The sequence below is a fragment of the Danio aesculapii genome, chromosome 5 (genome assembly GCF_903798145.1).
Source record: "Danio aesculapii chromosome 5, fDanAes4.1, whole genome shotgun sequence".
Classification (NCBI taxonomy): domain Eukaryota; kingdom Metazoa; phylum Chordata; class Actinopteri; order Cypriniformes; family Danionidae; genus Danio; species Danio aesculapii.
Window position 1 is genome coordinate 24,940,085 of NC_079439.1, and position 124,808 is coordinate 25,064,892.

The window sequence follows — 124,808 nt, forward strand, 5'->3', positions numbered from 1 at the left end:
CGTTTTTCCTTATCGCAAACACAACAGCAATCTGGTAGTGCTTTCGCTGCTTTGGCTTTTTTGGGGTTAATTATTGTGATATCCCGATTGCAAGGGAGAAATACTGGGAAATCTTTGTAGACTGATGGCATTTCATGCCGTTCAGCCTTATAAACTTAAAATGTGAGCAATCATCTGTTTTGTCATCACTTTAGACATTACGCTAGAGAATCATTCAAATATAGCTCTGAAGTGACGTTGGTGAATTAGCAACGGTTGCTGCTGATCTGACGTCAGCAGCAGATGTTAATGAATGGCGGAATGTTGTTAAACTGTATAACGCAATATCACACAAGTAGCAGTGCAATATTGCTGTATATAGTCACTGGTGGGCCTGGGGCCTCCCACCAGTGCCAATCGGTGTCGATATACAGCCATACTGCTACTCGTGTGATATTGCTCATGGATATATCAACTTCCTTTAATTGCAATGTCTCATATAACCCAGTAGTTTTCAGTACAAACCTTTAATGAGAAAAAAAATTGCAGTTGAGCGAGTAACTCATCATTTCATAAAAGATCAGAAAAATGTGAAGCAGTCTGTACTGGTTGGACCATTAATTTATCATATTTCTTTTTTCCCTTGCAAATAAATTTAATTATTTTTACTTATTTACTTCAAATAATTAGAGAATTGCAGTAAATGAATTTCAGTAAATGAATTTTCTCTCTCCTTTTCTTCCACAGTCAAGCCCACTCACCTTTCCACTTCATATATATATATATATATATATATATATATATATATATATATATATATATATATATATATATATATATATATATATAAATATAAATATATATATATATATATATATATATATATATATATATATATATATAAATATAAATATATATATATATATATAAATATAATATATATATATATATATATATATATATATATATATAATATAAATATAATATTATATATATATATATATATATATATATATATATAAATATATATAAATAAATATATATGTATATATATATATATATATATATATATAAATATATATATATATATATATATATATATATATATAAATATATATATATATATATATATATATATATATATATATATATATATATAAATATATATATATATATAAATATATATATATATATAAATTTATATATATATATATATATATATATAAATAAATTTATACACACACACACACACACACACACATACATATATATATATATATATATATATATATATATATATATATATATATATATATATATATATATATATATATATAATAAATAAATTTATAATATATATATATATATATATATATAAATATAAATAAATATATATAAATAAAATATATATATAAATAAATTTATAATATATATATATATATAAATATAAATAAATATATATATATAAATAAAAAATATATAATAAATGTATATATATATATATATATATATATATATATGTAAAATAATTTTATTTATTATATATATATTATTTATTTATATATATTATAAAAAAAAAGATATATATTTTTTTAAATCACTAAATCACGCACAAGCGATTTCATAAAATATTTTATTTACAGTGTTAATTATAAAGTCAGTACTATTTAATCTCAAAGAGTAAAGAAATTATTCAATCCCTTATTTAAATAATAAAATCAGGAGAACTTAAATCCAGACATTGTAAAACCTTAGGTCTAGGCAAAGAATAAAATGCATCTGCACACATACATGAGTGAGTGTAAGGCACAACATTCCTGGAACTCTAAATTTCCATCAAAACTGGAACAACATACTTCAACAATAATAACAAGAAGAAACAGCAGCCACAAAAACAAAGGGGAAAGAATAGTATGGATTAACCCACAGGCGTACAGCAGGTGGAGCACTCCATCTCTCTCTCTCTCTCTGTGTGTGCATCTCCACAGCCGCTCTCACATCTTCATAATGTTATTCTGTGCATCTCAAATGTGAATCACTATTAATTGGAATTAAAGCCGGACTCAAAAAAATTACAATACCCTGAATTAACCGCAGATAATTACGACCCTAATTGACCAAAATATAATTCAAAGAGTCACAGAGAGCGTGTATAGGCACTTAGTTGGAAATTAATCAGGAAAGGGCTCAGCAGTGCTTTGACAGAAGTCCTCAAATCAACCCCCCTCATTCATCTGTATGAGTGCATTGCAGCAGTGTGTATGTGTGTGTGCTGCTCAGGTTCTGACTTCACTCTGGTTGTGGACGTCGCTCTCGAAGGCAAGGTTATCATAGTGAGGCTCCTCCTGCACACCTGCAAACCAATCACAACACAACGCTCAAACCTACAGGCCAACAAAACACATATCGGACCAAGTGACCCATTGCCGCAAGCCTCTATAAAGGTTTAAAACAACAAACAAACCTCTGATATATACAAAACAAACTTCGTAATGGCAGATGGCGAACATGTACATCACTGAACATCAGAAACATCAATGAAGCATTAAACCAGTTAGAGTCCACAACTGGACAGGAGGTATAAATAGTTAGACATAATAGAGTGCATTAATTATTGTTATTGGAGGTCATACTTCTGGAACCTCACCGTTGTGTGACCGCTTAGACTTTTGTCTTGTTTCCATAACAAATTTTTATTCTGAGAATAGGGGAAAGCAATATTTTCTAAACAAATTGATCAGTACTTAGAAATGTCCTGTCACTGAATTGGAGTGATTTTCTTGGTGAATTGAGCTCACTTTAAAGCAAAATGATAGGAATTTCAATAACAGGTAACTAGTGTTATATGGTCATACCTATTACACATGTATTTCATGATTATTGGTTGCCTTTCACAGCACTGAAGAGAAATATAGTTAGTCTAGTAAAATACTAGACCGGATATATTATATATATGGTATTATTATCATACATAATACATTCAGCAATATCCAGTTAACTAATATACAGTTGAAGCCAGAATTATTAGCCCCCCCTTTGAATTAAAAATATATATATTTCCCAAATCATGATTAACAGAGCAAGGAAATTTTCACAGTATGTCTGATAATATTTTTTCTTCTGGAGAAAGAAATTTTAAGGTCAATATTATTAGCCCCTTTAAGCCATTTATTTTTTCGATAGTCAACAGATCAAACCATCATTATATAATAACTTGCCTAATTACCCTAACCTGCCTAGTTAACCTAATTAACCTAGTTAAGCTTTTAAATGTTACTTTAAACTGTATAGAAGTGTCTTGAAAAATATCTAGTCAAATATTATTTACTGTCATCATGGCAAAGATAAAATAAATCAGTTATTAGAGTTATTAAAACAATTATGTTTAGAAATGTGCTGAAAAAAATCTTCTCTCCGTTAAACAGAAATTGAGAAAAAAAAAATAAACAGGGAGCCCCTCTTAATTCAGGGGGGCTAATAATAATAATTTTGACTTCAACTGTACATGTGTAAATGAATGTTTCTACACATTCATAAAAAATTGATAACATTAAATACAGGTATAAAAGTAGGGCTGCCCGATACTGGAAAAATCTGTAATATTTTGTTTTTCTGCGATTATATATAACGCAATATGAATATAATTTCACCAGATTAGTTGAATAGCTCTATTTGGAAAGATTTCATTCATTTAGATCAGAGATGCGGACCAAAGTTAACCCATTGTAACCTTTGATTTGGCCGACCATCCTATCTGAGACGCGAGTGAGAATGATAGTTTGGGGCGAATGCCATTAACATAGAGATTGTCAATTCTAATTTGACGTAACTCTTCTTGTTTGTTTTATTGCTGAGCTACAAAAAAAGCTAAGTAAAATTAAATGTTTCAATTAAATGTTGTAAATGAAAGTGATTTTTTAAAAATGTAAATACTGTCACTTGATAGATAATGACTATGCAGAACACATCGGTGAGCACATCAAGGCAAAAACTAGTGTAATTCTGCTATAAATGAGATTGTTTTGTTTTTACTGTATTACGTTCATTACTGTATTAGTAGTATTTTCTAGTCTTTTTTAAACATTAATAAACAAATTAAGACATTACCCATGGCAACTATATTTACCTTCAGCCCACTAGCCACAATCAAGTTTGGTTTTTGGCCCTTCATAAGAAAAAAACTTGGGCACCCCTGATTTAGATAGATTGGGATGATCAAGTCTTTTTCTATGCATCTGCATAAACTATAATAAATATATTATACAAGCATATATAAATACAACAGAGCAAAGACATTATTATTTAAGTTAATTAAACAGTGTTTTATGGTATTGGGCAGAGTAACAGTATTCAGCTTAGGGCTGCACGATATCGGAAAAATTTGACATTGTGATATAATTATTTCTATATATTTTTTTTTTCACCAGATGACTTAAATAGCTCTGTTTGCCAAGTCATTACTTTAGATTGATTGGGATGTTTTTATAGAGTGAAATATAATTACATTTTAATGTAATTTATTATATAAATAATAGTACAGTCATAAACACAATTGGGGATGGGGGGGGCTGGGGCAAATATTACAGTGAAATAAATACATACTTTATGTTTTCATCTAACAGTATTTGGGTGCAGAAATGCAATAATCAAATGTCAAATAACATTGCATATTCTTGATCATATCAATAATTAAATTAAATGAATCTTTATTAAACTCCTTTATGGACTACTAAAATGCTTTAAACTCTCTTGAAATGCTCACATAGTCGCAGACCTTAAAACAAATATGATAAACTTTCACTCTATTATGGTTCAATACAGCAGTGTCTCTATAATTAAAAAGGGTCAACTATAATGTCAACTCAACATTGCATATCTTGCGATGTGACTATTGCGGATGCACACATTGCGATATCGACGCTCAAACAATATATTGTGGAGCCCTAATTCAGGTACAGAAATTGAACAACAAAATAACATGGTCATCATTGTATAAATAATTTTAAATAATAATTTCTTTATCTTTTAAAAATTGAACAAATAATTTAATTCTGCGATGTGACTAATGCGAATACACACATTGCAAAATCGATGCTCAAATGATATATTGTGCAGCCCTAATGTGAACTGGTCTAACTTTCACCACATCCAGAGCTAGTTGAAACATTGATACTCTGTTGTTGTCATGCAAGCAACAGAGACCCAATAGTCAAACTGAAAGTGAAGGTAAATAAACAGAATTTGTAAGCCATTGAAAAGCGCCGCACCCCAGGTGATACCGGTATTACTGGTGTAGCTGATTACCACATTCACAACCCTACTATTGCCTTAATTCAGAAACATTGCAGGATGTGAGTTGTACAGGAGTAAAAGCCAGACAGGTTTTAATCATGAAGAAAAAAATAAATAAATAAATATAAAAAGTGTAAAAAACAAACAAAAAAAACAAAACACAAAACAAAACACAATGTTCTCTTACCAGTACTGACTGTGACAACCACAACAGTGTTTGGTGTAGTTTTACAGTTATCAGAACAGGAACAAAAGGTTCAGTTCTCTGCATTGCTTTCTTGGCTAGTTTATTTCACATTATTATTATTAATTTTAAGATTATTAATACCATTCAGTAAGTCAGAAAAGTGGTCAAAAAAGACTGCACCAGGTAGGGCTGCACGATTCTGGCTAAAATGAGAATCATGGTTTTTTGTTTCAAATCAAGATCACGATTTTCTCACAATTTTGTAGATGTAAAATAAAGGTTAATATGAGTAGGCCATTATTGTTGTTATTCTCAAACATACAACAAAACAACAATAACAATATTAGGCCTATGTGTAAGTCTACTTTTGGTTAAAATGCTACTTTTTGTTTAGACTTGGAATGACTAAATATGTCCTGGTTGGTAATTCACAGTAAAGTGATGACATCAGAATATAATTTAGTGTAATTTTTGTGCTCGAGACATGCTTGTCATCGACAACATTATTAGGCCATTTTTCACTGGTAAAATGAGACTAAAATGAAAATGTCAATATCAGATTACCTCTTGCATTATATAGGCTAGAGTAGTTATACTGACCTAGTAAACATTTATTTTCATGCGCAACACTGTGTTCACTATGAAAAAAACATATCAAAGGCTTGTAGTAATCATAAATTTAAAATGCAATATGATCATTTAAATGATGTGCATGCTTTTGGTTTCACTTTCACCGATATGTATCCAAGCTGCAGACCCGCAGACCCACGCACGTTTCAGGCACACGCACAAACTTGCTATCATGTCCTTTATTATAAGGAATCCATTATGTAAATTAAACCAGTCCAATTTAGATCGTTTATACAGTATATCTCTGAAAAATGTTTCAGCAAGGCCAGCAATCGAGTATCTGCTATACTGACTCTGTCAGATAAGAAATGACTGATTCAGTCTATTATATTGAATGGCGATCGGAAACAATGTTCCCCATTCACGATCGCAATATTTGTGAAATAGCATACACTATTGTTTATGGTGTACTATATATATATATATATATATATATATATATATATATATATATATATATATATATATATATATATATATATATATATATATATATATATATAAATAATTATTAACTGTTATTCACAGCCTATGCAGGTTCTGTTCACTAAAGTCTCTCGGTAGTAAACAAACAGTGTGTGAGCTCACGTGTGATTTCGCGGACGCGAATACATCGTTACATGAAGACAGAAATGACATTTTTGGGTGAATTATACCTTATAAATACAGTAGATGACACTAATACCATTGTCCATGTTGCTGAGCAATGTATATAAAACAATGTGAACACTTGTGCACTTCCTTTACGCTTCTCTCCTGACTGTGAAAATATAATTGGCTGAATTGTAGCAAAGCTGAATTAAGATTGTGTAGGGTCGAATCAAGATCGCTATCTTTTTTCAATTAATCGTGCAGCTCTAACACCAGGTGTAAATTAGAATGTTTTCTGCATCTACTATTGTGATCACACATCTTAATAACATGAGCAGTACATAGAACACACAGATAGTAAGTTGTAGTGTTTCTAAATATTGAGATAAATGTGATTGTGCACTTTATAATACCGTTGTGTGTGCCTTCAGGAGGAGCAAGGTGTTCATTTCCATGCATAGATGCATATCCAGAGGAAGCGGTCTCACTGTGTGTATGTGAGGCCGTCTCACTGTGCAGGTCCTCAGAGGTAGAAAAAGGCCTGAAATCAGGCACTGAAATCTGTGGCTGCTCCTCCACATCCAACTACAAAAAGGAAAGTTCAGAAAAAAACAAAACAAATTTTAGCAAACGTGTGGCCAAATGTTTCCTCAGTGCATTGACTAAGAAGTAGATTTGAAGGCAACTTGCTCAGTTTAGGGACTTTGAGTGAAGGGGAAATAAAACCAGGCTGCTAAATACGGTACACACTGCCATAAGAGGGAGAACAAACTCCACTTTTGTATACTTGTGGGGCATGATGACTAAGCAGCAGTTCAGTTTCACTGAGATCAATATAACAATGACAGAGGATCCACCCACCCTCTGGTTACAGTAATCAAGGCTCATGACAGGAAAGGCAAGAGGAAATACATGGCGCAGTTATCCTTGCACTTATTTCTTATTAAAGAAATGTGTACTTTTCCTTATTATTTACTCACCCCGAGGCCATCATCTGACTTTTCTCAGCCAAAGAGAAAGTAAGATTTTAGTTGAAACCACTTCACACAACATGTTGCACATATACTGTGTACACACACACACACACACACACACGCACGCACGCACGCACGCACGCACACAGTTGAAGTCAGAATTATTAGCCCCTCTGAATAATTAACCCCTTGTTTATTTTTATTTTTTCCCTAATTTCTGTTTAACGGAGAGAAGATTTTTTTCAACACATTTCTAAACATAATAGTTTTAATAACTCATTTCTAATAACTGATTTATTTTATCTTTGTCATGATGACAGTAAATAATATTTGACAAGATATTTTTCAAGACACTTCTATACAGCTTAAAGTGACATTTAAAGGCTTAATTAGGTTAACTATGCAGGTTAGTGTAATAGAGTGGGGGAACTATGACGTCACCTTGGCTAATCGGCTGCTAATATAAACTGGAACTGCTAAAATGCTAACTCGCTTCTGGGTTTTTGCATACAAATTGACGTCATAGTTCCTCCACTCTATTAGGCAAGTTATTGTATAGCGATGGTTTGTTCTGTAGAAGACTATCGAAAAAAAATATAGCTTAAAGTGGCTAATAATTTGGACCTAAATAAATAATATATATATATATATATATATATATATATATATATATATATATATATATATATATATATATATATATAATTATTAAGCCTTTAAAATGTCACTTTAAGCTGTGTAGGAGCGTCTAATAATTCTGACTTAAACTAATATACACACACACACACACACACACACACACACACACACACACACAGTATTTGGCAGCTCTAGAGTAATGAGATGGTCAAAAATAGTATAGGTTAAACTCCAATCACTTGTAACAAATGAAGGAAATTCCTAAAAAAAAGTTTTTGGCCAAAATCTTAATTCCTCTTATTTCCTTATCACCCATTGTATCGACAAGTTTCACATTTCATTCACATTGGATATTTTTTAAAACAGCCAGAACAAAGCTGAGCTCTCGAGAAGCAAGAAATAAAGCATGAGACGCTGCGATGTTCAGAACAGTCTGATATCCCTTGGGTTTTTACCTAACCTGCCCAGTATCTTTCAAGCCAACTTCCATTCTCAGGAGACATAAGTTGGCTGACAATAGGGTTGAGAGGAAGTAGCATCGAAGCACATTAGAGATGGCAACAACTTCCGCTTGACTGACAGACAGACAACTGACGTAAAAGAGTAATTGCCTGCTTACTGCAAACACAACAGATAAAAATGGTTTCATTTTATGGTTCACACCAACGACACCATATGGCAAACACATATGTAACTAGTTTGACTTGAGCCAGGTTTTCAGGAAGTAAAAATGGGCTAAACAAATGAAAGCACCCCATCAGGTTCAGCCTAAAATGGGAGCATGATCAAAGAGACTTATAGAGGATGAACAACGGAATGTTACACTGCAGGTGTGCTGTCCAATCTGCCTGATATTCTCACCAAGGTGAGCAATGATGGACTGAGGCCAGAGGGAAGGAGAAAAAAAAAACATGATTCCAGTTCTTATTGACACTAAAAGGCCAATTCTACCAGAGACTAAGGATGTCAAAAGTAGAAATAACTTAGCAAAAATAAATCAATACTTACTATTTAATGAAGTAATAATATTTGTAATTTTCAAATGAAATCCTTAAATGAATTTTATTTTCACAGTATACATAAAGGCTCAAAAGCCTGGAAAGGTTGTTCTGTTTTTTGAAAGTTTATAACTCTATTATCAGAAAACAAATATTGTGAAATATTAAAAACAATTGTATTTGAATATTCTAAGAGTAAATGTTTTCCTGTGACAGAGTTTCAGCAGTCATTACTCCAGTCCTTGGTGCCACATGATGATTTGGTGCTCAAGAAACATTTTTATTATCAATGTTGAAAGCAGCTTAATATTTTTTGCGGGAAACGTTAAATGTTAAAGGGATAGTTCATGCAAAAATTTAAATTGTCAGTATTTACTCATCCTCCAAGTGTTCACAACCCATTGGAGTTTCTTTCTTCTGTTGAGCACAAATAAAGTTATACTGAAAAATGCTGGAAAACAGCAATCACTGCTGGTTTACAACAGAGGTTCCCAAACTTTTCAGCTCACGACCATCAAAATAACAATTCCAGTGACTCGCGACCCCCACTATCCTCGGAGTAGGTTATACAGATACAAACATTGCACACAACAGCGTACACACACACACACACCAATGGGAACTATATAAACAAGATTATTACAACACAAAGTGCAACGGAATGGCAACCATATAAATTTATATTTTTTTCATTTAATATTAACCACACACGTAATGAAAATCGTGGGCACAATGTTTACAGCACAACACTATTCTTGGTTTATTTTTGGAGTCTGCCACTTGGAGCCTCTGTGTTCACTCGTGGCCTTTATGTGGCCTTTATTTTTAATGTATGTAAAAGCCGTAAAGGTGTCAAAGTTTAACATTGTGCCGAAAAAATCAACCTGCTGCAACTAACACTATTGCTGTGTCATTAATCTAGCATAATAACCACAGGGGTCACATTCCAATGGAAAAAGAATTGAAAGGCTGATGGCTTTTTATTGGCATGTTGTTTTAAATGTAACTATTACATACTATTTTATCTTCTGCAGGTTATGGATGAAATATGCAAGTTCTAAAAATGTTTAATAACATTAATGACATTTTTGGAAATCACCAAGTGACGCCCTCTTATTGTCTCACGATGCCCACTTTGGGGAACACTAGTTTACAACAACTTTCAGTATATGTTATGTTGTTTTCAACAGATTAAGGAAATTCATAAATGTTTAGAAACACGTGAGCATGAGTAAATGATGGAGAAAAGTTTCATTCATGGGTGAACTATTCCTTTAAGGCACATTCTGTATAGTCATTGTTTATTTTTTTAAACAGTGCGGCAGTTTCCGTAATATACATTTTACAGTCTCAGTCTAACATGTGATAAACAAACTTTGAGCTGAGGTGTGTCACTGCTGATGGCGTTTTAACCATCTTCACTTGCTGCCACAATAAACGATTTCATTTATGAAGGTGACCAAAGAGCAAAGGACACAGTATCTTTTACAGAAGCTCCTAGAGTTAGTCAACACAAACTCTAATGATCTTCTGCTCACCGTCACACTCAGCGTGAGTCAGGAATCAAATGCTCTACACACGACCTGACTCACGTTGAACAGACGTTTCACCACAGCTTTCGACAGTCTGTTCCTCTTTTCCTGCTACCACATGAAGTGCAGAGAGAAAATTAGCTTGTCTCTTTATCCCTTATAATGTTAAGCAATGTTTTGTTTTATTTCGCAATTTTGTCAGCAGTTATGTGGCCATCACTTTCACACAAAAGTTGATTGAGTATCTATCCTCATCCGATACTTCTACAGTGCATAAAAAAAAAATAATAAAGAAGAGCAAAGAAACAGATCTAGGATGTTCCTTATTCTTTATTTAATTCGCCTTATTTTAACATTAAGTTAACAAACATAGCACTTTAATCAAGTAATAAATAACATAAATTCTTCAATTTTGGACTTTGGTGCAACAGTAAATGTATATATAAAAAAATCTAATACAAAAACAAATAGCACCTCAAGTTAAAGTACCCAGCAGGCCATCCCAAGTTTACATACATACATACATACGCACCATTTTAAACCTAGGCTTATGCTATGAGGATGGTTAATGGCAAAGGATAGTTCACTTTAGTTGCCACCCAAATGACTGCCCTGTCATGCAGTTTCAGACTCGGACTATATATCTCAGATTGCATATATATATATATATATATATATATATATATATATATATATATATATATATATATATATATATATATATATATATATATATTTATTTATTTTTATTTATTTTTTTTGTGGTGGGCTTTAACGTGCTGCGTTAACGTGAGCCTTTTATTGTGTGATTAAAAAATAAATTAAAAAAATCACTGTTAATCAATTCTCGAAGTCGGGTTGGGAGCTGGTTCTATTCTGCGCAACCTGTGATGACTTTCACCTTGATATTTTAGCACGGATGTATACCTGACCGGAGAGCCTTCGGCAGTCTCACTTTAACTCATGAACATTTCATTCATACTCCCATGATAAACTGGTGTATTGAGAGGGGTCTCTCTCTCTCTGGTATTAGACGCAAATAAGTAGTAAGAACTGGTGAGAGTATTATGGAATTTACTGGGAAAAAAAAACAAAACGCTAGCTTATGTAGGCTTTCGAGTTTATGTAGGCCTACAGTTTAAAATTCATATTTAACTGAATAAACAGTTAGTAAACAAGTACATCTTATTTAACATAATTTATTTCCATTACCAATTATCATAGTAGAACAGTTTCTTAAGCAGTTTGTGATGCATTTTGGAACCAGGAGATGAGCCCCTGGTCTAATGCGCCACCTGGCTTGACAAACCCGTTCTCAAAGACTTATTAATTGGTTAGCACACAAATTCTGAATGCCTTCAGCAGAATTCAAATGAGCCATTTAAATCTAGATTAATTCCAAGATTACAGTGAGATTACTATATACTAAAAAAAATTATCTATGCCCACCACTAATGTATATTCTCATTTTTTAAACACATCAATAGTTATATCTCTTTCTTGACTTCACACAGAAACAGCAATGCATGCCGCATGACATCACTTTGTTACTGAGCCACTATTGGTTAAATGCCGGAAATATAGAAGCAGCTTGAAGCGGAAAGCGCAAGTATGTCTGCAGGTCTGGAGGTATTATAAAGTTGATGATGACAACATTAACATAGCAAACTGTGAGATATGCAAACTTGGGATTGCAAGAGGTGGAAAGGAAAAGGCTACTCTTACAACAAACAAACAGAGTTGTTGAATGTTAAAATAAGGTGAATTAAATAAAGAATAATGAACATCCTGGGTCTGTTTTTTTCACTCTTCTTTATTCTTTTTTTATGCATCGTAGAAGTATCGGATCGGGTTTTGGTAGATGCTCAAAATCAAATGACTCTGATCCCTAATTCAAACCATTTCCCAGACAACCTTTAACATCACCAAACTGGTGAAAAAAACAAACAAAAAACAAAACACCAAACTACCAAACATTACCTGTCATGAGTATAACCTCATTCACCATTGGGAAGAGGCAAAACTGCCATTGATTGCACAATCCAAAATTAATAAACAAATCCAACTTTTTAGCACCTGACAGATTTTTCCCTTCGGCTAGATGAGCTGTCACCAATGAGTCCATAAAGTGTTTAACATTCCACACTTATTTTTATTGGTTAAATAAGCACATCATGCAGGTAAATTTAACGTATTCTTTTTAGATTTTCTGTCTGAATATACTACACCTTTTATACTTCAAAATGATGTGGAAAAGTGATTTACATATGAAATAGGTTTAGCAATGAGGATGCGCAATGCTATTATTTGCACAAGACAGAGATGGATTTATCTCTAACATAAAGGAACAAACTATCATTGGTAGCCTGTAAATACCCAGGATTAATATTTAACCATGAAAAAATTATGAGCAGTGTGAAATGTGAAGAAAGATAAGGATGCGCTGTAAAACATATCTGTTAATTAACAATTGCCCACAGCACGTGACTCTGATGTTTATTTGAACTTTCAAACTGCATTATGGGATTATATTCTTTGCTCTTACAACAAAGGGACTTTTTTTTGTTTAGAAACCATGTACTGTTTGGGTTGGTGAAGACAATAATGAGGGTCCAGAACTTTTGCGGTTACTGTACAGACTTATTTCTAGAAATTTATCATTTCTTATACAAAATATTTTAATACTACAAAAATCAACAAAAGCGACTTTAAATAAAGTATTACATTTTCAACATTAAACGGTCAAAGCAGAGATCAAATGCACTTTATAAGTATAAATAAATGGAAAATACATGCAAGAATCATAAGCCATGGGCAGCTGGTAAATAATGTTTTTTCCAATCTTTAACTAGCTCAAATCTCACCTCAACTCCAAGGGCTTTAAGAATGTCACACTTGCACATTGGGCAGGTTCTGTGCTCCAGCAGCCATGGCTCTATGCAGGTTTTATGGAATAAATGACTGCAAAACAAACACAAACACAACTGTATTGGAAAAAGAGAAAAGAATTATGATTTATAGTGAAACTATCAATGACTCAAATGGACAGAGATCACCAGCAAAACATACTTGCATGTGAGAATTGACAATACATCTCCTGCTTTATACGAATCAATACAAACTGCACAGGCGTCAGCATCCGGGCCGATTTCCTATAAAACACATGGATGGACACACACATAAACCATTTAAACATCATCCTCGATCTTATTTTGTACAGTGCAATTAATAAGCAAACTTACTGCTAATAAATAGGAAAGCAACGATTTTAGATTTTGGTTGTACGATTATAGTCTGAGGAATAACCAGTTTCCCTGTTATAACGATTATTATGCATTCATTCATTTCAAAACTGCTTATTTAGTAAAAATCATGAATTATTATATTTTATTTATATATTATTATATTTACTTATATTTTAATGTTTTGTTTATTGCTGCTCAGTAACCAAATAATACAGCACAAAATAATAATACAAACAACAAAACAAACAAACAAAAGCCCATTTCTCTTTGGACTTATATCAATAACTTTACACTGAATATAATTGACAGAATGATGAATGAATAAATAAGTAAAAAAAAAATTTTATTTGTCTAATGTAAATCTATGCTACATATTAGCTAAGTATTTCCCTTTTAAAGAGAACAAACGTAGTCAAAGGCTGCTGAACCTCTGTCTGAAAGGCACTTTTGATCAACTATATTATGAAATTGTTTGGTATTTTAATTTTGTATTTTTTTTCTCTTTGGAGTAAAAAGGCGTATATTCCATACAAAAATATGAAGCTGATCGGTCAGTTCTTGTCACAAACTCGCGGTGCGCTCAAGCCATTCTTTTAACTAGATGAGCCTGGAAAACATGAGGGTGTGGCACCGCTGCCAATATGTCATGATGCCGCCTCCTCCATTATATGTGAACGGCCCTTAGTAAATAGCCATAGTTAAAATCAGTATTTAATCAATTGCGTGGATATAGTGTACAAGCTTGGAACTTTAAACTAGCGCAGTTGGCATATAACTTTAGTTGCAGCAGTTTAGTTGCGCGGTGTTGAGAAGCTTTTACGATGAATTAACTGTGACGAGTGCAGTTAATAGTGAAATCGGTTAATCGTTGCATCTCTATTAATAAGACATTAAAATAATCTCTTTTTGAGAATCATGCTCATTTAACCCTTTCTCATATTGAGTATCTATAGAGTAGTACTGAGAGATATAAGAGAAAGACACAGCTTTGAGATTCTCTCTGGGCAAAGACACATGCCTGAAGAATCCAGCTCGATGAGAATACAACTTTTAAACACTATAAATAACTCAGAATGCAGAAATTGCATGTTCCCTTCCCCATTTATTAAGTTTTGTATTCTTTATGCTATGCTTTATTCTTTATTTCAGCCTTGTGCTCTTTGGGTGGCCTATAAAATACTCATAATTCAAAAATAGGCTATTTGTTTGCATTTGCATATATGCACAAGTGTTCAGACGTACCTGATCGCCTTGTCTCAGTGTGCGGACCTGTAGCTGGCCAATCGCCTTCTTTGCTTCAGCTTTCAGCTTTTTCTAGGTAGTGAGAACAGAGAAACAAACAATGTGAGATGCATGTATACTGGTATTTCTGGTCTTGTAACACTAGCTTTTCAGGAAGTGTATGCATATTTTAGCTATTTAAAAGAAAAATACCCAGCTTTAGTGTAAAATTTATGCTTAACACCTACCACAATGGACCATTAAGACTATGAAGGATTAAGTATATATAAAGTGTGAAAAAAATATCAACAAACTGCTTATTAAAAACTCATTAACTTAGCTGACTCGCACATAGTGGCCACAACACAAAAGTAGACACTTGAAACACACTTGCACAATACTAAAATGTACGTGTCAACACGTTAGATAACAGACCTCTCCAAGTTAAACCACATTCACACATGCACAATGAAGTATTCATAGTCTGAAGAGGAATCAAAACTTAACCAATGCCTATGAAACACGCTTTACACTTTCTCTTTATTGAATGAAATCTTAATAACGAATCTCACAAACAGTGTTTATTCAAAAATTAATTAAATATAAATGAATTAACTCTCCCTCATTCATATAGTTCCAAATAAATCCTTTGTATTGGCATATTAAGTTAGTGAAAATAAGCATTTCATGAAATTGAAATCGATTGGAACTGGCATACACAGAACCACCACAAAATAAAAATGGGAAAAAAAGGAAAAGGGTTTCTTCATCTGACAGAGACATGCCTGGAGGGCTGGAGAATCGCATCCAAGAACATGAAACTCTTCAGTGTCTGTGTACACGCCTGCATGTGTTCGCTGACTCAACATCAGTGACCTTTCTCAACTCTGCTGTGTTCCATAGAGAGACAACAAAGGTTATGTTGAGGCAGATACTAATACAAATCCACAATGTGGTGCAAATTTAACTCTGGTGGTGCCCATTTGCTGAAAATATCAGTCAAATTGGTTGTGAAATGAAGACCAAGCAAAAGAAGATATTTCTGAGACAGTAGCAACTTAGCAAACATTGTTTATCATCAACCAGAGTTTTGCAGTGAACAATCTCAGAACAATTTTCGTCCACTTCTTTGCATAAAAAAAGACTTGATTATTTAGAGTGCTTAATAGCTGGTTGGTTTGTTGTTTTTTTGTTGAAATGTGTGTTAACGCTAATGCATTAAATTATTCTTCACAATACTGCACAGTTCTCCATATACTGGCTATAATTACATTATTAGTTTATTAAAAGCTTTATACTGCAGCAATAGATGACAAGCTATTGTCATACATGAACCTAGGTTTCTGCTTATATCAAATTTTCTTGTTGCGATTAATTGTGGAAGCTTTTATCATGGTATACGTTATTATCATGAAATTGACCCAAACTAAAAAAAAAAAAAGATTAAGAGGTTTAAAAACCCAAAAATACATAGTGTATTGCTTTATTATATACATATTCAGAGTAAATAATTGCTTTAAACCAATTAAACTGTAAAAAAAAGCCATATAATCGTTTAGTTATATATATTTATAAAAAAAATAATAATAATAAAAAAAAAGTTTTTATTAGTTATTTACTTCATATAATAAAATGATTATGTGTTAATAGGCATTAGAAACTAGAATCACCCAAGATTTATATGACCACATAGTAGCTGAAAGCAGATTCACCCTTTTTGAGTGAACTCTTGGAATTCCTAATGGATCTGTTTGTGAGTAAATCTATTAAGTATTGAGGTGCTAGGCCATTTAGTGATTTATAAACAGGTAATAATACTTCAAAATCTATTTTGAATGTAAATGGGAGCCAGTGTAAGGACCCAAGGACAGGTGTGATGTGTTTGATTTTCTAGTTCTGTCCAGAATCCTGGCTGCAGCGTTCTGGATGAGCTGCAACTGTCTGACTGTCTTTTTGGAAAGGCCAGTGAGGAGTCCATAACAGTAATCCACCCTGCTGCTGATAAAAGCATGAACAAATTTCTTTAAGTCCTTACTGGAAAAAAAGCATATTATTCTTGCATTGTTTTTGAGATGATGGTATGCCGATTTATTTACTGCATTGACGTGACTACTGAAACTTAGATCTGACTCCAGAATCACACCAAGATTTTTGACTTGATTATTTGTTGATTGACCCGTACAGCCAAGGTAATGAGAATTTCTATATCCGTTTCCTAATGAAACAACTTCAGTTTTGTCTTTGTTTAACTGAAGTTGTCACATTTTACTGTTAATTTCATCAATGCATTGGCAGAGGGTGTCAATGGGGCTGTAGTCATTGGGTCATAAGGCCAAGTAGATCTGAGTGTCATCAGCATAACTGTGATTGGAGATTCGGTTCCATCTCATTATTTGTCTCGGTGGGGAGCACATAGGGGTTTAACAAGAGAGATGGCAGAATTGAACTTTGCGGGACTCCATATGCCATGGGTGTCCATCTTGACCTATGGTGACCTTTACTGACATAGTAACCTCTCCCTTCAAAATGAGATCTGAACCATTTGAAGACAAATCGCAGAAAGCCATGCCTAGTTTTCATGCCTATCCAGAAGTATGCTATGATCAACAGTGTGAAATGCAGCACTGAGATCAAGCAATATCAGCACTGTTTGTTTGCTTGAATCTGCATTTAGGTGAATAGTTTTGATTAACTATATACGGGCTCTCTATGTACCATGATGTGGTCAGAAACCAGATTCAGCATCCCTTAAAGCTTAAAAACTTGGTAACCTGGTTAAAAATAATATTTTCAATAATTTTGCTGACGAAAATAACATTTTAAATTGGTCTGTATTTGCTTAATATGCTGGTATCCAGGTTGTTCTTTTTCAGGAAGGTTTAACAACCACAGTTTAAGGAGTTTGGAAAAGTACCAGAAAAAAAGTAAAGCATTTCCCACTTTAAAGAGAACTACTTTTGAACAGTTTAACACTGTTTAGAAGAAGGATGTGGGGAATGTGTCAAGACTGCAGGTTGACATTTTCATAATCTGTACAATCTCTTCCAAGATTGCCTTCTTAAGATGTGATTGAGCCTGTCTGACGTCAGCACAACTTGGCTGACTGGATGAGCGGATTGCTTTTCTGACATTATTGATCTTATCAGTAAAGAAATGAGCAAAGCGTTTTGCTGAACAGTCATATGGCCAAGCTTTAAAAGCATAAAATCCAGGCATTTTGTATTGATAAAATGGGATGATTTTGATTGGATGTTAAAAAAATGCTAACTTAACAGTTTTAGTTACTGTCCCTACAGTAGTCTCAGAACTACATTTAAGTCACCAGATTTGAATGATTCGCTAGATAACAAGCCTTAGATTTTCCATTATGCTTGTACTATAAACATTTGATAAAAGTTGATGTTATTAAAGTGGGCACCCCACAAATTAAACTGAAAACTGTTATGTTCACCAGCTGAAGACGGCAGGTTGTTAGGGCCCTGGTGGTGTGACGGGCTGGAGGGCTCTCATAGGTGGGTGCAGAGGTGGCTGTCTGGCTCGCTGTTTTTGGTTGCTAACCAAGGAGCTCACAGCAATGAAGTGTGATAGTTTAGTTCCAGCAAAACGCAGATCTCCAAGTTTCTGTGAGAAATTCAGGATCCCGAAGAGCTTAAAAGCGAGCCTGTTGACAGAGGCTGCGGCTCTGGTGTTATCAGCTGTAGAAATATGCTGTCCTTGCTTTTTTTCTGGAGATCAACCTTGAGTGCTGAGTCTTGAAGCTGTTCTAATACATCACACTATCTGTGGAGAGCTCAGTGTGCAGGGCACAGATGGGCATGTGTCCATGAGCAGTGGTTGTTGGGGCTGCGTGGTGTTATTGCTGTCCTTGAGGCATGTGTCAGCCACATGCCCCCTCAGGTATGATGTTCTGTGTATGCAATTTAGGTTGAGTTCAGTGCCACATAAAGCAGACGGATGATGGAGGGAGAAATACATGTTGTAAGTTGGTTTGAATGGAGGCTGTCTGATGTAAAAAAAAATAGTCTTTGATTGAATAAGCTAATATTCTTTCAGCATTGCTAGTGCTCTTTTTAAGCTAGAAATGGCACTTTTTTTTTTTTTGCACACACAATAGTTTTATGTGTCACACATATATCATGTTGAGAAACCAATGCAATAAGGGAACGTTAACTGCACAGACTTGACTACATAATGCATAAATTGCACAAGGCATAGCATAACTAATCATTTAATGATGTCCATGCTATATTAACCATTGACAAAGTAGCATTAATTAAAAAAGGATTGGCAATTAAAGAAAGGTTGGCATCCCTAGTTTGAATAATTAAAATGTGGCCTGAGAGATGCCACTGTGTAGTGATAAGGTTAAATATCTACTGCAAAATGTGGAAAAGGAAAGAAAATAGTAACCTGAAAATAGTGATTGTGTCAAAAGATCAATAGAGCAATACAGTAGCAGTACTTTAAAGGATCCTGAGAAATGAAGGGTTTTGTTTTTCTGATGTTTCAAAGTCCTTTAGAATTTTTTCTACCTTTATTTGTGCCTTCCCATTTTGCTGCTAGCAATGGGGTACAAGTGAAACAGGTACTTTCTGAGCAGAGTAATACCTTTAAAGTGGTATTCCCCTGTTGTGTGCGAGATAGATAACATCTTAAACAGGTTTGTGGTTTTAGTTCAACTTTATCCAAAAATCACATGTTCTCTCGATACTAGGCTTAAACCTAATGCCATTTATCAAATGAAACCCATACACAAACAATTACAGCACTTAGCCTGAAAAATGTATGACCTCAGAGCCCAATGCTGTGAAACCAGACCAACCAGCTAGAAGCTTGCTTCACCAGAGTGATTACCAAAACCGTATTGAGAGCTGTACATTTGACAAGCGCAAAAAAGCACATGGCCGTCCAGTCCTATTTAGACAACCACTCACATGGCAGATCAACTACTGTGTCTGTAAATCAGAAACCAAACACAATGGCCTAATGATTCTGTTTACAGCTGTAACACCTGTAATTGATAATGATAATGACAAGGACTATGAAAGATGGTGACTTCAATAAACATAAAAGCCTTATCAACTGTCACAACATTATTTAACTGACATGTCTGACTGCAGTTCAAGTACACTGGTCAAATAAATTATTACATTAATTGTAACAGTATGAAAAATTATAAAACATACTTTGTCAGTTATGTTTAGTACTATTATTTATAGATGATTTTACGTAATCAGTTCTAACTATAAGGATGTACTGTTTATAAGTTTTAAAAGGCTAACTTCCTTACAGGCAGTGGAGTAGTTTTATTGTACTTTTTAGCATAAACAAAACTTACTATATTCTATTAATAGGACAGGGGTTTAGAGATCATCATATCAGCAGGATTGCACGCAAATCTTGATTGGTACCTGACTGCGGTTCTGCTGTCTGAGGCTGTTGAGTCTCCGCGCGGAGTAGAAGATGAAGTAGCCGACCGTCGCCGCGGTGACGATGAAGAAGGAGATGGAGACGAAAAACACGGAATAGTGACTCATCCAGGGGCCGTGCTGCTTCCCAACCTCTATCGCTATAGCAACGGGAACGCCTTGATCCAGCAGCTGGACCAGCTCCATCCCGCGGAAGTTGCCAATCATTACCGCAACGATAGTTGTGCCTAGAAACATACGAGAGGAGATGAAAACACAAGCAGTGCGCATGCACAAACTAAAACACATGATAGCTGTAGCAACCTGATGGTTGACACGGAAAGAGCCGAACCGTCAACAAACTTTTGTTTTATCCGTCAACTAACATGCTACATCAAACATGTTCAGCAACACCTAATCATATGAAATGCGTTAAATTGAAAGAAAACAGTGCTTAAAGACAAAGTCAGTTTATCTATCAAGATGTGATGCTTGAAATTAGATTTTGAAAGTGAAATTTGTATTTAAAGTTTAAATAAACTGCCAAGGCAGCACTTCTCATTTTCACTATTTGAGCCTCTGCTTGATGCATTTCTCATTGAACACAATAAGCTTTACATTTCCCAACCAAATAGACTCCATTAGTTAATCAACACATCGTGTTAATGAGATTCAACGGCTCGCGTTAGCATTGGTTTTCACACTCCGCATCCGTGATGTGCAAGCTAGTGAAATTATTTAAAGGGAAAAACTTGCTCTAAACTTTATAAACAGAGTATTTTTGCTATACAACAATTCAAATGTGTAATTTTCTTATGCTTACAAGGGCTGCAATTACTTTATCAAAATACATGCAACGTGCATGTGAGACACACTGTCAGAAACACACTGACAGCTTGTGTGAGAAAATAGTCTGAAGGCAAGCTGCCAAGACAACTTTTTCATTTGTTTACCTTTCATTAATTTACCTGATAATTCTTTATTTTGTTTTGCCTAGATGGTAATTATTATTTAAGCAATAAAATGATAGTTTAAAACAATATTTTAATAAACTGAAATAGTACAAGAATTTTAGAGCTCAAAACATCTTTATCTCATCGATACCAACTCGACAGATCGAGTTTAATTCAGGTCATCTGAAGACTCAGGAGATCTAGTCATTGCGCAGCGAATCTCTCTCTCTCTCGATAATAAAACGACTGTTAAAATGCTGAATGACTAGCTAAAATGCTGTTCTAGTCTTAGTATCCTGGGCACCCGAGAGCAGATTTTGAGCTCTTCCCCATTGAGGAGGTCCTACTGACAGGTTCTCTGAATCCGTCGTAAAGTTTACACAACTTACACAACACAACGCCCGGGTTAGAGTACAACTGGCACCCAACAGAGCCCAAAATTAAACAGGATAAACAGACAAAAAGGAGCACTCGCATGCAAATACATCAACTAAGCCTAATCCCGCTGGGTTACATCCATACCTGGGTGGGACATCTGAATGACCCGATTTTCTGAGCCAAAGTCGTTGAAGATGATAGCAGCGGCAGCCCCGTTCATAGCCGCAATGTTAATTTTTTCGGTAAAAGTGCAGCCGTTTCCGCGTTGGATTAAGGCGATCCAGCCCTTAGAGCCGTTCGGTCGGCCATAAACGGTGTCATCATCACAGCCATAGATCGGAGAAGCTAAATACACGTTCCCCTTGACATAAGCTTTGGGTGAGTCTTGTCCATACAGCCCCATCTCCTCTTGAAACCAGGTGCTTTTGTTAGTTTCAGGGTTGGTGTATGAAATGTTCAGGTATGCAGTGCACAGGTAACTGGCCTCCGCCAAACGAACACTCGACACCTGGAGAACAGAAGCCAACAACAACCACGAAAACACGTCCCGACCGGCAAGAGGCCCCATATTCGGCAAGTCTGCCACTGCCCTCTTTGGTAAAAATCAAAGCTCAGCGTAAAACAAAGTGGTTAAAAGTATTCAAAAATGGTTCCGCAAACTCGGGTAATCGATATCTAAACTCTGAACGTCTACAGGTGTTTTAGCAACGCAACTGAGTAGAAACTCTACCTCGCTGAGGTCACTGAGCTTTAAACCACGCCCATCCTCCTCTTAAAGCCACACACGCTGTTTTTCTATTTACACTTGGCCAACGGGACTGAATTATATTGTTCATGCAGAGTTGCAAAGGTATTGAGGAGTTGCAGACCTACTTTTAGTAAAATTCTGATACTTTGGAATATTTAGACTAATAAATACTTTAGTGAAATGTAACATAGTCATTATTATTTAAAAGTAAATAACTCTTTCTTGGCTTATAAACCACATTTTGAAAACAAGACCCAGTTTACCAGTTTAGTCTTTAGTTTTATGATCTTTGTAGGACAGGATGTGTACATCTAGGGTCCAGATGGCTTTGCTTTGGTTTGACTGCAATGATTTCTTTAGCTAAAATCAGACTGATTGAACCATGTTTACACTCCACCCAAGGAGCCTATAGGCCATATCCACACTCAAGGGTATTATACAGTAGTACCCAAAACTAACCTGTCATCATTTAATCACCTATGGATTGTTTTTTCTACTGCTATCACATTTACACACATCACAGCATCAGTGCTAAAACCATTTATTGGAGCCCTAATCCAGACCCAGAAATCTATTTTTGTGATTTAAAATATTTTGTTGACACATTGCACTTTATTGGGCAGTAAAGCTAAAAGTACATCTGGTTTTTCAGTAAAATAATTTGAGGGTCACATTAGAGTCATCTTTTCTACTATTATTATTTTTGGTCAGTGCTTTAATGGCTGTAAAATTCTAGGTTGTAAAATTCTCTAGAAAGAATGAAAAAAAATGTAAGCAATATATTGTTTCAGTAATGCACATCATTTAAGTTGAATCAAGCTAGGACTTATTAAAAAATTACATAAAAAGAAAACACATTCATATTTGACGGCACCTGCTTCCAGATCCATGAATCACACACTCTCAGAAAAAAAATGGTACAATGTTGTACCAAAGAAGGTTTTACCCAATTCACCTGTTTTTGGACTGTGGGGGAAACCAGAGCACCCGGAGGAAATTCACGCGAACGTGGGGAGAACATGCAAATCCACACAGAAATGCCAACTGACCCAGCTGAGGCTCGAACCAGCGACCTTCTTGCTGTGAGGCAACAGCACTACCCACTGCGCCACCGCATAAAGTTTCTTTTTGTGTAAATGCACATTTTCAATTTACAATAAGGAATAAAAAATACTTGAAAATAAATCAAAAGATCTATTTTTTGCTAAACATTTCACAACACTTCACGAAAATGTTACAGAAATACATTCTCCCAGGTACAATATAACATTTTTCACACTATACCTTTATAATCACTTAAAAGTTGAATTGACTTAATTTTAAAATAGAATTATGCAAAAGTATTGTAAAGAGATATGAACATGGTTTGATTAGTTTTACAATACTAAAATGTCTGCATGAACACTTTGCATATGCAGGACTTTTGCCAGCTCACCTGCGTAGTGGAAAGCAAATTGATAGTGGATATCAATAATAAAAATGTAATTATCACAAAATGCGTACTAAACTTTTATTAACAATGCCTTAAATGTTAAGTTTACAATACCTATAGTTTTGTTTTATTAGTTGTTTTGTATTATAGAACTTAATAATGAATGTTTATGAGTTCCTTCAAACATATGCTTTTAAATAATGATTCATGTTTTAATATGGAAATTATTCATAAAATCACTTTGCCTTTACAGTAATATTTATATTATATTATTTAATATTATTTTCCAAAGGTTTAGAAAAATATTGACATGACATTTCAACAAAGTGATAATTTCTGTGGATTTTCCTCAACCTGTCCAGTTTCACTATATGCTGTTTAATATGAAATAACATGACAAAAATAGCATGAGAAAGGAGTAGAAGTGTTTACCCACTCCTGACTCCTTTAACATGAACACTTTCAAGCCTAAGTTGAATCCCTTTGGACCAAGGAATACGACAGGCCCTGGCTATTTTCCCAGAAGAAGCCCCGATGAGGCCCAATCAAGCCCCGAATGTGACAGTGGAAGTGTAACTGGTCCTGGCATGCTCTAAGATACTGGCTTTGTGTCCCAATTGTGAAAATACAGCTACACTGTGGTTAAATGGACATTTGAATCAGGCATATGACACTGAAACAATTTTTTCTAAAACTGAATTCACATATACTCACATCATCTTCTAGAGACTGAATCAGGGTCTTGATTGGCTTGGAACAGCCACAAAAATCCTGGCAGGCCCTCATCAAGCACATGAAATGGGTTGTTTTCAGGTCTGTGGACAACAATTTCTGTAAATCTAGTAAAATGCCTGCAGGATTACAATTTCAATTTGAGCGTTTTGTTTGTAAATTACTAGCATACATTTCTCAAATAAGGCCACTTTATAAAATTCTTCACTATTAGACTAATTAGCGTTAAGTTTGACACAACAAAAATGCACTTAAACTGTCAAAGCACCTGTACATACTGTACATGCACATCAACTCATTCTTCCTTAACCATAGCAATTGCTTTCATACAACCACACTTTTTCATTCATACAAAATTGGCCTAAAAACACCAACATGTAACATTAAACAATACTAGTTTCCATTCTTATACAGGTAGTAAAATAATTGAAAAACTAACATTTATGTACATGTTCAGCTACATCTTATTAATTTTTTTATTTTTTATTTTTGGATTTTTAAAAATATATTTAATTATTATTGAATAAATAATTGTGTAATTATTAAGTAAATTGCTGTCTAAATGTGTTAAATTGCTGTCTAACGAGTGTCTAATTTTGTAATGTGTTAAAATTTAAAAGGGATGGTTCACACAAAAATTTATTTAGTGTATACAAAATATGCTCATCCTCTAATCTAAGTTTTTCTTCTGTTAAACTAAAAATGACTTATTTTGAAGGCACTAATTTTGATGTTTGTAACTAGAAATGTGAAAATTAACCAAAGTAAGATAAAAATAAGTGGCTAACGTCAACTGTATTGTAAAATATCATTTTAACAGAGGGAGGTCATTGGGAGTTGAACTATCTCTTTAAATTAACTGCAATACAGTAGTTTAAAAATTTGTTGAAATGCGCCCTCTCCTGGGCGGCCAATGCTGATGGCCCTCGTGCTGATACAGTATTTCCACTTCTTTATTATGCAGAGGCTAGTTTTTTTTTTTTGTAGTTCAAAGCATACAGTTCAGTTCGTGGCATTTTTATGGGCTAAATAGTTTTTCATTTGAAAACAGATAAATCTCTGAATTAAGAAATTATTTTTATTTCAGAGGTTAGGATTAATTCCTCAGACAATTGCATAAGTTGCAGTTTCACTTGATCACCTCTTGGAGTACCATTGCCTCAGTTTTAAAAACAATGGTCATCCATTCTCATATCTTGTTTCTGGCTTTTGAAGAAAAGCTCCAAGCCACGTCAACCCTGATTAAACTGTATATGCTAGGGAGATACAATAGCTTTAGCGCTTGATATCTATACCTATTTAAAGCTAAGAAAACAGTGATTAATATTTGAATAATATTTCACAAAAACAGAATACACAATTTGAGAAATTTTCTGAACGTTAAAAAAAGTTTCGTTTCAAGTTTTATACTAAAGGAATGGTCACATTTGGCTGATTTCTCTCAGATTAAGGGAGGGTCTAACTGAGAAAATGTAGTATGAATATCATCACTCAAGCTCATTTCTGAATGGAGGAATACGTCTCGCTACAACTGCCCCATGTTGCAACCATCCTCACTCTCCTCTATAGTAGATATCCCACATGGTAAAATACTACATTGTAAAATCTATAATGTTTTGGATTATACCATACTATAGGTGTATTATATGTATATATTACAGTATTTATAATGTGGTTAATGAATGCTATAAGATGCAGTGGTATGAACTCATAACTTTAATAAATATTGTAGTATACTTTAGATTTTACTACAGTAAACTGTGGTGTATTGTAGGATAATATCATAGCCTATAGTAGAAATCAAGTATTGGTATTACTATGGTATTTTTCATGTGGGTAACATGATGTTATAGAATATTCTCCTAAAAATAAAGGTGCCTTAAAGGACCAAAAAGACTTTCCCCAAAGAATCATTTTCATATTCAAGATATAAAACCCTGATGTTTAAGACTCTCATGGAAAATAATGGCAATAAAGAACATATATTTTCAACAGTGTATTTATGTTTCAAACTAGCAAGCCAAATGCTCTGTAACTGCCCACTAAATATTTGCAGTAGTTCCTGAGCACATTGTTTCTTTTTTCACAACTCATTCATCGGAGGAGAGCAAATGTTTGAATAACATTTGAGCAAATATAGATTTCTGTTTTTTGAAAATTCTGTAGCCTATACGCTTATCTTTTGTTAAATAAGACCTGCATAATCGGTCAACGTAACACCAGTGAGTAAATAATTGGTTGAACTCTAGGCGTGGCAGTTTTGTAATACAGTTTCACAACAGTAGACTCCAGATACTGTGTTATATTAGTGTTATTTCAGTTACTAATTAGTACTTGGTAAAATGACTAATAATATAGTAATTAGAACTTATTAATAGATACGTTTATGATTAATATCATAGTTTATGATTTAGTGATACGTTTTGTTGTTTTATAAAATGTCTATATACGTCTATTAAATTTGATGTTAGTTATTTTTAAGTACAATGTTTAAACAAAAATAGACAAATAGATGATTTGACTAGCTGGACATGTTTGAATACAATTTATTTTATTTTAAGAAAAAGGTTCAAGTTTGGTACACATGGTGCAAATATTTCAGTGCAAAATTTACAAATCCAACAGGTAATCTGAAATGGAGCATGAGACACTAGAAGTAAACCTCTAGCTTACAGTGTATTGAGTGAATGAAAATGTATTTAAATGCAAACTCAAACCAAGACATTGTATTTTTCCAATTTCAAGTATAACATTTTCCTAAATGTACCATATCTAAACTGACAAAAATACAATGACGGTTTAAGAAACCATTGCACATTCAGTCACAGTCTGACTGTCCGCATTTATCTATGAAGTGGTTTCATTTATTTATTTTTTGACAGAGGTAAATGAATTTTGATTTCATCTTAAATTACAACCCAAAATATAGTTGAAAACATTTAATAGTTCACGCTTACAAAAAGACAATTTTTATAATGTGTAGAAGATTTTGAATATTAATTGCTATTTGTTTCTTGCGTTAGAGTTGTTTAAATATGCACATTTATTTTTTTTTAGCAAAGCAAATAATAATTGTAAAATAAATATTTTATGAATGTCTGTATTTTGACAATATAATTACTTAATTTAAGATTGGCAGTGATAGCTTTAAATATCATTATATACTACTCATTCACGGCTCACATTATATACACAACATTATATTTTCACATTATATTATACACATGGCTCATCTGACTTATATTTGAAATTCGTCATGACACTGTTAATCATCATTTAGTACGGTTTTAGATGAATTCAGATATCAGACATTCAGTAATGTATGCAAGATTTAAATGTAAACAAACAATTAAAAAACACATCAATCATGATTCATTTGACCAGTTTGTGCCTCAAAATGAATAAGGTAATGCTTTTGTGAGAAACATGAACCTGCTGATGTGGATGTAAACATCCTGAAATATGCTACAAGTTTGGACGAACCTCTGCATTGTTTTTAGCCACATGAGAGAAGCGAATAATTTTTATTTGTCCTGCACTTATGTTGATGTCCCGCCACAGATACTCAGGTGACAGCAGCTTAGTGGGTTTGTTGTAAAGGAAGTACTTGTTCAAGTGAGACTCCTCATGCCATATCGCCTCAATGGAGTTTTCATGATCAGCGTTCAGCTGCTCGCGGCAGGTTTTGGTGAGACGATGGATTTCCTCTAATGTGCCACCAAATGCGGCAGCAGTGTAATAATAATCACCTTCCCCAGCTGGAATGAACGCTTTAGACTCCGGTCTTCGCTCATATGTGAACGAATCCCTTGGATAATCAAAGAACCAAGGGTGAATCACTCCTACCAGATTACCCAAAGTCTCTGATCCCCAGCGACCATAAAACTTAGTGTCCACGTCAAGACAGAATATATAGTTGGCCTCATGCATCAGTTCATTTGCTATTAGTTTTTCCAGTATCTCCATCCTGCCCATACTGATGTCCTGCCATCGGTCCAAACTTGGGACCTTTCTGACTGTCAAACGATGGTTTTCACCCATCTTTACTTCAGGAACTGCTTCAGGCTGATCCGTGAACAGGTAATAATGGACTCGAAATCCAACAAAGTAATGCTCCTCCGCTGACTCTAGAAGATCTTTGAGAAAACGCGTGTATCTGACGAAAGAATGAGAAGAATAGATATTAAAACAAACTCATTTTGTGTGTGCTTGTATGCATGTATACTACTGACCCATATACACTCTCTTATTAGGTCCACCTGTCCAAAGTGAGCATCAGAATGATCATTTAAGTGCCTTAGAATAGTCAAAAATACACTGTATGAGTCAAAATGATTTTTATTTTATTTTTATTTTAGACATTTAGTAAAAATATGCCTTGTTGTCGACGCCATTAGCCTAGTGGTAAAGAGCGCTGACATATAGCACTAAGGTGCTCACGGCGATCCGAGTTCGATTCCTGGCTTGAAGTTCTTTGCCGTTCTTTCCCCCCTCTCCCTGCTCCCCATGTATTCTTGTCTCACCTCCACTGTCCTATCAAATAAAGGTGAAAACCCCTAAAAATATGATAAAAAAAAAAGAAAAAAAAAAAGAAATATGCATTGTTAAGAATGTAATTTGGACATCTTTATAAGGCGATTTTCTCAGTATTTAAATTTTTTAAACCCTCAGATTTCAGACATTCAAATAGTTCCATCTCAGCCAGAGATGGCCAACAAACCATACATCCACAGAAAGCTTAAAGGCGCAGCATGCAAGTGACATCCAGTGGTTGAATTAGGTATTGCATTCCTGGATCAAAACAAACGCAAACATAAAACTGACAATGATCACCTCAGGCACCCGGATTGGCTAATTGGGAGGACCGGGAGAACTCCCGGTGGGCCGGTCCTTTTTTGGCCGCGAGGGCCGGTGTCCCTAGCTGCTTGACTCTCAGCAGTCACACTTTTTCATTTATTTATTTATTTTACCACAGCCTCACTCTTTTTATTCATTGTTTTACCGCAGCTCCGTTATTTTTATTTGTTTTCTTGCAGCTCCGTGCCGTAAGCAATTATAATGTTATTGGTTGGGGGTTGGGGAGTCGCGGAAGTGAAAGTGAACAGCAGATGGGGGAGGGGGGCGGTTGAGGAGAGGGATCGGTAAAGTGAGGTGCTGGATCAGATTTCAGGGGTACCGGATCCGGCGTGTTCTGACACAAATTAAGCCCTGAATGAATGGATATTACACCTGCTCAACGAAAATCAGATGATTCACTACATTAATAAATCTGACATAACTAGATCAGAAATCTAAAAAGGGGAGAACAAGAGTAATACTTTGGTTAAAAGGATTTAAGAATGTAAAACAGTGCAATATTTGTTTTATTCTTAATTCCACACATACTGTAATCACAGTGCCATTGTGGTCCAGTGGTCAGCATGTTGCGTTACGACGCCGTTGACCAGGGTTCGAATCTTACCCGAGTAGTGTTTTTTTATTTAGTTTTTAGTGTCAAGACATACTGTTTAGGTTACTATTACAAAGGACTGGATATCTATAAAGAAGTTTGCACAGAATATATTCAGATGTTGCAGAAAAAAAGGTCATTGTGATGTTTTAAAGAATAGTGTTGGAGATTTAGCTACCCTTTAATGTTCTCATATTTATGAAAAACATTTGAAGTTCTAAAGCAGCTGTTTCCTTGAAAAAGACGTGGTAGTGTTATTAGAAACTGAATTGGAAATGTTGTTATTTTAATATAGTCAGTCGTGAACTGAGGTGGACCGGTCTAAGGCTTGAAACTCCAGGGCTGAAAAGGAGTCCCACTCCAGCCCTGACCTCAGGTACACCTCATGTGCTTTATTCAGTGTTAAATGCTAATAATGTGAATTTAAATGCCATTTTACATGACATTTTTGCCATACTAGCAGCAGATAGTTCACCTCAGATTTTGAAAATAAAATAAACTGTTTCTAATTGAACTTTAGATCTGTGACTTGCATATCAGTGATCAGCATGTACATTTAGTATTGTATTAATTAGATTATAAAACATACCATTTCTCGAGTGAGTGCATATTCTGTGCTTCTGAATGCCTTTGTTTAAATTTCTGTCGTGTTTCGTCTGGTGCAAACAGTCAAATTCTTATTTCAGTCTTATCACTGAAAATCGTGAAATCGTGTTAACACGTAGCGTGTTGTTAGAACACAGGGTTACAAATGTAACCTGCTCACCTAATTTTTACGTTCGGAATATTTATATTATTTGCTAATAAATAACCTCATGTGGAACTCTGAATCTGCATCTCATTTTGGAGTCTGCTACTATCCACCGGAAGTCGCTTTTCGGTCACGTACGCATGCTTTGAGAGCCTTTCTGAAGGAATGAATGAAATATATGTGGTTTATCAACAAGACAACCCAGGCTGCTGACATAATTGGTTAAAGTGCCAGTGGGCGGGTTAAAAAGAACCAAAACAAAGACAGTGCTCCAGCACATAACAGATATTTTCAAAGGACAATAACTGACTTAAGCATTGTAAACAAGATAAATAAGAATGTTGACTTGGCATGTTTCTTAAATATCTGCAAACATATTATGGTATTTTTATGCTTTAGAAAAGTCAAAAACTTACATATAGCAGCTTTAATTATTCAGATTATGTATAAATCTCAATATCCGAAAATTGACACCTATGACTGGTTTTGTTATCCTTGGTCACAAATATCCAGCAGTTCTGGAGTACAAATGGATTGTTGAGACCAGAGGTCAGATCAGGAGAATAACCAGACTGGTTTGAGCTAATAGAAAAAAGCAACAGTAACTCAAAAATAACCACTTGTTACAACTGAGGTTAGAAGAAGAGTATTTCTGAACACACAACATGTCAAACCTTGAAGCAGATGAGCTTCATCAGTAGAAGAGCACAGAGGTGACACTCCTACACTCCTGACACTCCGGCTAAGAACAGGACACTAAGGCTACAATTCACATAGAATCACCAAATTTGGACCACATAACATCTTGATCAGAAGTGAACAGGGGAAATAAATCAAGACTTCCACAAAGTTATACTAAAAGAAATCGTACTAATAAGAAATGTTTCTTGAGCACCAAATCAGCATGTTAAAAAAAATCTGAAGGATCATGTGGCATTGAAGTGTTCAATTCATCTTTGCTAAATGAATTCCAAATAATATGAACTTAGAGATTTTAAGTACAGTGTGTAAATGCATTACTTTCCAAGGGCGAAGACTGTGGTCGCTACAGTGATGTTTTGCCGTTTGTAGATAGAGTCAATCAGTTTGGAGTCAAAGGTTCCCTTCCAAACAACTGGGGCCAGCCATGGTGTCACAGTAACAACATCCGTCCGACTGTATTAAAGACACACAAACATTCATTCCATTACAATCAAACAGTGGTACTGAGCAACAAAGCAAACAAATGTAGAAGTAAAATGGACTATTTTCAACAGTTTAAATTCTGATGTTATTGACCTTATTCTTCACGTATGAGTGGGTGCCGTTGTTGTGCCAAGAAACGCACCCCAGCTGCAAAATAAACCCCCTCATAGAATTTTCAGTCTACATAAAAATAAAAATAAATTAAAAATTCAAAGACCATAATTGATTAAAATGTAAAATGATTATTATTTTGATAGATAAAGCAAGGACAAGAAGTGAAATGCATTTTAAAATGCACTAGGTTGACAAATAAATGTAAAATTATAATATTGACTTTAGTGTAGCCTAAAATTAGGCTTTTTGGTGTGTTTTAAACAGACATTTAGGCTACATGGAGCACATATAATTGTTGTTGCCATTTTAAACTAAACCACACATTAAACAATTTACTTAATCGCAACGGTATTTTATTTAAAGTCAAACTATTTATTTATACATTCATTCATTTATTTATATATCTTCTGTGAGAGAAGGGTTCATTCATGAAACTCAAATCAGTCACTCATTACTGTCAGAACTGTATTATTAATTTTTTTTTTAAAATCAATTTCAGATAATAGATGCACATTTCAGAGGGGGTGCATTTTACAGAAGGGGTGCGCCTTCCGGCACAACACAGAATATTTTGGAATCTGGAATATCTTGAGACCTCTGTTCCCTTTCACTTCCACTGACTTCAGGCATTAAAAACAGCTTGTTATGCCACTTGATGTTGCAAACAGATATTTTCTTATTATATTATTCTACCTTTAATCAAGTCATGAACACACATTTTCTGCCATTTATAGTCCATTCTCCCATAGGCAACTGAATTAAAAGTTCTAAAACAAAATCACAAAAGAATGAACGGATCAAACCTTGCATCTGTGCCACATTCATAGCTATTGTAGAGGAATCTAGAAATGTTCACCTAGAGTATGACCTCATTACATCTGTATTACTGTGCCAATGTGTCTCAGTCTGTCTCAACCATTCTGCCATCCTAATAGCATTGCTTGGCTGACAAATTATATATTTTAATCAATATCAATATATATTTAAAAATTTTAAAAATAATTGCTATGAATAATGAATATCCATTTTAAAAAAAGCAATAAACCCTCTAAACAAGAGTTTCTCAACCATGTTCCTGGAGGACCACCAACACTGCATGTTTTGGATGTTTCCATTGTCTGTCACACACATTACAGGTCTTTCAGTATCTGCTAATAAGCTGATGATCTGAATCAGGCGTGTTTAGTTAAGGAGACATGGAAAATGTGCAGAGCTGATGGTCCTTCTCAAATGTTTTTGAGAACCCCTGCTTCAAACAATGGCTTCTTTGGGCATGGATTAACTGAGTACTCACCCAAAGTTGTCCATTTGTTGATTTCTGCAAACCAAAAACACAATTATGCAAAAATCAAACATATAATTCCACACAGACGTTTACATTCTTAGCTGTAATTTACATGTAAAAATCACCTGATCTGAAATCTGAAAATCAACACTGAAATCTAAGCCAAGATAGAAGAACTGTACAAAGATAACCAGAGCTTTATGATGTCAAGCACCTATTACAGCTTTCAGTGATGCGTGTCGGTGCCTGCTTTGATAACAATAACTTTACCAAATGTTTACAGAACAGGCAGAATCCAGCTTGCCTGTGGCTTTCTCTAGGCCTACATCTCTGTTTTATTATGTAATAGAAAACCTGAGGCCTTTTCAAGTCATGTAGCAAAGCATTCAAATCTGATGCCTATTAAATGTAAATCAGAGACTACAGCAGGGACAATAACTAAAATTGTTAAATTAGCACCTTTAAACATCCATTCACATAACAATAAGTCACTTCTAGTCAATGATATCATCAATACAAATTGCTTGGATTTTATGCTTGTATATGAAACTTGGATAGATGACAGTACTGCAGCAGTCCTCAGTGAATCAGCCCCTCCAAACTTTATTTTAAGTGTCTGCAGGCCGGAAGGAGAGGTGGAGGCATTGCTCCTCTGTTTGTAGTTTAAGAATGAGTCATTTGGTTTTACTAAAGGGTGCTCCACGATTATTGCTGATCATTATCTACAGGACTCAAAAACATTCTCTAGCTTCCATCAATAATAACCTCTGAATTGGACTGTTTTACTATTGCTGTGGAATTTAATATTTACACTGATAATCCAGAAATCAATGCTTTAAAATAATTATGACAAATTATGATCTGACTTAACACGTACAGGCTGGTCAATGTTTCGACCAACCAGAATCTTTATACCCATCTTAATACGTGTGATGTGGTCAGTGACTTTCTGTTATAATTATATGTTTCTGAGTATAACTGCTGTTGTACACAGAGTGGCTTACAAACTGTGTGTGAGGGTTGAAGCTGGCTTCTGCTGATAAAACTGCTAACTATTTTCTTCAGTAAAGTTCTTTATTTAATTGCATCTCTGACTCCTGGTATGCGTCCAACATTCTGGGTCCTTGTTTTTAACTGTTACTCCCTAACATATGACAGCGACAGTCTATAATGCTATAATGCGGAGTCTGACTTAATGTTTGTCTGCTTTAAAATACAGCTTTTTGTGCAAATAAAATTGGTTAAATACAAATTTGATGAGAAACTGAAGTATGAAGTGATATAAAAAAAAAACGTTGGTTGAATGTGATGTCAAAAAACATTTAGCTGGAAGTGATAAACTGCAAGCTTTAGATGTTTCCAGTGCATCTGGAAAGTATTCATAGCGCTTCACTTTTCCCACATTTTTTATGTTACAGCCTTATTCCAATATGGATTAAATTCATTTATTTCCTCAAAATTCTAGACACAATACCCCATAATGACAATGTGAAAAAAGATTTTTGGAAATTTTAGCCCATTCCTAATTAATTCCTATTTCTATTTAATTTTTTTCCCATTCCTCTTTGCAGTACCTCTCAAGCTCTATCAGGTTGGATGGAAAGTGACGATATACAGCCATTTTCAGATCTCTCCAAAGATGTTCAATAGGATTTAGGTATGGGCTCTGGGACTCAAGGACATTCACTGAGTTGTTGTGAAACCACTCCATTGATATTTTGGTCATTGTCCTGCTGGAAGATGAACCGTCACTCCAGTCTGAGGTCAAGAGCACTCTGAAGCAGGTTTTTATTCAGGATGTCTCTGTACATTGCTGCTTTCATCTTTCCCTCAATCCTGACTAGTCTTCCAGTTCCTGCTGCTGAAAAACATCCCCACAGCATGATGCTGCCACCACCATGCTTCACTGTAGGGACAGTATTAGCCTGGTGATGAGCGGTGCCTAGTTTTATCCAAATGTAACGCCTGGCATTCACTCCAAAGAGCTCAATTTTAGTCTCATCAGACCAGAGAATTTTGTTTCTTATGGTCTGAGAGTCCTTTAGATGCCTTTTGGCAAATTCCAGGCGGGTAGTGGCTTCCGTCTGGCCACTCTACCATACAGGCCTGGTTGGTGGATTGCTGCACAGATGGTTGTCCTTTTGTAAGGTTCTCCTCTCTCCACAGAAGAACGCAGGAGCTCGGACAAAGTGACCATCGGGTTATTGATCACCTCCCTGACTAAGGCCCTTCTCCCATGAACACTCCACTTAGATGGCCGGCCAGCTCTAGGAAGAGTCCTGGTGGTTCCAAACATCTTCCACTTACGGATAATGGAGGCCACTGTGCTCATTGGAACTTTCAGAGCAGCAGAAATTTTTCTGTAACCTTCCCTAGCCTTGTGACAGTCCCGTCCCAGAGGTCTACAGACAATTGCTTTGTCTTCATGCTTGGTTTGTGCTTTGACATGCACTATCAACCCTGGGACCTTATCTAGACAGGTGTATGCCTTTTCAAATCAATCAACTGAATTAACCACAGGTGAACTCCAATTAAGCTGCTAAAAAATCTTAAGAATGATCAGTGGAAACAGAATGTACCCAAGCTCAATTTAAAGCTTCATGGCAAAGGCTGTGAATACTTATGTCCATGAGATTTTTCATTTTTAACAAATTTGCAACAATTTAAAAAAAGATTTTTTCACATTGTCATTATGGGGTATTGCGTGTAGAATTGAGGAAATAAATGAATTTAATCAATTTTGGAATAAGGCTGTAACAAAAAAATGGGGGGAAATGTGGAAAAAGCACTATGAATACTTCTACATGCAAATTGTCACAGTTTGTAGCACCTTGAAGGATCTCAACAGCAGTGCAAAAATACTGAGCGCATGTGAAGAAAGATGAAAGTTGCAGTCCATTATAACATCTATAAAGACTGTATTCATGCTTTCAGTGTGGAACTAGCAATTGTTAGGCAACTTTCTATTCAAACCGTATAACTCACGCAACACTTAAACAAGTTAATTTCTCTCTGAAAGCATTTCTAATGAATGCTCATTTCTGCACTGATAAGATCAACATTTTCAGCAAGGCAATCAGCTTATCCAATCAGCAAAGATGTGCTGACATCACACAGGCTCAATTACTCAATCAAAATGTAAGAAATCAGACATTTTGTTTTTTTTTAATGCAATTGACAGTGAAATCTTAAAAGAGATCGTATGAACTTATGAAAAAAAAAAATCAACTTGCTGTCTTGACACACTCCCCAAAATGGACACGTTCTTCAAAATGGTGTTTAGAAATAGATATCCTAAAAAGGAGTAAATGTTTAACTTCTGAAACACTTCCAAACTCAAAAAAAATAAATAAATAAAATTGAAATCGCCCCGCAGAAAAACAAGCCGAAAAAAAATGCAGTTGGTAAACCCATCCTAAAAAAGCAACCTGGATAACACCATATTGAGCGAATACAGACTAACTTTGAATATTCCTTTCATTGACACAATCATTGAAAAAGTTGTTTGTAATTAAGTTAACAAGTTCTTAAGCTTAAAGGAATATTTAGACTGTTTTCAATCTGGTTTCCGGCCACATTTCAGTACAGTGAGTGCCCTCAAAGATAAATCAACAATATTTGCCTAAATACGGATACAGGAAAAATAACAAAGCTGGTATTGCTTGATCTCAGTGCTGCATTTGATATGCTGTGATTTGATATTGAGTGCTGCACTGTCGATCACAGCATACTACTTCTTAAGATGGAAAACTAGGTTCCTCAAATGGTCAGATATTAACTTGAAAGGAGAGGTTGCCAAGTCAGTATAGGTGACTAAAGGTCAAGCTGGACACCCATGAAAAGGCTCCACAAAGCTCAGTTCTGGCACCTCTCCAGTTTAAAACTTTTATGTGCCCACTGAGCCAAAAAATGAGAAAGAACCAAATCTCCTACCACAGCTATGTTAATGACACTCAGATCTACTTAGCCTTATTGCCGATTGACTACAGCGCTCTGCCAATGCATTGATAAAATAAATAGGTGGATGTGCCAAAACGTTCTTCAGTTAAACAAAGACAAAACTTAAGTCATTGCATTTGGAAACAAAGATGAATTTCATAATGTAAATGCGTAGCTTGACTCTAGGGGCCAACAACAACAACAAAAATCAAGTCAAGAATTGTGTGTAATTCTGGACTGAGATCTAATTTTCAGTTGTCATGTCAAAGCAGTAACTAAATCAGCATATTATCCTCTCATATTTATGGGACCCACTAATATCAATTACTGAAAATTATACCAATTACTGAAATCTTCCCATCAATAATTGAATTGTCCGCAAAATAAAATAATAATGCTCTGTCAACTCTAATTATTTAATGTAAATGTACAGAAAGGGCCAAAACTGCATGGAAATTTTCCAGTCAGGTTTTACTGTGCAAGACTCAATGAAGTTGTGGACGTAAATCCTACAAATCCACAATAGTAACCATGGCTGTGCAAATTTTCAACATTTATTTTCGATTCTGGCCTTCACAACGATTCTTAAAAAAATAAAAATAAAATAAAAAACAAAGAATTGGGAAAAATTGAGAAGAAAAATTGAGATTTAAATTAGGTCCCACCAATATCCATAGTAAATCGACGCCCTTGGAGGAAGGGTCAGCGTCAGTATTATGCGAGTGAGAATGCCTTTATGTGTGACCTAAAATCATGCAACACAAGGTAAGTAGCTAAAATGTGAAGATTAAGCTTAAGTGTTTTTGCAAAAAATGTTTCTTGCATGGCAGAATAGCAGGGGGTGTGGGAATTTTATAACATAAATATTACACACTTACAAGTGACATTAAGTTAGAGATGGACTAGTGTATAGCAATTAAAATCTATTTTTATTCTTTTATTAAAGAAAATGTATGTACATGTATATTTGTAGATGGAAACATGAATGTTGATATACAGTATCTGATAATAACCCTTAATTTGGTTAACATGCGACTAGGTTTTGCAAATATAACACATAATACATTAATTTTATCTAGGCAAAAATTTGTAACCAACAAATAATTTTACAAATATCATTGAAACAATGTACAGTATACAACATCTTGGCTGGATCACTGTTTAAGCACAGCTGATGCTGATGATTGTCAAGAGAAACTTTAAATATTGCATCATCTGGCTATTACAGGATATATACCTGTTTTATGTTAAAAGTTGAAAGATTATAAAGTTCAAGACAATCATGCCAATCATTAATTAGGCAATCTTACAGTACACAACCATTGGAAACATTAATTATTAACAAAGTTGGCCATTATGTGTGATGATGTTGTTGACTGTAAAAATTCTAAACAACATATTTTTGTTTGCTGTATGATGGAATAAATTGCTGTTTAAAAATGTGTATGTAGACCTTTCTGTCAAATGCTAAATTTTAAATTTGTGCACATTTACATAAATACAATAAATCTTTCTAAAAATATAATTTCCTGTGCCTGATTGCTTTGAAATAGCTTGAAATGCTTAGTCTAAGACCTTAAAAACACATGCAAATAATACATTTATTTGTAACCTAATGGATAATCTTTGCAATGACTCCACAAATCATGCGTGTTTTAAACTGTGGCTCAGTCAACTATATTCCTGATGAGATATTGAAGATTCTGAGATGCGACCATTGTGGATGTACACGTTGCGATATTGATGCTGAAACAATATACTGTGCAGCCCTTTTGGTGCTGAGAATATTATTGGGATATTTTTTTAAATTGTGCTGGACTAAAGCCTTTACAAAGTTACATTTTAGTAAAACACTGAACATTTCCACATAAACATGAAGTATGTATATAGATGGGCTTCTTACCTGAACCATATGGTGGTGCAGCCAAAGAAAATCAGCCTGAAAAAAAAACATATTAATCCCATAAGCTCAGAACATTTTGGAAATGCATATGGATGCTCACACTCTTTAAAAAATAAGGTGGAGTTATTATTTTTTTTTAAATGTGGGCATGTTGAATCTTCACACTTGTTTATCACCATGAGGTGCACAAACTAAATCTTATGAACGGCCTCTATATTCCTACATGGGGAAAGTATTAAATCCATGTCTTAATTAAATAGCATTAAATCTGACAACAAAAACCATCATAAATGATGCTTCAGGCTGGTCCGGCCAATCAAACAGCCAACTGGATCTTTCCACAAATCTTTCATTTCATCTTAGTATTGTGTGTTTAACTATAAAATATAAAAAAAGATTTATGAAAAGGCTCAACTTAATCCATAGCATTTCTACATCACTGAGTATGTTTACATGGACTCCAATAATACGATTTTAATACGATTAAGCCAATACTCTGATTGAGAGTCTACCATGTAAACAGCGATTTGATTAATTTAATCAGATTAATCGAACTAAACAGAAACCAAATTAAGACATGTGGAGTATGCTGATTTTAGTCGCATTATTAAAGCGAAGTACAGACATGCAAACACCTTAAACTATTATCGTTATCGCGAAATGCAGAGGTTTTTTTTTTCATACCGCGTGTGTAATCAAATTCCATTAAAACAACACTCTTCCAGCAGTTCACAATCGCATCCAATATCTCGTTTGTCACTGGGGGCATGCATGAAATGTTCCGGAATGAAAGTGAAAGTGCCAAACTGCAGTTACAGTAGACAAATAAAAAACGAAACACCAGAAATTACATGAAACTCCAGAGGAAATGTGGATAGCATGGTGACGCAATAACGTTAACAGAATTATGTGCTATAACATGTAAAACAGGATCATGACAGAAACATTCAAAAAGCAACTGCTGTCAAGACCTTGATCATATTATTATTGTCTTATTCAGATTAAGGCGATTACTGATGTCCATGCAAACGTAGTCACAGTAGCTCAGATAAATCAGGATATATGTTTATGCAATACAGGCGAGCAGACAAAGAAAAAGACATACTGACTAAAGCACTAAAAGCAAATCCAGCAGTAGAGTGTAGAAAAAATTACACTGAATTTAGTGTGTGTGAGTGAATGTGGCCAAGAATTCTAAAATTGGGTTTTAATAACTTTTTAAATACCATATAGAGTATAGTTGTAACTCATTTTACAAAAGGTTTAGTCGTTGAATGTAAATAGAAGTTCCTGCCAAAGACACTCACATATATAAAAGTCTTTTCAAATGGGTCTTGGGGATTATTACAAAACATTGAGCAAACAAACATCAGATTCATTGGTTCTCTGTGCAATCACTTCATTTTGGCTTCAACAATATAGCTTTCATTTGAAAGGGATTTAACCCACAGAACTGGTTTTATGGACTGTTGAAGGTTACAGCGCTTTGCAAAAACAAAATGCATTACTTTGAGTCAAAATTTAACTACAAAATATCTGTTCAGTCTTCTACCTCATGCAAACAGCTAAACGATTCAGCTATTACACGTATGAGTTGACAAACATCAGTGACAAACACCTGTAAATATCTTAATAAAACGTCAAATAAACATCTCTACTGCTTCTGTCTTGAATCTTACATTCTCTTAATATTCAAATATCAAAGTTTAAGTCTTTTAAGGTTTGTGAAAACCGTACATACCCAGTTAGTGTCAAGCCAGCAGTCACACCAAGAAGAAAGACATTTGAGCTCTGGCGGATTCGCATTATTGCCGTATCAGCTGGGCTGTTTGTCCGAATTCACTTGATAAATTGAACTGAAAAATGAGAGTGAAAATATCGGACATGGAAGAGCATGTTGTCATGCTGCAGATTTCAAAGTCAAATACAGTCTGGCGAGGGTGGGGCTTACATGAAGACAACCATGACAACTGGATGAAACGTACGTACACACTGTTGACAGCCAAAGACTAATATGTAGGCCTGTGTAAGCTTCGACACACCATTCAACCTGTTAAACAAACTGTACAACAAATGACCGGAATATTGCATAATGCATAAACTGGTTCTGCCTTGAATTGTTGGACTACAAATATATGCTTAATTTCCTTAAAAATATCAGCATTTCCTAAAATAGTATTTTAAATGACTGCAATTTACGAATAATAATCTGATTAGTTTGCTATTCAGTTATTTTATTGCTTTAGGGGATAAAAAGAGATTCCCCACCTTTTTCGTTGTAAAATAGGCTAAAATAGTTGTTTGGACGGCTAGGTTGTAGGTTTTCCACGTGGGTGCCTGACTGGATTTTGTGCTGTGATTTGTTTTAGGATCTGGTAATCCGTTCATTCTAGTTTTCTGTGTGTAATTATCATCTTTTGAATAACAGGTAATGTAGTTTTCCGATTGGCCGCTTTTTTCTTGATACAAAAATAGAAAGAGAGAGATTTAATACTACGGAAGGATTAGCTTGGCTGTTATGTGCGTAGCTTGGCTGTATATCGTTTGAATTATTATTTTACCACACATTCAAAAGGCTGGGATCATTCGAATGGCTGTGCTGAGATTAAACTTTTTTCAAAAATGGTTTAGAAACTTACAATGTTTTTGTGCTGCACGCTTCGGCCAAGAATAAGCAACATTCAGGATCCGAACAGTCAATTGTTCTCTCTGCTTGAGATGACGAGGAGCGTCTCGCTGCAATCTGCAATGGACCAAACCACCCACACCTAAGTGTGACGTCAGAACACACACCTGTGTTAAATACAATCAGTAGTTTGTTCTTTTAAGATCTTTTAAGACAAAAGACCCTTACAGTTTTTTTTATTTACTTCTTTATTGTAATGGCCAGATTTTATATTCATAAATGTAAATTTATACGTTTTATTGCATTTAAAATGAGGTAAAGCATTATACTGAGTCCATTATCTTCAAACAAATCAAAAGTCAATGCGAATTATACAAGCCTGTATATAATTTAATGTATTCCTGTGATATTGTTTATATCTCCCCCTAGCCTTTGCAATGTTCTTTACATTTGTTGTACTTGACTTGCATTGTATTTCTTGACGCCTATTTCATGGGAAGGACACATTTTTCCTGCCCACGAATTTACAGCTTAAGCATGCGTGCCCCGGGTTGATTAAAAATGGATATTATTTATTTATTTGTTTGTTTGTTTGTTTATTCAATACATTTATTCCCGTGTGAAATTCGTGAAATAAGAAATTACAAAAATAGAATAATTATATAAATTGTTTGTATTTGTTTCACTGTTCGGCTTAATTTTTGTTTCAATGTAACGTTTTGTATCTAAACTCCATGTTGTAATGAGGTCATCAGGACTTCAACACAGCAATTAAACCCCTTAAATATTACCATCCTCACAGGTGGAACGTTTTTCAGTATTTGTTTATTTATTTAATTATTTTTTATGTAATTTTTTTTTTTGTCTAAACCTGAACTGACTCATTTTCAAGTGTGAGTTAAAAAAGTGTTGTGAGAGCTAAAGGGTTAAAGATATAAATCATAAAGTCAAAACTGGTCTGTCTTGATATTTACCTATGGAATTTACATTTTGCCAAATGTTTAACGGCTCTCTAACAGCATACAATGTCTATTGTATGTGCAATGTCAGAAAACTATGATAGTAACTCTTTTTCGAGCGTATGCATATTATGTTCCTAGCATTTCATGTTGTTTAATCATGAAAAACTTAATGTGGCAACATTGTGCATTGTTTTGCCTACCGACTTTAGTGATTTCCCTGATTACTTCTTTGGATTACTGTATTCGACAGGTATTGCATGATTGTTTGTGTGGCCTGCCACTGATGCTCTGTGGTGTGATGCAAATTTCTCTCTATTTTGTTTGTTGCCTTGGTGAATAATGTTTTTCTTTTTTCTTTTCTTTTTTATTATGAATGCAGCAAGAACAAAGTACAAAACAATACAAATACAAAAATATTAAATTTGTGAATATGGTAATTTGTAAATATTATCAAACGATTAATAACATAAGCTTCCTTCTCTAATTTTTGTTACAGTTAAAAAATCCAAAAATAACATGCTGGTATTCTAAGAAATTTGGCAATAATTTGTGGTTTATGAATTTGGAGATCTTGTGCCATATTTTCTTTGAAAATTGACAATTCCACAAAATGCGACAGTTTCTTGACAAATAAAATGAACAGTTTTTGCGACCTCTTTAAATTAGTTTGTATTAAAAAAAAATTTAGGCAACGGCCAAACCTTCTTCCAATTTAAACCTCTGATAATTGTTCTTTGTTGGGCCTTTACTGTAATATTTTGTTAGGTAACATTTACAGTGCTCAGCATATATAAGTACACCTCTCACAAATCTCTCTTTTAAATTCATATTTTAATAGAAAGCTATACATTATTATATTTGTGCATATACATTAGATTAGTCAGTACTGAAGCCAAATCTGGAGCTTATCTAACAAAATAACTTACGATAACGGTCCAAAAACTAGTACACCCAAATTTATGTCATAGAAAAAAATTTACATACCAATTTTAAAAAGAGGAAAAATCAAGAGAAGAAAAATTTTGTTGAAATGTTGTAGGTTGCACTTTTTTTTTTTTTTTTGCTAAAATTTTCTTGACTTTAATTATATTATCTTTTGATTTCAAAATATGTTTAATAAATCTGTTTCGTTTAAATGAACCAAAATACATTGCCTATATTAATTGAGAATGGATAAAAATATTCATTTTCAAAATGGGGTGTACTGTACTCAGTTATGCTCAGCATTGTGTTTTATTCATTTATTTTGCAAAAAATATATAATAAATTATAAATACATATTATGAAAACAAAAATGATCATTTAACAAATTTACAATACTGTGAGAAGGAAAAAAGTATTTTATTGTGTGCATTATGCTATTTTAATATTCGTTCTTCATTCTTACAATTTGTGTTGGTGACATTGAGCACAATTTAATGTAGACCATAGTATATAGGATGAACATGCATTAATTATTTAGTCTTTCCTCACTTTTATTATTTTTGATTCAAAATAAATTTTTTATTATCATCCATTTGTGATAGTTGCTATAGTCACAAATGCTTAAGCCCAATCATACTACCAGTGACACGCAGCAACAAAGTGACCATTCGAACAGAGAGCTGTAATTAGATCCCAAAACTGTCCTAATGGCCTACATTTACATGGAGATGCATACATGGAGATAGGGATCCTGGGACAGGGAGTTCAGTGACATGTTCTTCTGACATCACACATATATGCTCTTTTTGAACCTGTAAGTTAAAAAAGGGCAAATAGTCTTTAAAATAATTACACACACTCACCGCCACTTTATTAGGTACACCTTACAGACTTCAGAACTGCCTTCATCCTTCGTGGCATACTGTAGATTCAACAAGGCACTGGAAATATTCCTCAGATATTTTGGTCCATATTGACATGCTAGCATCATGCAGTTGCTGCAGATTTGTCAGCTGCACATCCATGATGCGAATCTCCCATTCTACCCCATCCCAAAGGAGCTCTATTGGATTGAGATCTGGTGGCTGTGGAGTTCACTCATTGTCATGTTCAAGAAACAAGTCTGTGACGATTTACGCTTTATGATACGCTTTATGATACCATTGCACCACCACAACCACCAGCCTGAACTTTTCATAGAAGGCATGAAGGATCCATGCTTTCATATTGTTGTCGTCAAATTCTGACCCTACCATTCGAATGTCACAGCAGAAATCGAGACTCATGTGAATTGTAGCCTCAGTTTCCTGTTGTTAGCTGACAGGAGCACCACCCGGTGTGGTCTTCTGCTGCTGTAGCTTATCTGCCTCAAGGTTGGACGTGTTGTGCGTTCAGAGATGCTCATGCATACCTCGGTTGTAACGAGTGGTTATTTGAGTTACTGTTGCCTTTCTATCAGCTTGAACCAGTCTGGCCATTCTCCTCTGACCTCTGGCATCAACAAGGCATTTGCACCCACAGAACCGATAGTATCTGGATGCAGCCTTTATGATGCAAGCTGAGATCGCATCACTCAGCTATGCAATGTCAGACACAATGCACTCAATGGAGTGAGTGACGTCACTGTGACGAGTATGGTTAGGTGAGCGCATTAAAAAGCATTGGATGCAGCTCAGATTGTACTGCACCAAGTCTGCATCCCGACCCCCTCTCCACAGAACTGCCGCTCACTGGATATTTTCTCTTTTTCAGACCATTCTCTGTAAACCCTAGAGCTGGTTGTGCATGAAAATTCCAGTAGATCAGCAGATTCTGAAATACTCGGACCAGCCCTTCTGGCACCAACAACTATGCCACATTCAAAGTCACTTAAACCACCTTTCTTCCCCATTCTGATGCTCAGTTTGAACTGCAGCAGTTCGTCTTGACCATGTCTACATGCCTAAACGCATTCAGTTGCTGCCATCTGATTTGCTGATTAGAAATTTGTGTTAACGAGCATTTGGACAGGTGTACCTAATAAAGTGGCAGGTAAATCAGTTTGGAATTGTTTATTTTAAAAAAGCATTTAGTCAATAGAACATTAACAAAGAAATAAAAGACCAAATACTTTTTCTTTAAAGATTTAATTTGCCTGAATTTGCCACAATTTGACAGTAACGTTGAAAAACCCATCAACCTCAAAAAGTATAATGTGTCCCCTTGAGCAATGTTAATAGTTATTCACATACATGTTTGTACAACGGTATATAGAGTTTTACATAAACATCATCATAAATTGAACATTTATAAACATCTTGGGGATGCATAAGTAGAAAAGTAGCAATGGCAAATATTTGGGGGACATTATTGTCTCAAAAATAGTTTATTTATATTTATTTGTTGAATTACAAATAATATGTATACTATAAACACAGTTATATAAAACATAGAAATATATCTGACTTGATATATATGACTTTTCTACAGCAGTGTATATACATTTTTTTGCTGTTGATGTGTCCATAATGCTTGTTCACTGTATACACTATAACATACAAAAATATAAGTGCAACCTTTCATAACTATGAATAAGATAATGCAAAAAAAAAAAAAAAAAAAAAAAAAAAATTTATGCAGTAGAGTACAAAGACAATTTTAGCTGATTTCAAGTTCAGATCAGACCAAATTTTCCTTTAGCTGGTTTGCTTTCTAAACCTCCTACCTCACCTCTCTTTTTTAAAACCAAAAAGGTAAAACAAAGGGTTGTAAGTGACCTCAGTAATTCTAGGCTGTGTTTGACTGGACAATAACAATGGGAAGTACTGTACAAAGTTACCATAATTATGTGGTCATTCAATAAGCTCCTGTTGCTACATACAAACATTACGTTCATAAATGTTTGTACATGTCTGTGTTTTATGTGGTAGATGCAACGTCCCTGTTGTCAGATTTGCTGGATGACAGATTCACAACATATGTTATGCATTTGGACGAACCTCTGCATTGTTTTTAGCCACATGAGAGAAGCGAATTATTTTATTTGTCCTGCACTTATGTTGATGTCCCGCCACAGATACTCAGGTGACAGCAGCTTAGTGGGTTTGTTGTAAAGGAAGTACTTGTTCAAGTGAGACTCCTCATGCCATATCGCCTCAATGGAGTTTTCATGATCAGCGTTCAGCTGCTCGCGGCAGGTTTTGGTGAGACGATGGATTTCCTCTAATGTGCCACCAAATGCAGCAGCAGTGTAATAATAATCACCTTCCCCAGCTGCAATGAACGCTTTAGACTCCGGTCTTCGCTCATATGTGAACGAATCCCTTGGATAATCAAAGAACCAAGGGTGAATAACTCCTACCAGATTACCCAAAGTCTCTGATCCCAGCGACCATAAAACTTAGTATCCACGTCAAGACAGAATATATAGTTGGCCTCATGCATCAGTTCATTTGCTATTAGTTTTTCCAGTATCTCCATCCTGCCCATACTGATGTCCTGCCATCGGTCCAAACTTGGGACCTTTCTGACTGTCAAACGATGGTTTTCACCCATCTTTACTTCAGGAACTGCTTCAGGCTGATCCGTGAACAGGTAATAATGGACTCGAAATCCAACAAAGTAATGCTCCTCCGCTGACTCCAGAAGATCTTTGAGAAAACGCGTGTATCTAATAAACACAATGACAGATAACATGGTTAGTCTATTGATTTATCTTTACCTTTTACTATACTATAGAGGAGGAAACCAATGACAAGGCCAGAAATCATAGACCTTTGGTGAAATAAAGTAGACCTCAGGGCCTACTCTTAAACTTAATCTGTTCAATCCCATCACAATTGTGTGACCATGTTTTTTCCTTATTTAAAAAAACTGTTTTTGACTTTGGACAAAAAAAAATCAATTTATGAATAAAAAATAGATTGCTTTGATTAAAATGTAGCGATGTCACATGACCAGGTAAGTTTATATATGTCCTGCTTGCACATCTAGGAGATGTGAGAGGGGAAAATTTGTTAATGGTTATTTGACTGGTTTTATAAACACATTATTCAATTGTTTACAATTAAAGTGATAAATCTCCCCAAAATTAAAATGATGTTATCAATTACTCACCCTCATATTTTTCCAACTCCCTGAACCCTTTGTTCATCATCAAACACAAATGAAGATATTTTAGGTGGAATCTTTTTAGGTGAATTCTTCTCCTTAGTGTTTGTATATTGCACACATTCATGAGACTGCTGTGAGTGTGTCATGCTCGGTTGTTTGCTGATGTATTATCTTAAATGTTCCTGTTATTTATTTTGAACAGAATAAGCCAAAGTGACATGGTGGCTCAGTGTTTGGCACTGTCGTCTCACAGCAAGAAGGTCGCTGGTTCGAGCCCCGGTTGGGTCAGTTGGAATTTCTGTGGAGTTTGCATGTCCTCCTCGTGTTTGCTTTCCTCCAGGGGCTCCGGTTTCCCCCACAATCAAAAGACATAAAACATATGCATAATCCGCTGCATAAAACATATGCTGGATAAGTTGGCGGTTCATTCTGTTGTGACGACTCATGATGAATAAAGGGACTAAGCCGAAATGAATGAGAATAAGCCATGTGTGAGCATCTGGAGGGTCTACGTCACAGTGCTCCTGAACTAGCACAATATACTAATAATGAGGGGATGTTGACATGAAGAGTAGTAATTAATAACATAATTATTGGTTTTGGAAGAACTAAACCTTTATAAAAACAACTGAATTGCAATTCAATTCTGACTATGCTGTTTCCCATACAGTATATAAAACCTTATTTAACCAACTTAATCCAAAAGGAGGTGTGAAATTTGTGTGATAAGGAGCTCTACAGTAAAACGAGAGGGGTCTGGATGCAGAGCAATCTGAGCTGCATCCAATGCTTTTTAATGTGCTGACCTAACCACACCCCTCACAGTAACGTCACTAGCTCCAATGAGTGCATTGTGTCTGTCATTGCATCACTGAGATATGCAGTCTCAGCTTGCATCATCAAGGCTGCATCCAGATACTATTATAGGTAAACGCTTATTCTCAAAATGCAGGAGGAATTAGATTAAATAGGTTAACTATATAATTTTACTGTACATGAGATAAAAGTAGAAATGCAAATTTATTAGACAGCTAAAATGGCAATATCTGATTTTAGCTGAAAGAGTCATTTCAGCCAGAGACCCATAAATACCAAGTTTATCTAAAAGATACACATGTAGCTAGTTGTGTTTAGTTAACCACAGTGGATCACATTTCCGGAGATGTTCTTGATTAAAACGAGCCCAAATTTCGCATAAAATCGTGTTCAGATCTTGAGATAATCATCCTAGAGTGGCATTACTGCTGCTTTGTTAAAGCTATCCATCTATTCTTAAGCCACTTGATGATTTGCCTAATTACGAAGCATCTTCTGTAAATGTAGAAAAATCCACATTTTAAAAAACTTTGAGTTCACACTCTTCTCCTCACAGTTCAAACATTATATTAAAGGGAGCTTAATGTATGAAAAATGTATGATGTATGTAGCTTTAATAAAAGTTATTTTAATTTATGTAGGTTATTGAAGACTATTCAGTGGCATTTTATATTTGATTATTTAATTTCTTTAAGACTTGATAGAATAATTCTTAAGACTGTTAGAATAGCCATAAAAATAACATTAAGCACTGCTAAATTTAATTGTATTCAATTTTATCTATCTGTACTTGATTATCTGTACTTTTTACTATGTGTAATTTGTTTATTATATTTATACAGACGCACTTTACTAAAAAAGTCACCCAACCATTATTTAATAAATATTTCTTTTTCAACAGAACTATTGAATTCATCTTGTGAAATTATTTTATATTTTAAAATATATAACAGATAAGCAAATATCTTTTTACCTCAATATCGTAGAGCTCTACTAATTTCTCCCCTATTTTAAAACAATATTGTGTCTCATCTGATTGGGTAGGTCACTGATCAGTGTGAGTATGCCAGTGCCACCTTGATTCTTACACAGCCTTGCCACTAAGACACACAGGTATAATGAGGAGCTTACTTTCCCAAAGCGAAGACAGTTGTGGCAATGCTGATGTTATGTTGCTTGTAGATAGAATCAATCAGTGTGGGGTTGAAGGTCCCCTCCCAAATGATAGGGGCTAGCCATGGCGATAAAGAAACAACATCTGCCCGACTGTATAAAACACAAACAAATATAAATAAATGCTCAGCACTGTACTCATTCTGTTTGTAGGTGGAAATGGGAAAAAGTTAATGGTGAAAACATAATACTCACCCTGCTAGCAAACTGGGCTGTTTGTACTGAAACCTGTAACACATTTAAATTAGCAGAAAGAAAAACAGGCATTTCATAGGTTGTGAAATGAAGTCCATGAAATGGAAAGATTAGTAAATCTTTATTCACCTCTCATGGTAACCTGAGAACCATGAAACTATCAAGAACCAAGAATGTGTTTTTTTGTTTGTGGCTTAATGATAGAAAAGTTTAAGTGGTGGTATAGTGTTTCATGTTTGTGGCTGCTTCACAAAACACACACTTGATTGGCTGCCTTAGTGACTAGTGACTAGTTAAAACATGTTTGAACACACATAGCAAAATTTCTCTGCATGGCCCACACAATCAGCTCTTGCTTGGCCCAAATGCCGCAGTGAATTATGGGACATGACTGGACCAAGTCTGGCTTCCAGACAAGGGCCAAACACGGACCATTTCTGGGCCAAGTCTCAGCTAAGTTAATAAGCTACATCTGTGCCTGAACTGGTGGTGACTCAGACTTGGTGTCTCAGCACTGTAATGAAATTGATAAGCCCATGAGCATTGTGCATTAATAATGGTAATGTAAGCAATGGTTAATAATAATAAAATTTGTAAAAGAATAATTTAGTTAATAAAACATATGTAATGTAGGTTGAATTCAGTTATCTAGGAACATACAGGGAGCAATAGATTAATAATTCAAACAAATTAATCTTGATTGCTTCCTGGACTAAAATGAAGGCATTAGAAGATGCAAAGGAAGATGGAAATGACTGTGTATTTAATTATTTCATCCATTCATTCATTTTCCTTCAGATTAGTCCCTTATTTATCAGGGGTCACCACAGCGGAATGATATATTTCTTTACACAAAAAATTTAAATGTATTTTAAATATGGGTCAAGATAGGCCAAACTTTAGGGGCCCACATATCAATTTTTAACATCTGGGCCAAATAGTGCATTTGACATGTGGCCCATGTCTTGTGTGCCGCCTTTAAGATGGTGCCACCTCTGCCAAACCCGGGCCATGTTTGGCCCAAATGCTGTATGCCATTGCCAAATGATTGCCTGCTGTGTCAGCTTCATGCCAAATCTAGGCCAGAATTCTTTAATTTCTTGCTACCAGGGAAATGTATTCATAAAGCTTGATTCAATTCAGTTTGTGGGGTTCAGGCACTCCCAGAAAGTACTGAGCAGATAGTAAGTATGAAAATCAGAACTTACAACCAAATTTAGCTACAGCGTGCATGTGGTTAAAAAGTTTGTACTCAAAAAAGGTCACAAGGGCCACGGTGTTGTTTTTAAGTGGACATCAGAGATTAGTCTCTCTTCTATACTTTATGTGGAGGAAAAGACAAATTGAGGAGGTACGAGTCTGGGCTCACTTGTGATGCCAAATCTTCCTCTAAAACCCCCCAAAAACTGAGAATAAAGATAAATCTAAAATGAAAAAAAACTACACAAAAAGATGGCAGAAAAAAATCTACCTGAAACTGATTTCCAGAAATAGAATTTCAACAGGGTTTCTAACCACATGAATCTAGCTTGAAACAGATCCAAATAATACTTTGTAAATCAAACTAAATATGACCAGATTCCAACTGTGTTTAAAACTGATTTAGACTGACTGTTTGAAAAATGCCTTATCATGAAATGACAAAGCCACACTTAAAGTGTACTCTTTGTTAAGCAATGACAAACGAAGAACATGACACCTTAGCAAGAGTGTTTAGTTAAAATTGTATAACAGCATGTAGTCTATTAGCTGGAGTGATGTGAAGTAACCCAACTCAAAATTTCAGAAACACAAACTAGCAAAATACCATAGATGCACAACTATAACTTTAAATGTGGGCATCGCTGTTTACAATGTGTACATGACTAATTTGACTGTTTTACTCTATACGAAATAACAAAACATTTTAGCAAATGCACTGGTTGTCATTTTGATTGTGTGTCTATCCAATTGTATGCTAAACACAATCATTTAAAATAAAGTAATACTTACCCTGGCGATGTTCTCAAACTTCTCTGGCTTTCAAGGTTATTTGGTTTTGCCGCTGGTCTGAAAAGTCAAACTCTTACTCAGTGGAATTATGATCATATAGATTGTGTATACAAGTATTTGCTGAACTATTAGAATATTTGAGCATTCGTTTCTTGTGTATTGAAATGAGAATAATATGTAACTGCATTACTTACGTTGCAAAAATGTTCTATGAGTCCTGACTGCAGCTTAAAACAGTAAAATGAAAACTTATAATCAGCTAATATGCAAAATTTCATTATGTCGGAACCATGTTTTTGTAGTGGGTGTGTTACGAAACTCACCTTCTCTGGTTTGTGCTCAGGTAAATGAGCCTGTGAAGAAAGACGTAAAACTTCATGAGGGAAGATGTGTGTCTGTTGTCTGAGCAAAAGTTTGTCAAGTACACATGAAGCAAATAGTAATGACATGGATGATAAAATATGATCTTTTCTGACAATGAAAATATGTATTGTTTTTTAAAAACACAAATATAAAAGACATCAAAATAAAGGACCTAGTAATAGCAAAACAAAACACAAAGAAGGTCACACTCTAGGAAAAATGCCACAACTTCAAAACCCAAACAAATGCTATTTCTCTTTCATTCCCATTTTTTCTTGTACTGCCAAGCAAGAATTGAGTACAGTTTTGTGACTGATAATGCCTCATCAAACCCACAAATATTCACTCTGTTTCATTTGGTAAGACCTCATCCTTTTGAAGGGTTTAGCTTCTAAAGTTCATTCATTTTCTTTTTGGCTTAGTCCCTTTATTAATCTGGGGTCGCCACTGCGGAATGAACCGCCAACTTATCCAGCATATGTTTTTATGCAGCGGATGCCCTTCCAGCTGCAACCCATCACTGGGAAACATCCATAGACATTCATTCACACACACACACTACGGCCAATTTAGCTTACCCAATTCACCTGTACCACATGTCTTTGGACTTGTGGGGGAAACAGGAGCACCCAGAGGAAACCCACACGAACACTGCGAGAACATGCAAACTCCACACAGAAACGCCACTACTACCTACTGTGCCACCGTGCAGCCAATGCATATTTTTGATACAATACAATTTTTTTTTTGCTAGTTTTTTGGTCCTTCAACAAACCACCAAACAAGGAAATCCACAGAATGGCACATTGATACATCACTACATTCCCTGAAAAAAAGCAGTTGAAACCAACATATGGTAGTTGATATCCCAGTCTGGCCAGGCTGCTTAGTTTTGTGAATTGAAGTGAACAACATAGAAATGTCATTCTCAGGAATTAGGGAAATAGTAAACACTGCACTAAAGATACTGTGTTGTTTAAAACTACATTTAGGTCAAATATAAAAAAATCATCACCCAACAACTGGGTATTTATTTTTTATATACAAGCTAATTTAAAAATGTAGCCAATGCTTGGGTTTGTCCATATTTTACCCAAGTTTGGATTAAAATAATCCCTTTTTTCCTGGAATGTGTAAGGTGTGTTTGGTCTGTTGTCTTGTAGTGATGGCTGCTTTCCAGACACTGCTTCCCGAAACTGTGAAACCTTTTACAAACCTTTTGTTTTGAATGACTGGTTTTGAAGTGCATATCCAATTGGCAAGGTCATGTGATTACAGTTAATGGGGCTTTGTTGTTTCATCACAGCTTTGAGACATTCTGTAAATGTAATGGTTCTCTGCTTGGGGGCGACCTGCATAATACCATTCAATCTACATAAATCATGCAGCTTCATTCAGATCACCCCAGTGGTGAATTGCTAAACAGGTTCCATAGTTTATACCTGAACTTGAACCAGTTTTAAGGGTTTGTAGATGTTTTAATATAACGTTTTTAACATAAAAACAAATAATAGTTAATAGTTTCTTGTCGGTCTGTTTAGCAGAACCTACCATTGTACATACAATATTTAAGGCTCGAAAACAATTCATATAAACGCTTAATACTTAATGATATTATGATATACAGATTATACTTTCAATTTAAAGTTCGCAATATGTTTTAAAAGTCCAATTCTGTTGGCACCAGTGGTTAGTGCATCGACACATGCACTCCAGTGCTCATGGTGACCCGAGTTCGATTCCCGCCTCATGGTCCTGTGCTGATCCTTCCCCTCTCCATACTTTCCTGTGAATACTCTACACTTTCTGATCCATTAAAGGTGAAACCCCCAAAAATAATAATGTAAAAAAAAGTCAAATTCTAATGCATGTCGCTAATGCAGGAGCTAGATCCTTCTCTAACTTGCCCTGATTTAAATCAGGAGGTAGAATGTTAGGAAGATGACTATTGCTGGATGTGGGAAGGACTTCTCTGATGACATGCTCCAGGGAGAACAAATCTCAACTTCCATCACATTATCAGGTACGGCGGGTAGAAGTGACACAGTAGAAGATCCTGTCATTGAATTGGCAGGTTTACCAGAGCTAAAGTAAAACTTGAACTGGCTGCAGCATTTGTTCATTTTAAAAATTAATTTCCACAACTGAATTTCCACAAGTTCCTGAGTACCGCTGACCACTACACAATCTATATTGAGGTCAGCTCATTCATCAGAACCCATTCCCTAATTCATAAAGTTAAGGGACCAGTTAAACCAGGGCTTATCTTGTATATTCATATGCTACAATACTTATGTTTACTTATGTGGTGTTTCAGGTCAATGCTATTAAAGCATTGATGCCTTTTTTACAGGTCTCAAATGTTGAAAATATAGCACAAAAGCAAAGATGACAACTTTAAACAAGCAACAAGTCAACTTAATGAAATTTACTCACCTTCAAGTGGTTATAAAAACCTTTCAGTTTCTCTCATCTGTTGAACTCAAAAGATTTTTAAAGACATCTGTAACCATTGACTTCCATAATATTAACAAATACTAAAGTTAATGGTTACAGGTTTTCAGCTTCCTTGAACTTATCATTTGTTGAACAGAAGAAAGAAACTCAAACAGGTTTGGAAACAAGTGGAAAAAAAAGTAAATGACAATTTTCATTTGTGGCCAAACAATCCCTTTAATAATACAGAATCCCTCAACTTCTGGGTAAAATGCATTGCAGTTTAACGGCAGGAGCTAATATGTTAATCACAAAAAAAAAAACGATAGTAGTTGATATATATCTATATGTTTCTTCTTAAGATTTTACATAATTAAAAAGATCCCACAAGTTAATATTGTCCAATCTTAAATGCTATAATATAAAAAGACCAACTGAAATTGGTCTGTAATATATGCATGTGTTTTGTTATCTATTAAACGAAATTTACCGCAGAAAAGACACTTAATAGACATTTCATTTAAAAGTTTGCATTAGTACTTCCTTATTTTTAGAAAATCAATTTATAAACCAAACCCTGAACATCTGTCAACATCTAATATTGCTGAAAATATGTATTTACTTACCCACTCAATGCCATCCCAAAACAAAAAGAAGAATGATGAAATAAGATTTGCCTGCAGTGGCATTATTCCTGTTTTAATTTGTGTCCACACTAATGTTAAGCTTACTAAATGGCAAGCGAGAGGAATTAGCAGGAGATGTTGAGATCAGGGAAGGAGGGGTGTGTTTCTATGGTGAGTGGGATATTTCAGAGTCATATTGACACAAAAGGGTGGAGCTATTTATAATTTTTTTAACGATGCCAAAGTTACATGAAAGAAATGACATTTTTGGGTGAATTACCTTATAAATACAGTAGATGACACTAATACCATTGTCCATGTTGCTGAGCAATGTATATAAAACAATGTGAACACTTGTGCACTTCCTTTACGCTTCTCTCCTGACTGTGAAAATATAATTGGCTGAATTGTAGCAAAGCTGAATTAAGATTGTGTAGGGTCGAATCAAGATCGCTATCTTTTTTCAATTAATCGTGCAGCTCTAACACCAGGTGTAAATTAGAATGTTTTCTGCATCTACTATTGTGATCACACATCTTAATAACATGAGCAGTACATAGAACACACAGATAGTAAGTGTGTAGTGTTTCTAAATATTGAGATAAATGTGATTGTGCACTTTATAATACCGTTGTGTGTGCCTTCAGGAGGAGCAAGGTGTTCATTTCCATGCATAGATGCATATCCAGAGGAAGCGGTCTCACTGTGTGTATGTGAGGCCGTCTCACTGTGCAGGTCCTCAGAGGTAGAAAAAGGCCTGAAATCAGGCACTGAAATCTGTGGCTGCTCCTCCACATCCAACTACAAAAAGGAAAGTTCAGAAAAAAACAAAACAAATTTTAGCAAACGTGTGGCCAAATGTTTCCTCAGTGCATTGACTAAGAAGTAGATTTGAAGGCAACTTGCTCAGTTTAGGGACTTTGAGTGAAGGGGAAATAAAACCAGGCTGCTAAATACGGTACACACTGCCATAAGAGGGAGAACAAACTCCACTTTTGTATACTTGTGGGGCATGATGACTAAGCAGCAGTTCAGTTTCACTGAGATCAATATAACAATGACAGAGGATCCACCCACCCTCTGGTTACAGTAATCAAGGCTCATGACAGGAAAGGCAAGAGGAAATACATGGCGCAGTTATCCTTGCACTTATTTCTTATTAAAGAAATGTGTACTTTTCCTTATTATTTACTCCCCCGAGGCCATCATCTGACTTTTCTCAGCCAAAGAGAAAGTAAGATTTTAGTTGAAACCACTTCACACAACATGTTGCACATATACTGTGTACACACACACACACACACACACGCACGCACGCACGCACGCACGCACACAGTTGAAGTCAGAATTATTAGCCCCTCTGAATAATTAACCCCTTGTTTATTTTTATTTTTTCCCTAATTTGTTTAACGGAGAGAGAGATTTTTTCAACACATTTCTAAACATAATAGTTTAATAACTCATTTCTAATAACTGATTTATTTATCTTTGTCATGATGACAGTAAATAATATTTGACAAGATATTTTCAAGACACTTCTATACAGCTTAAAGTGACATTTAAAGGCTTAATTAGGTTAACTATGCAGGTTAGTGTAATAGAGTGGGGGAACTATGACGTCACCTTGGCTAATCGGCTGCTAATATAAACTGGAACTGCTAAAATGCTAACTCGCTTCTGGGTTTTTGCATACAAATTGACGTCATAGTTCCTCCACTCTATTAGGCAAGTTATTGTATAGCGATGGTTTGTTCTGTAGAAGACTATCGAAAAAAAATATAGCTTAAAGTGGCTAATAATTTGGACCTAAATAAATAATATATATATATATATATATATATATATATATATATATATATATATATATATATATATATATATATATAATTATTAAGCCTTTAAAATGTCACTTTAAGCTGTGTAGGAGCGTCTAATAATTCTGACTTAAACTAATATACACACAACCACACACACACACACACACACACACACAGTATTTGGCAGCTCTAGAGTAATGAGATGGTCAAAAATAGTATAGGTTAAACTCCAATCACTTGTAACAAATGAAGGAAATTCCTAAAAAAAAGTTTTTGGCCAAAATCTTAATTCCTCTTATTTCCTTATCACCCATTGTATCGACAAGTTTCACATTTCATTCACATTGGATATTTTTTAAAACAGCCAGAACAAAGCTGAGCTCTCGAGAAGCAAGAAATAAAGCATGAGACGCTGCGATGTTCAGAACAGTCTGATATCCCTTGGGTTTTACCTAACCTGCCCAGTATCTTTCAAGCCAACTTCCATTCTCAGGAGACATAAGTTGGCTGACAATAGGGTTGAGAGGAAGTAGCATCGAAGCACATTAGAGATGGCAACAACTTCCGCTTGACTGACAGACAGACAACTGACGTAAAAGAGTAATTGCCTGCTTACTGCAAACACAACAGATAAAATGGTTTCATTTTATGGTTCACACCAACGACACCATATGGCAAACACATATGTAACTAGTTTGACTTGAGCCAGGTTTTCTGGAAGTAAAAATGGGCTAAACAAATGAAAGCACCCCATCAGGTTCAGCCTAAAATGGGAGCATGATCAAAGAGACTTATAGAGGATGAACAACGGAATGTTACACTGCAGGTGTGCTGTCCAATCTGCCTGATATTCTCACCAAGGTGAGCAATGATGGACTGAGGCCAGAGGGAAGGAGAAAAAAAAACATGATTCCAGTTCTTATTGACACTAAAAGGCCAATTATACCAGAGACTAAGGATGTCAAAAGTAGAAATAACTTAGCAAAAATAAATCAATACTTACTATTTAATGAAGTAATAATATTTGTAATTTTCAAATGAAATCCTTAAATGAATTTTATTTTCACAGTATACATAAAGGCTCAAAAGCCTGGAAAGGTTGTTCTTTGAAAGTTTATAACTCTATTATCAGAAAACAAATATTGTGAAATATTAAAAACAATTGTATTTGAATATTCTAAGAGTAAATGTTTTCCTGTGACAGAGTTTCAGCAGTCATTACTCCAGTCCTTGGTGCCACATGATGATTGGTGCTCAAGAAACATTTTTATTATCAATGTTGAAAGCAGCTTAATATTTTTTGCGGGAACGTTAAATGTTAAAGGGATAGTTCATGCAAAAATTTAAATTGTCAGTATTTACTCATCCTCCAAGTGTTCACAACCCATTGGAGTTTCTTTCTTCTGTTGAGCACAATAAAGTTATACTGAAAAATGCTGGAAAACAGCAATCACTGCTGGTTTACAACAGAGGTTCCCAAACTTTTCAGCTCACGACCATCAAAATAACAATTCCAGTGACTCGCGACCCCCACTATCCTCGGAGTAGGTTATACAGATACAAACATTGCACACAACAGCGTACACACACACACACACCAATGGGAACTATAAACAAGATTATTACAACACAAAGTGCAACGGAATGGCAACCATATAAATTTATATTTTTTCATTTAATATTAACCACACACGTAATGAAAATCGTGGGCACAATGTTTACAGCACAACACTATCTTGGTTTTTTTGGAGTCTGCCACTTGGAGCCTCTGTGTTCACTCGTGGCCTTTATGTGGCCTTTATTTTTAATGTATGTAAAAGCCGTAAAGGTGTCAAAGTTTAACATTGTGCCGAAAAAAATCAACCTGCTGCAACTAACACTATTGCTGTGTCATTAATCTAGCATAATAACCACAGGGGTCACATTCCAATGGAAAAAGAATTGAAAGGCTGATGGCTTTTTATTGGCATGTTGTTTTAAATGTAACTATTACATACTATTTTATCTTCTGCAGGTTATGGATGAAATATGCAAGTTCTAAAAATGTTTAATAACATTAATGACATTTTTGGAAATCACCAAGTGACGCCCTTATTGTCTCACGATGCCCACTTTGGGAACACTAGTTTACAACAACTTTCAGTATATGTTATGTTGTTTTCAACAGATTAAGGAAATTCATAAATGTTTAGAAACACGTGAGCATGAGTAAATGATGGAGAAAAGTTTCATTCATGGGTGAACTATTCCTTTAAGGCACATTCTGTATAGTCATTGTTTATTTTTTTAAACAGTGCGGCAGTTTCCGTAATATACATTTTACAGTCTCAGTCTAACATGTGATAAACAAACTTTGAGCTGAGGTGTGTCACTGCTGATGGCGTTTTAACCATCTTCACTTGCTGCCACAATAAACGATTTCATTTATGAAGGTGACCAAAGAGCAAAGGACACAGTATCTTTTACAGAAGCTCCTAGAGTTAGTCAACACAAACTCTAATGATCTTCTGCTCACCGTCACACTCAGCGTGAGTCAGGAATCAAATGCTCTACACACGACCTGACTCACGTTGAACAGACGTTTCACCACAGCTTTCGACAGTCTGTTCCTTCTTTTCCTGCTACCACATGAAGTGCAGAGAGAAAATTAGCTTGTCTCTTTATCCCTTATAATGTTAAGCATGTTTTGTTTTATTCGCAATTTTGTCAGCAGTTATGTGGCCATCACTTTCACACAAAAGTCAGTGATTGAGATCTATCCTCATCCGATACTTCTACAGCGCATAAAAAAAAGAATAAAGAAGAGCAAAGAAACAGATCTAGGATGTTCCTTATTCTTTATTTAATTCGCCTTATTTTAACATTAAGTTAACAAACGAGCACTTTAATCAAGTAATAAATAACATAAATTTTTCAATTTTGGACTTTGGTGCAACAGTAAATGTATATATAAAAAAAATCTAATACAAAAACAATAGCACCTCAAGTTAAAGTACCCAGCAGGCCATCCCAAGTTTACATACATGCATACATACGCACCATTTTAACCTAGCTTATGCTATGAGGATGGTTAATGGCAAAGGATAGTTCACTTTAGTTGCCACCCAAATGACTGCCCTATCATGCAGTTTCAGACTCGGACTATATATCTCAGATTGCATATATATATATATTTTTGTTTTGTGGTGGGCTTAACGTGCTGCGTTAACGTGAGCCTTTTATTGTGTGATTAAAAAATAAAAATAAAAAATAAAAAAAATCACTGTTAATCAATTCTCGAAGTTGGGTTGGGAGCTGGTTCTATTCTGCGCAACCTGTGATGACTTTCACCTTGATATTTTAGCACGGATGTATACCTGACCGGAGAGCCTTCGGCAGTCTCACTTTAACTCATGAACATTTCATTCATACTCCCATGATAAACCTGGTGTATTGAGAGGGGTCTCTCTCTCTCTGTATTAGACGCAAATAAGTAGTAAGAACTGGTGAGAGTATTATGGAATTTACTGGGAAAAAAAAACAAAAACGCTAGCTTATGTAGGCTTTCGAGTTTATGTAGGCCCTACAGTTTAAAATTCATATTTAACTGAATAAACAGTTAGTAAACAAGTACATCTTATTTAACATAATTTATTTCCATTACCAATTATCATAGTAGAACAGTTCTTAAGCAGTTTGTGATGCATTTTGGAACCAGGAGATGAGCCCCTGGTCTAATGCGCCACCTGGCTTGACAAACCCGTTCTCAAAGACTTATTATTTGGTTAGCACACATATTCTGAATGCCTTCAGCAGAATTCAAATGGAGCCATTTTAATCTAGATTATTCCAAGATTACAGTGAGATTACTATATACTAAAAAAAATTATCTATGCCCACCACTAATGTATATTCTCATTTTTTAAACACATCAATAGTTATATCTCTTTCTTGACTTCACACAGAAACAGAAATGCATGCCGCATGACATCACTTTGTTACTGAGCCACTATTGGTTAAATGCCGGAAACATAGAAGCAGCTTGAAGCGGAAAGCGCAAGTATGTCTGCAGGTATTATAAAGTTGATGATGACAACATTACATAGCAAAACTGTGAGATATGCAAACTTGGGATTGCAAGAGGTGGAAAGGAAAAGGCTACTCTTACAACAAACAAACAGAGTTGTTGAATGTTAAAATAAGGTGAATTAAATAAAGAATAATGAACATCCTGGGTCTGTTTTTTACTCTTCTTTATTCTTTTTTTTATGCATCGTAGAAGTATCGGATCGGGTTTTGGTAGATACTCAAATCAAATGACTCTGATCCCTAATTCAAACCATTTACCAGACAACCTTTAACATCACCAAACTGGTGAAAAAAAAAAAAAAAAAAAAAAAACATTACCTGTCATAAGTATAACCACATTTACCATTGGAAGAGGCAAAACTGCCATTGATTGCACAATCAAAAATTAATAAACAAATCCAACTTTTTAGCACCTGACAGATTTTCTCTTCGGCTAGATGAGCTGTCACCAATGAGTCCATAAAGTGTTTAACATTCCACACTTATTTTATTGGTTAAATAAGCACATCATGCAGGTAAATGAACGTATTCTTTTTAGATTTTCTGTCTGAATATACTACACCTTTTATACTTCAAAATGATGTGGAAAAGTGATTTACATATGAAATAGGTTTAGCAAAGAGGATGCGCAATGCTATTATTTGCACAAGACAGAGATGGATTTATCTCTAACATAAAGGAACAAACTATCATTGGTAGCCTGTAAATACCCAGGATTAATATTTAACCATGAAAAATTATGAGCAGTGTGAACTGTGAAGAAAGATAAGGGATGCGCTGTAAAACATATCTGTTAATTAACAATTGCCCACAGCACGTGACTCTGATGTTTATTTGAACTTTCAAACTGCATTATGGGATTATATTCTTTTCTCTTACAACAAAGGGACTTTTTTTGTTTAGAAAACCATGTACTGTTTGGGTTGGTGAAGACAATAATGAGGGTCCAGAACTTTTGCGGTTACTGTACAGACTATTTCTAGAAATTTATCATTTCTTATACAAAATATTGAATACTACAAAAATCAACAAAAGCGACTTTAAATAAAGTATTACATTTTCAACATTAAACGGTCAAAGCAGAGATCAAATGCACTTTATAAGTATAAATAAATGGAAATACATGCAAGAATCATAAGCCATGGGCAGCTGGTAAATAATGTTTTTTCCAATCTTTAACTAGCTCAAATCTCACCTCAACTCCAAGGGCTTTAAGAATGTCACACTTGCACATTGGGCAGGTTCTGTGCTCCAGCAGCCATGGCTCTATGCAGGTTTTATGGAATAATGACTGCAAAACAAACACAAACACAACTGTATTGGAAAAAGAGAAAAGAATTATGATTTATAGTGAAACTATCAATGACTCAAATGGACAGAGATCACCAGCAAAACATACTTGCATGTGAGAATTGACAATACTCTCCTGCTTTATACGAATCAATACAAACTGCACAGGCGTCAGCATCCGGGCCGATTTCCTATAAAACACATGGATGACGCACACATAAACCATTTAAACATCATCCTCAATCTTATTTTGTACAGTGCAATTAATAAGCAAACTTACTGCTAATAAATAGGAAAGCAACGATTTAGATTTTGGTTGTACGATTATAGTCTGAGGAATAACCAGTTTCCCTGTTATAACGATTATTATGCATTCATTCATTTCAAAACTGCTTGTTTAGTAAATACATGAATTATTATATTTTATTTATATATTATTATATTTACTTATATTTAATGTTTTATTTATTGCTGCTCAGTAACCAAATAATACAGCACAAAATAATAATACAAACAACAAAACAAACAAACAAAAGCCCATTTCTCTTTGGACTTATATCAATAACTTTACACTGAATATAATTGACAGAATGATGAATGAATGAATAAGTAAAAAAAAAAATTGTATTTGTCTAATGTAAATCTATGCTACATATTAGCTAAGTATTTCCCTTTTAAAGAGAACAAACGTAGTCAAAGGCTGCTGAACCTCTGTCTGAAAGGCACTTTTGATCAACTATATTATGAAATTGTTTGGTATTTTCATTTTGTATTTTTTTTTCTCTTTGGAGTAAAAAGGCGTATATTCCATACAAAATATGAAGCTGATCGGTCAGTTCTTGTCACAAACTCGCGGTGTGCTCACGCCATTCTTTTAACTAGGTGAGCCTGGAAAACATGAGGGTGTGGCACCGCTGCCAATATGTCATGAAGCCGCCTCCTCCATTATATGTGACCGGCCCTTAGTAAATAGCCATAGTTAAAATCAGCATTTAATCAATTGCGTGCATATAGTGTACAAGCTTGGAACTTTAAACTAGCGCAGTTGGCATATAACTTTAGTTGCAGCAGTTTAGTTGCGCGGTGTTGAGAAGCTTTTACGATGAATTAAACCGTGACGAGTGCAGTTAATAGTGAAATCGGTTAATCGTTGCATCTCTATTAATAAGACATTAAAATAATCTCTTTTTGAGGATCATGCTCATTTAACCCTTTCTCATATTGAGTATCTATAGAGTAGTACTGAGAGATATAAGAGAAAGACACAGCTTTGAGATTCTCTCTGGGCAAAGACACATGCCTGAAGAATCCAGCTCGATGAGAATACAACTTTTAAACACTATAAATAACTCAGAATGCATGTTCCCTTCCCCATTTATTAAGTTTTGTATTCTTTATGCTATGCTTTATTCTTATTTCAGCCTTGTGCTCTTTGGGTGGCCTATAAAATACTCATAATTCAAAAATAGGCTATTTGTTTGCATTGCATATATGCATAAGTGTTCAGACGTACCTGATCGCCTTGTCTCAGTGTGCGGACCTGTAGCTGGCCAATCGCCTTCTTGCTTCAGCTTTCAGCTTTTTCTAGGTAGTGAGAACAGAGAAACAAACAATGTGAGATGCATGTACACTGGTATTTCTGGTCTTGTAACACTAGCTTTTCAGGAAGTGTATGCATACTTTAGCTATTTAAAAGACAAAAATACTCAGCTTTAGTGTAAAATTTACGCTAAACACCTACCACAATGGACCTTTAAGACTAAAAACTAAAACTCATTAACTTAGCTGACTCACACATAGTGGCCACAACACAAAAGTAGACACTTGAAACACACTTACACAATACTAAAATGTACGTGTCAACACGTTAGATAACAGACAGAAAAAAAAAACCTCTCCAAGTTAAACCACATTCACAATGAAGTATTCATAGTCTGAAGAGGAATCAAAACTTAACCAATGCCTATGAAACACACTTTACACTTTCTCTTTATTGAATGAAATCTTAATAATGAATCTCACAAAGAGTGTTTATTCAAAACAGAATTAAGAATAAATGAATTAACTCTCCCTCATTCATATAGTTCCAAATAAATCCTTTGTATTGGCATATTAAGTTAGTGAAAATAAGCATTTCATGAAATTGAAATCGATTGGAACTTGCAGACACAGAACCACCACAAATCAAAAATGGGAAAAAAAGGAAAAGGGTTTCTTCATCTGACAGAGACATGCCTGGAGGGCTGGAGAATCGCATCCAAGAACATGAAACTCTTCAGTGTCTGTGTACACGCCTGCATGTGTTCGCTGACTCAACATCAGTGACCTTTCTCAACTCTGCTGTGTTCCATAGAGAGACAGCAAAGGTTGTGTTGAGGCAGATACTAATACGAATCCACAATGTGGTGCAAATTTAACTCTGGTGGTGCCCATTTGCTGAAAATATCAGTCAAATTGGTTGTGAAATGAAGACCAAGCAAAAGAAGATATTTCTGAGACAGTAGCAACTTAGCAAACAATGTTTATCATCAACCAGAGTTTTGCAGTGAACAATATGAGAACAATTTTCATCCACTTCTTTGCATAAAAAAAAGACTTGAATATTTAGAGTACTTAATAGCTGGTTGGTTTGTTTTATTTTTTTTTTGTTGAAATGTGTGTTAATGCTAATGCATTAAATTATTCTTCACAATACTGCACAGTTCTCCACATACTGGCTAAAATTACATTAATAGTTTATTAAAGCTTTATACTGCAGCAATAGATGACAAGCTATTTTCATACATGAACCTAGGTTTCTGCTTATATCAAATTTTCTTGTTGCGATTAATTGTAGAACGTTTTATACGTTATTATCATGAAATTGACCCAAGCTAAAAAAAAAAAATAAAGATTGAGGTTTAATAATCCAAAAATACATAGTGTATTGCTTTATTATATATACATATTCAGAGTAAATAATTGCTTTAAACCAATTAAAATGTAAAAAAAAAAAATAGCCACATAATACTTTAGTTATATATATTTAAAAAAATAAATAAATAAAAATAAAAAAAATAATAAAAATCAACTGATTTTTATTAGTTACTTACTCCATATAATAAAATGATTATGTTAATAGGCATTAGAAACTAGAATCACCTAAGATTTATATGGCCACATAGTAGCTGAAAGCAGTGTAAGGACCTAAGGACAGGTGTGATGTGTTTGATTTTCTGGTTCTGTTCAGAATCCTGGCCGCAGCGTTCTGGATGAGCTGCAACTCTCTGACTGTCTTTTTGGAAAGGCCAGTGAGGAGTCCATAACAGTAATCCACCCTGCTGCTGATAAAAGCATGAACAAATTTCTCCAAGTCCTCACTGGAAACAAAGCATATTATTCTTGCATTGTTTTTGAGATGATGGTATGCTGATTTACTTACTGCTGTGACATGACTACTGAAACTTAGATCTGACTCCAGAATCACACCAAGATTTTTGACTTGATTATTTGTTGTTTGACCCGTACAGCCAAGGTACAGAGAATTTCTATATCTGTTTCCTAACTTCAGTTCTGTCTTTGTTTAACTGAAGTTGTCAAATTTTACAGTTAATTTCATCAATGCATTGGCAGAGGGTGTCAATGGGGCTGTAGTCATTGGGTAATAAGGCCAAGTAGATCTGGGTGTCATCAGCATAACTGTGATAGGAGATTCGGTTCCATCTCATTATTTGTCTCGGTGGGGAGCACATAGGGGTTTAACAAGAGAGATGGCAGAATTGAACCTTACGGGACTCCACATGCCATGGGTGTCCACCTTGACCTATGGTTACCTTTACTGACATAGTAACCTCTCCCTTCAAAATAAGATCTGAACCATTTGAAGACAATCCCAGCAAGCCATGCCTAGTTTTCATGCCTATCCAGAAGTATTCTGTGATCAACAGTGTCAAATGCAGCACTGAGATCAAGCAATATCAGCACTGTTAGTTTGCTTGAATCTGCATTTAGGTGAATAGTTTTGATTAACTATATACGGGCTCTCTACGTACTATGATGTGGTCAGAAACCAGATTCAGCATCCCTTAGAGCTTAAGAACTTGGTAACCTGGTTAAAAATAATATTTTCAATAATTTTGCTGATGAAAGGAACATTTTAAATTGGTCTGTATTTGTTTAATATGCTGGTATCCAGGTTGCTCTTTTTCAGGAAGGGTTAACAACCACAGTTTTCAAGGAGTTTGGAAAAGTCCCAGAAAAAAAGTGAAGCATTTCCCACTTTAAGGAGAACTGATTCTGAACAGTTTAACACTGTTTTGAAGAAGGATGTAGGGAATGTGTCAAGACTGCAGGTTGACATTTTCATAATCTGTACAATCTCTTCCAAGATTGCCTTCTTAAGATGTGATTGAGCCTGTCTGACGTCAGCACAGCTTGGCTGACTGGATGAGCGGATTGCTTTTCTGACATTATTGATCTTATCAGTAAAGAAATGAGCAAAGCGTTTTGCTGAACAGTCATCTGGCCAAGCTTTAAAAGCATAAAATCCAGGCATTTTGGATTGATAAAATGGGATGATTTTGATTGGATGTTAAAAAATGCCAACTTAACAGTTTTAGTTACTGTCCCTACAGTAGTCTCAGAACTACATTTAAGTCACCAGATTTGAATGATTCGCTAGATAACAAGCCTTAGATTTTCCATTACGCTTGTTCTATAAACATTTGATAAAAGTTGATGTTATTAAAGTGGGCACTCCACAAATTAAACTGAAAGCTGTTATGTTCACCAGCTGAAGATGGCAGGTTGTTGGGGCCCTGGTGGTGTGACAGGGGTTGGAGGGCTCTCATAGGTGGGTGCAAATGTGGCTGTCTGGCTCGCTGTTTTTAGTTGCTAACTAAGGAGCTCACAGCAATGAAGTGTGATAGTTTAGTTCCAGCAAAAAGCAGATCTCCAGGTTTCTGAGAGAAATTCAGGATCCCGAAGAGCTTAAAAGCAAACCTGTTGACAGAGGCTGCGGCTCTGGTATTATCAGCTGTAGAAATATGTTGTCCTTGCTGTTTTTCTGGAGATCAACCTTGAGTGCTGAGTCTTGAAGCTGTTCTAATACATCACACTATCTGTGGAGAGCTCAGTGTGCAGGGCACAGATGGGCATGTGTCCATGAGCAGTGGTTGTTGGGGCTGCGTGGTGTTATTGCTGTCCTTGAGGGATGTGTCAGCCACATGCCCCCTCAGGTATGATGTTCTGTGTGTGCAATTTAGGTTGAGTTCAGTGCCACATAAAGCAGACGGATGATGGAGGGAGAAAAACATGTTGTAAGTTGGTTTAAACAGAGGCTGTCTGAAGTAGAAAAAATTGTCTTTGATTGAATGAGCTAATATTCTTTCAGCATTGCTAGTGCTCTTTTTAAGCTAGAAATGGCACTTTTTTATTTTTTTGCACACACAATAGTTTTATGTGTCACATATGTATCATGTTGAGAAACCAATGCAATAAGGGAACATTAACTGCACAGAATTGACTACATAATGCATAAATTGCACAAGGCACAAGGCATAGCATAACTAATCATTTAATGATGTCCATGCTATATTAACCATTGACAAAGTAGCATTAATTAAAAAAAGATTGGCAATTAAAGAAAGGTTGGCATCCCTAGTTTGAATAATTAAACTGTGGCCTGAGAGATGCCACTGTGTAGTGATAAGGTTAAATATCTACTGCAAAATGTGGAAAAGGAAAGAAAATAGTTACCTGAAAAGTGATTGTGTCAAAAGATCAATGGAGCAATACAGCAGCAGTACTTTTGACAAGATACTTAAAGGATACCGAGAAATGAAGGGTTTTGTTTTTTCTGATGTTTCAAAGTCCTTTAGAATTTTTTCTACCTTTATTTGTGCCTTCCAATTCTGCTGCTAGCAATGGGGTACAACTGAAACAGGTACTTTCTGAGCAGAGTAATACCTTGAAAGGGGTATTCCCCTGTTGTGTGTGAGATAGATAACATCTTAAACAGGTTTGTGGTTTTAGTCCAAAAATCACACATTCACTCGATACTAGGCTTAAACCTAATGCCATTTATCAAATGAAACCCATACACGAACAATTACAGCATTTAGCCTGAAAAATGTATGACCTCAGAGCCCAATGCTGTGAAACCAGACCAACCAGCTAGAAGCTTGCTTCACCAGAGTGATTACCAAAACCGTATTGAGAGCTGTACATTTGACAAGCGCAAAAAAGCACATGGCCGTCCAGTCCTATTTAGACAACCACTCACATGGCAGATCAACTACTGTGTCTGTAAATCAGAAACCAAACACAATGGCCTAATGATTCTGTTTACAGCTGTAACACCTGTAATGGATAATGATAATGACAGGGACTATGAAAGATGGTGACTTCAATAAACATAAAAGCCTTATCAACTGTCACAACATTATTTAACTGACATGTCTGACTGCAGTTCAAGTACACTGGTCAAATAAATTTTTATTACATTAATTGTAACAGTATAAAAAATTATAAAACATACTTTGTCAGATATGTTTAGTACTATTATTTATAGATGATTTTATGTAATCAGTTCTAACTATAAGGATGTACTGTTTATAAGTTTTAAAGGCTAACTTCCTTACAGGCAGTGGAGCAGTTTTATTGTACTTTTTAGCATAAACAAAACTTACTATACTCTATTAATAGGACAGGGGTTTAGAGATCATCATATCAGCAGGAATGCACGCAAATCTTGATTGGTACCTGACTGCGGTTCTGCTGTCTGAGGCTGTTGAGTCTCCGCGCGGAGTAGAAGATGAAGTAGCCGACCGTCGCCGCGGTGACGATGAAGAAGGAGATGGAGACGAAAAACACGGAATAGTGACTCATCCAGGGGCCGTGCTGCTTCCCAACCTCTATCGCTATAGCAACGGGAACGCCTTGATCCAGCAGCTGGACCAGCTCCATCCCGCGGAAGTTGCCAATCATTACCGCAACGATAGTTTGTGCCTAGAAACATACGAGAGGAGATGAAAACACAAGCAGTGCGCATGCACAAACTAAAACACATGATAGCTGTAGCAACCTGATGGTTGACACGGAAAGAGCCGAACCGTCAACAAACTTTTGCTTTATCCGTCAACTAACATGCTACATCAAACATGTTCAGCAACACCTAATCATATGAAATGGGTTTAATTGAAAGAAAACTGTGCTTAAAGACAAAGTCAGCTTATCTATCAAGATGTGATGCTTGAAATTAAATTTTGAAAGTGCAATTTGTATTTAAGGTTAAATAAACTACCAAGGCAGCACTTCACATTTTCACTATTTGAGCCTCTGCTTGATGCATTTCTCATTGAACACAAGCTTTACATTTCCCGACCAAATAAACTCCATTAGTTAATCAACACATCGTGTTAATGAGATTCAACGGCTCGCGTTAGCATTGGTTTTCACACTCCGCATCCGTGATGTGCAAGCTAGTGAAATTATCTACAGGGAAAAAACTTGCTCTAAACTTTATAAACAGAGTATTTTTGCTATACAACAATTCAAATGTGTAAGTTTCTTATGCTTACAAGGGCTGCAATTACTTTATCAAAATACAGGCAACGTGCATGTGAAACACTGTCAGAAACACACTGACAGCTTGTGTGAGAAAATAGTCTGAAGGCGCAAGACGCATGGCAAGGTCTCTTAGCAAGCTGCCAAGACAACTTTTTCATTTGTTTACCTTTCATTAATTTACCTGATAATTCTTTATTTTGTTTTGCCTAGATGGTAATTATTATTTAAGCAATAAAATGATAGTTTAAAACAATATTTTAATAAACTGAAATAGTACAAGAATTTTAGAGCTAAAAACATCTTTATCTCATCGATACCAACTCGACAGATCGAGTTTAATTCAGGTCATCTGAAGACTCAGGAGATCTAGTCATTGTGCAGCGAATCTCTCTCTCTCTCGATAATAAAACGACTGTTAAAATGCTGAATGACTAGCTAAAATGCTGTTCTAGTCTTAGTATCCTGGGCACCCGAGGGCAGATTTTGAGCTCTTCCGCATTGAGGAGGTCCTACTGACAGGTTCTCTGAATCCGTCGTAAAGTTTACACAACTTACACAACACAACGCCCGGGTTAGAGTACAACTGGCACCCAACAGAGCCCAAAATTAAACAGGATAAACAGACAAAAAGGAGCACTCGCATGCAAATACATCAACTAAGCCTAATCCCGCTGGGTTACATCCATACCTGGGTGGGACATCTGAATGACCCGATTTTCTGAGCCAAAGTCGTTGAAGATGATAGCAGCGGCAGCCCCGTTCATAGCCGCAATGTTAATTTTTTCGGTAAAAGTGCAGCCGTTTCCGCGTTGGATTAAGGCGATCCAGCCCTTAGAGCCGTTCGGTCGGCCATAAACGGTGTCATCATCACAGCCATAGATCGGAGAAGCTAAATACACGTTCCCCTTGACATAAGCTTTGGGTGAGTCTTGTCCATACAGCCCCATCTCCTCTTGAAACCAGGTGCTTTTGTTAGTTTCAGGGTTGGTGTATGAAATGTTCAGGTATGCAGTGCACAGGTAACTGGCCTCCGCCAAACGAACACTCGACACCTGGAGAACAGAAGCCAACAACAACCACGAAAACACGTCCCGACTGGCAAGAGGCCCCATATTCGGCAAGTCTGCCACTGCCCTCTTTGGTAAAAATCAAAGCTCAGCGTAAAACAAAGTGGTTAAAAGTATTCAAAAATGGTTCCGCAAACTCGGGTAATCGATATCTAAACTCTGAACGTCTACAGGTGTTTTAGCAACGCAACTGAGTAGAAACTCTACCTCGCTGAGGTCACTGAGCTTTAAACCACGCCCATCCTCCTCTTAAAGCCACACACGCTATTTTTCTATTCACACTTGGCCAACGGGACTGAATTATATTGTTCATGCAGAGTTGCAAAATTATTGAGGAGTTGCAGACCTACTTATAGTAAAATTCTGATACTTTGGAATATTTAGACCTATAAATACTTAAGTGAAATGTAATATTGTCGTTATTATTTAAAAGTAAATAACTCTAAACCACATTTTGAAAACAAGACCCAGTTTACCAGTTTAGTTTTTAGTTTTATTATCTTTGTAGGGCAGGATGTGTACATCTAAGTCCAGATGGCTTTGCAGTGGTTTGACTGCAATGATTTCTTTAGCTAAAATCAGACTGATTGAACCATGTTTACACTCCACCCAACTTAAGCCTATAGGCCATATCCACACTCAAGGGTAATATAAAGTAGTACCCAAAACTAACCTGTCATCATTTAATTACATAAGGATTGTTTTTTCTACTGCTATCACATTTACACATCACAGCATCAGTGCTAAAACCATTTATTGGAGCCCCAATCCAGACCCAGAAATCTATTTTTGTGATTTAAAATATTTTGTTGACACATTGCACTTTATTGGGCAGTAAAGCTGAAAGTGTACATCTAGTTTTTCAGTAAAATAATTTGAGGGTCACATTAGAGTCATCTTTTCTGTTATTATTATTTTGGTCAGTGCTTTAATGGCTGTAAATTCTAGGTTGTAAAATTCTCTAGAAAGAATGAAAAAAATGTAAGCAATATATTGTTTCAGTAATGCACATCATTTAAGTTGAATCAAGCTAGGACTTATTAAAAAATTACATAAAAAGAAAACACATTCATATTGACGGCACCTGCTTCCAGATCCATGAATCACACACTCTCAGAAAAAAATGGTACAATGTTGTACCAAAGAAGGTTTTACCCAATTCACCTGTTTTTGGACTGTGGGGGAAACCAGAGCACCCGGAGGAAATCCACGCGAACGTGGGGAGAACATGCAAATCCACACAGAAATGCCAACTGACCCAGCTGAGGCTCGAAACAGCGACCTTCTTGCTGTGAGGCAACAGCACTACCCACTGCGCCACCGCATAAAGTTTCTTTTTGTGTAAATGCACATTTTCAATTTACAATAAGGAATAAAAAATACTTGAAAATAAATCAAAAGATCTATTTTTTGCTAAACATTTCACAACACTTCACGAAAATGTTACAGAAATACATTCTCCCAGGTACAATATAACATTTTTTTCCTCCATTTTTCACACTATACCTTTATAATCACTTAAAAGTTTAATTGACTTAATTTTAAAATAGAATTATGCAAAAGTATTGTAAAGAGATATGAACATGGTTTGATTAGTTTTACAATACTAAAATGTCTGCATGAACACTTTGCATATGCAGGACTTTTGCCAGCTCACCTGCGTAGTGGAAAGCAAATTGATAGTGGATATCAATAATAAAAATGTAATTATCACAAAATGCGTACTAAACTTTTATTAAAAATGCCTAAAATGTTAAGTTTACAATACCTATAGTTTTGTTTTATTAGTTGTTTTGTATTATAGAACTTAATAATGAATGTTTATGAGTTCCTTCAAACATATGCTTTTAAATGATGATTCATGTTTTAATATGGAAATTATTCATAAAATCACTTTGCCTTTACAGTAATATTTATTTCATAATATTATTTAATATTTATATTATTTAATATTATTTACCAAAGGTTTAGAAAAATATTGACATGACATTTCAACAGAGTGATAAATTCTGTGACTTTTCCTCAATATGTGGATGTTTGAACCATCTCTCCAGTTTCACTATGCTGTTTAATATGAAATAACATGACAAAAATAGCATGAGAAAGGAGTAGAAGTGTTTACCCACTCCTGACTCCTTTAACATGAACACTTTCAAGCCTAAGTTGAATCCCTTCGGACCAAGGAATACGACAGGCCCTGGCTGTTTTCCCAGAAGAAGCCCCGATGAGGCCCAATCAAGCCCCGAATGTGACAGTGGAAGTGTAACTGGTCCTGGCATGCTCTAAGATACTGGCTTTGTGTCCCAATGGTGAAAACACAGCTACACTGTGTTAAATGGAAATTTGAATCAGGCATATGACACTGAAACAATTTTTCTAAAACTGAATTCACATATACTCACATCATCTTCTAGAGACTGAATCAGGGTCTTGATTGGCTTGGAACAGCCACAAAAATCCTGGCAGGCCCTCATCAAGCACATGAAATGGGTTGTTTTGAGGTCTGTGGACAACAATTTCTGTAAATCTAGTAAAATGCCTGCATGATTACAATTTCAATTTGAGCGTTTTTGTTTGTAAATTGCTAGCATACATTTCTCAAATAAGGCCACTTTATAAAATTCTTCACTATTAGACTAATTAGCGTTAAGTTTGACACAACAAAAATGCACTTAAACTGTCAAAGCACCTGTACATACTGTACATGCACATCAACTCATTCTTCCTTAACCATAGCAATTGCTTTCATACAACCACACTTTTCATTCATACAAAATTGGCCTAAAAACACCAACATGTAACATTAAACAATACTAGTTTCCATTCTTATACAGGTAGTAAAATAATTGAAAAACTAACATTTATGTACATGTTCAGCTACATCTTATTAATTTTTTTATTTTTGTTTTTGGATTTTTAAAAATATATTTAATTATTATTGAATAAATAATTGTGTAATTATTAAGTAAATTGCTGTCTAAATGTGTTAAATTGCTGTCTAACGAGTGTCTAATTTTGTAATGTGTTAAAATTTAAAAGGGATGGTTCACACAAAAATTAATTTAGTGTATACAAAATATGCTCATCCTCTAATCTAAATTTTTCTTCTGTTAAACTAAAAATGACTTATTTTGAAGGCACTAATTTTGATGTTTGTAACTAGAAATGTGAAAATTAACCAAAGTAAGATAAAAATAAGTGGCTAACGTCAATTGTATTGTAAAATATCATTTTAACAGAGGGAGGTCATTGGGAGTTGAACTATCTCTTTAAATTAACTGCAGTACAGTAGTTTAAAAAATTTGTTGAAATGCGCCCTCTCCTGGGCGGCCAATGCTGATGGCCCTCGTGCTGATACAGTATTTCCACTTCTTCATTATGCAGAGGCTAGTTTTTTTTTTTGTAGTTCAAAGCATACAGTTCAGTTCGTGGCATTTTTATGGGCTAAATAGTTTTCATTTGAAAACAGATAAATCTCTGAATTGAGAAATTATTTTTATTTCAGAGGTTAGGATTAATTCGTCAGACAATTGCATAAGTTGCAGTTTCACTCGATCACCTCTTGGAGTACCATTGCCTCAGTTTTAAAAACAAGGTCATCTATTCTTATATCTTGTTTCTGGCTTTTGAAGAAAAGCTCCAAGCCACGTCAACCCTGATTAAACTATATATGCTAAGGAGATACAATAGCTTTAGCGCTTGATATCTATACCTATTTAAAGCTAAGAAAACAGTGATTAATATTTGAATAATGTATGAACAATGTTTCACAAAAACAGAATAGACAGTTTTAATATTTGAAGTTTTATATTGAAGGAATGGTCACATTTAGCTGATTCTCTCAGATTAAGGGAGGGTCTAACTGAGAAAATGTAGTATGAATATCATCACTCAAGCTCATTTTTGAATGGAGGAATAAGTCTCGCTACAACTGCCCCATGTTGCAACCATCCTCACTCTCCTCTATAGTAGATATCCCACATGGTAAAATACTACATTGTAAAATCTAAAATGTTTTGGATTATACCATACTATAGGTGTATTATATGTATATATTACAGTATTTATAATGTGGTTAATGAATGCTATAAGATGCAGTGGTATGAACTCATAAATTAATAAATATTGTAGTATACTTTAGATTTTATTACAGTAAACGGTGGTGTATTGTAGGATAATATCATAGCCTATAGTAGAAATCAAGAAGTATTGGTATTACTATGGTATTTTTCATGTGGGTAACATGATGTTATAGAATATACTCCTAAAATAAAGGTGCCTTAAAGGACCAAAAAGACTTTCCCCAGAGAATAATTTTCATATCAAGATATAAAACCCTGATGTTTAAGACTCTCATGGAAATAATGGCAATAAAGAACATTTTTCAACAGTCTATCATACATTTATGTTTCAAACTAGCAAGCCAAATGCTCTGTAACTGCCCACTAAATATTTGCAGTAGTTCCTGAGCACATTTTTTTTTTCACAACTCATTCATCGGAGGAGAGCAAATGTTTGAATAACATTTGAGCAAATATAGATTTCTTTTTTGAAAATTCTGTAGCCTATACGCTTATCTTTTGTTAAATAAGACCTGCATAATCGGTCAACGTAACACCAGTGAGTAAATAATTGGTTGAACTCTAGGCGTGGCAGTTTTGTAATACAGTTTCACAACAGTAGACTCCAGATACTGTGTTATATTAGTGTTATTTCAGTTACTAATTAGTACTTGGTAAAATGACTAATAATTAGTAATTAGAACTTATTAATAGATACGTTTATGATTAATATCATAGTTTATGATTTAGTGATACGTTTTGTTGTTTTATAAAATGTCTATATACGTCTATTAAATTTGATGTTAGTTTTTTTAAGTACAATGTTTAAACAAAAATAGACAAATAGATGATTTGACTAGCTGGACATGTTTGAATACAATTTATTTTATTTTAAGAAAAAGGTTCAAGTTTGGTACACATGGTGCAAATATTTCAGTGCAAAATTTACAAATCCAACAGGTAATCTGAAATGGAGCATGAGACACTAGAAGTAAACCTCTAGCTTACAGTGTATTGAGTGAATGAAAATGTATTTAAATGCAAACTCAAACCAAGACATTGTATTTTTCCAATTTCAAGTATAACATTTTCCTAAATGTACCATATCTAAACTGACAAAAATACAATGACGGTTTAAGAAACCATTGCACATTCAGTCACAGTCTGACTGTCCGCATTTATCTATGAAGTGGTTTCATTTATTTATTTTTTGACAGAGGTAAATGAATTTTGATTTCATCTTAAATTACAACCCAAAATATAGTTGAAAACATTTAATAGTTCACGCTTACAAAAAGACAATTTTTATAATGTGTAGAAGATTTTGAATATTAATTGCTATTTGTTTCTTGCGTTAGAGTTGTTTAAATATGCACATTTATTTTTTTTAGCAAAGCAAATAATAATTGTAAAATAAATATTTTATGAATGTCTGTATTTTGACAATATAATTACTTAATTTAAGATTGGCAGTGATAGCTTTAAATATCATTATATACTACTCATTCACGGCTCACATTATATACACAACATTATATTTTCACATTATATTATACACATGGCTCATCTGACTTATATTTGAAATTCGTCATGACACTGTTAATCATCATTTAGTACGGTTTTAGATGAATTCAGATATCAGACATTCAGTAATGTATGCAAGATTTAAATGTAAACAAACAATTAAAAAACACATCAATCATGATTCATTTGACCAGTTTGTGCCTCAAAATGAATAAGGTAATGCTTTTGTGAGAAACATGAACCTGCTGATGTGGATGTAAACATCCTGAAATATGCTACAAGTTTGGACGAACCTCTGCATTGTTTTTAGCCACATGAGAGAAGCGAATAATTTTTATTTGTCCTGCACTTATGTTGATGTCCCGCCACAGATACTCAGGTGACAGCAGCTTAGTGGGTTTGTTGTAAAGGAAGTACTTGTTCAAGTGAGACTCCTCATGCCATATCGCCTCAATGGAGTTTTCATGATCAGCGTTCAGCTGCTCGCGGCAGGTTTTGGTGAGACGATGGATTTCCTCTAATGTGCCACCAAATGCGGCAGCAGTGTAATAATAATCACCTTCCCCAGCTGGAATGAACGCTTTAGACTCCGGTCTTCGCTCATATGTGAACGAATCCCTTGGATAATCAAAGAACCAAGGGTGAATCACTCCTACCAGATTACCCAAAGTCTCTGATCCCCAGCGACCATAAAACTTAGTGTCCACGTCAAGACAGAATATATAGTTGGCCTCATGCATCAGTTCATTTGCTATTAGTTTTTCCAGTATCTCCATCCTGCCCATACTGATGTCCTGCCATCGGTCCAAACTTGGGACCTTTCTGACTGTCAAACGATGGTTTTCACCCATCTTTACTTCAGGAACTGCTTCAGGCTGATCCGTGAACAGGTAATAATGGACTCGAAATCCAACAAAGTAATGCTCCTCCGCTGACTCTAGAAGATCTTTGAGAAAACGCGTGTATCTGACGAAAGAATGAGAAGAATAGATATTAAAACAAACTCATTTTGTGTGTGCTTGTATGCATGTATACTACTGACCCATATACACTCTCTTATTAGGTCCACCTGTCCAAAGTGAGCATCAGAATGATCATTTAAGTGCCTTAGAATAGTCAAAAATACACTGTATGAGTCAAAATGATTTTTATTTTATTTTTATTTTAGACATTTAGTAAAAATATGCCTTGTTGTCGACGCCATTAGCCTAGTGGTAAAGAGCGCTGACATATAGCACTAAGGTGCTCACGGCGATCCGAGTTCGATTCCTGGCTTGAAGTTCTTTGCCGTTCTTTCCCCCTCTCCCTGCTCCCCATGTATTCTTGTCTCACCTCCACTGTCCTATCAAATAAAGGTGAAAACCCCTAAAAATATGATAAAAAAAAAAGAAAAAAAAAAGAAATATGCATTGTTAAGAATGTAATTTGGACATCTTTATAAGGCGATTTTCTCAGTATTTAAATTTTTTAAACCCTCAGATTTCAGACATTCAAATAGTTCCATCTCAGCCAGAGATGGCCAACAAACCATACATCCACAGAAAGCTTAAAGGCGCAGCATGCAAGTGACATCCAGTGGTTGAATTAGGTATTGCATTCCTGGATCAAAACAAACGCAAACATAAAACTGACAATGATCACCTCAGGCACCCGGATTGGCTAATTGGGAGGACCGGGAGAACTCCCGGTGGGCCGGTCCTTTTTGGCCGCGAGGGCCGGTGTCCCTAGCTGCTTGACTCTCAGCAGTCACACTTTTCATTTATTTATTTATTTTACCACAGCCTCACTCTTTTTATTCATTGTTTTACCGCAGCTCCGTTATTTTTATTTGTTTTCTTGCAGCTCCGTGCCGTAAGCAATTATAATGTTATTGGTTGGGGGTTGGGGAGTCGCGGAAGTGAAAGTGAACAGCAGATGGGGGAGGGGGGCGGTTGAGGAGAGGGATCGGTAAAGTGAGGTGCTGGATCAGATTTCAGGGGTACCGGATCCGGCGTGTTCTGACACAAATTAAGCCCTGAATGAATGGATATTACACCTGCTCAACGAAAATCAGATGATTCACTACATTAATAAATCTGACATAACTAGATCAGAAATCTAAAAAGGGGAGAACAAGAGTAATACTTTGGTTGTTAAAGGATTTAAGAATGTAAAACAGTGCAATATTTGTTTTATTCTTAATTCCACACATACTGTAATCACAGTGCCATTGTGGTCCAGTGGTCAGCATGTTGCGTTACGACGCCGTTGACCAGGGTTCGAATCTTACCCGAGTAGTGTTTTTTTATTTAGTTTTTAGTGTCAAGACATACTGTTTAGGTTACTATTACAAAGGACTGGATATCTATAAAGAAGTTTGCACAGAATATATTCAGATGTTGCAGAAAAAAAGGTCATTGTGATGTTTTAAAGAATAGTGTTGGAGATTTAGCTACCCTTTAATGTTCTCATATTTATGAAAAACATTTGAAGTTCTAAAGCAGCTGTTTCCTTGAAAAAGACGTGGTAGTGTTATTAGAAACTGAATTGGAAATGTTGTTATTTTAATATAGTCAGTCGTGAACTGAGGTGGACCGGTCTAAGGCTTGAAACTCCAGGGCTGAAAAGGAGTCCCACTCCAGCCCTGACCTCAGGTACACCTCATGTGCTTTATTCAGTGTTAAATGCTAATAATGTGAATTTAAATGCCATTTTACATGACATTTTTGCCATACTAGCAGCAGATAGTTCACCTCAGATTTTGAAAATAAAATAAACTGTTTCTAATTGAACTTTAGATCTGTGACTTGCATATCAGTGATCAGCATGTACATTTAGTATTGTATTAATTAGATTATAAAACATACCATTTCTCGAGTGAGTGCATATTCTGTGCTTCTGAATGCCTTTGTTTAAATTTCTGTCGTGTTTCGTCTGGTGCAAACAGTCAAATTCTTATTTCAGTCTTATCACTGAAAATCGTGAAATCGTGTTAACACGTAGCGTGTTGTTAGAACACAGGGTTACAAATGTAACCTGCTCACCTAATTTTTACGTTCGGAATATTTATATTATTTGCTAAAAATAACCTCATGTGGAACTCTGAATCTGCATCTCATTTTGGAGTCTGCTACTATCCACCGGAAGTCGCTTTTCGGTCACGTACGCATGCTTTGAGAGCCTTTCTGAAGGAATGAATGAAATATATGTGGTTTATCAACAAGACAACCCAGGCTGCTGACATAATTGGTTAAAGTGCCAGTGGGCGGGTTAAAAAGAACCAAAACAAAGACAGTGCTCCAGCACATAACAGATATTTTCAAAGGACAATAACTGACTTAAGCATTGTAAACAAGATAAATAAGAATGTTGACTTGGCATGTTTCTTAAATATCTGCAAACATATTATGGTATTTTTATGCTTTAGAAAAGTCAAAAACTTACATATAGCAGCTTTAATTATTCAGATTATGTATAAATCTCAATATCCGAAAATTGACACCTATGACTGGTTTTGTTATCCTTGGTCACAAATATCCAGCAGTTCTGGAGTACAAATGGATTGTTGAGACCAGAGGTCAGATCAGGAGAATAACCAGACTGGTTTGAGCTAATAGAAAAAAGCAACAGTAACTCAAAAATAACCACTTGTTACAACTGAGGTTAGAAGAAGAGTATTTCTGAACACACAACATGTCAAACCTTGAAGCAGATGAGCTTCATCAGTAGAAGAGCACAGAGGTGACACTCCTACACTCCTGACACTCCGGCTAAGAACAGGACACTAAGGCTACAATTCACATAGAATCACCAAATTTGGACCACATAACATCTTGATCAGAAGTGAACAGGGGAAATAAATCAAGACTTCCACAAAGTTATACTAAAAGAAATCGTACTAATAAGAAATGTTTCTTGAGCACCAAATCAGCATGTTAAAAAAATCTGAAGGATCATGTGGCATTGAAGTGTTCAATTCATCTTTGCTAAATGAATTCCAAATAATATGAACTTAGAGATTTTAAGTACAGTGTGTAAATGCATTACTTTCCAAGGGCGAAGACTGTGGTCGCTACAGTGATGTTTTGCCGTTTGTAGATAGAGTCAATCAGTTTGGAGTCAAAGGTTCCCTTCCAAACAACTGGGGCCAGCCATGGTGTCACAGTAACAACATCCGTCCGACTGTATTAAAGACACACAAACATTCATTCCATTACAATCAAACAGTGGTACTGAGCAACAAAGCAAACAAATGTAGAAGTAAAATGGACTATTTTCAACAGTTTAAATTCTGATGTATTGACCTTATTCTTCACGTATGAGTGGGTGCCGTTGTTGTGCCAAGAAACGCACCCCAGCTGCAAAATAAACCCCCTCATAGAATTTTCAGTCTACATAAAAATAAAAATAAATTATTAAAATTCAAAGACCATAATTGATTAAAATGTAAAATGATTATTATTTTGATAGATAAAGCAAGGACAAGAAGTGAAATGCATTTTAAAATGCACTAGGTTGACAAATAAATGTAAAATTATAATATTGACTTTAGTGTAGCCTAAAATTAGGCTTTTGGTGTGTTTTAAACAGACATTTAGGCTACATGGAGCACATATAATTGTTGTTGCCATTTTAAACTAAACCACACATTAAACAATTTACTTAATCGCAACGGTATTTTATTTAAAGTCAAACTATTTATTTATACATTCATTCATTTATTTATATATCTTCTGTGAGAGAAGGGTTCATTCATGAAACTCAAATCAGTCACTCATTACTGTCAGAACTGTATTATTAATTTTTTTTTTAAAATCAATTTCAGATAATAGATGCACATTTCAGAGGGGGTGCATTTTACAGAAGGGGTGCGCCTTCCGGCACAACACAGAATATTTTGGAATCTGGAATATCTTGAGACCTCTGTTCCCTTTCACTTCCACTGACTTCAGGCATTAAAAACAGCTTGTTATGCCACTTGATGTTGCAAACAGATATTTTCTTATTATATATTCTACCTTTAATCAAGTCATGAACAACATTTTCTGCCATTTATAGTCCATTCTCCCATAGGCAACTGAATTAAAAGTTCTAAAACAAAATCACAAAAGAATGAACGGATCAAACCTTGCATCTGTGCCACATTCATAGCTATTGTAGAGGAATCTAGAAATGTTCACCTAGAGTATGACCTCATTACATCTGTATTACTGTGCCAATGTGTCTCAGTCTGTCTCAACCATTCTGCCATCCTAATAGCATTGCTTGGCTGACAAATTATATATTTTAATCAATATCATATATATTTAAAAATTTTAAAAATAATTGCTATGAATAATGAATATCCATTTTAAAAAAAGCAATAAACCCTCTAAACAAGAGTTTCTCAACCATGTTCCTGGAGGACCACCAACACTGCATGTTTTGGATGTTTCCATTGTCTGTCACACACATTACAGGTCTTTCAGTATCTGCTAATAAGCTGATGATCTGAATCAGGCGTGTTTAGTTAAGGAGACATGGAAAATGTGCAGAGCTGATGGTCCTTCTCAAATGTTTTTGAGAACCCCTGCTTCAAACAATGGCTTCTTTGGGCATGGATTAACTGAGTACTCACCCAAAGTTGTCCATTTGTTGATTTCTGCAAACCAAAAACACAATTATGCAAAAATCAAACATATAATTCCACACAGACGTTTACATTCTTAGCTGTAATTTACATGTAAAAATCACCTGATCTGAAATCTGAAAATCAACACTGAAATCTAAGCCAAGATAGAAGAACTGTACAAAGATAACCAGAGCTTTATGATGTCAAGCACCTATTACAGCTTTCAGTGATGCGTGTCGGTGCCTGCTTTGATAACAATAACTTTACCAAATGTTTACAGAACAGGCAGAATCCAGCTTGCCTGTGGCTTTCTCTAGGCCTACATCTCTGTTTTATTATGTAATAGAAAACCTGAGGCCTTTTCAAGTCATGTAGCAAAGCATTCAAATCTGATGCCTATTAAATGTAAATCAGAGACTACAGCAGGGACAATAACTAAAATTGTTAAATTAGCACCTTTAAACATCCATTCACATAACAATAAGTCACTTCTAGTCAATGATATCATCAATACAAATTGCTTGGATTTTATGCTTGTATATGAAACTTGGATAGATGACAGTACTGCAGCAGTCCTCAGTGAATCAGCCCCTCCAAACTTTATTTTAAGTGTCTGCAGGCCGGAAGGAGAGGTGGAGGCATTGCTCCTCTGTTTGTAGTTTAAGAATGAGTCATTTGGTTTTACTAAAGGGTGCTCCACGATTATTGCTGATCATTATCTACAGGACTCAAAAACATTCTCTAGCTTCCATCAATAATAACCTCTGAATTGGACTGTTTTACTATTGCTGTGGAATTTAATATTTACACTGATAATCCAGAAATCAATGCTTTAAAATAATTATGACAAATTATGATCTGACTTAACACGTACAGGCTGGTCAATGTTTCGACCAACCAGAATCTTTATACCCATCTTAATACGTGTGATGTGGTCAGTGACTTTCTGTTATAATTATATGTTTCTGAGTATAACTGCTGTTGTACACAGAGTGGCTTACAAACTGTGTGTGAGGGTTGAAGCTGGCTTCTGCTGATAAAACTGCTAACTATTTTCTTCAGTAAAGTTCTTTATTTAATTGCATCTCTGACTCCTGGTATGCGTCCAACATTCTGGGTCCTTGTTTTTAACTGTTACTCCCTAACATATGACAGCGACAGTCTATAATGCTATAATGCGGAGTCTGACTTAATGTTTGTCTGCTTTAAAATACAGCTTTTTGTGCAAATAAAATTGGTTAAATACAAATTTGATGAGAAACTGAAGTATGAAGTGATATAAAAAAAAAACGTTGGTTGAATGTGATGTCAAAAAACATTTAGCTGGAAGTGATAAACTGCAAGCTTTAGATGTTTCCAGTGCATCTGGAAAGTATTCATAGCGCTTCACTTTTCCCACATTTTTTATGTTACAGCCTTATTCCAATATGGATTAAATTCATTTATTTCCTCAAAATTCTAGACACAATACCCCATAATGACAATGTGTGAAAAAAGATTTTTGGAAATTTTAGCCCATTCCTAATTAATTCCTATTTCTATTTAATTTTTTTCCCATTCCTCTTTGCAGTACCTCTCAAGCTCTATCAGGTTGGATGGAAAGTGACGATATACAGCCATTTTCAGATCTCTCCAAAGATGTTCAATAGGATTTAGGTATGGGCTCTGGGACTCAAGGACATTCACTGAGTTGTTGTGAAACCACTCCATTGATATTTTGGTCATTGTCCTGCTGGAAGATGAACCGTCACTCCAGTCTGAGGTCAAGAGCACTCTGAAGCAGGTTTTTATTCAGGATGTCTCTGTACATTGCTGCTTTCATCTTTCCCTCAATCCTGACTAGTCTTCCAGTTCCTGCTGCTGAAAAACATCCCCACAGCATGATGCTGCCACCACCATGCTTCACTGTAGGGACAGTATTAGCCTGGTGATGAGCGGTGCCTAGTTTTATCCAAATGTAACGCCTGGCATTCACTCCAAAGAGCTCAATTTTAGTCTCATCAGACCAGAGAATTTTGTTTCTTATGGTCTGAGAGTCCTTTAGATGCCTTTTGGCAAATTCCAGGGGGTAGTGGCTTCCGTCTGGCCACTCTACCATACAGGCCTGGTTGGTGGATTGCTGCACAGATGGTTGTCCTTTTGTAAGGTTCTCCTCTCTCCACAGAAGAACGCAGGAGCTCGGACAAAGTGACCATCGGGTTATTGATCACCTCCCTGACTAAGGCCCTTCTCCCATGAACACTCCACTTAGATGGCCGGCCAGCTCTAGGAAGAGTCCTGGTGGTTCCAAACATCTTCCACTTACGGATAATGGAGGCCACTGTGCTCATTGGAACTTTCAGAGCAGCAGAAATTTTTCTGTAACCTTCCCTAGCCTTGTGACAGTCCGTCCCAGAGGTCTACAGACAATTGCTTTGTCTTCATGCTTGGTTTGTGCTTTGACATGCACTATCAACCCTGGGACCTTATCTAGACAGGTGTATGCCTTTTCAAATCAATCAACTGAATTAACCACAGGTGAACTCCAATTAAGCTGCTAAAAATCTAAGAATGATCAGTGGAAACAGAATGTACCCAAGCTCAATTTAAAGCTTCATGGCAAAGGCTGTGAATACTTATGTCCATGAGATTTTTCATTTTTAACAAATTTGCAACAATTTAAAAAAAGATTTTTCACATTGTCATTATGGGGTATTGCGTGTAGAATTGAGGAAATAAATGAATTTAATCAATTTTGGAATAAGGCTGTAACAAAAAAATGGGGGGAAATGTGGAAAAGCACTATGAATACTTCTACATGCAAATTGTCACAGTTTGTAGCACCTTGAGGATCTCAACAGCAGTGCAAAAATACTGAGCGCATGTGAAGAAAGATGAAAGTTGCAGTCCATTATAACATCTATAAAGACTGTATTCATGCTTTCAGTGTGGAACTAGCAATTGTTAGGCAACTTTCTATTCAAACCGTATAACTCACGCAACACTTAAACAAGTTAATTTCTCTCTGAAAGCATTTCTAATGAATGCTCATTTCTGCACTGATAAGATCAACATTTTCAGCAAGGCAATCAGCTTATCCAATCAGCAAAGATGTGCTGACATCACACAGGCTCAATACTCAATCAAAATGTAGAAATCAGACATTTTGTTTTTTTTTAATGCAATTGACAGTGAAATCTTAAAAGAGATCGTATGAACTTATGAAAAAAAATCAACTTGCTGTCTTGACACACTCCCCAAAATGGACACATTCTTCAAAATGGTGTTTAGAAATAGATATCCTAAAAAGGAGTAAATTTTAACTTCTGAAACACTTCCAAACTCAAAAAATAAATAAATAAAATTGAAATCGCCCGCAGAAAACAAGCCGAAAAAAAAATGCAGTTGGTAAACCCATCCTAAAAAAGCAACCTGGATAACACCATATTGAGCGAATACAGACTAACTTTGAATATTCCTTTATTGCACAATCATTGAAAAAGTTGTTTGTAATTAAGTTAACAAGTTCTTAAGCTTAAAGGAATATTTAGACTGTTTTCAATCTGGTTTCCGCCACATTTCAGTACAGTGAGTGCCCTCAAAGATAAATCAACAATATTTGCCTAAATACGGATACAGGAAAAATAACAAAGCTGGTATTGCTTGATCTCAGTGCTGCATTTGATATGCTGTGATTTGATATTGAGTGCTGCACTGTCGATCACAGCATACTACTTCTTAAATGGAAAACTAGGTTCCTCAAATGTCAGATATTAACTTGAAAGGAGAGGTTGCCAAGTCAGTATAGGTGACTAAAGGTCAAGCTGGACACCCATGAAAAGGCTCCACAAAGCTCAGTTCTGGCACCTCTCCAGTTTAAAACTTTTATGTGCCCACTGAGCCAAAAATGAGAAAGAACCAAATCTCCTACCACAGCTATGTTAATGACACTCAGATCTACTTAGCCTTATTGCCGATTGACTACAGCGCTCTGCCAATGCATTGATAAACTAAATAGGTGGATGTGCCAAAACGTTCTTCAGTTAAACAAAGACAAACTTAAGTCATTGCATTGGAAACAAAGATGAATTTCATAATGTAAATGCGTAGCTTGACTCTAGGGGCCCAACAACAACAACAAAAATCAAGTCAAGAATTGTGTGTAATTCTGGACTGAGATCTAATTTTCAGTTGTCATGTCAAAGCAGTAACTAAATCAGCATATTATCCTCTCATATTATGGGACCCACTAATATCAATTACTGAAAAATTATACCAATTACTGAAATCTTCCCATCAATAATTGAATTGTCCGCAAAATAAAATAATAATGCTCTGTCAACTCTAATTATTTAATGTAAATGTACAGAAAGGGCCAAAACTGCATGGAAATTTTCCAGTCAGTTTTACTGTGCAAGACTCAATGAAGTTGTGGACGTAAATCCTACAAATCCACAATAGTAACCATGGCTGTGCAAATTTTCAACATTTATTTTCGATTCTGGCCTTCACAACGATTCTTAAAAAATAAAAATAAAATAAAAACAAAGAATTGGGAAAAATTGAGAAGAAAAATTGAGATTAAATTAGGTCCCACCAATATCCATAGTAAATCGACGCCCTTGGAGGAAGGGTCAGCGTCAGTATTATGCGAGTGAGAATGCCTTTATGTGTGACCTAAAATCATGCAACACAAGGTAAGTAGCTAAAATGTGAAGATTAAGCTTAAGTGTTTTTGCAAAAAATGTTTCTTGCATGGCAGAATAGCAGGGGGTGTGGGAATTTTATAACATAAATATTACACACTTACAAGTGACATTAAGTTAGAGATGGACTAGTGTATAGCAATTAAAATCTATTTTTATTCTTTTATTAAGAAAATGTATGTACATGGTATATTTGTAGATGGAAACATGAATGTTGATATACAGTATCTGATAATAACCCTTAATTTGGTTAACATGCGACTAGGTTTGCAAATATAACACATAATACATTAATTTTATCTAGGCAAAAATTTGTAACCAACAAATAATTTTACAAATATCATTGAAACAATGTACAGTATACAACATCTTGGCTGGATCACTGTTTAAGCACCGCTGATGCTGATGATTGTCAAGAGAAACTTTAAATATTGCATCATCTGGCTATTACAGGATATATACCTGTTTTATGTTAAAAGTTGAAAGATTATAAAGTTCAAGACAATCATGCCAATCATTAATTAGGCAATCTTACAGTACACAACCATTGGAAACATTAATTATTACAAAAGTTGGCCATTATGTGTGATGATGTTGTTGACTGTAAAAATTCTAAACAACATATTTTTGTTTGCTGTATGATGGAATAAATTGCTGTTTAAAAATGTGTATGTAGACCTTTCTGTCAAATGCTAAATTTTAAATTTGTGCACATTTACATAAATACAATAAATCTTTTCTAAAAATATAATTTCCTGTGCCTGATTGCTTTGAAATAGCTTGAAATGCTTAGTCTAAGACCTTAAAAACACATGCAAATAATACATTTATTTGTAACCTAATGGATAATCTTTGCAATGACTCCACAAATCATGCGTGTTTTAAACTGTGGCTCAGTCAACTATATTCCTGATGAGATATTGAAGATTCTGAGATGCGACCATTGTGGATGTACACGTTGCGATATTGATGCTGAAACAATATACTGTGCAGCCCTTTTGGTGCTGAGAATATTATTGGGATATTTTTTTTAATTGTGCTGGACTAAAGCCTTTACAAAGTTTACATTTTAGTAAAACACTGAACATTTCCACATAAACATGAAGTATGTATATAGATGGGCTTCTTACCTGAACCATATGGTGGTGCAGCCAAAGAAAATCAGCCTGAAAAAAAAAACATATTAATCCCATAAGCTCAGAACATTTTGGAAATGCATATGGATGCTCACACTCTTTTAAAAAATAAGGTGGAGTTATTATTTTTTTTTAAATGTGGGCATGTTGAATCTTCACACTTGTTTATCACCATGAGGTGCACAAACTAAATCTTATGAACGGCCTCTATATTCCTACATGGGGAAAGTATTAAATCCATGTCTTAATTAAATAGCATTAAATCTGACAACAAAAACCATCATAAATGATGCTTCAGGCTGGTCCGGCCAATCAAACAGCCAACTGGATCTTTCCACAAATCTTTCATTTCATCTTAGTATTGTGTGTTTAACTATAAAATATAAAAAAAGATTTATGAAAAGGCTCAACTTAATCCATAGCATTTCTACATCACTGAGTATGTTTACATGGACTCCAATAATACGATTTTAATACGATTAAGCCAATACTCTGATTGAGAGTCTACCATGTAAACAGCGATTGATTAATTTAATCAGATTAATCGAACTAAACAGAAACCAAATTAAGACATGTGGAGTATGCTGATTTTAGTCGCATTATTAAAGCGAAGTACAGACATGCAAAACACCTTAAACTATTATCGTTATCGCGAAATGCAGAGGTTTTTTTTTTCATACCGCGTGTGTAATCAAATTCCATTAAAACAACACTCTTCCAGCAGTTCACAATCGCATCCAATATCTCGTTGTCACTGGGGGCATGCATGAAATGTTCCGGAATGAAAGTGAAAGTGCCAAACTGCAGTTACAGTAGACAAATAAAAAACGAAACACCAGAAATTACATGAAACTCCAGAGGAAATGTGGATAGCATGGTGACGCAATAACGTTAACAGAATTATGTGCTTATAACATGTAAAACAGGATCATGACAGAAACATTCAAAAAGCAACTGCTGTCAAGACCTTGATCATATTATTATTGTCTTATTCAGATTAAGGCGATTACTGATGTCCATGCAAACGTAGTCACAGTAGCTCAGATAAATCAGGATATATGTTTATGCAATACAGGCGAGCAGACAAAGAAAAAGACATACTGACTAAAGCACTAAAAGCAATCCAGCAGTAGAGTGTAGAAAAAATTACACTGAATTTAGTGTGTGTGAGTGAATGTGGCCAAGAATTCTAAAATTGGGTTTAATAACTTTTTAAATACCATATAGAGTATAGTTGTAACTCATTTTACAAAAGGTTTAGTCGTTGAATGTAAATAGAAGTTCCTGCCAAAGACACTCACATATATAAAAGTCTTTTCAAATGGGTCTTGGGGATTATTACAAAACATTGAGCAAACAAACATCAGATTCATTGGTTCTCTGTGCAATCACTTCATTTTGGCTTCAACAATATAGCTTTCATTTGAAAGGGATTTAACCCACAGAACTGGTTTTATGGACTGTTGAAGGTTACAGCGCTTTGCAAAAACAAAATGCATTACTTTGAGTCAAAATTTAACTACAAAATATCTGTTCAGTCTTCTACCTCATGCAAACAGCTAAACGATTCAGCTATTACACGTATGAGTTGACAAACATCAGTGACAAACACCTGTAAATATCTTAATAAAACGTCAAATAAACATCTCTACTGCTTCTGTCTTGAATCTTACATTCTCTTAATATTCAAATATCAAAGTTTAAGTCTTTTAAGGTTTGTGAAAACCGTACATACCCAGTTAGTGTCAAGCCAGCAGTCACACCAAGAAGAAAGACATTTGAGCTCTGGCGGATTCGCATTATTGCCGTATCAGCTGGGCTGTTTGTCCGAATTCACTTGATAAATTGAACTGAAAAATGAGAGTGAAAATATCGGACATGGAAGAGCATGTTGTCATGCTGCAGATTTCAAAGTCAAATACAGTCTGGCGAGGGTTGGGGCTTACATGAAGACAACCATGACAACTGGATGAAACGTACGTACACACTGTTGACAGCCAAAGACTAATATGTAGGCCTGTGTAAGCTTCGACACACCATTCAACCTGTTAAACAAACTGTACAACAAATGACCGGAATATTGCATAATGCATAAACTGGTTCTGCCTTGAATTGTTGGACTACAAATATATGCTTAATTTCCTTAAAAATATCAGCATTTCCTAAAATAGTATTTTAAATGACTGCAATTTACGAATAATAATCTGATTAGTTTGCTATTCAGTTATTTTATTGCTTTAGGGGATAAAAAGAGATTCCCCACCTTTTTCGTTGTAAAATAGGCTAAAATAGTTGTTTGGACGGCTAGGTTGTAGGTTTTCCACGTGGGTGCCTGACTGGATTTTGTGCTGTGATTTGTTTTAGGATCTGGTAATCCGTTCATTCTAGTTTTCTGTGTGTAATTATCATCTTTTGAATAACAGGTAATGTAGTTTTCCGATTGGCCGCTTTTTTTCTTGATACAAAAATAGAAAGAGAGAGATTTAATACTACGGAAGGATTAGCTTGGCTGTTATGTGCGTAGCTTGGCTGTATATCGTTTGAATTATTATTTTACCACACATTCAAAAGGCTGGGATCATTCGAATGGCTGTGCTGAGATTAAACTTTTTTCAAAAATGGTTTTAGAAACTTACAATGTTTTTGTGCTGCACGCTTCGGCCAAGAATAAGCAACATTCAGGATCCGAACAGTCAATTGTTCTCTCTGCTTGAGATGACGAGGAGCGTCTCGCTGCAATCTGCAATGGACCAAACCACCCACACCTAAGTGTGACGTCAGAACACACACCTGTGTTAAATACAATCAGTAGTTTGTTCTTTTAAGATCTTTTAAGACAAAAGACCCTTACAGTTTTTTTTTATTACTTCTTTATTGTAATGGCCAGATTTTATATTCATAAATGTAAATTTATACGTTTTATTGCATTTAAAATGAGGTAAAGCATTATACTGAGTCCATTATCTTCAAACAAATCAAAGTCAATGCGAATTATACAAGCCTGTATATAATTTAATGTATTCCTGTGATATTGTTTATATCTCCCCCTAGCCTTTGCATGTTCTTTACATTTGTTGTACTTGACTTGCATTGTATTTCTTGACGCCTATTTCATGGGAAGGACACATTTTTCCTGCCCACGAATTTACAGCTTAAGCATGCGTGCCCCGGGTTGATTAAAAATGGATATTATTTATTTATTTGTTTGTTTGTTGTTTATTCAATACATTTATTCCCGTGTGAAATTCGTGAAAATAAGAAATTACAAAAATAGAATAATTATATAAATTGTTTGTATTTGTTTCACTGTTCGGCTTAATTTTTGTTTCAATGTAACGTTTTGTATCTAAACTCCATGTTGTAATGAGGTCATCAGGACTTCAACACAGCAATTAAACCCCTTAAATATTACCATCCTCACAGGTGGAACGTTTTTCAGTATTTGTTTATTTATTAATTATTTTTTATGTAATTTTTTTTTTTGTCTAAACCTGAACTGACTCATTTTCAAGTGTGAGTTAAAAAAGTGTTGTGAGAGCTAAAGGGTTAAAGATATAAATCATAAAGTCAAAACTGGTCTGTCTTGATATTTACCTATGGAATTTACATTTTGCCAAATGTTTAACGGCTCTCTAACAGCATACAATGTCTATTGTATGTGCAATGTCAGAAAACTATGATAGTAACTCTTTTTCGAGCGTATGCATATTATGTTCCTAGCATTTCATGTTGTTAATCATGAAAACTTAATGTGGCAACATTGTGCATTGTTTTGCCTACCGACTTTAGTGATTTCCCTGATTACTTCTTGGATTACTGTATTCGACAGGTATTGCATGATTGTTTGTGTGGCCTGCCACTGATGCTCTGTGGTTGTGATGCAAATTTCTCTCTATTTGTTTGTTGCCTTGGTGAATAATGTTTTTCTTTTTTCTTTCTTTTTATTATGAATGCAGCAAGAACAAAGTACAAAACAATACAAATACAAAAATATTAAATTTGTGAATATGGTAATTTGTAAATATTATCAAACGATTAATAACATAAGCTTCCTTCTCTAATTTTTGTTACAGTTAAAAAATCCAAAAATAACATGCTGGTATTCTAAGAAATTTGGCAATAATTTGTGGTTTATGAATTTGGAGATCTTGTGCCATATTTTCTTGAAAATTGACAATTCCACAAAATGCGACAGTTTCTTGACAAATAAAATGAACAGTTTTTGCGACCTCTTTAAATTAGTTTGTATTAAAAAAAAATTTAGGCAACGGCCAAACCTTCTTCCAATTTAAAACCTCTGATAATTGTTCTTTGTTGGGCCTTTACTGTAATATTTTGTTAGGTACATTTACAGTGCTCAGCATATATAGTAAACCTCTCACAAATCTCTCTTTTAAATTCATATTTTAATAGAAAGCTATACATTATTATATTTGTGCATATACATTAGATTAGTCAGTACTGAAGCCAAATCTGGAGCTTATCTAACAAAATAACTTACGATAACGGTCCAAAAACTAGTACACCCAAATTATGTCATAGAAAAAAATTTACATACCAATTTTAAAAAGAGGAAAAATCAAGAGAAGAAAAATTTTGTTGAAAGTTGTAGGTTGCACTTTTTTTTTTTTTTGCTAAAATTTTCTTGACTTTAATTATATTATCTTTTGATTTCAAAATATGTTTAATAATCTGTTTCGTTTAAATGAACCAAAATACATTGCCTATATTAATTGAGAATGGATAAAAATATTCATTTTCAAAATGGGGTGTACTGTACTCAGTTATGCTCAGCATTGTGTTTTATTCATTTATTTTGCAAAAAATATATAATAATTATAAATACATATTATGAAAACAAAATGATCATTTACCAAATTTACAATACTGTGAGAAGGAAAAAAAGTATTTTATTGTGTGCATTATGCTATTTTAATATTCGTTCTTCATTCTACAATTTGTGTTGGTGACATTGAGCACAATTTAATGTAGACCATAGTATATAGGATGAACATGCATTAATTATTTAGTCTTTCCTCACTTTTATTATTTTTGATTCAAAATAAATTTTTATTATCATCCATTTGTGATAGTTGCTATAGTCACAAATGCTTAAGCCCAATCATACTACCAGTGACACGCAGCAACAAGTGACCATTCGAACAGAGAGCTGTAATTAGATCCCAAAACTGTCCTAATGGCCTACATTTACATGGAGATGGCATTACATGGAGATAGGGATCCTGGGACAGGGAGTTCAGTGACATGTCTTCGGACATCACACATATATGCTCTTTTGAACCTGTAAGTTAAAAAAGGGCAAATAGTCTTTAAAATAATTACACACACTCACCGCCACTTTATTAGGTACACCTTACAGACTTCAGAACTGCCTTCATCCTTCGTGGCATACTGTAGATTCAACAAGGCCACTGGAAATATTCCTCAGATATTTTGGTCCATATTGACATGCTAGCATCATGCAGTTGCTGCAGATTTGTCAGCTGCACATCCATGATGCGAATCTCCCATTCTACCCCATCCCAAAGGAGCTCTATTGGATTGAGATCTGGTGGCTGTGGAGTTCACTCATTGTCATGTTCAAGAAACAAGTCTGTGACGATTTACGCTTTATGATACGCTTTATGATACCATTGCACCACCACAACCACCAGCCTGAACTTTTCATAGAAGGCATGAAGGGATCCATGCTTTCATATTGTTGTCGTCAAATTCTGACCCTACCATTCGAATGTCACAGCAGAAATCGAGACTCATGTGAATTGTAGCCTCAGTTTCCTGTTGTTAGCTGACAGGAGCACCACCCGGTGTGGTCTTCTGCTGCTGTAGCTTATCTGCCTCAAGGTTGGACGTGTTGTGCGTTCAGAGATGCTCATGCATACCTCGGTTGTAACGAGTGGTTATTTGAGTTACTGTTGCCTTTCTATCAGCTTGAACCAGTCTGGCCATTCTCCTCTGACCTCTGGCATCAACAAGGCATTTGCACCCACAGAACCGATAGTATCTGGATGCAGCCTTTATGATGCAAGCTGAGATCGCATCACTCAGCTATGCAATGTCAGACACAATGCACTCAATGGAGTGAGTGACGTCACTGTGACGAGTATGGTTAGGTGAGCGCATTAAAAAGCATTGGATGCAGCTCAGATTGTACTGCACCAAGTCTGCATCCCGACCCCTCTCCACAGAACTGCCGCTCACTGGATATTTTCTCTTTTTCAGACCATTCTCTGTAAACCCTAGAGCTGGTTGTGCATGAAAATTCCAGTAGATCAGCAGATTCTGAAATACTCGGACCAGCCCTTCTGGCACCAACAACTATGCCACATTCAAAGTCACTTAAACCACCTTTCTTCCCCATTCTGATGCTCAGTTTGAACTGCAGCAGTTCGTCTTGACCATGTCTACATGCCTAAACGCATTCAGTTTGCTGCCATCTGATTTGCTGATTAGAAATTTGTGTTAACGAGCATTTGGACAGGTGTACCTAATAAAGTGGCAGGTAAATCAGTTTGGAATTGTTTATTTTAAAAAAGCATTTAGTCAATAGAACATTAACAAAGAAATAAAAGACCAAATACTTTTTCTTTAAAGATTTAATTTGCCTGAATTTGCCACAATTTGACAGTAACGTTGAAAAACCCATCAACCTCAAAAAGTATAATGTGTCCCCTTGAGCAATGTTAATAGTTATTCACATACATGTTTGTACAACGGTATATAGAGTTTTTACATAAACATCATCATAAATTGAACATTTATAAACATCTTGGGGATGCATAAGTAGAAAAGTAGCAATGGCAAATATTTGGGGGACATTATTGTCTCAAAAATAGTTTATTTATATTTATTTGTTGAATTACAAATAATATGTATACTATAAACACAGTTATATAAAACATAGAAATATATCTGACTTGATATATATGACTTTTCTACAGCAGTGTATATACATTTTTTTGCTGTTGATGTGTCCATAATGCTTGTTTCACTGTATACACTATAACATACAAAAATATAAGTGCAACCTTTCATAACTATGAATAAGATAATGCAAAAAAAAAAAAAAAAAAAAAAAAAAAAATTTATGCAGTAGAGTACAAAGACAATTTTAGCTGATTTCAAGTTCAGATCAGACCAAATTTTCCTTTAGCTGGTTTGCTTTCTAAACCTCCTACCTCACCTCTCTTTTTTAAAACCAAAAAGGTAAAACAAAGGGTTGTAAGTGACCTCAGTAATTCTAGGCTGTGTTTGACTGGACAATAACAATGGGAAGTACTGTACAAAGTTACCAATAATTATGTGGTCATTCAATAAGCTCCTGTTGCTACATACAAACATTACGTTCATAAATGTTTGTACATGTCTGTGTTTTATGTGGTAGATGCAACGTCCCTGTTGTCAGATTTGCTGGATGACAGATTCACAACATATGTTATGCATTTGGACGAACCTCTGCATTGTTTTTAGCCACATGAGAGAAGCGAATTATTTTTATTTGTCCTGCACTTATGTTGATGTCCCGCCACAGATACTCAGGTGACAGCAGCTTAGTGGGTTTGTTGTAAAGGAAGTACTTGTTCAAGTGAGACTCCTCATGCCATATCGCCTCAATGGAGTTTTCATGATCAGCGTTCAGCTGCTCGCGGCAGGTTTTGGTGAGACGATGGATTTCCTCTAATGTGCCACCAAATGCAGCAGCAGTGTAATAATAATCACCTTCCCCAGCTGCAATGAACGCTTTAGACTCCGGTCTTCGCTCATATGTGAACGAATCCCTTGGATAATCAAAGAACCAAGGGTGAATAACTCCTACCAGATTACCCAAAGTCTCTGATCCCCAGCGACCATAAAACTTAGTATCCACGTCAAGACAGAATATATAGTTGGCCTCATGCATCAGTTCATTTGCTATTAGTTTTTCCAGTATCTCCATCCTGCCCATACTGATGTCCTGCCATCGGTCCAAACTTGGGACCTTTCTGACTGTCAAACGATGGTTTTCACCCATCTTTACTTCAGGAACTGCTTCAGGCTGATCCGTGAACAGGTAATAATGGACTCGAAATCCAACAAAGTAATGCTCCTCCGCTGACTCCAGAAGATCTTTGAGAAAACGCGTGTATCTAATAAACACAATGACAGATAACATGGTTAGTCTATTGATTTATCTTTACCTTTTACTATACTATAGAGGAGGAAACCAATGACAAGGCCAGAAATCATAGACCTTTGGTGAAATAAAGTAGACCTCAGGGCCTACTCTTAAACTTAATCTGTTCAATCCCATCACAATTGTGTGACCATGTTTTTTCCTTATTTAAAAAAACTGTTTTTGACTTTGGACAAAAAAAAATCAATTTATGAATAAAAAATAGATTGCTTTGATTAAAATGTAGCGATGTCACATGACCAGGTAAGTTTATATATGTCCTGCTTGCACATCTAGGAGATGTGAGAGGGGAAAATTTGTTAATGGTTATTTGACTGGTTTTATAAACACATTATTCAATTGTTTACAATTAAAGTGATAAATCTCCCCAAAATTAAAATGATGTTATCAATTACTCACCCTCATATTTTTCCAACTCCCTGAACCCTTTGTTCATCATCAAAACACAAATGAAGATATTTTAGGTGGAATCTTTTTAGGTGAATTCTTCTCCTTAGTGTTTGTATATTGCACACATTCATGAGACTGCTGTGAGTGTGTCATGCTCGGTTGTTTGCTGATGTATTATCTTAAATGTTCCTGTTATTTATTTTGAACAGAATAAGCCAAAGTGACATGGTGGCTCAGTGTTTGGCACTGTCGTCTCACAGCAAGAAGGTCGCTGGTTCGAGCCCCGGTTGGGTCAGTTGGAATTTCTGTGGAGTTTGCATGTCCTCCTCGTGTTTGCTTTCCTCCAGGGGCTCCGGTTTCCCCCACAATCAAAAGACATAAAACATATGCATAATCCGCTGCATAAAACATATGCTGGATAAGTTGGCGGTTCATTCTGTTGTGACGACTCATGATGAATAAAGGGACTAAGCCGAAATGAATGAGAATAAGCCATGTGTGAGCATCTGGAGGGTCTACGTCACAGTGCTCCTGAACTAGCACAATATACTAATAATGAGGGGATGTTGACATGAAGAGTAGTAATTAATAACATAATTATTGGTTTTGGAAGAACTAAACCTTTATAAAAACAACTGAATTGCAATTCAATTCTGACTATGCTGTTTCCCATACAGTATATAAAACCTTATTTAACCAACTTAATCCAAAAGGAGGTGTGAAATTTGTGTGATAAGGAGCTCTACAGTAAAACGAGAGGGGTCTGGATGCAGAGCAATCTGAGCTGCATCCAATGCTTTTTAATGTGCTGACCTAACCACACCCCTCACAGTAACGTCACTAGCTCCAATGAGTGCATTGTGTCTGTCATTGCATCACTGAGATATGCAGTCTCAGCTTGCATCATCAAGGCTGCATCCAGATACTATTATAGGTAAAACGCTTATTCTCAAAATGCAGGAGGAATTAGATTAAATAGGTTAACTATATAATTTTACTGTACATGAGATAAAAGTAGAAATGCAAATTTATTAGACAGCTAAAATGGCAATATCTGATTTTAGCTGAAAGAGTCATTTCAGCCAGAGACCCATAAATACCAAGTTTATCTAAAAGATACACATGTAGCTAGTTGTGTTTAGTTAACCACAGTGGATCACATTTCCGGAGATGTTCTTGATTAAAACGAGCCCAAATTTCGCATAAAATCGTGTTCAGATCTTGAGATAATCATCCTAGAGTGGCATTACTGCTGCTTTGTTAAAGCTATCCATCTATTCTTAAGCCACTTGATGATTTGCATAATTACGAAGCATCTTCTGTTAAATGTAGAAAAATCCACATTTTAAAAAACTTTGAGTTCACACTCTTCTCCTCACAGTTCAAACATTATATTAAAGGGAGCTTAATGTATGAAAAAATGTATGATGTATGTAGCTTTAATAAAAGTTATTTTAATTTATGTAGGTTATTGAAGACTATTCAGTGGCATTTTATATTTGATTATTTAATTTCTTTAAGACTTGATAGAATAGATTCTTAAGACTGTTAGAATAGCCATAAAAATAACATTAAGCACTGCTAAATTTAATTTGTATTCAATTTTATCTATCTGTACTTTGATTATCTGTACTTTTTACTATGTGTAATTTGTTTATTATATTTATACAGACGCACTTTACTAAAAAAGTCACCCAACCATTATTTAATAAATATTTCTTTTTCAACAGAACTATTGAATTCATCTTGTGAAATTATTTTTATATTTTAAAATATATAACAGATAAGCAAATATCTTTTTACCTCAATATCGTAGAGCTCTACTAATTTCTCCCCTATTTTAAAACAATATTGTGTCTCATCTGATTGGGTAGGTCACTGATCAGTGTGAGTATGCCAGTGCCACCTTGATTCTTACACAGCCTTGCCACTAAGACACACAGGTATAATGAGGAGCTTACTTTCCCAAAGCGAAGACAGTTGTGGCAATGCTGATGTTATGTTGCTTGTAGATAGAATCAATCAGTGTGGGGTTGAAGGTCCCCTCCCAAATGATAGGGGCTAGCCATGGCGATAAAGAAACAACATCTGCCCGACTGTATAAACACAAACAAATATAAATAAATGCTCAGCACTGTACTCATTCTGTTTGTAGGTGGAAATGGGAAAAAGTTAATGGTGAAAACATAATACTCACCCTGCTAGCAAACTGGGCTGTTTGTACTGAAACCTGTAACACATTTAAATTAGCAGAAAGAAAAACAGGCATTTCATAGGTTGTGAAATGAAGTCCATGAAATGGAAAGATTAGTAAATCTTTATTCACCTCTCATTGGTAACCTGAGAACCATGAAAACTATCAAGAACCAAGAATGTGTTTTTTTGTTTGTGGCTTAATGATAGAAAAGTTTAAGTGGTGGTATAGTGTTTCATGTTTGTGGCTGCTTCACAAAACACACACTTGATTGGCTGCCTTAGTGACTAGTGACTAGTTAAAACATGTTTGAACACACATAGCAAAATTTCTCTGCATGGCCCACACAATCAGCTCTTGCTTGGCCCAAATGCCGCAGTGAATTATGGGACATGACTGGACCAAGTCTGGCTTCCAGACAAGGGCCAAACACGGACCATTTCTGGGCCAAGTCTCAGCTAAGTTAATAAGCTACATCTGTGCCTGAACTGGTGGTGACTCAGACTTGGTGTCTCAGCACTGTAATGAAATTGATAAGCCCATGAAGCATTGTGCATTAATAATGGTAATGTAAGCAATGGTTAATAATAATAAAATTTGTAAAAGAATAATTTAGTTAATAAAACATATGTAATGTAGGTTGAATTCAGTTATCTAGGAACATACAGGGAGCAATAGATTAATAATTCAAACAAATTAATCTTGATTGCTTCCTGGACTAAAATGAAGGCATTAGAAGATGCAAAGGAAGATGGAAATGACTGTGTATTTAATTATTTCATCCATTCATTCATTTTCCTTCAGATTAGTCCCTTATTTATCAGGGGTCACCACAGCGGAATGATATATTTCTTTACACAAAAATAATTTAAATGTATTTTAAATATGGGTCAAGATAGGCCAAACTTTAGGGGCCCACATATCAATTTTTAACATCTGGGCCAAATAGTGCATTTGACATGTGGCCCATGTCTTGTGTGCCGCCTTTAAGATGGTGCCACCTCTGCCAAACCCGGGCCATGTTTGGCCCAAATGCTGTATGCCATTGCCAAATGATTGCCTGCTGTGTCAGCTTCATGCCAAATCTAGGCCAGAATTCTTTAATTTCTTGCTACCAGGGAAATGTATTCATAAAGCTTGATTCAATTCAGTTTGTGGGGTTCAGGCACTCCCAGAAAGTACTGAGCAGATTAAGTATGAAAATCAGAACTTACAACCAAATTTAGCTACAGCGTGCATGTGGTTAAAAAGTTTGTACTCAAAAAAGGTCACAAGGGCCACGGTGTTGTTTTTAAGTGGACATCAGAGATTAGTCTCTCTTCTATACTTTATGTGGAGGAAAAGACAAATTGAGGAGGTACGAGTCTGGGCTCACTTGTGATGCCAAATCTTCCTCTAAAACCCCCCAAAAAACTGAGAATAAAGATAAATCTAAAATGAAAATAAAACTACACAAAAAGATGGCAGAAAAAAATCTACCTGAAACTGATTTCCAGAAATAGAATTTCAACAGGGTTTCTAACCACATGAATCTAGCTTGAAACAGATCCAAATAATACTTTGTAAATCAAACTAAATATGACCAGATTCCAACTGTGTTTAAAACTGATTTAGACTGACTGTTTGAAAAATGCCTTATCATGAAATGACAAAGCCACACTTAAAGTGTACTCTTTGTTAAGCAATGACAAACGAAGAACATGACACCTTAGCAAGAGTGTTTAGTTAAAATTGTATAACAGCATGTAGTCTATTAGCTGGAGTGATGTGAAGTAACCCAACTCAAAATTTCAGAAACACAAACTAGCAAAATACCATAGATGCACAACTATAACTTTAAATGTGGGCATCGCTGTTTACAATGTGTACATGACTAATTTGACTGTTTTACTCTATACGAAATAACAAAACATTTTAGCAAATGCACTGGTTGTCATTTTGATTGTGTGTCTATCCAATTGTATGCTAAACACAATCATTTAAAATAAAGTAATACTTACCCTGGCGATGTTCTCAAACTTCTCTGGCTTTCAAGGTTATTTGGTTTTGCCGCTGGTCTGAAAAGTCAAACTCTTACTCAGTGGAATTATGATCATATAGATTGTGTATACAAGTATTTGCTGAACTATTAGAATATTTGAGCATTCGTTTCTTGTGTATTGAAATGAGAATAATATGTAACTGCATTACTTACGTTGCAAAAACTTGTTCTATGAGCTCCTGACTGCAGCTTAAAACAGTAAAATGAAAACTTATAATCAGCTAATATGCAAAATTTCATTATGTCGGAACCATGTTTTTGTAGTGGGTGTGTTACGAAACTCACCTTCTCTGGTTTGTGCTCAGGTAAATGAGCCTGTGAAGAAAGACGTAAAACTTCATGAGGGAAGATGTGTGTCTGTTGTCTGAGCAAAAGTTTGTCAAGTACACATGAAGCAAATAGTAATGACATGGATGATAAAATATGATCTTTTCTGACAATGAAAATATGTATTGTTTTTTAAAAACACAAATATAAAAGACATCAAAATAAAGGACCTAGTAATAGCAAAACAAAACACAAAGAAGGTCACACTCTAGGAAAAATGCCACAACTTCAAAACCCAAACAAATGCTATTTCTCTTTCATTCCCATTTTTTCTTGTACTGCCAAGCAAGAATTGAGTACAGTTTTGTGACTGATAATGCCTCATCAAACCCACAAATATTCACTCTGTTTCATTTGGTAAGACCTCATCCTTTTGAAGGGTTTAGCTTCTAAAGTTCATTCATTTTCTTTTTGGCTTAGTCCCTTTATTAATCTGGGGTCGCCACTGCGGAATGAACCGCCAACTTATCCAGCATATGTTTTTATGCAGCGGATGCCCTTCCAGCTGCAACCCATCACTGGGAAACATCCATAGACATTCATTCACACACACACACTACGGCCAATTTAGCTTACCCAATTCACCTGTACCACATGTCTTTGGACTTGTGGGGGAAACAGGAGCACCCAGAGGAAACCCACACGAACACTGCGAGAACATGCAAACTCCACACAGAAACGCCACTACTACCTACTGTGCCACCGTGCAGCCAATGCATATTTTTGATACAATACAATTTTTTTTTTGCTAGTTTTTTGGTCCTTCAACAAACCACCAAACAAGGAAATCCACAGAATGGCACATTGATACATCACTACATTCCCTGAAAAAAAGCAGTTGAAACCAACATATGGTAGTTGATATCCCAGTCTGGCCAGGCTGCTTAGTTTTGTGAATTGAAGTGAACAACAATAGAAATGTCATTCTCAGGAATTAGGGAAATAGTAAACACTGCACTAAAGATACTGTGTTGTTTAAAACTACATTTAGGTCAAATATAAAAAAAATCATCACCCAACAACTGGGTATTTATTTTTTATATACAAGCTAATTTAAAAATGTAGCCAATGCTTGGGTTTGTCCATATTTTACCCAAGTTTGGATTAAAATAATCCCTTTTTTCCTGGAATGTGTAAGGTGTGTTTGGTCTGTTGTCTTGTAGTGATGGCTGCTTTCCAGACACTGCTTCCCGAAACTGTGAAACCTTTTACAAACCTTTTGTTTTGAATGACTGGTTTTGAAGTGCATATCCAATTGGCAAGGTCATGTGATTACAGTTAATGGGGCTTTGTTGTTTCATCACAGCTTTGAGACATTCTGTAAATGTAATGGTTCTCTGCTTGGGGGCGACCTGCATAATACCATTCAATCTACATAAATCATGCAGCTTCATTCAGATCATCCCCAGTGGTGAATTGCTAAACAGGTTCCATAGTTTATACCTGAACTTGAACCAGTTTTAAGGGTTTGTAGATGTTTTAATATAACGTTTTTAACATAAAAACAAATAATAGTTAATAGTTTCTTGTCGGTCTGTTTAGCAGAACCTACCATTGTACATACAATATTTAAGGCTCGAAAACAATTCATATAAACGCTTAATACTTAATGATATTATGATATACAGATTATACTTTCAATTTAAAGTTCGCAATATGTTTTAAAAGTCCAATTCTGTTGGCACCAGTGGTTAGTGCATCGACACATGCACTCCAGTGCTCATGGTGACCCGAGTTCGATTCCCGCCTCATGGTCCTGTGCTGATCCTTCCCCTCTCCATACTTTCCTGTGAATACTCTACACTTTCTGATCCATTAAAGGTGAAAACCCCCAAAAATAATAATGTAAAAAAAAAGTCAAATTCTAATGCATGTCGCTAAATGCAGGAGCTAGATCCTTCTCTAACTTGCCCTGATTTAAATCAGGAGGTAGAATGTTAGGAAGATGACTATTGCTGGATGTGGGAAGGACTTCTCTGATGACATGCTCCAGGGAGAACAAATCTCAACTTCCATCACATTATCAGGTACGGCGGGTAGAAGTGACACAGTAGAAGATCCTGTCATTGAATTGGCAGGTTTACCAGAGCTAAAGTAAAACTTGAACTGGCTGCAGCATTTGTTCATTTTAAAAATTAATTTCCACAACTGAATTTCCACAAGTTCCTGAGTACCGCTGACCACTACACAATCTATATTGAGGTCAGCTCATTCATCAGAACCCATTCCCTAATTCATAAAGTTAAGGGGACCAGTTAAACCAGGGCTTATCTTGTATATTCATATGCTACAATACTTATGTTTACTTATGTGGTGTTTCAGGTCAATGCTATTAAAGCATTGATGCCTTTTTTACAGGTCTCAAATGTTGAAAATATAGCACAAAAGCAAAGATGACAACTTTAAACAAGCAACAAGTCAACTTAATGAAATTTACTCACCTTCAAGTGGTTATAAAAAACCTTTCAGTTTCTCTCATCTGTTGAACTCAAAAGATATTTTAAAGACATCTGTAACCATTGACTTCCATAATATTAACAAATACTAAAGTTAATGGTTACAGGTTTTCAGCTTCCTTGAACTTATCATTTGTTGAACAGAAGAAAGAAACTCAAACAGGTTTGGAAACAAGTGGAAAAAAAAGTAAATGACAATTTTCATTTGTGGCCAAACAATCCCTTTAATAATACAGAATCCCTCAACTTCTGGGTAAAATGCATTGCAGTTTAACGGCAGGAGCTAATATGTTAATCACAAATAAAAAAAAACGATAGTAGTTGATATATATCTATATGTTTCTTCTTAAGATTTTACATAATTAAAAGATCCCACAAGTTAATATTGTCCAATCTTAAATGCTATAATATAAAAAGACCAACTGAAATTGGTCTGTAATATATGCATGTGTTTTGTTATCTATTAAACGAAATTTACCGCAGAAAAGACACTTAATAGACATTTCATTTAAAAGTTTGCATTAGTACTTCCTTATTTTTAGAAAATCAATTTATAAACCAAACCCTGAACATCTGTCAACATCTAATATTGCTGAAAATATGTATTTACTTACCCACTCAATGCCATCCCAAAAAACAGAAGAATGATGAAAATAAGATTTGCCTGCAGTGGCATTATTCCTGTTTTAATTTGTGTCCACACTAATGTTAAGCTTACTAAATGGCAAGCGAGAGGAATTAGCAGGAGATGTTGAGATCAGGGAAGGAGGGGTGTGTTTCTATGGTGAGTGGGATATTTCAGAGTCATATTGACACAAAAGGGTGGAGCTATTTATAATTTTTTTAACGATGCCAAAGCCACTGAATAACGAGACTGTCAAAATACAGGTTCAAAGGCTGTAACGCCCAGATTTATTAGCTCAAAGCTATAATGGACAGATTTATTTGAAAATGAAAAATATAGAACTGGTGAATGCTCATTATAAACTTTAAACTTTTGTCTTTGGAGCACAAATTAAGATATTTTAGATCAAATTTTTCATAGATAGAAAGGCTCCAGACTCATTCAAAAATACAAAAAAATCTCAATATTTTCCAGGTCTGAGAATACTATTGTGGGGATGTAAAACAAAAATAATGACTTTATTCAAAAGTTTGGTCTGTTTTGAGGATGTTTTTTAAGTTATTGTTCTTAAATGCAAATTACTCTGGGCCATTGCTGTTTATGGAGGATGAGGGAGCTTTCAGATTTCATCTAAAATATCTTAAGTCATCTTCTGATGAAGAACGAAGCTCATTGGATGCAATAAACTAAGCTAGACTAAATGAAGCTAGATAAAAGCTAACGATAACACTTTTTAAAATTAATTTACAATGCCCTTGGAAGTAAAACAGACTTTGTGAAATTCCAACCTCAGCTCAAATATCAATGATGAGAAGAGTGAGGTCATACAATAGCTTGATTAAAAAAAAACTACATTACTGAATAAGGGAACAAAACACTAAACCAGTTGCACTTGAAATAAAATACCAGGTGTAACATTTGAAAACAAAAACTCTGGATTTAAACACCGGTACACCCAGGCAGGGGCGGACTGGGACAGAAATTCAGCCCTGGCACTGTAGCTACACCAGCCCACATAACCACGGACACGCACATTCACTACTTATATTGGTGTACAGATTGTGAAATAATATAAGCAGCACCATATTTAATAGATATTTAAACATTTAATGTATGTGACTGGAACAAAAAACAACCATTTACAACAAATTTATACATACAGTAAAATACACATACTGCTTCTCCTACAAGCTCTTTTCCCTCGACTTCAAGATAAAACCTGGGTGTCATCATTATTTGGATCACTGCTTATGCTAGGCTTTGCCTCATTCTTGTTTTGAATAAAAATGAGCTTATGAAACAATTATAGGTGATCTAATGTGATCATAATGTGAACTATTATAACCTAACGTATGGTTAAGTTCAAATGTAACTATGTAGACATAATTACAATTATTGTCATGTGTTCACCTCTACTTTAGAGTTAACTACAAACATAAAGTACAGTGTGTAACTGTTTTGTTTTTCCTACCTCTACCACACTCCTCCCTGTCTCTGTTAGGCCTACCGTAGCATCCTTTCTCACAGCACTGGTATTGGCAGAGCAGTCTCTGGCTGCACGGATTCCAGCAACATCCTAGTTAATAAACACAGTATAGGATGTAAAGATTGTTGCAAAATGTTTTTTAACTGACTGCTTTCAACATGGGAATACACATTGATACAGTTCAGTAATAACAGTAGCACAAAAAAGAATATAATATACTGTATAGCAAAAAAGCAGCAGCAATATTTGTGTGTGTGTGCCAGCAGATTTGTACATTTTTTAATCCTTTATGATATACAGTTATTTGTGAATGAATGTATGCCCGCCCAAGTAAAGTCTATGTGTGGGAAGCATTGAAGTCTATGTTCCACCCTACCTAAGAATTAATTACTTACTGTAACTGTAATGCATGCATTTAATGTTTTACTTTAAAGACTAGCTATGTATTCAGAGTTCACTACAAATTCCTACAGTACTATAGCTAAAGGTTCTTTTGCATGCTAGACTATATTGCTAGTAGCATACAGCAGTCTGTATACCCTAAATCCCACGTTATCTGCTGATAATGACATTTTAAAATGTAAAGGAGTTCTACGCTAAGCTTACAACTGTGAAACAATGTAGGCTACTGTCAAAAACTGTCAGAAGTAGCGTGAAAATTACTTAGTATATTTTAGTATAATGACTTAGAAGCATATTTTCTGTTTTCTTCTCACCTCCTCTACCGTGCTTCTGTCCTTCAATGCAGCAGCCCAACTGAAACCTTTTGAGAATATTTCAGCAATTTTTTTGCATTTGGCAGCGGCTGATTTTAGAGCCCTTTTTTTGCTTTCTCTGAACTTTTCAGCACCGCCTTTCCTTTTTTACGGCCCATCTCTGATAATTAGCTTGTTTTGCACTTACTGTTTGACATTCTCGCCAGTTTTTAATTATGTCCGCATAACCTCTGATTGGGTCGGATTGGGTCGGCCCATCTCGAAACCAGCCGGCCGTTGCTGATTGGGCCAAATGCTTAACATTTATAATTATTATTGCTATTATTATTATTATTATTACTACTATTCTTATCATCATCATCATCATCAGATTCACATCTTGCAAGAGATAAAAGCTGCCTGCATGTAAAAACATATTAACATAATACATATTAAAAAAAAAAAAAAAACCTGTCCGGCCCACATTTAAAAAATGGTCTGGTCCTTCTGCCATTTGCCAGAATTGCCAGAGGCCAATCCGGCATTGCACCCAGGGGTTTCAGATGGGGGATAATAATGAAACTGAGAAACAGGAATAAAAATCTTTATTTGTCCATCAAAATTGCACATTTTTATTGTATTTTTTATAATATTATGATAAACAGATAAGTCCGATTTTTTGGATAGTGTTATTTTGTCAAGTGATTTTTATTTTTCATTGGCTTCACACAATAAACGTTCCCAAAAGCCGCTTTAGATGAATGAACAGAACAAGGATAAAAAGCCATAGTAGTGGTAGAAAGCTGGTGTATAGTAGTTCTTGAACAGGGGTCACTAACCCTATTTTTGGAGAGCTACCTTCCTGCAGAATTCAGCTCCAACCCTGCTCAAACGCACCTGAACCAATTAATTAAGACCTAAAGCAGCATTGACAGTTACAGACAGGTGTGTTTGGTCAGGGTTGCAACTGAAATCTACAGGAAGGCTCTCCAAAAATAGGCTTGATGACTCCTGTTCTAGGTAGATTTCAATTGATTCAGTTCAGGGCTGCTCCATTGACTCCAGCTAAGCAAACCAAAAGACAGCAATGACAAGGAACCACAAATCTAACAATTGACAGTGGAGAACAAACCTAGGGATTTGTTTAGTCTATTGACCTTATTCTTCAATGTGAAAGTGTGCTCGTTTTTGTGTTTTAGAACGTTCGATTCAGTTACCTATGGGAGAAATGACTAGGAATAATAAACAGCAGAAAACGGTCAAACTACTTGCTCTACAAACAAGTGTTTGCATGACTATACAGACAAAGTAGAATAATATAATAAGAAAATATCAGTTTGAATGGAAGTGAATGAGAATCTGAATATTTAACTAGGAACTGAATAAGAGAAAAAAAAATGAAAATTCTATACAAAAGATATGAAGATTTTGAATATAATGAAACAACTGGAATATTCTATACCAAGTCAGAAAAAGTTGGAACAGTATGGAAAACACAAATAAAAAAAGTGATTTACAAATTTACTTTGACATTTATTTCATTGCAGACAATAGGAACACAAAATAATTTATGTTTTGTCTGGTTAACTTTATTTCATTTGTAAATATACATCTTTCCCTGTCATTCAGACCTGCAACACATTCCAAAAAACTCAGAACAGGAGCAGTTTAGGGCTAGAAATCAGGTAAATTGGTTAAATAATGATGTGATTACAGTTGTAATGTAATTGCATTACAATTAAATTAACTTAAAGTTAAAATTAAATATAAGTTATTATATATAAACACAGTTAACCTGCAGTTTTACAGTATATACAGTAGGTGATGTCTGTGTGTGCATGTTTAATAAAGTGTATTTGTGTATTAAGTGCATGTCTTGTGCTTAAAATCCTCAATGGTTGGCATTGTCTCTTCATCTCTTTGAATGTGTTGTCCTTAATTATTTCAACAAGACAATGCAAAACCACATTCTGCACATATTACAAAGTCCTGACTGCAGAGGAAGAGGATACAGGTACTTAACTTGCCTGCCTGCAGTGCCAACCTGTCTCCAATAGAGAATGTATAGTGCATTATGTATCAAAAAATGCAACAACGAAGACCCCGTACTGTTGCCCACTTTAAGACTTGGGAAGAATGGGACACATTTACACCTGAAACGCTTCATAACTTGGTGTCTTCAGTCCCTATACATATTTTAAATATTGTGAAAAGAAATGGTAACCTTACAAAGTGGTAAGTACTTTTCTGTTCCAACTTTTTTCGAAATTTGCTGCAAGTACCAAAATTGTAATATGTGTTTATTTTGAAAAAACACAACAACAAAACAATGAGAAATCACGAATACGAACGCAATAAATAATGTTTGTTGTATTGTCTGCAATGAAGTACAAGTCAATGTAAATTTCCCCAAATCACTACTTTCTTTTTTTATTCTTTTGGGGTTGTATATATATTTTTGGCTTTGAATAATAAACAAATAAAAACTTTTGATTTGAAATAGAAGCTTTACTAATATGTCTAATATGTAGAACTCAACTGTGATCATCACAGTTATCGATAGGATTAACTGTGTAAAGCAGGGGTGGGCAAACTCGGTCCTTGAGGGCCGGTGTCCTGCAAAGTTTAGCTTCAACTCTAATCAAACATACCTGAACATGCTAATCAGTTTCTCCAAAATCACTAATTATCTATAAGCTGGTGTGTTTGATCAGAGTTGGAGCTAAACTGTGCAGGACACCGACCCTCCAGGACCAAGTTTGCCCACCCCTGGTGTAGAGCCTACTGGTGATCTTTATGCGCACATGGAAATCATGCTAACATATAGATGCATGGCATGTGATCTGCATAGAGACATGTTAGAGACTCGTTTGGCCATGCAAGCTCACAGACAAGTGAAAAAACACAACCTAAGGCAAACATTTACATATCATTTGAGGCAAGTAACTCTTCAAAAGATTGGTGTTCAGCGCAGGAATTGACACAAGTGTTTAGGTGTGTTTGACTTCACGCAGTGCTCTGGAGACCAATGTGGCACAACTAAATCATTTGATTTTCTTACCAGTAAGGAATGAAGAGGGAGATAAGTTATAACTTATAATTATTGAAAAATAATTTAAGTACAAAATATTACTGTCTTAGGTCAGTGTGATGATAAACAATAAATTTTTCATTTGCCTGTTATATTCAAGCACATACAGTTTTAACTTAGGTGATGTTTCAAGCTTCAAGATTTCATGAAATTCAACTATTAAGTGTTAAATATTTATTACATAATGATAACTCATCAAAGGCCACTATTGGGAGAAGATATGGAATCTTTTCATACAACAAAAGGTGCAATTTTTTTAGGTAATTAAAATTTTCTTCTAACTAAATGATTCTTTTAGAAAGGGGTCTGGATGCAGACCTGGTGTAGTTGCAATCTGAGCTGCATATAATGCTCACACCCAATCCCACCCCTAACCCTACCCCTCACAGTGACGTCAACAGCTCCATTGAGTGCATTGTGTCTGACACTGCATTTCTGAGATCTCAGCTTGCATATCCAAGGCTACATTCAGATACTATTGTTCTTTTATGAACTGTTGACTGACTTCGGGGAACTACAATTATTCTTCTATTGGATTGTTATTTTAGAAAACCCCAAATATATTTATTGGGTTTTGTTTGAACTACAGAACAAAATACAAATAATTATAATAATAATAACAATGTTCAGTTTATATTTTTGTACATTGCATGTAGGCATGGGCCGATATAAGATTCTGACAGTATGATAACCTTGGATAAAAATATCAGTTTCATGGTATTATAATTACTGCTCTAAAATATATTCTTTTTTAATGTCTGGGTAAAATACTAAAACTTTTTCCTCTTTTGAACACAATATGTTTTATGTTGAGAAACATTTGAAATATTTTGGAAGAGTAAACATTTCAGTCTATGAATCATTGACTTCTGCTGTCTTCATTAGTTTCAAAACACAGGTTATGCATCTTGTTGATATACACTGTGAACATCAGCTACGCTAATTATTTTCTTTATTCTCCATTTCCACCTGGGGATACTCTTCCCGAGGCCCTCAGACTATGCAGAGCCACTGATTCGATCCAAGACCAACGACGAGATGATCCCAATGTTTCCATATCCTGGACCAGGCCGAATCCTGAGCAGCTACTGTGGTGGTCATGGAGGAGTGAAGAACATGAGACTGATTCCTGTGACGCTCCAGAGACAGACGAGTCTTCGCTGAGGCCAGCTTCCAGCCTCCGCCAATGAGGCTGCAGCTCTGCACAAGACGTTTGGCCAGCGGAGAAATTAAAATGATTGTGCCCAACTGAGCCTGGTTTCTCTCAAGGTTTTTTTTCTTCACTTCCGCCATTAGTGAAGTTTTTTTCCCTCTCCGCTGTCGCCACTGGCTTGCATGGTTCAGGATCTATAGAGCTGCGCTTCGTTGGATTTGCCCTTCAATATTTGGACTCTCAGTAGTGATTATTAAACCACACTGAACTGAGCTCAACTGAACTGAACTTAAACACTACAAACTGAACTACACTGTTCCTATTTACTGTGACCTTTTATGTGAAGCTGCTTTGACACAATTTACATTGTATAAGCGCTATACAAATAAAGGTGAATTGAATTGAATAGTTTCAAAAACAGATTTTATTTTTTCAATTTAAAACGGCATGTTTAGATATCTTTTCTGCTAAAGATACTGCTGTCCTAAAAAACAAAACAAAAAGAATGTAAATAAAAAATCTTACACATACCTTAGGAACGGTATTGCAGAAAATTTTGACGGTTTTAAAACCTTGACTTTCCCAAACTGCGGTATACCTTGAAAACGGTTATCATCCCATGCCTAATTGCATGTCACAGCTTTCCAGGGTGTTGTTTTGTCTTTGCTGGTTAAACAAATTTGTTAATTGCTGCTGAAATATAAGACATCTAAACAATACAATTAGACACCAGCAGCAGTTTAAAAGCTCAAACTTCATAAAATGTTGCATGGTCCACTTGGTTAAGAACGTGTTGAAAGAGGGTCCATATTATATACAAAAGCTTGTAATTTCCCTTTTACAGTGTATGTCAGCTTCTCCAGAGGAAGATTGATAGTCATTTTTTAATCCACTGGCCACAGGATGGGCTTTGAGTTTTTTATTTATTTTTTTAACAATTTAAAGCAATAACACGCTTTGCTTGGAGTAAACTCAAATCTAATAGCTTGCGTTTGCTTGTGTTCGGATCCAGATTTACAGGGTATATATGAAATAAACATAATTTGGGAACCAAATGTATATTGCATTCAATTACTTTACCAATCTCTTTCCAAAATGTTTGGATCTCATTGCACTCCCATACACAATGTCAAAGGACACCCACTTCTTCATTGCACTTTGCATTTATATATCTTTTTAGTGATTAATTAATCTAGTCTGTTATTAACTATAACTTTATATTTATCTGGTCTCCTCTTCTTTAATTGCTCATTGTTCCTTTGTGCTTCACACATATTCCCACACAGGGAGTTTTTCCATGCCACTGTTGCACTGTTATTGACACATGGGAATTTAAGCCTGACAAACATAAACATGAGAGAGCTTAAAATCAAAAGCAAATAAATCACAGAATCATTTAGCAAGACATAATGAAATTTAGGGGTGACACGGCAGCTCAGTGGTTAGCACTGTTGCCTCACAGAAAGAAGGTCGCTGGTTCAAGTCCCAGCTGGGCCAGTTGGCATTTCTGTGTGGAGTTTGCATGTTCTCCCCGTATTCTTGTGGGTTTCCTCTGGGTGGTCCAGTTTATCCCATAGTCCAAAGACATGGTGAATTGAATAAATTCAATTGGCCATAGTGTATGTGTGTTAATGACTGTGTATGGGTGTTTCCCAGTGATGGGTTGCAGCTGAAAGGGCATCCGCTGTGTAAAACATATGCTGGATAAGTTGGCGGTTCATTTTGTTTGTTGTCATAAATAAGGGACTAAGATGAATGAACGAATGAATGAATACTTGCACTTTGCTAGGATCTTTCTAAGTGAGGTCAATGGAGAGATGAATGGTGGAATGGGGGAGAAGGATCAAATGTAAAGAAAGGATTGAAGAGAAACAAACACTGAGGTGGGTGTGGAGGCAAATGACTGTGTGTTAATACACTTTGTATTGTCTATATGTAGAGAGGTCAAATATCTGAGGTATATTTCAATACAACACGTCAATTTATGTTTATATTAAGAACACAGTTTTTATGCATACAGTGATAATTTTAAACAAGTTTAACAACCATTTTGTAAATGAAAATGTGACGTTTTAAAGTAATATTTTAATTTAAGGGTTTTCAACCATTCTCTGATATCTCTTTTCACTGAAAAGACTTCACTGCTGCTGTGAACCTGAGACTGCTGCTTCAAGTCTCTGATGGCTAAATAATGTTGTGATGGTCTTATTAAATTTACATAAACACTGCAGTGTGTGGTGAAAGTATTTTAGCATTGGATAGTATTATTATAAATTATGTCAATGAATAAACATTTACATGATTTTGAAGTTGGGGAAAGTATCACAATATATTTGTGTAAAGCATAAAGAAACTTTGTTGTCATGGAAACAATAATACAATGAAAGTTGTGTGGAACAATAATAAATGAATAAACAAAGATAACGGCACTAAACCTAAATGTAAAGTAAGAAGAAATACATTTTTATAATGGCTTATAGTGATTTCAGCTCAGGGGTAGGCTGTTGCACAAAAGCAGAATTTAAAAAGCCAGGATAACAGAATAAGTCAGAAAGACTGCTTTAATAAATGGAGATCAAAAAACAAGGAGTGGGTGAATTTATATTTTTTAAAAAAAGGGTGCGCACACACACTGCCAGAAAACAACTATGTATAAACGACTTAAAGTAAAAATGAATTCTGCAAAATAGGTTATCTATTGTTTTTAATTATCTATTCAATAGTTTGTCAGAGTAAATTTGTACCTACACATTCAGTACTACTGCTTATCTGATCTGCAGAGCAACCAAAGGGGAACAACCAAAGTGTGAAAGAAATAAAGACAGTTTACAGTTTTTAGCAACTTAAAAAAAATCATATATCACACCTGTCATAGAGATTGTATCATTGATATTCGAATTAACCAATAGGAACAAGGGAGCGGGAAGGATAAGAGGAAGGAGTGTGTGTTTGGGGCACACGTATAAAAAAAAAGACCAGAACTTGTAGATGGTAATAAATAAGTGCTTAACCATAGAATTGGACTGAGTCACTTTTGATAGGCCTCAAGAGAGGGCCACATGACGACAATGCTTCACGAGGTACAGGATAGCCACTAAGCTAACGGAGGAATCTGGTGAGGTGCAAGTGAGCACCCTCACATATGCCATGGGAACAAAGGCGGAAAATGTCTTTAACTCGTTCACGTTTGTAAGAGACGAATAGAAAAATGACTTTGACATAGTTCTGGACAAGTACAAGGAATACTTCATCCCGAAAAAGAATATAATCCCCAAGAGGGCATGTTTTTACCAACGAGTACAGAAGCTGGGGGAAAAGGCAGAAATGTTCATACGTGCACTTTATGAGCAGAGAGTTGTGACTTTGGCCCACAGAAAACGAAAAACATCAGATATAAGCTCGTAGTCGACATCAGAGATAAGGAACTGTCAAGGAGGTTCCAGTTAATGACCGACCTTACCTTAGATACAGCTGTGAGACAGGCAGCAAGTGGGTTTTGGCAATTTCCCCTGCATACTGAAAGCAGCCTTCTCACAACCTTTATAACACCGTTTGTGAGATACTGTTTCAAACGTCTCCCGTTTGGCATAAGTATAGCGCCAGAAATATTCCAGCAGAAGATGAACAAGCTCTTAGGAGATGCAGAAGGAGTAGCGGTGTAAATGGATGATCTAATCGTCCTCGAGAAAAGTCAAGAAGAGCATGATGAATGTCTATGAATGCAGGCTCATTCTAGAGCAGATAGAATGAGCAGGACTCAAACTCAACAAGGAGAAATGTGTTTTCCAACAAAAAGAGATGCATTTCTTGAGACATATAATAGACAACAGAGGAGTCTGGCCTGACCCCGGGAAAGTAAGGGCTATAGCAGAGCTATCAGCACCACGGATTGTGAACGAGTTAAAATGCATCCTCAGGATGATAAACTATATGAGACGCTTTATCCCAGATTTGGCAACAGTAGGTAATCCGTTGTTTGAATGATTAAAAGCGACTGCAGTCTGGACATGGGACCAGCCTCAGGAAAGAGCGTTTCAAAAACTGAAAGAAAAGCTGATTACGTCCCTGCTTCTAGCGTACTATGATCCGAGGAAACCCACAGCAGCATCAGCAGATGCCAATAGTTACGGACTGGGAGGAGTGTTGTTACAGCTTCATAAGGACAGCTGGAAGCATGTGGCATACTTTTCGATAAGGTTAAACGATGCTGAAACCAGGTACGCACAAATTGAAAGTGAGTACCTAGCTGAAGTCTGGGCGTGTGAGAGATTTGAGAAATATCTCATTGGCCTGTTAAAATGTTGTCTTATTACAGATCACAAACCCCAGACCTGGACACGGTGCCTATACGTTGTCAGAGACTTTTAATGAGACTGATGAGGTTCACAGTAACTGCTTAAAACGCACCTGACAAGACGTTAGTAATGGCAGACATCAAGGGATAACCAAGTGCAGGGAAAGGGCAAATTCATCTGTATGGTGGCCAGGCATATTTTAGCAGAATTTTAGCAGGCAGAATTTAGGAACAGGTATGACTTTGAACTTGTCACATCCAGCCCGTATAACCCACAATCAAACAGGCATGCAGAGCGAGCTGTCCAAATAGCCAAACACATCCTTGCTCAGGATGATCCGCTCCTCGCTTTGATGTGTTACCGCTCAACCCCTCATTCGAGTACGGGAGTAAGCCCTGCCAAATTGTTAATGGGTAGAAAAATCCACACCACATTGCCTACTCTGAACAAAAATCTGCTGCCAAGATGGCCTAACAGAATGCAAGGGAGAAAAAAGACGCTTCTGCTAAAGTGTATGATAAAGACTTCTGATGAAGTTGGATGGTAAAAAGCTTTGGAAAGGACAAGTACAAGTCAAATCAGAGGAAATCGCTCCACGATCTTACCTGATAAAAACTCCAAAAGGAGTGGGCGTGAAGAGACGAAACCATAAACACCTTCAAGCAGTGCCAGCTGACTATCCAAGTGCTGAAATAACGGTGCAGATGCAACAACTGAATGAGGAAGAGCGCACACAGGATGCTGGCCAACAAGAACCGCAAATGACAATTCAAACACAAGGAGAAACTTTGACTAGATCAGGAAGAGTTATAAAACCAGTTGTTAACCTAGACTTATAGTTAAAGAGAAGATAACTAGGGTCTTGATGTTAATGTTGTGTTGTTGAATATTAGATGTTTAGTCAAGAGAAATCGTTAAAAGAGGTAGAAATGTTTTATGCATAATGGTAGTTAATTCTTTGGGGAAAAAAAAGAGCAAGGTGTTTCGTTAAAGAGAAAGTAAAAGGGAGAGGTGTCAGAGATTGTGTGATTGATATTCGAATTAACCAATAGGAAGAAGGGGGGCAGGAAGGATAAGAGGAAGGACTGTGTGTTGGGGCACATGTATTAAAAAAGACCAGAACTTATAGATGTTAATAAATACGTGCTTAACCATAGAATTGGACTGAGAAGACTTATTTGACAACACCAGGTAACATACTGTCACAATGCATGAGGAAACCCAAACCCAGATTGATAATAAATTTCTATTTAAAAATGTTGAGATTGGAAACATTTTTTATTTGTTATTTCCAATAAGTAAGAACTAAACCACCTCCAACAATAGATCATGATGATTTTTTTAATACTTTGCATGTTAAACATAATTGAATTCGCATATGCAAAAGTACCTGTAACTGAGTTTTTATCTGAGTTTATAAATAGTAGACAACTTTTTATGCTTTAAGTTAACTGAAGGAAAAATGTAGTTTTGATAAGGTATTATAGTATAACAATAATAGTTTTTGAATCCATTTAATCATAAAACTGTTTTTAATCAACACTATACACTTATCTGAATGACTTTTAAGCAACAAATGGTCACTACAGATGTTAATGTGTAGCTTATGAGAAATCTATTTGGCCACAGTTTTTGTTAAAGACTACAAAAACGTTAAAATTACACCAGTATAAAATATAAAGCATAAATCTGTTATGTTTTAGGGTTTGGATGAACAGCAGCATAATTTTTTAAGAGAAGTAAATGATTTTGACCTCATTTGTCTGCGGTTTGAAGTCCTGCCACAGGTACTCGGGTGAAAGCAGTTTACTCTCCTGCCATGCTGCCTCAATGGATTTAGCTGCATCAATGTCCAGAGAGAGAGAGAGAGAGAGAGAGAGAGAGAGAGAGAGAGGGAGAGAGGGAGGGAGGGAGGGAGGGAGGGAGAGAGAGAGAGAGAGAGAGAGAGAGAGGGAGGGAGGGAGGGAGGGAGAGGAGGAGAGAGAGAGAGAGAGGGAGGGAGGGAGGGAGAGAGAGAGAGAGATAGTTTGTAATCATCCTAACGTTTAATGAATTTAATTCCACACCACATCTACAACAACATCACAGAGGATTGATATTGATTGATATGATTTTTTATTAGTAATGTAAGTTTTTTTTTGAGAGAGAGAGTACAGTTAGTGGTATAGCCAGAGAGGCAGTTGCAGATTAGGAAGGAAAGTGGAGACTAAACAGTTGCGTTTTTAGTCGTTTCTTGAAGACAGCAAGTGACTCTGCTGTTCTGATGTAGTTAGGGAGTTCATTCCACCAACTGGGCAGATTGAATGTGAGAGTTCGGGAAAGTGATTTCTTCCCTCTTAGGGATGGAACCACGAGGCGACGTTCATTCACAGAAGTTTCTGGAGGGCACATAAATCTGCAGAAGTGAGAGCAGATAAGGAGGAGCAAAGCCAGAGGTCGCTTTGTAAGCAAACATCAGAGCTTTGAATTTGATGCGAGCAGCAACTGGCAGCCAGTGTAAACGGGTGAGTAGCGGAGTGACATGTGCTCTTTTGGGTTCATCAAAGACCACTCGTGCTGCTGCGTTCTGAAGCAGCTGAAGAGGTTTGATAGAGTTAGCTGGAAGCCCGGCTAGTAGAGAGTTGCAATAATCCAGTTTGGAGAGAACAAGAGCTTGAACAATGAGTTGAGCTGTATGTTCAGATAGGAAGGTCGGACCTTTCTGATGTTATGGAGTGCGAATATGCAAGATCGAGCAGTTCTAGAAATGTGGTCAGAGAAGTTTAGTTGGTCATCAATCGTTACTCCAAGGCTTTTTACCATTTTGGATGCAGTAATGGTTGCCTCATCCATCTGGATTGAAAAGTTATGGTGTAGAGTCGGGTTGGCAGAAACTTCAAGCATTTCCGTTTTCACGAGGTTAAGCTGTAGATGATCTTTCATCCAGTGTGAAATGTCTGACAGGCAGGCTAAGATAAGAGCTGGAACCGAGGGATCATCAGGGTGAAAAGAGAGGTATAGCTGGGTGTCATCAGCATAGCAGTGGTAGGAAAATGCATGTTTCTGGATGACTGGTCCTAAAGATGTCGTGTAGATGGAGAAGAGAAGTGGCCCAAGAACAGAGCCCTGAGGTACCCCAGTGTTTAGATGCTGTAGGTTGGAAACCTCTCCCCTCCAAGACACCCAGAATGACCTGTCAGACCTGAAGGAATTAATGTCAGACCTGACCTGTCATTAATAGAGTACTAGTAAACTATCTGCTTAATATTTGCTAAGACTTTATTTTGATGCTCTACCAACAGACATTGCAGTTAGTTAACTAGGTAGCTCTAATGTTACTTAACCCATCAAAATAAAGTGTAAACTAAACCACTGTATACAGGTCCACATTGTGTGAAATAATAAAATAAATAGAGTGAAATAAAACAAAGTGTTTTATGTACTGTATTGATAGGTGTTTTGAAGACCTACCATAAGAGGCCACTAGATGGCAGTACGAGGCCAAGGTAAGCCTAGTTGTGTTATGTGAGAAGAATAAAGCATTCTGACAAAAGTACTCGGTGTGTGAGCCTCGTCAATACATGGTACCAGGAGAAATAACGAAAATTATAAAAGAGAGATGATGAATAACATCCGTTCACCAGAGGAATTGAAGTTGACGGGAAATGTCAATGAAAACTGGAAAGTGTTTAAACAAAGTTTTGAACTTTATGCGCTCGCTATAGGGCTGGATGGAAATGAACGGAGGAAGATTGCGTTGCTTTTAACAGTGGCAGGACGCAGTGCACTGGATGTGTATAACACATTTGTCTTTACTGAGGAAGAAAAAGATAATATGAGGCTGTGATAGAGAAGTTTGAACAATACTGCACACCGAGGAAAACGAGACCTATGAAAGGTATGTCTTCAGAAACAGACTGCAGAAGGAGTCAGAATCCATTGAACAGTATGTTACAGATCTGAGATTAAAAAGCCAGACATGCAATTTTGGAACGCTGTGTGACTCCATGATTAGAGATCAAATAGTAATTGGAGTACAAGATAAAAGAGTGAGGATGCAACTGTTGAAAGAGACTGACCTCACATTAGATAGGGCAATAAAAATTTGCCAAGCGTCAGAGTGTGCAATGGCACAGCTGAAGACATTCAGTGAAGAGAAGGAGACAGCAGAAGTGGATACAGTACGAAGTGCTTCAGAGAAAGCCATGTTAAATAAGAGAAAACAACAAAAGACAAACAAAGAGAGCAGGGCCTGTGGAAAGTGTGGCAACAAACATGCACTGAGAAAATGCCCAGCATTTGGAAAGGACTGTAGGAAATGTGGAGGAAGAAATCACTTCGCAAAGTGCTGTTATTCAAAGAAAAAAGTTCAACTCCTTGAAAAGAGAAGCGACAGTGAGAATGAAGAGGCACCGATTTTCCTGGACACAATTAAAGAAGGGCAAACTACTTCAAATGATGAATGGATAGCACACATGGAGGTAAATGGTACTGATGTCTTACTAAAATTAGATACAGGAGCACAGGCAAACATCCTGCCGATGAAAGATTTTCAAAGACTGATAAAAAAGCCCAGGATATGTGACAAAAAGGTGAATCTGAAAACCTATGACAACAATACCATACCCACAAAGGGAGTATGCAGGGTAAGTTTGTCCTATAATGGACAGAAGAAAAATGTTCTTTTTGTGCTTGTAGAAGGAAACAAACAAGCAATACTGGGACTGAAAACATGTATGCAGCTTGGATTAATAAAAAGAGTTCATGTCATAAACAAAGACATGACAGTGAAACAGAAAAAGAAAGATGCAAACACCAAGGAAGTTATGCACAGTGACTGGATAAAGCAATATAAAGAAGTGTTCAGAGGAATAGGACGGTTACCAGGAGAACACAAGATAAAGTTGAAGGAAACGGCAGAACCTGTTATTCACCCAGCAAGAAAAGTGCCAGTTGCTTTAAAGGAGAGACTGAAAAAGAAACTAGACACACTGATAAAAGAGGGAGTCATCAGGAAAATAGAAGAGCCCACAGAATGGGTGAACTCACTTGTAATAGTGGAGAAAGCAGATGGAGATCTAAGACTGTGTATAGATCCGAAAGATTTAAACAAAGCGATTCAAAGAGAACACTATAGACTTCCAACAAAGTCTGATATAACAAGTGCGATGAGTGGAGCATGTTACTTTTCCAAATTGGATGCCTCATCTGGATTCTATCAGATGGTCCTAGATGAAGAAAGCGCAAAGCTGTGCACTTTTAATACGCCATTTGGAAGGCATTGTTTCTTAAGATTACCGTTTGGCATCAGTTCCGCCCCAGAAGTATTCCACAGAACTGTGCAGCAACTTTTTGATGGAATTGAGGGAGTAGGAGTTTTCATTGATGATGTGGTGGTTTGGGGACGTACAAAGAAAGAGCACGATGCAAGACTTTGCAGGGTCCTAAATCAAGCACAGAAAACAGGATTAAAACTGAATAAAAATAAGTGTGAGTTCGGAGTGAGAGAAATTACCTTCCTGGGAGAAAGGTTGTCTGAAGAAGGGGTACAACCGGACAGAGAGAAAATCCGGGCAATCAAAGAAATGCCAGAACCAAGAGACAAGAAAGACCTGCAGAGAGCTTTAGGGTTAGTTAACTATTTAGGAAAGTTTGTTCCAAATCTGTCAGCAAATACAAGGTCATTAAGAAACCTGTTGGAGGCAAACACAGAGTGGCAATGGAAAAAGGAACATATAGAAGAGTGGGTGTGGTTAAAGGACAGTTTGACCAAAGAACCTGTCTTAAAATTCTATGATCAAGATAAGCCACTAAAAGTCTCTACGGATGCATCGAAATTGGGTTTAGGAGCAGTTTTGCTTCAGCAACATGACATCGAGTGGTATCCAGTTGCATATGCATCTCGCACAATGACGTCTGCAGAAAGAAACTATGCACAAATAGAAAAGGAAACTCTAGGTGCAGTGTTTGGCTGCGAGAAATTCCATGAGTATGTTTATGGAAGACCAGTGATCCTGGAAACAGATCATAAGCCTCTCATAGCAATCTCAAAGAAACCACTAGGAGAAGTGCCACCTCGCATACAAAGACTAATGCTACGCCTACAGAAGTATGATCTGGCGTTTGAGTTTAAACCAGGCAAGCACCTCATTGTGGCAGATGCCCTGAGCAGAGCTAGTTTGCAGAATAGCACAAGCAGCACAGAGGAGGATGTGCAAGTTCACGTAGACTCTATCCGAGTACAGATACCAGTATCTACTGCAAAGTGGGCAGAGATAGCTAAAGAAACGCAGAAGGATGAACATTTAAAGAGAGTGATAGAAATAATTCACTTGCCTGAGAAAGGAATGTTGGAAAAACCATACCAACATTTTCAAGATGAACTGACAGTGCTAGATGGAGTTCTGCTAAAAGGAACAAAAATAGTCGTACCCAACACCATGAGGAAAAAGATGTTAAAACTTGTGCATGAGGGACACCTGGGAATGGAGAAATGTAAGAGACGGGCACGAGAGGTACTGTACTGGCCAGGTATGCACAGAGACATAGTGACATTAGTGCAGAAATGTGAAGTATGCCAGCGACACAGATACCAGCAACCTAAAGAGCCCATGAAACCACATGACAAACCAAAGGAACCATGGAGAAAGATTGGAATGGACTTATTTCAACTAAAAGACAAAGATTACTTGTTGCTTATTGACTATTATTCAAATTACCCAGAATTTGTGAGACTGTCAAACACAACATCAGAGCAAGTAATTGTAGAAACAAAAGCCATATTTGCACGTCATGGTATCCCAACGACTGTAATAAGTGATAATGGACCACAGTTTATCAGTCAGAGTTTTAAAGATTTTGCAAGAAATTATGGATTTGACCACATAACATCGAGTCCTCTTTATCCACAATCCAACGGCTTAGCAGAGAAAGGAGTTCAGATTGTGAAGCGCCTGTTGAAAAAAGCAGCAGAGACAGGAGAAGATCTTCACCTGGCTGTTCTTAACTACAGGGCATCACCTATGGAAAATGGCCTTTCACCAGCGGAACTTCTCATGAATCGGAAATTGCGGACAAGACTTCCATCAGCTAATCATCACATGATGCAAAGTTCTGTGAATCATGCGAAAGAGAGGCAGATGAACTATTACAACAGAACAGCAAAACCATTGAGTCCACTGGCTCAAGAAGACGTGGTACGGGTGAGATGTGATGGACAGTGGGGACCGTTGGCCAAAGTGACAAAAGAGACTATGCCCAGGTCTTATGAAGTGTTGACAGAACATGGAAAGTTAATGAGGCGGAACAGAAGACACCTGCTAAAAGTGCCTCAGAGAGCCATAAGAAGCAAAGAAAGTGACTTTCAGGATGTGGTAATCTCAAAGCAAAAGGAACAATCAGAATTGCAAGACAAGTTAACAGAGACTGACAGAAAGAATGATGTTGAGAGACTGACAGAACGTCCAAAGAGGCAAATACAAAAACCAAAAAGGCTAATAGAAGAAATGTAAATTGTTCATATATATGTAAAAAAAAGTTATAGTTTACAAGTTAAAAAAAAAAAAAAAAAAAGGGAAGATGTATTGATAGGTGTTTTGAAGACCTACCATAAGAGGCCACTAGATGGCAGTACGAGGCCAAGGTAAGCCTAGTTGTGTTATGTGAGAAGAATAAAGCATTCTGACAAAAGTACTCGGTGTGTGAGCCTCGTCAATACATGTACAGCATAACATTATAAAGTTTGTCACATGCACAGACTTTCATCAGGTGTTTACAAAGGACAGACCGTATTTTCTTTTTGTTTTAGTTATGAAATAGTGGCGCCTTGTGGTGAATATGCAACTGTGACTGACTGGAACACTAGTGGGACATTTCCCTGCTGAAATCCCTAGATCAAACCAAGTTTTGAACACAGCATTAAAGTTCAAATAAAGGACCAAGTAAAGAACCAATGGCGTTGTTGTCACAGCTGATCACAGCATTACATGCCACCCTCCGGGCCATTTCATCTGATGAGAATCGACTGTCCAATTCAACAAATGCCAAGATTGCTGTCAGTATTAGCAAAAAAAAAAAAAAAAAAAAAAAAAAAAATGAAGCATGCTGACTGGAGCCTTGCTTTTTTTTCTATTGGGACAAATCAACAACGCAATGCTCACACGTGAATTCATATATATATATATATATATATATATATATATATATATATATATATATATATATATATATATATATATATGCTAGTTTTTATCGAGCTGGCAGACAATACAAGTTGGCATGGTGGATATATGAACATTCAAGTCATGCAGCAAAGAGCTGAACAACAACTCAAGTGTAAAAATATAAAATACAAATTTAGAAGTCTTCAATAGTCATCTTCAATAGAAACAAAGTAGGAGCAGGAAACTTACCCTGGAGTTTGTTCGCCCTTTGTCTATGCTTTTTAAGTTTTCATATGTTTGCAAAAATAACAGCCTTCTAAGCCTACTGACCCATAACTATCAGCTGATAACCACTGATAACGCCCATTCAATCATGTGATAACATTCGAAGCGCTTGTTTTAGTGCAATGTGTCTGTGCTGGCTTGGCTCGTTCAACAAAAAAGACAAAAAAGTAAAAAAGAAGTTGAAAAAAATGGGCATAGTAAAAAACTTTGACTCTTATGTCAGATTCCAATCTAATATTTAAACTTTGCCAATACCTGCTAAAAAATAACAATCTAGTCAGTGAAAAGGCAAGGTCAATAGACAAAAGAACTTTGTTATTTTAAGTACTTTGATCATTTTAACCAAATGAATGTATTTTTTTTCTACAGATGGGTTATCAAAATAACACTTCATTCATGAATTGGACATAAAAGATGACACATTTAATAAAGCATTGGGTAACCTGGTATAAAATCCACATGCTTATGCACTCCCAGATGGAATGAATACCCATAGGCCAATGTGCCATGTACAGTAGAGAGAATAGTTATAAATACATGACCTAATGAATGCACAATTTGAATCTTGTATAAGTCAATTATAAAAGCAGTGGCTACAATGTAAATACAAAGAGTAAATGTAAATTTTTTTTGCATTCACTTCTAAATTCTGGCAGCAGATCTAATTATATGTGTAGAACACATTTCCCAATAATTACTGTCATCAGATTATGACAGTTTTCACAGAAGTGCACATGAATTATCACATCAGTCACACCATATAAAATGAGTGGAGTGACACTAAACCAAGTCTGACGGATTGTGGCACACCCCTTTCTTGTGGCTGGTGGCTTAGAGTATCTATCAAAACCTAATAATCTCCCATCAAATAAATGTTTT

At 35.6% G+C, this 124,808-nt stretch overlaps 5 protein-coding genes and 1 pseudogene across 5 annotated transcripts; all 6 read right to left on the reverse strand.

Annotated features, from left to right (window-relative positions):
• Positions 1-1,598: 1,598 nt before the first annotated feature.
• Positions 1,599-22,770, reverse strand: rnf128a (ring finger protein 128a). Its single transcript, XM_056457689.1, has 7 exons — positions 22,172-22,770; positions 20,700-20,944; positions 15,310-15,381; positions 13,892-13,974; positions 13,687-13,783; positions 7,093-7,264; positions 1,599-2,332 (listed from the first exon to the last, which is right to left on the reverse strand). Exons 1-7 carry the CDS (start codon positions 22,593-22,595, stop codon positions 2,256-2,258), a joined length of 1,170 nt encoding a protein of 389 aa, XP_056313664.1. The 5' UTR covers positions 22,596-22,770; the 3' UTR covers positions 1,599-2,255.
• Positions 22,771-28,079: 5,309 nt separating this feature from the next.
• On the reverse strand, positions 28,080-41,469 carry gbgt1l1 (globoside alpha-1,3-N-acetylgalactosaminyltransferase 1, like 1). Its single transcript, XM_056457690.1, has 5 exons — positions 41,307-41,469; positions 39,566-39,601; positions 33,733-33,756; positions 32,160-32,294; positions 28,080-29,095 (listed from the first exon to the last, which is right to left on the reverse strand). Exons 1-5 carry the CDS (start codon positions 41,369-41,371, stop codon positions 28,405-28,407), a joined length of 951 nt encoding a protein of 316 aa, XP_056313665.1. The 5' UTR covers positions 41,372-41,469; the 3' UTR covers positions 28,080-28,404.
• Positions 41,470-46,913: 5,444 nt separating this feature from the next.
• LOC130229077 (globoside alpha-1,3-N-acetylgalactosaminyltransferase 1-like) lies at positions 46,914-55,833 on the reverse strand (annotated as a pseudogene).
• A 62-nt stretch (positions 55,834-55,895) lies between these two features.
• Positions 55,896-71,789, reverse strand: LOC130228340 (E3 ubiquitin-protein ligase RNF128-like). Its single transcript, XM_056456779.1, is given in 9 exon segments — positions 55,896-55,936; positions 56,400-56,571; positions 62,851-62,946; positions 63,051-63,079; positions 63,082-63,136; positions 64,459-64,511; positions 64,514-64,529; positions 69,687-69,932; positions 71,174-71,789. Coding segments are annotated over 9 exon segments (1,140 nt in total). The 5' UTR covers positions 71,606-71,789.
• Positions 71,790-76,529: 4,740 nt separating this feature from the next.
• Positions 76,530-90,454, reverse strand: LOC130229079 (globoside alpha-1,3-N-acetylgalactosaminyltransferase 1-like). Its single transcript, XM_056457691.1, has 5 exons — positions 90,292-90,454; positions 88,551-88,586; positions 82,742-82,765; positions 81,172-81,306; positions 76,530-78,111 (listed from the first exon to the last, which is right to left on the reverse strand). The coding sequence occupies exons 1-5, from the start codon at positions 90,354-90,356 to the stop codon at positions 77,421-77,423; spliced, it is 951 nt and encodes a 316-aa protein (XP_056313666.1). The 5' UTR covers positions 90,357-90,454; the 3' UTR covers positions 76,530-77,420.
• A 5,221-nt stretch (positions 90,455-95,675) lies between these two features.
• Positions 95,676-104,853, reverse strand: LOC130228464 (globoside alpha-1,3-N-acetylgalactosaminyltransferase 1-like). Its single transcript, XM_056456891.1, has 7 exons — positions 104,773-104,853; positions 101,661-101,690; positions 101,529-101,564; positions 101,335-101,391; positions 99,338-99,370; positions 99,102-99,236; positions 95,676-96,703 (listed from the first exon to the last, which is right to left on the reverse strand). The coding sequence occupies exons 1-7, from the start codon at positions 104,832-104,834 to the stop codon at positions 96,013-96,015; spliced, it is 1,044 nt and encodes a 347-aa protein (XP_056312866.1). The 5' UTR covers positions 104,835-104,853; the 3' UTR covers positions 95,676-96,012.
• Positions 104,854-124,808: the final 19,955 nt, after the last annotated feature.

Bases quoted from the DNA above. Each gene is read 5' to 3' on its own strand.
- gbgt1l1 (XM_056457690.1), bottom strand. From the start codon at position 41,371: ATGCGAATCCGCCAGAGCTCAAATGTCTTTCTTCTTGGTGTGACTGCT. The intron at 39,602-41,306 runs GTATGTACGGTT...TTTTTTTTTCAG, and splicing joins GCTGGCTTGACACTAACTGG to GCTGATTTTCTTTGGCTGCA. The intron at 32,295-33,732 runs GTGAGTACTCAG...TCTTTAATACAG, and splicing joins CAACAAATGGACAACTTTGG to TCGGACGGATGTTGTTACTG.
- LOC130228464 (XM_056456891.1), bottom strand. From the start codon at position 104,834: ATGCCACTGCAGGCAAATCTTATTTTCATCATTCTTCTGTTTTTTGGG. The intron at 101,691-104,772 runs GTAAGTAAATAC...CTTTCTTCACAG, and splicing joins TTTGGGATGGCATTGAGTGG to GCTCATTTACCTGAGCACAA. The intron at 101,565-101,660 runs GTGAGTTTCGTA...TACTGTTTTAAG, and splicing joins CTGAGCACAAACCAGAGAAG to CTGCAGTCAGGAGCTCATAG.
- rnf128a (XM_056457689.1), bottom strand. From the start codon at position 22,595: ATGGGGCCTCTTGCCGGTCGGGACGTGTTTTCGTGGTTGTTGTTGGCT. The intron at 20,945-22,171 runs GTATGGATGTAA...GTATGTTTCTAG, and splicing joins CATTCAGATGTCCCACCCAG to GCACAACTATCGTTGCGGTA. The intron at 2,333-7,092 runs GTATTATAAAGT...ATTGGTTTGCAG, and splicing joins TCCTGAAGGCACACACAACG to GTGTGCAGGAGGAGCCTCAC.
- LOC130229079 (XM_056457691.1), bottom strand. From the start codon at position 90,356: ATGCGAATCCGCCAGAGCTCAAATGTCTTTCTTCTTGGTGTGACTGCT. The intron at 88,587-90,291 runs GTATGTACGGTT...TTTTTTTTTCAG, and splicing joins GCTGGCTTGACACTAACTGG to GCTGATTTTCTTTGGCTGCA. The intron at 82,766-88,550 runs GTAAGAAGCCCA...TTTGGTTTGCAG, and splicing joins TGCACCACCATATGGTTCAG to AAATCAACAAATGGACAACT.